Here is a 143,321-nt window from a genome sequence, read left to right on the forward strand (position 1 = left end):
CAAGACCACAAACTCATTTGCTGGCTGTTCCAGCCCGGCACTAAGACATCCACCCACTGTAGAACAATCAATGTGCTTCTATTTTATTTTATTTGTGTGTGAAAATATTATTTTTCAGAGGGTTTTAAAGTTGTGTGTGTGTGTGTGTGTGTGTGTGTGTGTGTGTGTGTGTGTGTGTGTGTGTGTGTGTGTGTGTGACCTCTTTCTCATGTTAATGTCTCTGGAGTGTGCAGCTGCCTCCTCTGTGAGTCTGTTTGCCTACAGCTGTAATCAGGTTGAAGAGTCTGGGGGCCTCTGGGGGCACCTCAGTCTGAGCCTGCTGCAAAAAACAGGAGACGGAGGCCCAGAATAACATTTAACGTGTTGAAACGTCTTTCTTCTTGCTTTGAAGCATGTTTGAATTGGGAGTTTTAAAGACTTTAAAGTCTTGCTCAAATTCTCTTCCTTGTGGGTCATTCTTACTATTCGGTGCCATTTGAGTCCTAATGACATAATATGGTATATTTAGTGTAAAACTTGTCTAATGCTTATTTCTAAACCATTTTCTTGTATGTTTAACCCCCCTCTACCATAGAACACATTGATATATACACAGGATAAATACATTAAAAGTAAATTACTTTTATTTTAGCACAAGTCACTAAAGTACTATGTCCCCAGTCATGCTTGCTCGACTTCAGTTACAAATATAACTTAAAAAAAAAAAAAAAATCTAGATTTTTCATCATTTCTGGATTGGCTTATTTCTAATGTTCCTCATCAAATGTTCTTTTTTATTATTAATGCATGTTTAATACTTAAAATCTTTAAAAAATGTTGTGTCCCTGAATCAACTGTCACCCCTGTTACTCTGATAAGAATTCCATAGAACACATCACCTGATTATTCTTTTAGTCACATGACACTCCCGGATGTAACATATTTTGGAGGGAAAACTTTCAAGAAGAAGACGAGTAAGTACCACTCTTTAATCAACCCTTTTTTCAATGTTTTAGCAAGATTTTGTAATGTGGCAAAGCATAACACGTCCAACCTGTTACGCTTATTAATAGTGGAAACAATTTTTTTTTTGTAATTTTTATAATATGGCTAATAAACATGTTAAAAATGGTTCTTAGTGGTCACCATGTACTAGCTTGTTGTTCATCATACTAGTAGTAATGGCTAAGTTTAGCATAAAATCTCCCCCCTGTTACCGTCACCCCTGTTATTGCTATGCACTGTAACATGAAATTTCCTTGCAGATTTTAAAAAGGGACATTGTAGCTTTTAGAAAATGTAAATATTACTATAACTGTGTATTCAAAACAGTTATTAATAGAAAATTGAATGTCCTGTAACAGGGTGGACATTTGGCACGTCATGGGTAAAGACTTTGATTTAAAAAAATATTATAATATAATATCCTTAGCTGGACCAATACATTTTTCTTATAGGTTGAAAATCCCTCTTTTAGATGAAATGTTAAAATAATTCAAAATTTTGTATTTTTTGATGAAGAGTGATCACACTGAAATGGCACCGAATAGTAGGAATGACTCTTGTGTGTTTCCATCTCAGTTAAATGTAGTTACATGTGAAACTTTCAAAATCCTCCAGGGCTACAAACACATTTAAGCTCTGCTAGAAACTCCGACCTGATTGGTTTTACTCTCAGATCACGTGACCAGCATCAGTGTGATGATTGCTGCAGGAAAAGTCACAAAGTGTGTTCTGGGTAAACTTCTGTACTTATATCAGCCTGTGGGACAGGTGAGAGCAGGTGAAAGGGTTTCTGAACGTGACTCCCTCTGAGTCACATCTAGAAGCCAATTTTATATCATATTCAACTGTAAACTTTCAGATTCGATTACTCTGAGAATTAAAACCATGATGAAGATGAGTGAGTGAGCATTAGAGCCATCTATCTTCTTTATTACCAGTGAACACCATCTCAGCTAAAGCTGTCCACTATCTGTCAGCCAATCAGGCTCTAAGATAACCACCAGGGTAGGGCTTCCATCTTCAGTATGAGAATAAAGTATGTACATGTTAAATGGGACCAAAGATTTGAATAATGATGTAAACATATGTAAAAGTAACAACAGTCAGCTGTACTCTTCACCCACAGATCAAAGCTGCCAACATGTTGGTTTTGGCGCCTGGCGTGACCCAGAGGAGTGCTAAATCATTCGTGAGGAATCTTTTGACCAGGATATGTCCTTCAATTAGGGCTGCCACAAACGATTATTTTGATAGTCAACTACTCACCGATTATTTTTGCGATTAGTTGACTAATCAGATCATCATCCATTGGATGTAAAAGGATAGCGTATTGGCCCAGCATGCATCTGCTTTTATATCATTAGCTTACAGCTTGAAGTGTTTAAGGCATGTGCTAACCAAAAATAAAGACAAGATGATAGTTTATTAAACTTTTAATGAAATTTGCAGATTGTCTCGGTGGAGTTTAATAAACTCAGCCGTCTGCTCTTTGGTGTTTAAAATATAACAAGACAATGATCAGTTTTCTGCTTGCCGTTTATTCAGCTGTAGGAAACCTTAACTTTAATCTCAGCCAAACCGATTTACTCAGGAACAAATAAAACACTGAAAAAAGCCAAACAATAACATTTTTAAGTCATCTAAGTGACTTAAATATCATGTTTAACCTGAGTAGCGAAAGACCGCTCAGGATCTGAAAACAATGTGCCGGGGAGTTCCCTGTTCTTGCCGGCTCTGGTGAGCCTTGAACCCCAGGAATCTTATGAAGCTTCAAACGATGCATCGACTATTAAATTAGTCATCGACAATTTTGATAGTTAGCGTAATCGTGACTAGTCAACTGATTGTGGCAGCCCTACCTTCAATGTACATATTAAACAAATATGTAGGACTGCTTTCTTCCATTTGAGCAACATCTCTAAAATTAGAAATATCCTGTCTCGGAGTGACGCCCCTTCATTTTTTTTAAAAGCAGGAAATTTGCAGCATCATTCAGCCCAACACAGCCATGCAGAGAACACAACAACATCTAACACAGGACAGGATAAAGTGGATTAAAACAATGGAAGGGTGAAAATAATATCACATGCACTAACATGAGATCAATATCTGCTGGTCTCAGGCCCACTCTGCATGATGCAGTACATAACTGTGAGTTTAATCCACAGGGAAAAACTTGAGACACCTGTAGTCTTTCCAATCTGTCAGGTGATCAAACAGGCTGTTGTTAAGGTGACAGGGTCAGCGGTCATGGTACACATCACTGGCCAGTAGGCTTAGTCTTTACTACCTGTTGTAGGGCCCTTTGCCATGGTTAATGCACCTGTTACCAAGATGTATTTGTGCTAGCTCGCCATCCACCTGTGACCAGGTGTCCTTCCTTAATAATACTTGTTAACAATATCTTTACCTTTATCTGGTGACAGGTGATAAACTCATAAGCAACTCAAACGTAACTAACTAAATAACTAACTAGTTTTTAATTACTAATAACCAGCAGTTGATACCTCAGATTCCTTATCAGTGGTCAGAGCTGAAGAGCTTCTCTGATCAGCTCCAGCAGCTCCATGAGGTCCTGCACAGGTATCACCTGACACTGTTCATGTTAGCGGTTAGCTTGACTTAACCCCATTAGCTGTTCTGGAGGTTGAAGTGCTTGTACTCACTGTAAAACCATCGTCTGTGGTCCCAGTGTCTTGTCCAGACATTATCTCCAGGATTCAATTCAATTCAATTCAATTTTATTTATATAGCGCCAAATCACAACATAAGTCGCCTCAAGGCACTTCAGGATACAAACAAAAAAGCTCATGAACTTTATCAAACAGTTGTTGTGTTGAAGGATGAGCCGCAGTATTCCTCATCGTCACCCTACGAAATCCCCTCATGCTTATAAATAACTGTATGAACGAGTAATCAGAGCAGCCCAGGAGGCTATTATTCCACAATTACTCGGTTCACTTTTACTGGTCTGAGGTGTAATAATGATGTTGCTGAGGAGGCGGAGTAAAACAAAGATCAGGAGCACAGTGACTGAACTGAATGGACTCAATGAGAATCATTAACATGTTTAGGGTGCACATGTGTGTCTGAGATAAACTTCAGATCGACTCATGGCAATCACCAAGCAGTGCAGGTTCAGGTGGAGGCAGAGCGGAGCACTGACGGAGTCAAACACACAACAGTTCAGCATGTCTGCAGAGCAGAAAAAAATTACATCTTCACAAGTTCAACACCAAAACCAGACGGACACACGGGTGACCATGATCTAAACTTTAACATGCTCTCAAGCGTCTGAACACGTGTGATGGCAAAACCAAACCACCAAATTGCCACTTCCACAGAGAGCACGGGTCCAACCACACCTGCTCCTACAGAAATATGTAAATACATGGCCCAGCCTCCACCCAACACCCATCCATTTACCCATCCAAAGATTCAAAGATTTAGTACCAGTGCTCTCATCTTAGTATAACAGAGGGTGGTGCGGTCGTTGACATGGATAAGCGGAGAATGGATGGATAGAGCAGCTTGTAAGATATATCCTTCCATGCATCCATTCTAGGCCCTGCACCTCTCCAGCCTCCTCTTGCAGTTCTTCTGAGTCGGACCAAACCAGCCGAGGGACATCATGTCCCCAGCGTGTTCTCGGTCTGCTCCGGGATCCCCTCCCCGGTAGTTTTTAATTATAATTGTCATTTATTCTGATCCGAAATGGGAAATCTTCTTTTACCTGATTACATTTCTTCTTTTTAAACATAAAGTGTGTTCGAGTTTTGTTTCATGAAATGAAATCACACTGGAGGCACTGAAGCTGGATTAAAACACCCAAACTGAAAACTGTTCAAATATACCTGAGGTGCATATCAGGGGGCGCTGTGACGTGTCTGTTACTTGCTTTGCGCCAGCACCCCACTCTCACCCAAAAACTGCCACATCCCCCCCAAAAAAAAGACTAAAGGGATAAATGTAAAATATGTAAATGAGGAAATCTGTGGAAACGTGAGCGATGTCACCAAAACACCAACCAATGAAAAATTTATATAACTGTAAAATGAAATTAAACGTGGTCATAATGTTGTTTCCTGTGAGCCGCTGCTGAATCGCAGCCTGATGGTCTGAGCTTTGCACTGGAGAGGAACCCCCCTCTCTCTCTCTCCCTGGAACTTTACCATCTGCCACAGCTGTCACTCGCCCCAACCGCCTCTCTAATTGACAATGAACCCACAGGCGTGGCGATAATTACAGCCGGCCGCTTGGCAACTTCTCCGGGTTTCAATTCCTTCTTTTCAGGATTCATCAGGCTCCATCTGCTGGGTCCCAAGTCTGGCATCTGCCACCTCCTCCTCCACCCTCCTCCACTCTCATCCACCCTCCCCCTCAGCCTGCTGGGGGTTTTGTGTTGGAGCTTATTAGCGAGCTGGCCTGTAACCCTGAGAGGTGCAGTGGCCCGGAGCAGCAAGCCTCACTGTGCCTCGGAAAAAGAAAAGAATCCTTGTGATTTCCTTGTTGGCTCTCTCCCCCCTCCTTTCATGTTTCTGTCACTTTAAAATTAAATGAGAAGAGCTTTATCAGCACACAAAGAGCTCTCAGAAATGAGAGCCATTTAAAGCTGTTAAAAAAAACATCTGTCACATCATTTTCACCTCTGTACAGAAACATCTGGGCACTTTAAAGTCTTCAAGAGGTCATCTGATCACCTGATTACATTTCAGGAGCCACCTCAGTCCTGATTCACTTGGCGAGGCCTGCTGACCTGGAATGATCGCAGACAGGTTGTGAAGGTGTCGTCCAATCACAGAGCTTCTCCTGCTCCATGTGTTAGCAGGGAGAGGGTCCCGAGGTTGTTGTTGAAAACAACAGGAAACAGTTATCAGAGTACAAATAGCCTCCCCTTCTTCATACCACACTTGGTACATTCCCACAGGAAGTGTCCAGAAAGTTCTGGCCCAGTTTGACAGTTTCTCTGTCCAAATCAGAGGAAGGTCAGGTGTAGCCTGAAGGTCACACGTCCCGTCTCTCTTGTTTGTTTATCGCCCACTTTGCGCCAGAAAGAGGAAACCAGCGGATAAACAACAGCTGCACGTTTAAGCTTGATAAGCTGTTGTTAGAATTTATTTAATATTACTTTCTACACCAGGATCCTTTTCTACGCAGCTGACGGCTGGTAACTGTGCAGGCCAGGGAGGCAAAAGGCATTAGTCTGCATCACTGCAACTTCTGCTCAGCATGTGTGTGTGTATATAGGCATGTACATGTTTAGACATCTTTGTGGGGACAGAAAATTGGCATGTCACTATACTTCTCCTCCATTCTGCCGATTTCAGTAGGCCATGTTGTGCACCCCTTTCACTCATGTTGTACCCCCTTAAACTTCATCCGCTTTGTGTTTCAGAACATCTGAAGCTTAGTAGTAATCTGCAGATGTTCCCTCGTGGCCCTCATTTTTTTTTACCGTTTCACTTTTCAATGCAAGAGTCCATCAGAAGGCAGACTGACATAAAGATGGCCTGTCTTCCACCTGAGCGCAGCTCGGACTGCAGAGCGTCCTTTATCCTCGGTTTGTGTGCTGATTGCTGTCACAGAGGCGTCCTTCCTCGGCACTCGCCACTTAATCACAGCAGAATAATGGCACCCTGTACTGCTGCAGGAATGTGTTCAGACAGTTAAATCCATCACCGGCTCATCTGGAGGTATAGACGCCGCCATGACAATGACAGCTTCTGTTTGGAGCCTGTCAGAGCTCATCGTCCCACCTCAATCAGAACAACCGCCACCATCCTCGCTCTGATCACTCACACAGACAAGAAGTGAAGGAAAGCCTGGAGTCCTCCACTCTCCTCCAGATGTTCCTGATGGGTGGCTGATCTAACATTTGACACGCAAGTGAGCCGACACGAGCAGGAGGAAAATGTCACATCCACAGATCCTGAGCTCTGAGAACCATGAACACCTTAAAACGTAAACGATCCCCATCAGTGAGACACATCCAGGCTGTAAAGAACCTGCTCTCACCTGTCCCACAGGCTGCTGGAGCCTGAAAGGTTACCCAGAATGCACTTTGTGCAGTTTCACAGCACTGGTTTCACAGACATGAAGCTGCTAATGAAGGCCTGAGGGTCGTTTTCGTGGTCCTTCGGCTGAGATTGTGTGCATATCATCTTTGATGCTTCTGTGCTCTGGATTGGTGATCTTTAGCGTTCTGGTATCTCCTGGTGTTCATGGCTCTTTATTTCTTTGTAGCTCATCCTTTGTCTTTAGTTCTGTGCTTGTTATGTTGACCCCCATGGCTGTGTGTTTTTGTATTGTATGACGGTTAGCGCTGCAACACATACAGCTTGATCTGTAAGCCTCTGACTTTTAAAGAATTAAACCCGCTTCTTTAGCCTGAACATAAATCATATCTGATCCCCGAGGAACATCTTCTTGTCCAGCAAGATGTTAGAGAACAAACTGTTTGAATTCTGCTCTTTATCAATTTTACAGCACTAGTGATGAGTTCGTTTTCTATAGGGGGGGCACTCACTGCTGCCTCTGATGAACATCAGAGGAACTGCAGGTGTTGGTGGTAGAACCAGTTTGTGCATGTTTCAGTTACAGCCAGAATAAACTCATAGAGATGCTGTCGCTTTATGTTTCGTGTGTTTGGATGTGTTGGAGGAGCTCACAAAAAAATCAGGAAGAGAACACAGGGAAAAAAACAGCTTCCAAAGTAAACAAAGAAGAAAAAACAGCATGCCCCGATTCAGCTGGAACACCTGAACAGGTGTGCTGTTTACTTGACAGCTGCATACTTACTCCTAATGAGGCCTGTGGTAATGTGAGATCTGAAGGCATGTCTGGACATGACACTCACCACAGACAGCTGAGGGGTGGACAGAGTTACAGGAACACTGAGCTGTGGGCAGTGGAAGGTACAAGTTTGATTTCCACCTGATTTTTGGCACATTTATGAAGGTGACACATGTCCTCGTGAGCTTTATGAGCAAATGCCAAAACTGAACCGCAGACGGGATAAAACAGGCGATACCTGCAGTTGCAGAGGCACTTCCTGCTGTGTTTTGGGAGAAACGATTCATCCAGGTGACGTTTACAGCCATCCGCAGCCCTCTGGGAATGCTGCTGATGACCACTCATCAACAGTCATTATAATTTGCATTTTAATGACCATGAGACTGAGCATGTGGCCCATTCTTCATCAACAGTGCTGGTTACTGTCATTATGGAAATGTTTCTAAGGGTCAGCTGACACTCAAAGCTGCGTTTCACACTGAGAACACAACATCCAGACAAAGGATCAACTTCCTGGGATTTCCACAGAGAATTTTGCTGATGAGTTTCCATCTCGATCGCTGGTTTCAGTGAACAGTGAACAACTGGGATCCTGTATGAGTCAGAGAGGTTAATCCAGGATGTCCTCAGCATCATGTCAAAAATATATTTCATGATAAAATGTATCTATTTTAAGTAACAAAGGTTGGTTAAAAGAATGTATGTGGATTTTCACAAACTTGAGGTTGTTGTACCAATCTTAGAAATATGGTATCTAACCAAGAGCCTTGGCCTCCAGTAACACTGTGAGGAACCTTGAGGTCAGTTTTGATCAGGATATGTCCTTCAATGCACATATAAAATAAATATGTAGGACTGCTTTCTTAATGAAAACCAGCTTCCAATTTTGATCTAGGAGACAGACACTATCTCTACTTTTAAGATTAGGCTTCAAACTTTCCTTTTTGACAAATCTTATAGTTAGGGCTGGATCAGGTGACCCTGAATCCTCCCTTAGTTATGCTGCAACAGATATAGGCTGCTGGGGGATTCCCATGATGCACTGGGTGTTTCTTCTTCACTCACTATGTGTTTATACGCCTCTCTGCATTTAATCATTACTTATTATTAATCTCTGGCTCTCTTCCACAGCATGTCTATGCCCCTCACCCCCTCACCTCTGCCGGAGGTTTCTTCCTGTTAAAAGTGAGCTTTTCTTTCCCACTGTCGCCAAAGCACTTGTTCACAGGGGGCTGTCTGACTACAGCAGGGGTCTCAAACTTAAATGAGATGTGGGCCACTGCTGGCACTGTCCTCTCATTGTAGGGCCACTTTAGTGTTCAAGTAGTACAAAACAAACAAACAAGAAAACAACCACAAATATTTCTGAAAATGTAGTGTTTTGTTTGTTTGTTTTTAAATTTCAAATACTTTATAACAAGACATTTTTTTTCTCACTCTTAACTAATTGGAGCATTTCATTGAACACTCTTGAAGTCCAGATCAATAAATCTGGAGTCAAAACTCAAAACTAAAACATGAAACACTAAATGATCAACAAAATGATCTGTAAGTCTCCACCTCCTCCATCTCCTCCACCACCTCCCAGCATCTCACTGGGAGTTCTGGGTTGGAGGTGGGTGGTCTGATGGATGTCATTCCTCCATCAGGAGAGTTTAGAGCAGCCCGGTTTCCATGACTACCAATTACATGTTGAGATTGGAGGGTGGGGGTGTAACCTTGGATTTATGTTGCCATGGAAACAGGGCCCATGGTGCATGATGGCTGGAGTGTCAATGTACATATATTTGTACATTTGTACATGTACAGGTGTTTGTGTGTGTGCATATGTGTGAATATTGATCAGTCAGTGTTGCATCCAAGCTGATCAATTCGTGTGATCAGTACAGACATGAAACATGCTCACACCTGAAGTGTGCCGCTAAAGCTGCTGTGGACCAGGTGGAATCAAATGTGTATTTCTGGTCATTCTCCAAAGCATCTGCTGTACAGGCTCATGTATTTAAACCTATTTCTTGCATGGGTGGATTATCAGTGCTACCAGAACATTTGAAGGTTGCTCTATTCCATGTTGCTACCCTCTTTGAGGTCCAGACCGCCAAACAGGAAATGGGAAATTCCAAACTTCTATATATTAGGGGGGAAGTGGGATCTTACCAAGTAGTTAGAAACAGAGGGGAGTTTTTCAGTCTTTAGTCTAAATCAGGGGTGTCGAACTCCAGGCCTCAGGGGCCTGCAGGTTTTAGATATCACCCTGAGGGTGGAGCTGCTAATCCGAAGGTTAATAGGTTAAGGTTAATAGTGCAGTGCATGATGATGGGATAATAATAATAATTATTATTATTATAACCACCAGTTTAACCACTACAACCAGTTTATCTCATTATATCATTCATTATTGTTTGATTCATGGTGACTAGAAAGATTTTAAAAGCAGAACCTGCAACATTAGAAAAAACAGAAATTCATCATTGTAAGTATGTGTTTTTAAAACACGATTAAACTTGCAGATATTCTTGTTAAACCCTGAGGGCAGTAAACGTCAGGAACAGCAGCAGGAATAAGGAGCATCATATTGAATCTATAAAACAGGACCAGGTTAGTGATGAAGTGTCACTGAAAGTCTGTGTCTGTCTTTGGGACTTTGTATAAGTGCGTTTGATCTTTAATATGTCACGTGGCTTTTATTTGGCATATTTTCTGTCTTGTCTTTATGCTCACAGTCCTCTGTACGTTTGGATTTCTTGATTAATTTAATATGCCATTAACATTCAGGACTGCAGAGGAAAACAAGCCTGTGCGGTTAAACCTGGCTCATGTTCAAGGAACACAAACGTGAATGACAATTGTGGATGTTTTCTCAGCAACTCATCGTCTTTGTTTTTTATCCACATGAATAAAAGAAACACGTAGAATCCTTTCTTGCTCCCATCCTGTGTACATATACATCTTTACTGCAGCTAAAAGCCCTCTCATATAACTCAATTCAACTTTATTTATATAGCACTAAATCACAACAACAGTCACCTCAAGGTGTTATACACTGTAAGGTAAAGGCCCTGCAGTAATACAGAGAACCCCAACAATCAGACAACCCCAGATGAGCAAGCACTTTGGAGACAGTGGGAAGGAAAACTTCTTTTTACCAGGAAGAAACCTGCAGCGGAACCAGGCTCAAGGAGGGGTGGCCATCTGAGAGACCAGGGGTTAGGGAGATTACTTGGTGTTATGCCCATCACAGCATGTGACCAGCAGAGCACCAGCTCCTCATTTTAAGACACCAGCAGTGGAGAATATTAGAGCTGCGACTGAAAGCATTATCACCCACCATTAACACTGATCAGATCACTGATCATCTTTCTTTTCAAAATGATTAAGATTAAAAATGATTTCATCTGTCTGTTAGATTAGCAGTGCATAATCTCACTGATTACTTTATTTTGTGGTGAGGGGTCATGTGACAGCAGGTCATCAATCATAACAGGCCTGATAGCTCTGAAGCAAAAAGCAGCATCGTCCCTGAAAAAACACAATTAGATCAGATAAAGTTTAAATCGCAGCCTCAGACTCAAAAAGCGTCAACAGCTCGTAGGGTTTCATCCAACAACTCGAAACTTCCTGTTAGACTGACCGATCACACCAGAACCAGAACCGCCTTCAGCAGCTGCACACAGCCTTCAGATGAGGAAACATGGAGCTGCAAGACAAGACCTCCCAGCATACACTGGGCCTGCTGGACAACAGGACCAGCAGACTGAGAGTCGGTCCATCAAAGCACGTTTGTTTCCTCCTGCAGCTGCTCCAGGCTCAGGCAGGTGTTCATTCATTGTGAACACCTGCTCGGATCCATCATTCAAATAAAGATACTGAGCTCAGAGTCACCTGACAGGTGAGGACCTGTCAGGTGACTCTGTCTGTACTGATCACATGAATTGATCAGCTTGGATGCAACACTGACTGATCAATATTCACACATGTGCACACACGCAAACACCTGTACATGTACAAATGTACAAATACATGTACATTGACACTCCAGCCATCATGCACCATGGACCCTGTTTCCATGGCAACATAAATCCAAGGTTACACCCCCACCTGCTGACAGGTTAGAACAGGGCTGCTCAACCTGTAACTCCGGCTGCGATTCCATCCATCCATGTTTAGGGTTATGTTGACATCCACAGGTTTCCAGTTTTAAACCTCAGTTTTATTTTCACAGATCCCACCAATCCACATGATGATGATGATGATGATGATGATGATGATGATGATGATGATCACCACCATTATCATCATCACCACAGAGAGCTCAGTCCTGATGCATGACCTCACTGCGGGTTGTTGCCTTTGTTTCTCTGTGGTTTAAGAAATCATTGTTGCTGTTGGGTTTCGTGCTGCAGACGATACTGACCATTTAAAATTGGAGTTATTAAAGTCATTGCTAATTCAGTTTTATCAAATAAAAGCAGAATTTACTCCACACCAGAGAAATATATGTAAATTTAACAAAGTCTTTGAGTCTGTTTGGTTCAACATTTTCTGTTTCTGCAGCCTCGGTGTGAGGCGTGAACACTCAGGTAGCAAGACCAGACGCAGGAGGATGGTTTATTAAATGTTTCAGATCAAACTGGACAAACTGAACCTAGCTGATTTCAGGCCCCCAAAGATATGGACATAGCTGGACTGGCCATCGGGCATACCGGGCAATTGCCCGGTGGGCCGCTGGCGATTTTTTGTTTTTATGGGCCGATGGATTTTTTTTTTTTTTTTAGGAAGGGTATATATAATGAAAGGTGTTGGATTGGCCAATTGGTCATGATCGACTCTGGGCTGGACCAATTACAGCCGAGGAGGCCGGATGCACCCTCCCCCTTGTTTAGCAATCACGTGATTTTCGCGCATTGCATGCCGGGAACTCGTGGCAAAACAATCCAAACACCGCAGCAAATGCAAGCATTTGCAGCACCGCAAAACGTTCATTCTCCGGTTCCAATACCTTCTTGTTTTTTTCTTTGCCGCACAAAAAAGGAATGTACAAAACAAAAGGAGAACAATGCCGGTCCGTACAAAGACAGACTCGACAAAAAGACAAAGAAAAGATACGAGGAAAAAATAAAAGGAGTGAAAGGGTCAGACCCTTAGGAGCACACAGAGTGGACAAAAGACGTTAGCGTGCTGCCCAACTTTCATCACGCTCAGATTTATAATTATACGGTTCTTGGAGTGAGTGCATACACTCATGAAGTTTAGTAACTTCAGGTCACTGCAACAAGCCCAGGTACAGTTTACCGACGGATGGGACAGGACCTTGAAATGCACCGTGTAGAACGAAAGACCATCGTACGAACAAAGGTAAGTTTACCAGTCTCACAAATCATCGTCATAAATACACATTCATTAATCAAAGGAGCTTGTAAAGAAAGGCGTCTGGACTTCTTTAAGTTACTTGAAGACGTTTCACCTCTCATCCGAGAAGCTTCTTCAGTTCTAAGGTCAAATGGCGGAGAGTCCCAGATATAAACCTAGGTGGAGTAACCCCCCACAGAGGGACAAAAGGACCCCCTGATGATCCTCTAATCGCCTGAGCCAAGGTGTGAAACTGGGTGTGGGTCCCAATCAGCCAGAGTTTCGGGTGTGTTCATTGTGAAACCTGGCCCCACCTTATCATGCGAATTCCTGAGATCAGATGGCCCAGGATGTGAGTGGGCGTTAAGGCGTCTGGGAAGGGATCTCAAAACTGGATTATAGATGGCAGAGAGTTGGTGTCGTAAACCACCGCCTCTGTTCAAAGATGGTCGCTCACAGTGGACATAGATGGCTTCTTTCACTCCTCTTTCAAACCATCTGTCCTCTCTGTCCAAAATGTGAACATTGGCATCCTCGAAAGAGTGTCCTTTATCCTTAAGAAAGATGCAGATGGACAGCTGAGTCTTGTCCTGTGGAGGTGGCTCTTCTGTGTTGTGCCATGCGCTTGTGAAGTGGCTGTTTGGTCTCTTCAATGTAGAGGTCTGGGCATTCCTCGCTGCACTGTACAGCATACACCACATTGTTAAGTCTGTGTTTTGGCGTTTTGTCTTTCGGGTGAACCAGTTTTTGTCTGAGCGTGTTGCTGGGTCATGCTTGGAGAAAACTCTCCTGAGTTTTTCTGATACACCGGCTACATAGGGGATGACAATGTTGTTGCGTCTGTCTTTCTTATCCTCCCTCGCTGGTGTCTGGACTTCTTTTCTGTGCCTCTTTGCTGACTTTAAGAACGCCCATTTAGGATAGCCGCACGTTTTGAGTGCTTCCTTTACATGTGTGTGTTCCTTCTTTTTTCCTTCAGGCTTAGAGGGAACATGTTCTGCCCGGTGGTGTAGGGTCCTAATTACTCCAAGTTTGTGTTCCAGAGGGTGATGGGAGTCAAAGAGGAGGTACTGGTCCGTGTGTGTGGGCTTCCGGTAAACTTCGATGTTGAGGTTGCCGTTCTCTTCAATGTGCACAGCGCAGTCCAGGAAAGGCAAACAGTTGTCCTTTGTGTCTTCCCTGGTGAACTTGATGTTTTTATCCACCACGTTAATGTGCGCAGTGAAGGATTCCACTTCTTATGTCTTGATTTTGACCCAGGTGTCGTCCACATATCTGTACCAGTGGCTGGGTACTCTTCCTTTGAACTTTCCACTTTCCTTTCCACTTCCTCCATGTAAAGGTTGGCTACAATAGGTGACACGGGGGAGCCCATGGCACAGCCATGTTTTTGTCTGTAAAAGCCTTCGTTGTACTTGAAATATGTAGTGGTGAGGCAGAGGTCTAACAGTGTGCAGATCTGATCGGGTGTGAAGTTGGTCCTGTCCTCCAAGGAGCTGTCTTCTTGTAGTTGTTTTCTGACAGTCTCCACGGCCTCCGTGGTGGGTATGCAAGTTAAGAGAGAGACTACATCAAAGGACACCATGGTTTCATCTGGATCCAGGGTAAGTTTCTGGACCTTGTCGGTGAAGTCGGTGGAGTTCTTGATGTGGTGTGGGGTGTTCCCCACAAGAGGAGCAAGGATGGTAGCAATTTTTGCCATTTCTCCACAACAATTGCCCATAGTGGACCTCATCACAGCCACAGAATCTGTCATACGGATTAATAAATTATCACAGACAGAAGCAGAGCAAATCAGGATGAAAGTCTCAGCCACGCTCCCTCCATCCAACCTCACAATACAGGAAAAGAAGGCCGTCGCTTCCCTGAGCAAAGACCACAACATCACTGTTTTACCAGCTGATAAGGGAAGATGCACCGTGGTCCTAAACACTACAGATTACCATACAAAGATCACTACTCTCCTCAGTGACAACAATACCTACGAAGCCTTAAAGCGAGACCCCACAAGCAGCTACAAAAAGAAAGTTATAGCTTGCCTTCAAGACTTTGAAAAGGACAAAATTATTGACCGCCTTACATATCACCGCCTTTACCCAGGGGATGCGATACCCTGCATTTACGGACTTCCTAAAATCCACAAGGAAGCTGTCCCACTCAGACCCATAGTCAGTAGCATAAACTCAGCCACTTATAACATTGCTAAACACCTAAAACACTGTCCAGACGCCTTTCTTTGCAAGCTCCTTTGACTACGATGACCTGGATGACTGAAAACCTTCACAGACATACACATTTGTTAACCGTTTATTAATATAACCTTTGAGCTCAACGGTAATTAGGGGGGCGATCGTGGCTCAAGAGTTGGGAGGTCGCCTTGTAATCGGAAGGTTGCCGGTTCGAGCCCCGGCTTGGACAGTCTCGGTCGTTGTGTCCTTGGGCAAGACACTTCACCCGTTGCCTACTGGTGGTGGTCAGAGGGCCCGGTGGCGCCAGTGTCCGGCAGCCTCGCCTCTGTCAGTGCACCCCAGGGTGGCTGTGGCTACAATGTAGCTTGCCATCACCAGTGTGTGAATGGGTGGATGACTGGATATGTAAAGCACTTTGGGGTCCTTAGGGACTAGTAAAGCGCTATATAAATACAGGCCATTTACCATTTAATTAATTAGTAGTGGAAATAATTTCTGGTAGCATTACAGAAATGTAGCAGTAACAATAATATTGTATGTTGTAATCGCAATGGACAATTAGTGATACAAAACAACTGTTTTATCCTGTGAATAAAAGTATATGTTTTTGTCAATGTACCATAATAACAGAAGCGAAACGCAATATTGTGTCAGGACAATTCACTATTTATGCACAATAAATAAAGGAGCATAGCGCGACAATTTCTGTTCAGCGCCAGACTTGCTTGTAACCTATATCACCAATTATGTTAAGAAAAATGACGTATTTACTACTACAAAACTCTGACCTTTGTGGGAATGCTTGGAGCAGACTAACATGTGAGCTGGAGTGTTCTGAGACGTTATATTTGGTATATCCAGGCCATCCGTCGCCTCTTTGTTACTTCGGAAACATGGCTCGAACAATTTCTCTTCAACGACGTAATCCGATAACAACCGATCCCTTTACCCGTCGGCTTCCCGTGGCTGTCATGCGACCGGCTATTGCAGTTAATAATACAACAGCTTCTTGCCATCTTTTGGGTTTCTTTTAAGCGCTGTGTAACTGAGTTCAATTGAAAGCCTGCGTGCGCTAGTACCTCTTGCCACAAGTTCCCAGAATCCTTTGCGGTTTTACCCCTGAATGACATCACATTTTCAATCTTTATCCTGGTGGGCCGGTCTCTAGTCAAAATGCCCGGGCCGATTTTTTGTCCCAGTCCAGCCTTGGATATGGAGGTCCCCCTCTGGCTTCTGCTCCGTGGCTGCTGGGTGACCCCTTGTCTGGGGCTCTCCTCAGCTCTTCCCAGGAGGGTGGCACGGATGCCCCTCCGATGGTCCTCCTTGGGCTCTCAGACTCTGGGGCCTCTGGATGTCTGGTGCCTGGATCACCTGCTTCATGCCCTGGGGGACGGGGCTAGGTCAGTGCTGACAGGAGCCTGAAGGTGCACCCTGGGGGTGTAAAACTTGAACGTCCATGCAGATTTCTGCTGCACCGATGAACTGCTGACCAAAGATGATCTAAAACACAGGACCCGACCCCTGTGACCTCTCAAAGTGTTCACAGTATGAAGGTTAAACAAATATGCTGAAGTAATTGAATTAAACTAAAAGACATGAAATAAAAGTCAAAATCGTGACTCATTTCTAACAATTATAACAGTTGTCTTCAAAACCTTAAAAAGGTTAAAAACTTAAAAAGTTCAGATCTTTTCAGTAGAAACTCTGAGCTGCAGACACATACAAACACACAGACAAACACACAGAAACACTCACACACACACGTGGACCGTGTGCTGGTGCAGGATCGGCAGCTACCAGCTGGATTCGGGAATCATTAAATCGGACAGCGCACTAACTGTTTTATCCAGAAGTTCACTTTATAAACATCCACAATCTACCTGTCAACTGTTACAGCAGCTGGCAGGTAGAAGCCCTGACTGTACCTGCATTTCAACAAACACCAGGTTAATTATTTCATTCGGAGGGATAAAAGGTCCTAACGGCTCTCTAAAAGCTTTAATTTACATTTTAAAGGGCCTGAATCCCCCAGCAGCAGCCGAGCTGTGCTTACAAAAGCTTCATATGCACTGCTCCTGGTTTCTTGTCACGTTGTGTGTAAATTCTTTTTTTATTTTATTTTCTGGTTTAGGAACTTTATCCACAGAAGGAGGTTTTTTTATGTGATTTTTTTTTATTGAAATGTGACCTTAAACACATGTTCCCAAGGACTCGGACCTGTGTCAGCTGATGTCTGGATGTTTATTTGCTGTACAAGTGGGAATCTCTGCAGGGCGGCCGGGGGGGCGTTGTCTACCTGACTGTCCTCACACGCTGCTTACAGATGGAAATTTCCTGTAGGGCAGTTAGAAAGGCTTGGTGCTGGGCGAGGGGGGACTGAGGGCACTGGGTGAGGACGGTTGTTCAGCTGAGGGGGAGCAGTTTTGGTTTCAGACTTCTTTTACCTGAGAGCATTAAAGCAGTGCAGCAACAACAGTGACCTGTGACCCCCTGAGAGGCAGTGTCTCTGTGGGGCTCCTGTGTGTGTTTGTTTGTGGTCGTGCACAGGAAGTCCTTCATAACTGTAACGTAAGCAAACACGGTTTGCTCAGTTTCTGATGCTGACTGTCTCTCCTGATGAGCTCAATGTTCTCCTGGGGTCCAACTGTGGTTCTGGAAGAAGCCAAACCAGCTCCACATCAGGAACTGAGATTATCTAAGCAGAATAACTGGAACTCCTTGAAGACTCCAGGAACCTCCCAGCCTTCCTAAAGGATTCCTGGGATGTCCTTAAGGACTCTTCAAGGAGCCTTAGAGGGCTTGTTACCTGAGCGCTGAGCTTTTCACTCATTTAATATCAGAAACACATGAGATCCAGCTGTGATTGTTATTAAACAGTGAAATAAACCAGGCTTTATTCAATATGTAAGTGACCACCAGTTTGTTCACACTGAACCATCTCTCATACACACACACACACACACACACACACACACACACACACACAATGGGAATATTTCTCTTTTGTCGATAGAGAGCCGCAACCATTGATTACTTTCACTGATTGATCTATTGAGAATGATTTGGAGTAACGGCCTGAGGCGGGTGAGCTAACACGCGGGGGAGGAGCTCTACACTGTGACTCGCTGAGGGCGAAGCGGAGGCGGGAAGGTGTTCTTGCAAAACAACGCTGATTGGTTGAGGGCGGGAACGACTTCTACTTCGGTTAAAAAGACGCCGGTTTGAGAGCTCGCGCACGAAATGCATTAAGCGTGACTGAGGGGCGCGAGTACAGACAAACTGAGAAACTGAAGGAAACCGCGGGAACATCAGCGGGATCAGCCGGTCCGGCCCGGTGGCTTTCAGGGATTATTTCAGACGATGGGTCTGCACAAGGAGCCCACTGAGGCGAGGCTCACCGCCGGCTACCGTGAAGCAGCTGCCCCGGAGCGGAGCCGGACGGTGGGGGCCTGTGCCGGCAGCCCCTCGCCGCAGAAACCGGAGCGGCGTAAGACCGCCTCGGGCCACATCAAACGGCCCATGAATGCCTTCATGGTGTGGTCTAAAATCGAGCGGAGGAAGATCATGGAGCAGTCTCCGGACATGCACAACGCCGAGATCTCCAAGTGGCTCGGGAAGCGTTGGAAAATGTTAACCGACAACGAGAAGGTTCCGTTCATCCGGGAAGCGGAGCGCCTCCGGCTGCAGCACATGGCCGACTACCCTAACTACAAGTACCGGCCCAAGAAGAAGCCCCGGACCGAGGGGAGGTCGGCCGGTCAGTACCAGGAGAGAAACGACACACCGTCTCACAAGACCCCTGCTGCGGCGAAGAAGTTCCCCCGAGCCGGCAAGTCGGTGGGCGGGGCCGTCAAAGCGGGCAGTCTCCCCCCGCAAGACCAGCAGACGGACTCCCGCCACCAGCGGAAACCACAGGACCGAGATAAACCACACCAGCAACTAGACCCCCGGTGCCAGCAACTAAACTCCCGGTACCAGCTGAAACACCAGCAGCCGGACCCCGAGTACCAGCTACTGAACCCCCGCTATCAGCTCAGCGCCCGGCAGACGGATCACCGGTTACGGTACGTGCCGAGCGCTATTACACTCAGCAAACGTGACTATACGGACAGCGAGGAGGAGGACAATGACGACTCATCCTCATCATCCTCAGAGGAGGAGGAGGAAGAAGAGCTGCCCTGCTACAGTATCACCAAGCTGCCCCCCCGGGATTCCGCTGTGGGACCCAGCACGCTCCCGTCCTCTGGCCGTCTCTACTTCAGCTTCACACGGCATAGCACGCCGGTCCACCCCGCCTCCCTCTCCCCAGCTTCCCCCTCCCGCTCCGTCTGCACCTCCGCCTCCTCCTGCTGCGGGGAAGACCTGGATGACCTCCCCGTGGAGCCGCTGGATTTCACCTCCAACTTCCTGGGCGGCCTGCAGTCCTGCTCTGACCCGTGGAACTCGTCGTCTAGCTCGGCCTCGGGGAGCTTGAGCCTGTCGCTTGTGGATAAGGACCTGGACGCCTGCGGATGCACGGAGGGGGGCAGCCTCGGGTCCCACTTCGAGTTCCCGGACTACTGCACGCCGGAGCTGAGCGAGATGATTGCCGCTGACTGGCTGAAGGCCGACTTCACGGACCTGGTGTTTACCTGCTAGTCTGACCCTTCGAGCTCCGGTCAGGGAGCGGGGTGTCGCGGCTGCTGCTGCACGGGCTCCAAGCGCTGTGGCTGGCTGCGTTCTGGCGTGGACTTGGTGCTCGTGAGCAGATGAACCGATAGGCTTTTATGGACTCGTTTCTGCCGCTCGGGTCGGACCCGGACGACACCGACTGACTTTTTTTTTTTTTCCCGTTCAGGTGTGGATATTTGTGATATTACCGAACCGAGCATACCTCATCTTTTTAAGGAAACTAGATTAAATATTTTCAAGCCTATTTTTGTACAGTCAAAGGGAATGTCAGACTCTTCCACTGGTCTCCTATGTGAGGGTTCAAACCCGTGTGGCCTGCCTTGCTTTACTCCCTTGTTTTACTGGTTACACACATTCAGGCCTGTCTGTACCTACTGGTGTTTAAAAAGGTTTGAGGGAAACAAGAAGTTTGTTGCTTTTTCATGCTGTTGTTTGCTCATTATTTTTGGTGCAATATGAAGGAAAAAAGGGAAATCCAAAAACCAGTGATTCTGTGCGTTATGATGGAGTGTGTATGTGAAGCTGAATAAATCAGCTGCAAACTGATCAGCGCCTCTGTCTCATTATTGATCCTCCTGGGATCTGATTGGCTCCTTTTGTGCAAAATGAGCTGCTGCTGTGGACAGACGCGAAGTCATCGATGGTTACAGCCTCGTACGGTGAACACAATTTGTGTCACAGACACAATGAGAGGCCATAGCAACATTTGGACTTTTTTTCTCTAAATGATCAGTAACTTAATTTTTAATTCATGCTGTGATCATTTAGAATTTCTTGAGATTTAAATTTTTAATCACACGATAGAGAGAGAGAGAGAGATAGATATCTATATATAGATTCTTCCATATGTTTCAGCTGGACAGCATAATTGCACCTGAGACATCTGAAGCCTGTCTGTGTAAGTGAAACTTTATTTTTTTCACGTCTGGTGTTTCTGAGGCTGTTTGCAGGCATGCATCACATTAAATGAGATTAAGCTTCCACACTTTGATGACCCCAGTGATGTCTGACCTCTTCTGGCGTTTCCAGAGTGTGAACTAGTCCTCCCAGTTTATCAGAGCAAGGCAGAGCAGGGCATGATGTTTTCAGTGGTCACATGACTCATGTTAACAATCAGTGGACTTCAAAACTGATCATGAAAGAGTCAAGAAGTTAAGATTTTTAAGGAGTCAGAAAAGAGAAAGTGACATCATCGGAGGCACTGTGAGGGTTTTTCCTCACGCAGCTTTAAAAACAGGACCTTCTCTGACCTACAGTATTCCCAGGACCCTTAAACAGTCCCAAAGATGTTATACAAACATGGCCGCTACAGCACAACTCACTGGCCTGTGGACAGTCTTATCATTTTTTTTTTTATTTTTAAAAAATTATTTAAAAAATAAAAAGGACAGTCTGTTATCAGCCAACTCTTGATTATTGTACTACAGCCAGAGACTGTTTGGTACCATCAGATGCAAAACTGGAGTACTGTCTTCTTGGACCATCTGTTAGTACAATGACCTCACAGCAATCATATTATTGGTCACATGATGTCATTAAAATGTTCAAAAAGGCTCCAACAGCACAAACATGGGCCAGAGGTCTAGTCCAGGTGAAATTAGCAGACAGCTAGCAGCTACAGCCACCTGTATCACCATTCACCTGTCCGTCACAGAGACCACACCCCTAATAACGGAATTTTTAAATTAGCTATAGATACCAAAAGAGTTTTTGTATCAGGTGGAAACATATTTATTTCTACTGACTGACTCACTGCTACCTCTGCTAGACGCTAGAGGAACTGCAGCTTTTGTTCTTTTTCCAACTCCTATTGATGTTTGGTCTGAACTTCTAAAAAGCTCTGTCTCAAAATGATGACCTTACATGGACCTTTATCTAACCTCTATTTAAGCAGGAAGTCCCAATGATCTATATTCAAACCTGTTTTAGAGGACTGGCCTGACCTAAGCAGCAACATGTTCATGCTTTTATTACGCACTGTGAAAATGTGTTATCAGTAAATATACAGAGGAGGAGGGATGAAGATGGAGTTTGCTTAGATGGCAAATGGAGAGCTCAATACCTGCTAACCAGGTGTGTGTGTGTCTTGTCACACATTATGGTAATGCCTCTGGACAGTTATTTTAGCTAGTACCACCCTATAACTTTAAAGCCAACGCTCGAAAGATCATAAAAACTGCACGCACTGGTCGGTTTGGCCCAGTTTTAAGGTTCTCTGCAGATTACTCTTCCACTCACATCCACAAACACTCAAATGTTAACAGCTTGGTACTTTATTTGTTATATTGTAGAAATTAATAAAGAAAACACTTTTGAGTTTCATACAAACCAAGCCATCGTTTTCTTTTTTTCTCCACATTTTCTCCACTGGTCAGCAGTGTTGATCCTGAACCAACATAATGATGATAATGGTGACGACACAAGTGTATCAGATACATTATTGTGTTATGTGCAGTAATGTCTAAGGTCAAGAGTACCACAGATTTCAGACACATTACTGGTGTCTTTTCTGAGAAGGTTGGTTTTGATTGGCTGTTGTTTGCAGAGCATAGTTTGTCTTTGTTCAGTTGTTTGCTGGTTGTTAACTCTGACATCAAGGCCTGATAAACAGTCAATCAGAGAGCAGTATACTTTCCTTCACCTCTAGGTTGTTAGAGAAGATCCTCCTTGGTTTTCACCTGTGCATACATCACAGAGGTCGGGAAACGTCTGGGATTTGGAGTGAGCTGACTTCAGCGCATGTCGCTGCTCATGGTCAAATCAGAGGAAACAGTCAGACTGCTCACCTCTCTATCCCCACTACTCTCTGATCAGATGTTTGGCAGCAGATTAAAGGCAGCCGGATCCCCACCGGCCTGATAAATCTGAAGGTTCTGCTCTGGATAATTGAGGCCAACACAGCGGCATTCTGGGTAATGAGAGGACGAGGTCATTGGGGAAGTAAAAATATATTTAAAAATGTGCTTTTAGCAGCAGAAAGAAGCAAAAGTCCGAGAGGCTGAGCAGTGAATCATATCAATAATAGATCAGTGAAGCAGGTCGGCACCAGAAACACTGTCTCTTCCCAACAAACATGTGAGTAATTAACCACAAAATAAATATTGTATAAGGAGCTTGAAAGAAAACCAACTAGACTTCTTTAGGTTTCTTGAAGACGTGTCGCCTCTCCTGCAAAAATCAGAGCTTTGTGAAATCAAAGGTAAAGCTCGTCTTCCTTGGGCCGACTCCACCTCCTCAAAAAGTTTAATGAAATTCAGCCTGGAGGTTTTTTTTATCACTGACGTCTGAAGCAAGAACAGCAGAGACAAACGAAAAGTAACCAGTAAAACATGAAGAGAAACAAACACATAGGAGCCGACGCCGGTACCATCACAGACCACAGTGACTGCAGCGCCCCTGTCAGGCTGGCAGGTGTGGCCTTGTGTCTGGTGAGTTGTGGAGGCGAACATCTGGGATCTGATCTCAGCTCTGATTGGCTTCCTCTGCTGTGTTTGCATATTTTCACCAGAGCGTGAAATCGCACTCTTATCAACCACTCGCTTTTATCTGAAACATCAGAGCAGCAGCCGCGATGCATTCACTGACACCCCACAGGGACTGCCATCAAGTTCATCTGCATAGCAATGCATTCACTGACGTGCATTTTTGAGCTTCATGTTTTAAAAGCATCTGGACTTCTTTAAGTTGCTTGAAGACATTTCACCTCTCATCCAAGAAGCTTTTTCAAATAAGAGGTGAAACGTCTTCAAGCAACTTAAAGAAGTCCAGACACTTTTCTTTCCTCCATCACTGATTACAATGACCTGGATGACTGAGAACCTTCACAGACAAAGTCACCCAGACTTCTTCCTACATTTCCCATCATGCTTCTAACCTTCTTTGAAGCTGATTGAGGACATCTAAGCGTCAACTGACTGATCAGCTGTGTTTACATTTGTGATGTTTGATAAATTAACAACAATAACTCAAAAAATAAAAGAATACAAAATAAAACTTAATTAAATAAAACAAATATCTTCAAACAGCTCATCTGTGGCACCTGCTGGACAACAACTCCCATCTTCCACTCTGCTCCTGCAGTTTCAGAAAAGAGCAGCTGAAGAAGAAACTTCACAAGTCAAAAAAATTGTAAATGAAGAAAAAATACATTATTGAACAAAGTCAGCATTTAGAAATAAAAAGTGATATATATATATATATATATATATATATATATATATATATATATATATATATATATATATATATCCAATCCAATTAAATCCAAATATAAATCTGAATTTAAGAAGTCCAAAGAAGTCAAATTAAATATGTGAAGAAAATAAAGTCTTTAAAGTCCAACTTTTTAAAATTATCCTAATGGTTTAGATTTGTTTGCCACAAATGTTTGTTTGCTTATTTGTTTGTGAAGTGGAGACATCAACAGATTTATTTCCTCACAGGAAGTAATTGATGAACATCAGCAGGCTCATTTGGTTCAGTTCATTCCTACATTTCACATCATACCCTCACTTTTACCTGGTTGGCTCAAATTAGAGTCAATGAAGGGGAGAGTTGTGTCATTCCAGTCACTCCTGTGGACCATTTTTTGCAATAATGGCAGATCATGGAGCGTCGCCATAGTTACAATAGTTAGCAGTCTATGCTAGTCATGCCCCAGAGATGTATCAGTACAGACTCCAGGGCCGTGCAGAGATGTTTGAAAGGGCGGGTGCTCAAATCTCCTTCACATCCCCCCTCCCCTGCATGTGTCTGACAGACTCTGAGGCATTTATAAAAGGTCAAAACAGGTCTGTGTCACAATCCAATGGGCCGCTCAGCACTGTGGGAATTATGTGATGGCAGCAAATTCTGCCCCCTGCTGACACGTCTCTGATTTAACATTTAATCAGCTTCAGACTGTCTGATGAACTGCAGTTTTAAATAAAGCACTGTTAAAAACTTTAATTATCCTTCAGCTCCACAGACAAAGGACGAACAGCCTTCATCATCATCACATCTTCACCATCAACATGTTTACCATGTTTCATTGTTGCTGTTTCCTGCTATAGTCCAGGCGGATCAGAGTCATGTGATTGCAGGAGAGGCAGATGTTTGGCATCTTATCACCCATGGTAACAGCATTCCGATCCAGCTGGAACATCCAAACCAGGACACACACACACACACACTTGTTTTTATATCTTTGTGGGGACATCTAATTGAGATAATACTTCCCCTATGCACTAACCCTAACAGTCAACATGAATGCCCAATTCTAACCCTGAGCTTAAACCTAACCTTAACCTAACTGTAACCCTGACACTAAAACCATATTTTGAGTCTCAGACATGTCTTCAAACTCGTGGGGACAGACATTTTGTCCAGTAACGGCTGAAACTTTTAAAATATTGAAATGTAAATAGTTTATGAAAATATTTTTAAACATTAATTCTAATAAAAATATTTTTCCACTCAAATGAAAAAAGTATAGGGTCTGTAAAATGAAAATAAGAAACCTAGCATAAGTTTTTGGATTTTTCCCTTTAAACTAAGGAAGGCCAAAAGTTAAAAAATCCAAATGAAATACTGAAATAAAAAAATAAACACACAAAAATAAAAAATGTCTTTTAGAAACTGTAAATATTTGTTTTTGCTTCTTTATGTCCAATTTCCTGTAAAAGTTCCTAAAAAGTGTTCAGAACAAAATAAAATATTTATTTATTTAAAATGCTCACTACTGTGTTCATTGTTCAATAAATGTACTCTGATACTTTCAACATGCAGGTTTTTTATTTTTAGTTCACAGAAACATTTTTTCCATTAACTTCGTCCTGAGACAGGTCACATGATCACTGAGAGCGCGAGACACAAACGACAGCGTTACAGAAACATGCTTTTAGAATCTAACACTGAAAACAGCTATATTATTCATTATTTATTTTGAAGGAAACATTTATTTTTGTTATTTTATTCTGAAATCTTAAGATATCTGGATAATTTTGGTATCTTCATTTTCATTTCCTGTCGTTCATAAATGTCCGACAAAGCTCACGTTCACTGCTGATTGGTCAGAATTTTTTTCCTGATGATTGGAGGACGTTAAACTCATCCATGATTTCAAAGATTTTCAGACCAAACGACATGATCACAGATTCACTTCACTGTAAGAGCACCACGTCAGTGTGACACCAAACACAAAAAGCCGATTAAATACTCGTTCACGAAGATCATTGCAAAATAGTTAACAAGGTTTTTTTCTGATTATAACTGACTGCAGTACACCTCAGCAATGGGTGAATAACCCATTTGTAATGCTGAATATCACCAGGGGGCGAAGTGGAAGTCTGCGCTCACCTGTCCAGGTAATTTCTCAGGGTGCTAGTTCACTGTTTGATCAGTTAGAGCAGGTGTTGTGCCAACTCTTTCTCCTGATTGGTCCTTGAAGGATATTCTACTAAACAATCAGGAAGCTCTGCTGATGTTTCTGGACTCACAGGAAGCTGGTGATTTGTATCACCATGGAAACCTTGCTCTAACTGATGAAACACCAGATCATTCCCATTGGCTGGTTTGACCCTAAATAGGTTAGGTGTCTGTCTCTAATTGGCCAATTAGTTTGTGGTGTTCTGACAGCAGGAAGTCACCTCTCTCGCTGTTAAACAATTGGATGCGATGTCAGTGGCGATCGCTTTCAGGGGCGTGAACGATAAGCATCAATAATGAACTCTGTCACGATGTAAACAGGCCGGAAGCGCCCAATCACATCAGAGCAGGACAATAACGACATGCAGCAGCTTCACGTTACGTCTCTACGAAGCTTCATGTTACCTACGGACTACAGGTGAGCATGCACAAACATCTACCATTAACACTGAAATTGAGGTCCTCCAGCAGCCACTCTTCTTCTTCTGCTCAGATTTAAAGTCCAAAACTTCTAAACATATTTTTTCTTCCTAATTTCAGATTTTTGATAATTTTTCAGTCAAATTTAGCTTTTTTTCTTTTTCACTGATCAAATGTTTTTTTTCTTCGTCAAACTCGTCAAACCATTCTAGAGTCCTGATTGGTTGCAGAAGTTGAAAGGCGACTCTCAGTGGACCCTTGGCGCTCTTCCCCTCCTCGCTGTGAGGTCACAGGATGCTCTCACGCTCCTCGCCGAAGGTGACAGTGTCGGAGGACACAGTGCAGATCTCCGGCGGGTCTCCGGGCTTCAGGCCACGCTTCAAGTGAACCACTCTGACGTTCTCGTTGTTTGGCCCCGGCCGAGTAGAAGTTGTGGTGGTTGTGGTGGTCCCGGAGCTCGGGGGGATGATGACCTCGCTGGTGGAGGAGGTGGAGGAGGAGGGGTTGGAGGAGGTGGAGCCCTCTGGGGGCTGGCGGGCGCGGTTGGCCTGCTGGGCATTGGTGTTGTTGTTGAGGGTGACATTGCTTGGCGTGCGGTTCAGGTTGTAGCTCCTGGACGACGGCCAACTCTCCTCCGGGCTGCTCGCCAGCAGGCTGCACTGATCCTCGGAGCAGATGGACATGCGCGCCACCGCCGGGTCCTGCAGGCCGCTGAGGCTGCTGGGAAGGCCACGCTTCCGGGCTAGGCTCTCTTCATTCAGCTCAATCAGGTTGGCCCTGTCCAGCTGCGACAGGTCCGCCTCCTCGTCCTGCAGCGAGTGGTTGGGCGAGCTCTCATTGGACCTCACGCCAGAGTCAGACGAGTCTTTCTTGTCCAGCATGGCATCAGAGAGGTAGTCCTTCCCTTTCAGCGCCAGTGAACCCCCGGGCAGTTTGGGGTCCACCACCTTCTTGCCATCTTTCAGCAGGGGGGCGTGATCCGACTCTTCAGACTCCTCGTCATCGCTGGTCAGCTTCTGGTAGCGCAACCCACCACTGGCCTTCAGCTTGAGATCAGCAGCGCCCTGGAACAGCCCGCCTCTTTCAGCTGAGGACTTGCGGGTGAGCACTGACTTGGAAGACCCGTGGTCACCCTTCTCGTCTTCTTCTCTGATGGGATCTAGCGCCTCACCATTGGAAGCAAAGTCAGTGTTGTCCGCTGCCGGTTTGCTGCTGCTCCTCTTGTTGAAGGATTTGCGTCCATCCTGCTCGGTGCCATCCTTGCTCTTATCCTCAGATGATGATGTCATGAACTGTCCCGGTTGTGGTTGGATGGGCTTCTCCCCAGTGATGACGCCCAACTCCAGCTGGGCCATCTGGGCGATGTATTCCTGGTAGGCATCGCGGTACTCTGCCTGCTGCTTGTCCGTCAGCTTGGAGATGTCATTGGAGGACTCCTGCGAGTTCAGACTGGTCATGCTGGCGGTTCTGTGAGCGCCACCCTGAAGACAGACAGAAAACAACATTCTTCAGCATCAGACCCCTCACATCTGACATCACAGATCACATGTTCTATAGTTACCATCCACGGCATGTTTCCGTGTCGCTGCGGGTCATCCAGTCCCACCGTGCTCAGCTCCTCGAAGCTCAGGTTGAAGCTGTACATTGGTGATGCATCCGTGTTCGGGGCGCCAGCGTGGGGTGGAGCCATCACTCGCCTTACTGGCTCGATGTGACCGCCAATGACGCTACCTTGCTCGCTGGCAGTTTCCTCATGTAGCACCTGGCTCTCAATGTGACGCATGTCCAAAACCTTCAGCAGGAAGGAGGAGGTGGATCTTATTTGAAGTCATTACATAGCAGTAAACCAAGATGTGTTTTATGTGGAAATGAACCCAAAAGCTGCTGCAGGTCACTGAAAACTGTTTTAATAAACCCCAATTTTTTGGTTTTCCACTGCTACAGGGTTTCTGTTTTAGAAAATTCACCTATATGGAGATAATTTTACGCTATTAGTCAGTAATGCTAATGATATTCTTAGCATTAGTGACGCTCTATGGTCCTAGTTTTACTGGACCTCTCTTCGGCCTTTGATACGGTGGACCATAACATTTTATTACTAAGACTTGAGCACACTGGGTATTAGAGGCACTGCCCTCGACTGGTTTAAATCATACCTCGCTGATAGATCCTTATCAGTTCACTTAGGCACCTTCTCCTCTTCCTCCGCTCCGGTCTGTTGTGGTGTGCCTCAAGGATCAGTTTTAGGCCCTATTCTCTTCTCATTGTATTTGCTCCCTCTAGACGCAATCTTTGAAAAATACAATATCGCCTTCCACTGTTATGCCGATGACATACAGATCTATTTTGAACTTACTGACGACCTTGCTGTGTCCCTGCACTACTTTCAAGAATGCATGCGGGAGGTCAAAGAATGGTTCCTGAGTAATTCCCTCGTTTTAAACGATAAGAAGACTGAGATTGTGGTGTTCAACAGTAATATCCCTCGTGCCCAACTCTGTGCTGCCCTGGGTTCCTTTGCTAGCTTTTCTTGTGACTATGTCAGTAACTTGGGTGTACTGCTGGATAGCTCGCTCAAACTCGATAAGCAAGTGTCTGCTGTAGTGAGATCTAGCTTCCACCAACTGCGCCTTATCTCTAAGGCTAGGCATTATGAGGACCTGGAGAAGCTTATTCACGCTTTTGTGACCTCCAGGTTGGATTATTGTAACTCTTGGTACTACGGTCTTCCCTCTTCTCTTCTTCTTAGACTGCAAACAGTCCAAAATGCAGCAGCCCGCCTTTTGACTGGTACCAGGAAATTTTGCCATATTACTCCTGTCCTAGCTAGCCTGCATTGGCTGCCCATAAAGTACCGTATTCAATTTAAAATATTACTCCTTACTTTCAAAACTATTAATAAATTAGCGCCAAGTTATCTTAGTGAACTTCTCAAACCACATACTCCTGCTAGAACACTCAGATCTGCCACTCAACTACTTCTGACCCAACCCAGATCTCGACTGAAGTCCCGGGGTGACCGTGCGCTTGCTCTGGCTGCCCCGGTACTGTGGAACACCCTTCCTCTCGACCTCCGCGCATCTGATTCCATTGCACTGTTCAAATCACGATTAAAAACCCACTTATTCAATCTTACCTTTCCCTCTAGTTAATATTTCTTTTATATCATGCACTTTTATGCTCATTTAAATTCTTGTTTGCTCTGTACCTGTTGCTTTCCTATGTATCAGTGACAGTTATCTGCTTGCATACTTAGTACTTACTTTGATCCTATTTCTATTATCCTCCACCTATTCTCTATCTTACTTGTTAAGCACCTTGGCATAACCTTGGTTTTTAAGTGTGCTTTATAAATAAAGTTTATTATTATTATTATTATTATTATTATTATTATTAATGCATTCACTGCCTGGACTGACCGTTGCCCTGAAGAGCTGCCAGTCTCCAAAGTTCATGTTCATTTCCTTCTTCAGCTCGTCGATGTTACACTGAGACAGAACTCTGCCGTTAACGTTTGCCTGAAAATGAAAAACATTTGTATTTCAGTCTCAGGTCCCTGGCTTTCTGCTTTCCTGTGAAGTTGTGTCACTGACCTTCCTGATGGTGGCGGTGTACTGTCCTATCATGCTCTGGTCGATGCCTTCCATATGCCGCACGCGCTCACAGACAGCCTCTGTGGTCATGGAGCTTAGGAGGACGGGCGGAGTGGCAGACGCAACGGAGGCGGAGCCCTGAACACATATATTTCCCAGGGAAAAATATCCAACATTTTTTAGATTTTAATAACAAATGTCATTATTTTCAGATGTGACATCCAGCTGTGAGATGAATAGAAACTTCATCCAAATCCTGGCAGGTTAAAGTCTCAACCTGAGCTTAATGCTTTTAGCTCAACATTTCTCTTCAGTGACTCCACCAGACTAAAAACATAAACGCTAACTCAGGTAAAAGTACACCTGACAGACATGTAAAAGACGGATGTAGCCACTGTGAGATCGCCCACTGATCAGCTTCACCACTGTTAACTTGGTCTTTAGAAATCAGATGTGAGGAAGAGCAGCAGCTCTGAAAATCATCATGCATAATTGGAAAATTTTCTCTCATGCTCAGAATGACCAAAATTTATTGAATAACCTTGTTTTGACCCGATATGAGAGACTAAGCAACATAAGGAAGGTATTTATAAATGTCAGAGGTCATCCCACAGACTTCTATAGAACCAGAAGAAATTTTACAGTGTCACCTCCTGGCGGCCATAAAATCCAAAACAGTTTAAGGCACACGTGACTGCTTTATTTTTTGGACTCAGAAGCTACGTCCATGTTTTGTACTACCTCTGATGTACAGTTTATCTGGATCTGGATAACCATGTCACGTGACTTAGCACAGCTAGCACAGGACTCATCTGTTTCTTTTAGGCCAATTTTTAATTTTAAGATAACTTTTTGCTGAAACGTGGCCTGAAACACAGAAATGTCCCCAATGACGTACAGAAAATTACTGTCCAACAGATGTTTTAAAGCTTTGTGAGCACCTTTAACTCACAGTCAGGACATTTTTTCACCATGCAGAGGTGGGGCTGGGGGAGTTTGGGGTGGTGAGCAGCTGTGTGGGTTAGCAGTGAGGGGTCAAAAGTCAAGTTAAAGTTTCTGAATAGATCAAACAACAAATTTTTGATCTATGCCACTACTACTTTTTGAAGCCACATGCTAGTAGAGGCAAGGTGCATGCTGGGGGGTTGTAGTGGTTGGAACACTTCCTCCTTTGGTCCACAGCATCCGGCTCAAGTCCGGCTGAAGTTCAGATCGGTCACGGCTCAATCACTGGCTCATGTTCATGCTTGGATCTGTTTTTCATTTCACTGTAACTACAAATCAGAAATTTTGCTCCTTAAATAAAAACAGAGCATGCTCAGTTGTGAAGCGAAGTATTTCATAAAAAGTCACTTGTTATGTTTCAAGTGTTCCTGTGGGAACCTGTTGTGTCTGAAACATCCTTGAGAACCTCACAGAAAACTTCTGAGGCCGATTTGTCAGCTGGCTGAACGAGAGCGATCAACACCAAAACACGCGGACGCTTGCTGTGGACACTTCAGGAAGGAAGGAGGGAAAGAGACAAGGAGGGTCATGTTAGGTAAGGTTAAATACCTGCTTCCTTTTCAAAGAAGAACTCTTAGACTGCAGACAGACAGACAGTTTGGGGATGAAAACATGAGGAAACACAGATGAATGACAGGACAGCACAATGATTTCTACTGAAGGCACAGTTTTAAGAAACCGCCACTGGTTCAGTGTTTCCAGAAACCAAAGAGGAGAATAACAGCAGCAGTAAAAGAGGGGAAAACAGAGGAGCCTTCACAGACCACAAGCAAAGAAAACTAAAACTCTGACTTAGACTCTTTCTAGATTTCTAGAGGAAAACCTCTGAGCAAACAAACATCTGGTGGGCGGAGTTTCGAAAAGATTTTATTCTAAAATATTTTATGTTTCTTCTTCACCAGGTAATAAAACTAAACATTTTAAGTTTCAGATTCAAAAACTGAAAACAGACAAGTTTCATTATTTTTTCACATTTTAAGACGAAATATCAGAAAAATAGAAACTTGTTAAAAACGTTCATGTTGAGTCATAGCTTCCAGCTACGGCCGTACTTACAGGAGCGGCGGGAGCAGCGGCATCCCTGCTGAAGGAGCTTTTAGGAGGTGGTCGTGGATGGAGGTGTGGTGGGAAGGAAGCCACGAGTGGGCGTGGCAGCTGGTAAAGGTGGTGGGGAAAATATGGCTGAGGGGGAGGAGGTGAAAAATTTAAATAATGTCGGTGGATGTGATGAAACATAAAAAAACCTGTCAAATCAAAGAGCGAATCCCTGCCGCCTGACACCCGGTCAGCGTCAGCAGACAATTGACAAGAATAAAACAGGAATGTGAAACTTTGAATTTTTATTTCAATGTGTTTCATGAACATTTGTGTTTTTTGTCGTTTCTGTTTGTATTTCTGTGCTTTTTTTGTTATGATGTCAAAACTTTTGACGCATTCAAAATAAAAAAATCATCATTAGCTGAAGCTAGCTGAAAGTTGAACTTTATTCAACTCTCTGTGAAGCTTTCTGTCGACTCCTTTTACTCTACGGAGCTGGACGGCAGCCTGTCAGCTGATCGGTGGGCTGTGTGAGACAGCAGGGATTCAGTGAAACAGGAAATGAAATCAAATCAAGCAAAACAACACAAACGATGAAAGGGACTGAGGCGGGACAGTCGTCACGTGAACCGATGACATTGCTACGCTACCTGCTGCTCAGCCACCTACAGGATTCAATGACATCATGAGGTGTGGGCAGGGGCGGGGCCTTTACTCACTCTGTTGTAGAAGGGATGCTGTGTGCTGGCCATGCCGCTGTAGTAGCTGCTGTGAGGTGGCGGGGAGACCACGCCCCCCGCCGGTGGGTTGAAAGGCCCGGTGAAGGACGCGGAGGGCGAGCACGTCGACGACACCTGACTGTAGACTGATGTGGGGCGGGGCTGAGCTTCCTGCAGGGGCAGGGGTGGGTACGTGACTCCGCCCATGTTCATCTGCTCACGGGCAGCGCGAACATCTGTGGAGGAATCTCAAACTGATGATGTCATCAAATCACGCCACGCTCATGAGAGCAACAGGAAGTACAGTCAGCAATACACTGAGCAGTATTTTCAGCAGTACTGAGCAGTACTCGTACCTGCAATGATTTCACGGAGTTTGGGGTCCAGGTTGACGGTGCAAGGCAGGAAGGTGCGAATGTCCCTCGCTGTAAGGACAGGTGTCCGTGATGACAGGAAGACCTCGAAGCTGCGCACGTCTCCGTCGATCTCCAGCAGCGGCTCCACGTCCTTTGTGGTTGGGATGTTCTTAGACACTCTTAGGGAGAGAGGACACACTGATCAGCTGACGCAGTGTCGTTTTACACCTGTGGAGGGAGGGTGACCTCTGACCTCTCATAGATGGTCTTGAGCGTGGCATGGTCAGGGACTCCGTCGGTCTCCTCCAGGTACAGGATGAGCCAGGACGTCCTGTAGGGCCACTGCTCCGTCAGGTTGATCCACGACGCCAGGCGGTCCCAGTTAAAGCTGATCTGATTGGCTCGTAGCAGACGGCCTGGACAGGAGCAGGCGGGGTTAAAAACTGCATTATTATTATGATAATAATAATAAAAATGTTTTTTTAATGAAAAATACTGGAATGAACCAACAAGATCAGCAGGAAGTGGCAGACGGGCTGACGGCAGTCAGACCGTGTCCTGCTAATAATGAAGGTGATGGAGGTCACCTGTGACGGAGACAATGTTCAGCAGCCTCCTCATCGTCTGTGGGCTGATGTCGCTGAACCAATCCTCCGTCACCATCAGCTTCGTCAGGTCGAACGACATCTGACGCGTCACCGAGCGCTGCACCTGGCGGCGCCGGTACGTTTCCTGCAAAGTGCACCACACAGGTCACATGACCACACGCACAAGGGATAGAGTATATTTACACAAGCTGTCAATCAAGAAACAGCAGCTCATTGACACAGTCAATAAACGGACCTGATCACATCTAATCACATCACACCCTTTTCAAATTAAAACCTGAAAAGCAGCTGGATTTAATTCAATCAGAGGAAACATGAGACCACCTACAAGTCATTAGATTAACACACACACACACACACACACACACACACACACACACACACACACACACTCACCCGACGGTTGAGCGTCGTCTTGCTGCCAAACTTGGTTAATTCTCCCAGACTGTGCTGAGACAGCTTCCTGTCTAGCTCCTCATGCCACCCTGCTGACACACAAACAGATGTAAACATTATGTCGTTCTGTAACCACAGACAGAGGTGAGTATGATGTGTGCAGATATTCTGGGATTACAGAATAGCCTCTGCACTCCTGCTCCTCTAATTCATACTTTTATCTTAGTAAGAAAAATAAAACCGAAGGTTTATTTTCAGGTCCAGACTGAATCTGAGTGAATCTCTGTGAGACTTCATCGAACATGATTTCAGAGCAGACGCGGTCACGTGACAGCAGAAGGATGTGACAACAGGCTGCTGATGTCACCTGCACGCTTCATTAATCGGCTACGATAAAAAGCGATGTAACTGCAAGTCTCGTATAACGTAGTCATTGTGTGTGTGGATACCATCGGCGGTGGTGACGTCTCCGTTGGTGGGCGTGGCAGTGCACATCTTCCTGGCGCTGGAGAGGCCCCTGCTGTTGAGAAAGACAGGCAGGTGCACGATGTTCCTCATGTAGTCGTGCCCGTTGATGTTGGAGTCGCGTAGGACGCTGTTCAGGTTCTGGTTGATGGCCTTGATGATGATGTGCGGGTCACTGGCAAAGATGGAGATGAAGGGCCCTTTGGAGAACAGCACACGCACCTGCAGGAGGGACATGCCTACACTGACCATCTGAGGCAACTTTCTGCCCTTTCAAAGTAAATCTGACCCACGTGATGAGAGCTGAGCTGTTCCGACTGATCACATTCATCTAATGAAAACACGATTCAGCTTGACTAAGGCTGTGATGTCACAGCTAACGTTTGCGTTAAAGATGACGATGAGGTCAGACTGTGTCCATGCTTCTGCTCCGTTATCTTTAAAAACACTGACTGAATGAAGCCGTGCGAGCGTCTCACCGTGTCGAGCATCTGCAGAACTTTGTCCTGTTCGCAGGAGTCCAGCCCATCAATGACCACCGCCAGCCTCGTCTGGTGCTGCGTGAACCCGTCGATCGTCTTCGCCATCCTTGCCATCAGCTCCACCTCGTGCTTCAGGACCTGCAGGAGAAAGTGTGCAGAAGCATCAGAATTCAGCTCAGACAGACTCTTCAGTCTCTGAGCTCACACTAACAAACTCAAATGACCACCCCCATGCTCTTATTCTGAAAGTTCACCACAGCACACAAGCTATATGAAGCTTTTTCCTGTGTGCAGAACCAGCCAATTACGTTCAAGGGCTCATTCAGAACCAGGAAGACTCCTGAGCTACACCCTTGCCCCCGCCTCTTGTTTCCCTCCACCAGAGACATCAGAGGATTAAAAACACTGAAACTAAAGACCCTCAGGCTCAAGGAGACCCCCTCGCCGCTCCATAGACTGTGTCCTCTCCTCACCTTCATGAAGCCCTCGCTCTTCAGCTTGTGCATCCTGTTGGCGGCACTGTGGAGCCTCTTCCTCTGCGAGTTCAGCACCGAGTCGGTCACCTGCCACCACGTCCTGCAGTTGAGCAGCAGAGCAAGGCCAACCACGCTGCCGATGGCGATCAGCACCGCGTTCACTGTCCGGTTCTCGCCATCCACCTTGAAGATGGCCAGCAGCGCCATGCCGGTGACGAGACAGGCCAGCACGACGGTGAAGAGGATGAAGGACGGCACGCAGCACGTCTTCTTCCACTTCCTCTTACCTGAGAGCACCGAAGAAGAAGAGATTGAGCCAAACTGGACTTGGGTCAGGTGACCTCAAGAAGCGCAGGCTGCCAGACAGGACGTGATGCAATACCTTGCGTCTCCTCGGTCTTAAACACTCTAAAGAGTCGTGTGGCGAGGAAGCCGAACTCTCGCTCGCAGGCGTCCGACAGCGTGGCGATCATCTCGGCCATCGATGTTTCTCCTCCAACGCTGGACAGCCGGTTATAGTCTGTGAACAGGAACCTGCAGGAGACAAGTGACATCATCATGACATCAGCGTGACATTACTGTGACATCATGACCTCCCTATGTGGTGGCGTTACCTGACGGGCAGCGCTCGTGTGCTCTGCTCCGGAAGCTCCGGCGGGTTCACGAACATCAGCTTCAACAGCAGCTCCAGGTACCCGATGTGCCGCGCCAGGCGGGTGCTCAGCAGCCACGCCCACGTCCAGTTATCTCCCTCCCTCCGGCCGCCAAAGTACACCACCACTACAGAATGTAAAAGGTTATGTGAACACCGGTGGCAGTACAGGAGGTCATGTGTTAACGTGCGGCATAACATCGAAGCGTTTCTCACCAAAGAAGAGGTAAAGCAGGGCAAGCAGGCTGAGGGAGACCGCCATGGCGAGCTTGGGGTCCACACTGAAGCCGAGGATGATGGCGATGGAGCCACAGAGCAGCAAGGACAAGAAGACAACGAGCCAGGAGAACTGAAACAGCGGCTCAATCTGCTGCCCAGCAAAAGTCTTCATCTCATCTGAGGAGAAAGAGGAGTGTCAGTACGTGTTGGCCAGGTGTACCCTTAGTGTAACGAGCGTGGTGAGCCTGGCGAGCGTGGCGAACACGAACTCACCCTCCAGCTTCTTGAGCAGGAAGGACTTGCCGCTGCCCCACTGAGCGTACAGACCCACACAGATGGGCGGCTGCATGGTGGGCTCGCTCAGGATGTCGGCGAGCGCCGAGCTGTACAGATCGTAGCCCAGCATGTCACCGTCCGTCTCCGAGGGCGACAGGTGACCTGGAGGGGGTGGAGACACAGAGAGTCTTTTATTCTTTTGATTTGAGGATCCCTGAGGACAGAACAGATAAAAGTAATCTGCTGTGGCATTGTAATCAGATTTCTGGAGTCAGAATGATTTTGGTAAGATGAGCTGATCGATTAACACGAGCCTGCGGAGCAGTCCCAGCGTGGCTGATTTCACTCTTTGTATCAATTTACAGCAAACACCAAGTCTGAATGAGCAGAGAGTGCAGAGGGAACTCAAGCCTGCAGCTTCTGAACTTCATTTTCTACTCATGACATTATTTCCTGTGAGTGGGTGTAAATATGTCAATATGCTGATGATACTTTACTGTTCATTCACTCACTCTGCATTCAGTAACCATAAATCAGCTCTTATTGCAGATAAACTACAAGTTTTTCCTTCATCTTTGTTTTTTTTGTTTTTGACTGTCCTATTTGGTTCTTTAGCCATCAAAATTGTCTGAAGGCCAACAAGGATACCCAATAGATTTACTTTACCAAGTGGATCATCACAGCCTTGCTGTATTGGTCCATTTGATCGACCTTTGGTGTTATTATTTATTTATTTTATTTTCCGGAAGAGGTCCGACCAAGCCACGGGCACCAGGCCCCGCCACGCAGCCACCGGGAGTGAGCTGGTACATACTTGAGCACCCAGCCCCGGACACCAAGAACCACCAACGCACTGAAACACATCAGGCAGTGTGGTGAGGATAGATAGGCCTCCATACCTTGGAGGGCCTGAGATGTTCCCAGAGAGGTGCAGTCTAAGACCCGACCTGACATATAAACACAGACGAACAGGCACACAGAGACACAAACCTGCATTCCCACCCTCATGCACACATATACGAATACTCAGCACTCACCCAACGGGAAGACAGACACAAATGGACACTGTACACACAATCACACTCCCCAAACATACTCTATACCCCGGGTCCAGGTACCTTCGCCCGTAGAAAGCAACTAGACCCAGGAGATGTTACCCTTTCCCCCGGGATGGAGACAAGCAGACCGCCCCCGGCTCCGTAGCAGCAGGGAGGCCCCGCATCCGGGACCCCAATCGGACGGTCAACACCTCCTCCCAGCCCCTCCGCCCTGATGGCTAGCAGAGAACAGGGGTGTGTGAAGACCCCATACATCCCTTCACCTGCTGATGTGTAGTGTTGCTGCGTGTTGTTCTAAAGTGCATTTAGAACACGGGAGGGCATGGTGCTTCCTGCCAGAGAACAGCAGGTGTCAGCACAGCCCCGAGGTGACATTGAATACACAGACCATCCTCTGGACGCTGTATAACGTGCCCGTTCCCAAGGCCCTATATGTATGTGTTATGAGAGGGTGATAATGTGGATGTGTGGAATAAAATTGAGGCACAAGTGGCCATAAGGGGACAGAGGGGGAATGCCTCCCCTGCACCGTGGTGGTAACCCAAGCCTCCACGGTCCAGCCAGGGCCCCAGCCCGGAGGCAGAGCACCCCCAGAACCCCAAGCCCCCACGCCTGCCCCAGACCCACCCAGGGCAGCCAGGCTACCAGGCCAGTAACCTACGTCTGCCAGCACAGACCCTCCCCCAGCCCTGCAGCACGCAGTCACGAGGGAAACACCATCTAAGAGCCACCACACCCCCTAACCATTTCATGACCACAACCCCCGGGTTAAGCCCTCCAGGGAAAATGTCCCTAAGTAAGAGAGGAATGCCAAGACCTCTACGTTGGAGAGACCAAACAGCCACTTCACAAGCGCATGGCACAACACAGAAGAGCCACCTCCACAGGACAAGACTCAGCAGTCCATCTGCACCTTAAGGATAAAGGACACTCTTTCGAGGATGCCAATGTTCACATTTTGGACAGAGAGGACAGATGGTTTGAAAGAGGAGTGAAAGAAGCCATCTATGTCCACTGTGAGCGACCATCTTTGAACAGAGGCGGGGGTTTACGACACCAACTCTCTGCCATCTATAATCCAGTTTTGAGATCCCTTCCCAGACGCCTTAACGCCCACTCACATCCCAGGCCATGTGACCTCAGGAAATCACTTAATGGGGTGGGGCTAGGTTTCACAATGAGCTCACCCGAAACTCTGGCTGATTGTGACCTACATCCGTTTTCACACATTGGCTCATGTGATTAGGTAGAGGATCATTAGGGGGTCCATTGTCCCCCTTGGGGGGGTCACTCCCACAGGGCTTAAATCTGGGACTCTCCACCTTTTGACCCTAGAACTGAAGAAGCTTCTCCGATGAGAGGTGAAACGTTTTCAACCAACTTAAAGAAGTCCAGACGCTTTTCTTTCCAAGCTCCTTAAACTACGATGACCTGGATGACTGAGAACCTTCACAGACATGTCCCTAAGGACTCTCCAGATGCCTAAGCCAATCCCTACCTCCACATCAACCACAATAGCGAAGGCAGGACCAAACTACCAGCTGCTGCTAGTGGTTTGATAAAAATTGCAAACAGTGAAGGGGAGAGTGGGCATCCCTGCCAGGTACCCCTCAGGAGACAGAAGCTGGAGGATGTTTGGTCATTTGTTCTGACGCAAGCTGTTGGGGAATTATATAATAATTTTAGCCAGTTTATGAAAGAGTTTCCAAAACCAAATTTGTGCAAAGTTGAAAATAAAAATTTCCAGTTAACTGGAAACGCTTTTTCAGCATCTAGAGACATTATTGTGGTTTCAATGTTTTTACTGCATGAGTAGTCTATTAAATTAAGTAGTCTACGCGTGTTTGTTGATGAGTGCCTACCTTTTACGAAGCTGGTTTTGGTCAGGATGAATTAAAAGGGGGGTTATCTTCTTATCTTTTTGAGAAAGTTTTGCAGATTATTTTGAGGTCTACATTTATAAGGGATACTGTTTAGAATGATCCACATAGTGAAACAGTCTCACAACTTTTAAATATGAGAAAAACTAAGAAGTTTGGTTTCAGCCGAGGATGTTATCACTGTGAGCTGTGCACTGAGGCCAGGCTTTGATTTCTTCATAACACTCTGATCTCTGACTGCAGACTGATCCAGTTATGTGTAACAAGCTGAGGATATCCAGTCTGGCTCCCTGAGCAGCCGCAGCCTACAAAAACACAAAGCACCATGTAAAGCTGCCTCATTACTTCATACTTTCCAATTACAGCTTCTTTCACCTGATTCACTCTTAAGTTTCAGCAGTGAGATCGGCCCAGGTTCATTTAAAGGTTGAAGGAGTGACGAAGAGACTCAAAGCTGAGCAAACATCAACCATAACACTGCGTTTGCGTGCAGTTCAGGCCCACTATGAGGTGAGACAGAAAAAGACGTACGTGCTCCAAAAATCTGCGTCAGGATGCTTTTCTGGTGGCTGCAGTCAACGTTGTACGGCGTCTCTCCAGCCTTGTTGGGGCGGTACAGCAGGCGACCATCTTTGGGGTTCCTGAGGAGGAGCTCGGCCAGGCGCCGGCTCCGCCCCCGGATGGCAATGTGGAGAGGAGTGTCCCCTTTCTGTGAAAACAGGTGTCAGCATCAGGTCCTCTGTAACCTGTTCATTCATTTCACTCTGTGACAAATCTACAGACTAAAAAACAAGCTAAATATTTAAACCTGCTTTTACTTTGAAGGGCAGGTAGATACACGTGATGCTTGTGTCTATGGACTGATTGGTAAATGGTAAATGGACTGATTCTTATATAGCGCTTTTCTACTCTCCCAGAGTACTCAAAGCGCTGTATACAACATGCCTCATTCATTCACCCATTCATAAAAGCACTTCTAAACTCAAGTGCAAACTAACCAACATACACACTCCGATGAACGCATCGGAGGGCAACTTGGGGTTAGTATCTTGCCCAAGGATATTTGGCATGTAGAAAGCCAAGGATCGAACCACCAACCTTCCAATAAGTAGGTCATCTGCTCTATCACCTGAGCCACAGCCACCCCTAGTCTATCTGGCTCTCACCTTGTCCACAGCAGACACCTTTGCTCCTTTGTCAAGTAGTAGCTCCACGATCTCGATGTTCCTCATCTTTGTGGCTTTGATCAGCGGAGTCTCTCCATCCTGAAAGCAAAACTCAGGTTAACCACAGAACCCCACCCCCTACTCTGAGACAGGTGTTCTCAGGTGTGCTGGGCTCTCACCTTGGTGCAGGTCTCTGTGTCGGGGTTACACTGCAGGATGTCTCTCACCATGGTGGCGTTTCCTTTCTCCACGGCCCAGTAAAGAGCCGTCTTATTCTCCTGGAGGTGGAGCAGAGAGATAACATTAGCAACATCACTTTACGCTGCATCTGATTGGCTCCGATCCTCAAGTTCTTCTTTACTGAATGCTCGCAGAGTAACAGCAGTCGTCCTTCTCATCAGAATGTTGAAGACACCAGCAAATCAAAACAGAGACAAAACTGCGGAGGACACCAAGTGCCAAAACAATCAAACCTAAACCTGCAACTGAATTAAGTAATGATGACACATTTATAAAATATCATCTGTGTTAGTCTGACTGCAGCGTGCGTGAAATTGGGAAATGGGAAAGATTTTTCATGTTCATAAACATCTAATGAGCTAAGAAATGAACTCACTGTTTCCAATGTGATGAAGGAAATGTGTCTCCAAAACCTCACCTGCCCTCTGATGTCGATGTCAGCGTATTTGTGCAGCAGAGCTCTGACGATCTCCACGTGCCCGCCCCTCACGGCTCCGATCAGTACCGTATCGCCGCTCTGGAACATACAGGACGCCGTTTAGTTTCCCTGTTATTGAAACCGCGTGTGTCATGTGACGATGCCTGTTGGCGCCTCACCCGGTCAGGGATGTTTACATAGGTGCCGGCATCCAGCAGATCCTGGACGATCTCGGTGTAGCCCTCCTTGGCGGCGATCATCAGTGCCGTATTCCCGTCCTTGTCGGTCATGTTGACGTTGGGGTTCCTCTTCAGCAGCTCCTTCACCACCTCCGTGTACCCGCCCCTCACCGCCACGATCAGTGCTGTCATCGAGTTCTGGGGACAGACAGGAAGTAGTTAACAGAGGTGGGCGCGTATTATTCTGGCATGCCGGCAGTGATGGTGATGATGAAGGTGGTGACGGTGATTAAGGTCGTACCGCCCCCTCCTGGTCAACGTCAGCACCGTTCTCCAGCAGGTGCATCACGCAGTCAAAGTGTCCTTTCCTCGCCGCCCAGATCAGAGGGGTGGTCCCGTACTGTAACACACACACGAAACACACACACCTCTCTGAGCTGCTTTATTGTGAAATATGGCATAGTGTTTGGTGTGTGCTCCTGTGTTGTGTCACTTCCTGTTGTTGTCCATCATGCTACTTATTGTTGTATTGGTGTTATTTTGCAGGACGTTTCCTGTGCAGGTGTTTTTACTTTCTTACTCTCGATTCACTCGAGCCCACAGAGATTAATTTATTTGATGTCAGTCGGATGTTGTGTTGCACTGTTTCCTGTGGTTTCTTGCTGTTTCAGGTCAGGTCATGCAGGTGTGTGTGCTCTCTGTTGGGCTCTCGCCCCCTCACCTTGTCTGAACAGTTGACTTTGGCTCCATTTTGCAGGAGCAGCTTCACGATGTCAGCATGTCCTCGACCTGCGGCCCAGATGATCGGATACACACTGTACTGCTGCGAGGGGCACAGGAGGACATGTCAGCACCATCACTGAAACACTGTGGACTGAAACCGTCCAAAACACAACAAAATCTTCCTGCCAAAATCAATTCTCTCGTCCGTGTGTGTTACCTGTGTTGTCTGTGTGTTACCTGTCCTGTAGTGTTGGGGTTGGCCCCGTGTTCCAGCAGCAGTTTTGCAACCTCCACGCGACCTTTATAAGCAGCCCATGTGAGAGCTGTCCAGCCACCCTGGGACACACACACACACACACGTTAACCCTCGGTTTAGCTACTCCATTCTCTGCACGACATTTCCCATGAGGCTTTGCTCCCACCATATCCCTGTGCTCGATGTAGGCGCTGTTCTCCAGCAGCTCCTTCACCACCTCCACGTGACCCTCCTTGGCTGCGGAGATCAGAGCCGACCAGCAGTCCTAAAATACACACAGACAAGGTTACCATGGAAACAGGAGCCGGCCAACTTGCCCACCTGTCTCCTAGCAACCATAGCACCGGAGGATGGGGGAGGGTTTTTTTTCCTCATTGGTGACAGAGCACTCGTTTCGCTCACCACATCATCCAGGTTGACATTGGCTCCTCTCCTGATGAGCTCCTGGACGATCTCCAGACTGCCCTGCTCGGCCGCCAGCATCAGAGGAGTCTGACCATTCTGCACACATAGGCAAGTACACAAACAAACAGGTAAACAAACCAGAAAAATAAAACAAGCACTAAGGTAAAAATCACTAAAGAATAAAAGTCAAATAAAAAGTGACCAGAAATGAAAATAATATAATACAACAGCATTAATGAACTGAATTCAAAGAAAAACTACAGTACAAACAATGACACTGAACATGAATGTCATTAAATACAGTTAAAGGAGGGATATCTGTGCTCAAATGCTCTAAAATGTCTTCTGACTGTGAAGCGAGCGCTGCCACCATCACAGCGCAATTACATACGTCACTGCGTCCATCCACTTCCTTGAAGCGATCCAGGTGAGCCTTCAGGGCGGACAGGTTCTCCTCCTCCACGTAGCTGAATAGGTTCTGGATGGCCAGCGTGGTCATCTTGATGGACGTGGTAGTGTCCATGTCTGCGGTCTCTCACGGCGCCCCCTGCTGACACAACAACACGGCAGTGAAATGCTTGGCCTGCTGGGTAAAACTGAGCTGAACTTCTGAGATGAAACTCTTAGATTCACTCAGCTGTTGCTCCTCTAACTGCAGCCAAACAGTGACCTTTGAACCTGCTGCAGAAACATGCCGTCCTGTGGTATAAATCAAGCTGCCCCCGTAGCTCCCCCACTCCACCACCACCACCGCCTCATTCCCTCATCATTAGTTTTTATTTGAATTCTGTTTAAAGGACAAAGACGTGTTTCTGCATGTTGTTGTTTGAGTTTATGAGACAAAGAAGATTTTAATTACTGATAAAAGCAATTAGCTGTACTTGAGTACTTCCTGTTTGTCAATAATCACACTGAAGTGTCAGTTTTTCTCCTGGTTTTCGGGAGCTGAGCAGCCTGCAGGAGGCGCTGGCAGGTTTAGTGAGAGGCAGCTGCAGCCTGTTTAAATCTCTGTGACATTTCTGTGGTGCAGACATCAGCCAGTGTCTGAAGACAGTTTCCTTTGAAACAAGCTGACCTGAGATCTGCTGGCGGCTCTGCTCTATGCCTGATAAAACAGGAAGTCATCATCTAACGGACAAACCGCCATGAACAGACAGCCTGAGGTCTGTCCACATGAGCGAGCGTTTCCCTCTAATCAGCCACAAACACGCCCACAGCTTTCTGCCAGGAGCCGAGGGATAAAAACAACCCAGGTGAATATGTTCCAGGATTTCTCCAGTCGTGGATCCTCACTTTTACACCTCAACTCATCCTCTTTTACACTAAAACCCATTTCTCCTCATTCGCTGGCTTCTGGAAGCCTACTGAGGGGCACGGCACAGATCTGCTAATCTGTAACATCCAAATAAAATTTTAAAACTGGAGCTTGTTGGACAGTTTGTCTAGAGGCCAGAGGTCACACAGAAGAGTCAGAAAAAGGTCAGAGCTGCTTCAAAGTCCCAGAACAAAGATTGAGATGCCGGCATGAGCAGAGTCACAGATACTGAAATCTTTATGGATTCATACTGAAGAGCAGACAATAACTGTGTCTGAGGAGCAGCTCCAATATGTCACAGAATTCATTAATGTGCTAACAGTGACGTCTTCGATAATCCCACTGCTCAGGACCAGCAACAAATAAATAATAGATAAATAAATACATGTAGATAAATCAGACAATTTTAATCCAGTCACAATAATAATGATCGATTAACTGCGGAGTTTTTTTTTGTCTGTAGTTATATTGATTGATCAGGTTTTATTGTAAGCTGAATAAGTAGGTACCTGATGACGTCATTTAATGATTTATGTTATTATGTTGACTCTCTCGGGTCCAGTGTTAATAATAACAACCACACTGTAAATGAAGAAACCGCCATGTTTCCGTGCAGTGGTGTATCTGACCGGCCCGGCTGGTCCCGGTGAGGGCAGCGGACTCTCGGACTCATTACCGGTGAAACACCGCCGCCATGTCACCTTAACAGCGCCGTTATCTCCCGCGGTAACCGGGATAACCTTCACCCATTCACCGCCCGGAGCCCCCACCCCTCCCACCACCCCCGAACCAACCAGCAAAAAGCCCCATATTACACCGGTAGCACTCAGATTTTATGTTTTACCGTCGGGGCGGAAATCAAACCGAATCACCCTAATCTGATTTTTCTGACCGATCCGGCGACGTGTCAATCAAACAGCGATCGATGGCAGGGAGGATGCTGCGGAGAGAGCGACGGGAGCAGAGCCCCTCTACCTTCAACGGAGAATCAGAGTGAGTTCGGGCGGTCCGGGTCCGGGGTTTGGCTCCCGTAGATCAGCGGGTCGGTGCGCGTGTCCTCGGCCTGTGTTCGGATGTCAGCCTGAGCTCACTCTCCATCCCCGACAACAGCAGCCATCTTGATCTGATCAGAACAACAGCAGGAGGCACGGAGACAAGGCAGCCAATCGCAGTCCACCGCCCGTCAAGCGTGCCAAAGCCAGCTCGCCGCTTCCGCTCTCGGCTGCTACGATAAAAGCACACATGACAGCAGTTTCCTGTTAGTTTAAAATGACTTAAAATAAAACACCCGCACTCTAAGCCCAGTGTGTTTTTCACTTCCAACGCGTCTTCATCACACATCACCCCCGACCCCCATCTCCACCCAGCCTGCACTCTCTTCTTCACCTCTGCTTAACCTAACTTACACACCTGGTTCCCGTGTTTTCATCACGCTGTACTTCCTTCAGCTCTGCACATCACCATGTTCTCGAAACTCAGAACTGGTACACGTCTTCTTCATTTCCATCATCCGCTCAATTTCCAGCATTGTGCTGTACTTTTTAAACAGACTATTAAAAAGTCCACCACCCTCTCTCCCAGACCTCCCCATACCTGCACAAGTGTCGTCTGGACCAACCTCCTTCAAGTCAAATCAAGTGGCTTTATTGTCATTCCAACCATGTACAGTGGTACAGTACACAGTGAAGCGAGACAGTGTTCCTCCAAGACTTTGGTGCTAAATATAACAGACAATAAAGACAGGACTACATACAGTGCAAGTGTGCAAAAATTGCAGAACAATTGCAAAAGAATAAAAGAATAAAACAAAAACAGTGCAACACCAGACAAAGCACAGCAATACAGACACAAGACAGCACAGTAGAAAAGCAAAACAATGACAGTGGGTTGTGCAAAATGACTGAGCATTTTGCAAAAGTAACTTGATGTATGAAGGTATACCTGTGTGTGTCAGTCCAGTCACTGAGTGTTCAGGAGTCTGACGGCTTGGGGGAAGAAACTGTTTCAAAGTCTGGTAGTGAAGGCCCGAATGCTCTGGTACCTCTTGCCAGAAGGCAGCAGGGTGAAGAGTGTGTGTGAGGGGTGTGTAGGTTCCTCCACAATGCTGATGGTTTTGCTGATGCAGTGGGTGCGATAGGTGTCTGTGATGGAGGGAAGAGAGGCTCCAATGATCTTCTCAGCTGTTCTCACGATCCATTGTAGGATATTGCAATCCAATACGGTGCAGTTACCGTACCAAACAGTGATGCAGCTGCTCAGGATGCTCTTGATAGTCCCTCTGTAGAAAGTGGTGAGAATGGATGGTGGGAGATGGGCTTTTCTCAGTTTCTGCAGGAATTAGAGATGCTGCTGGGCTTTTTTAGTTATGGAGCTGGTGTTGAGGGACCAGGAGAGGTTTTCCACCAGGTGAACGCCAAGGAATTTGGTGCTCTTGACGACCTCCACAGAGGATCCATCGATGTTCAGTGGACAGTGATCTCTCCGTGCTCTCTTGAAGTCGACAATCATCTCTTTTGTTTTGTCCACGTTCAAAGACAGTTGACTCTACACCAGTCTGTTAACTGTTGCATTTGTGTAGCACTTTTCAAAACACAGAGTTGCAGAGTGCTTCACAGTTTCAGTAAATGCCACACATTAAAGATAAATATACATATTTCAACATACACACATGCATTTATGCAGGGTTGCAAACTATGGGTGAAAATTAAGTGGAAAAGATTAAGGCACAGCTAACCTATAAAAATGAGTTTTTAGCAGGCGTATAAAGAAAATGAAAAACAGTGATCCTGATTGCAAAAACCACAAAAGCACAATCTTCTCTGGTTTTAAAATCAGTTAAGAGACCCTGGTTAGAGGGTCAGAGGCCAGCTGCCGTGACAAGGTTTCAGAGACTGCTGGATAAGCAGGGGCGAGTCCGTGTTGACATTTATATGTTGGTAACAGAATTTTAAAGTAGATTTTAAATTAATATGAATTGTGCAACATGAATTCTGAAATATCTGTAGAAGCTGGTGAAGGCATGCCTTCGCCAGCTTCTACAGATATTTCGATCAAAAATGATCAAGGTGAGAGAAAAGTGTGAACTACAGCTTCCAGATGATTGAATGACAGTAAAGGTGCAATTTTTTCAATATTTCTGAGGTGAAGGAAAAAAGACTGGATGAGCTCTGAGGTGTGAGAGTAAAAGTTAGTCAAAGATGATTCCAAAGTTTTTAGCATATGATTTCATGTTATTGGCAAGGGGGCAAAGCAATGGCTAACCTCCTTAGAGGAGCTGTCTGGGCCGAGCACTAGAACCTCAGTTTTACTGGAACTGAGATGGAGGAAATTTGAATATATACACTCAGTAATGGCAAAGAAGCATTTGTTGAGTCAGGAGACGCTGTCGAGGTTGCTGGGCTTTACAGAAAAGTATAGCTGTGTGTCATCTGTATAGCTGTGGTAGGAGATTCCATTAAAACCATTAGACAGGTGACCCAGGGGTAATGTATGTAAAGAAAACAGAACTGGTCCAGGGACTGAGCCCTGTGGGACTCTACATACGAGTGATGAGAACTTACACTGCAGCAGAGCTTGGGGAGAGTCTGTGCTGGCGGACATGGGTTACTGGACTGGTAGTCAGGTTTGGGGGCTTGGGGCTCTGGCTGGGCCTCAGGGGCTTGGGTCCTGATGGTGGTGTGTCACCGAGGTTGTGGATGGGTGTGTGCATGGGGGCCCAGCCCTGGCATGGGGGGCCTCTGGTGCATTTGCAGAACTGAGGGTCCCTTCAAATGGCGGGGAGGTTGTTACATCCTTGCAGGTCTCTGTTCTTCAGGAGTTCACTCTGCAGGTGAGGGAGAGATATAGGAGAGGTGGAGAATGAACTCAACCTAGGTGTCTATTGTCTTACAGTGGGGCAAAAAAGTATTTAGTCAGCCACCGATTGTGCAAGTTCCCCCACCTAAAATGATGACAGAGGTCAGTAATTTGCACCAGAGGTACACTTCAACTGTGAGAGACAGAATGTGAAAAAAAAAAATCCATGAATCCACATGGTAGGATTTGTAAAGAATTTATTTGTAAATCAGGGTGGAAAATAAGTATTTGGTCAATAACAAAAATACAACTCAATACTTTGTAACATAACCTTTGTTGGCAATAACAGAGGTCAAACGTTTACTATAGGTCTTTACCAGGTTTGCACACACAGTAGCTGGTATTTTGGCCCATTCCTCCATGCAGATCTTCTCGAGAGCAGTGATGTTTTGGGGCTGTCGCCGAGCAACACGGACTTTCAACTCCCGCCACAGATTTTCTATGGGGTTGAGGTCTGGAGACTGGCTGGGCCACTCCAGGACTTTCAAATGCTTCTTACGGAGCCACTCCTTTGTTGCCCGGGCGGTGTGTTTTGGATCATTGTCATGTTGGAAGACCCAGCCTCGTTTCATCTTCAAAGTTCTCACTGATGGAAGGAGGTTTTGGCTCAAAATCTCACGATACATGGCCCCATTCATTCTGTCCTTAACACGGATCAGTCGTCCTGTCCCCTTGGCAGAAAAACAGCCCCATAGCATGATGTTTCCACCCCCATGCTTCACAGTAGGTATGGTGTTCTTGGGATGCAACTCAGTATTCTTCTTCCTCCAAACACGACGAGTTGAGTTTATACCAAAAAGTTCTACTTTGGTTTCATCTGACCACATGACATTCTCCCAATCCTCTGCTGTATCATCCATGTGCTCTCTGGCAAACTTCAGACGGGCCTGGACATGCACTGGCTTCAGCAGCGGAACACGTCTGGCACTGCAGGATTTGATTCCCTGCCGTTGTAGTGTGTTACTGATGGTGACCTTTGTTACTTTGGTCCCAGCTCTCTGCAGGTCATTCACCAGGTCCCCCCGTGTGGTTCTGGGATCTTTGCTCACCGTTCTCATGATCATTTTGACCCCACGGGATGAGATCTTGCGTGGAGCCCCAGATCGAGGGAGATTATCAGTGGTCTTGTATGTCTTCCATTTTCTGATGATTGCTCCCACAGTTGATTTTTTCACACCAAGCTGCTTGCCTATTGTAGATTCACTCTTCCCAGTCTGGTGCAGGTCTACAATACTTTTCCTGGTGTCCTTCGAAAGCTCTTTGGTCTTGGCCATGGCGGAGTTTGGAGTCTGACTGTTTGAGGCTGTGGACAGACAGGTGTCTTTTATACAGATGATGAGTTCAAACAGGTGCCATTCATACAGGTAACGAGTGGGGGACAGAAAAGCTTCTTACAGAAGACGTTACAGGTCTGTGAGAGCCAAAGATTTTCCTTGTTTGAGGTGACCAAATACTTATTTTCCACCCTGATTTACGAATAAATTCTTTACAAATCCTACCATGTGGATTCATGGATTTTTTTTCACATTCTGTCTCTCACAGTTGAAGTGTACCTCTGGTGCAAATTACTGACCTCTGTCATCATTTAAAGTGGGGGAACTTGCACAATCGGTGGCTGACTAAATACTTTTTTGCCCCATTGTATGTAGTCCGGAAGATAATTGGATGATGGGGTGGGAGTAGAGCCCCGGGCTCTGTGGGGCTTGGTGGTGCTACTGCTGTGGGTCCCGGTCTGGATGGGCCTGGACCCCCACCAAGGGCAGGGGGTCCAGGCCCAGGGAATGGGGGCGCCTACTGAGATCAGCAGGGGATCAGATAAGTCGAGCGGGACTAAAATAGAAAGCTCAGCTTTATCTGATTGTATTAGAATACCCTTAGTCAATAAAGCTGGTTCAGTGCTGTGGGTTTATCTCTAACCGGACTGGAATTTAAACGATAAACGACCTGACAGACTTTCTCAAGGATTTCAGAAATAAATGTGAGTTTGGAAATTGTCCTGTGAGTATCTGAAACAGTGGGATCTAAGTAGGGTTTTACAGCAGAGCAAAGATGCTAGCTGTAATCTGGAAGGCAGCCAGATAAAAAGGATTGATTCATAATAGAAAGAATCTGAGGGAGATGAGGCATAACGCCTTTGATGAATTTAGGAGGGATAATGACCGCTGGGCAGGATGACAGCGTCCATGTGTGAGACTATATTGAGAAGATCTGTCGAGGAAACTGGTTTAAAGTCAAAGAACAGGACGTGAACAGCAGACTGACGAGTCTGCTGATGGCGTCAAACAATAACCTTGGATTGTGTTTGTCGTTAATCAAATCAGCAAAATAAGATGTTCTCACATCTTTTATAAGCTGGTCGAGGATAGTTAGTAACTCCTTCACATGGGAGGGAGTCACTCTCACCTGCTGCACATCCTTTTCAGCTCGGTCTCTCTGCCTCTACAAGTCCTTCTCTCCTTCCTCAGAGTCCAGCCTCACTATAAACCTTACCTTTGCCTCATAATCACATTTATCTCAGTGTTTAACATTTTGAGCATGTCAGGCTGTGCAATTCATTATTATGACTGTTTGTCCTTCAGTCATGACTGTACTATGTAAAGCACCCAGATACTTACTGAGGTTATACATACTGTAACAGACTGCACCCCTGTACAAAAGCCAAAGTTAGTGCAGTGGAACATTTGGTTAACTCAGAATTAAGGAAGAAGCAGGAAAATGCAAGCTCAGGCTGAAAGGCCGGAGTGTGTGAGGATAGCAGAACATCTGGTGTATTTGATAGAAATCCACTGAGTGATAGCTTTAAATAAAGTGTTTGTGCGTGCATGTTTGTGGGTTTAATGCTGTGCTGGTGAAATCTCTGAACCACAAACATCACCCAGCGACTTTATGACCTGATATTTGAGGAATTATTAACAGAGTTGTTCTCTAGTTTGATTCCTATCAGCCTGCCAAAGTTTAAAGTGCAGACTCAAACTTCCACCCATCCCAGCAACAATCACACATGTTCACTTGGTCAGGTGTCAAAAATCAGCTTTAATTCACATTTACAAAACCATGAAGCCCACAGAGAGGTGTCTGTGTCCCAGAACATCTCCACCAGGAACAACACTGACGATACAAATATGGCAACAGGAAACAGAAATGTGTTTTCCTCAGTTTACAAAAACACACAGCAGTAAACGCATAGCACTTCCTGTCGGAACGTCCTCCTAGATCCGAAGACCAGACTACAGAACCACGATGAACCCAACCCGAAGCACTTTCTTTATTTTCTTATATAATATTAGCATGTGTTCATACGAAACATGGCCCAAGGTCAAAGTAATAACACTAGCATGTGAACGTAATCCAGAGTAATCTAAAGTAACCCAACGTAAAGTAATCTAGTCTCAAGCCTGCTCTTAGCACTCAGCTTCAACGCTGTTCTATATTTTTGTCATTACATTAGATTTCTTTATGTGGTCATCTCCTGTGGGCAGCACAGCTCACAGGTACAGAGTGCTGCCCCTCAGTGGGTTTTCAGAAGCTGGCCAATCAGAAGGAAGTGGGATTTTAAAGAAGGATGACTTTAAAGAGAGAGGAGCTAAAAGAGTTTATTGAGCTGAGAAGCCAGAGTTAAATAAAGTAAAGTTGTTGTTTTTTTTATTTTATTATTTTTGAATCATTGGAGGGTAATACAGCTGAGTAGAGCTGCAGGTTAGCTCAATGGTTCTCCTTTAACGTGAAAGATGATCATATGACCCTTACTGATCTTTCAGTTCATTTAATCTTCGAGCTAAATCTGCAAACACCTGACTGCTTGGAATGAAATGACATAAATCACCTGATTCAGACATCTGCTAATGTAAACGTGATGCCACCCTCTCCAGGTAACACCTGCAAAAACCCAAACGGGTAAGACTGCTGAGTGGACCTTTATCGGCCCCTGTGAACACTGTCATGCTGTGGTTTAACCTGCCTGACTTCCATTTGTGCATGCTTCACTCATCCAGCCACTCTTCCCGTCCTTCCTTTGTTCTTCTTCCTTGCAGATGAACAGTCAGCAGGTGTTTAACCACAAAGAAACACTACACAGGTGATCATGAGAGTTTGGGGCAGCTCAGCTTCCCACACAGCAGCTCCATGTCAACTTACACTGTATGTATTTATACACATGAATCCTCCATCACCACACATCTGTCTGAATCTGAGCAGTCACGAATCCTTTTGAAGACAACACGGGGCCTGTTTCCATACCCCTCCCTATGACTCCAAGTAATCGTCATCATGTTTCTGTACCCAGCCAGCAGGAAGCTCCATCTGCCCACTTTCTGTACACGTCCATGTAATGCATGATGTCACATCATCGCTCTCTGTCCTCTGTCTCATGTGGTTTTCGCCTTCTGGCTGCAGGTCCTGTCTGTAGCCTCTAGGTGGCGCTGAAGCGATTCCTGCACTGGGCTCTTCTGCTGGTCTTTGAGAGGGAGATTCCTCCGTTTGACGGGCAGCACGAATGCGACCAGAATGCAGCCGATGTGGAGGCTAAAGTACCAGGAACTGCAGAGAAGATGAAAATTCAGAAATGCTGCTATGAGCAGTCAAAGTTACACATGAATTAAACCTGGGTTAAACAAGGTTTAAACCTGGGCTGCACCAGCAGTAAACCTGAAATATATCTGGGTTAAACCTGGAATAACTTATATTAAACCTTGGTAAAACCTGATTTAAACCTGGGTTAAAGCTGTGTTAAACATGCATTAAACCTGGATTGAATCTTGATTAAACTTTGGTCAACCCTTTCTGACTTACTGACCTGTAGAACTTCATGGATGGACCCACAGACAGCAAGACAAAAGGTATCACCGTGTAGCAGATGGCAATCTGAGTGGCTGCCCACGTGATGACATCATAGACCAGTTTGTGTACAGAGGAGTGCAGGAAGTATGGTCGAACGTTGTGTCTGACCTGAGGATGAGAAGTTAACATGGATGACTGCTAAAATGGACACAGGTCTCATTTCAAAGGCTTAGCAGCAACATCAGTTAACAGATAACAGCTAACTGCTAAATGATAATGGCTAACAGCTAGCGGCTAATAGCTAACAGCGGCTCACCGCTCTGGCTGCCAGCGTGATGACGATCCCTGTGAGGAAGGTGAGGTAATATCCTGGATAGGCTCCGTGCCACATGGCTGACAGGATGAAGGTGGCTGCTGTCGGATGGTAGGGACATCGCTCATAACACACCCTGTCAATCAGAGATAAGGGGTCAGAGGTCACAAACAGTCATTTTTACACATGCCAGGTACAGATTCCAGATCAGGTAACTGAGTGTGACCTTTTGAGCCAGTGTGCTGTCTGAATGTTCCAGTTGTCCAGGAAAACTTTGAAGCTGGTGGCAAACTGGAAGCAGACAGAGATCCATTAGACTGATGTTATCAAACCATTTTAGTGACTCGTAAATAGGGATGGGTACCGGTATCCGGTGCCATTATGGCACCGGTTCTGACATAAACGGTAGTAACCAGACCGAAAAGCAGTGCACATTTCGGTGCTTTATTTCGGTGCTTTTTTTTCCTGAGCTGTGATACACTTTAGATTCTAGCCAATCATTTTACGTTTCCGAGGATAGTAGGCGGGTCCAGGTACGTACGTTCTTTTAGAGCAGAGCTACAGATTAAAAATGACCAAGGCAAAGCGGTCAAAAGTCTGGCTGTACTTCACAGCAAAAGATGCAAACTCAGCAGCCTGCAACAAGTGCTTTAAGCTGATACTGTGATACTGTGCAAAGGAGGTAACACCTCGAATCCAATGAAACACCTGGCGACGCATAGCGTTTTTTTTTTAAAAGCCGAGAAATGCGCCGTATTTGATAGCTTGCTGTGAGACCTCACACCGTGCACATCTACTGCGGGTGTGGTGCCTGTTATCGGACCCTGAGTTAGCAACATCCCCCAAGAACCCGAAGAATAGAGTCCTGGCCCCTAGCCCTGCCAGTGTAGCAGAAATGATGACGGATGATGATGGCAGCAGCAGCCGTTCTTCTCTGCGTGAGTAGCTTAATGTTGTCCGTGTGTAATTTACGCTGAGTAGGCTAACAGCGTTATCAAATTAATGCATGTAAGGTGAACTAGCAAACATCATCATAGCTACATGCGGCTGTCTTCTTGTTTGATGGCAGATACTCCCTTCACCCTGGCCAAAAAGGCTAAAATGACCAAAGAAAAAGTGGAAAACAGTTAAACATGAGAGGTTTTTGGACAAAGTTTGTGTTTTTTCCATTGATTAAGCACTGCTTCCAGCCAAGAGTGATGCCATAAAAAAAGGCTAACATTGTTATCTTTTTACAAAAAAACAGCTGAAAATGAGAGGTTTTTGGACCAATTTTGTGTTCTCCATTCTTTCAAATTCAAATTCAAATTCAAATTCAAATTCAAATTTAAGCACCGGTTTGAGCACCGTTTAAGCACCGGCACCATTTCAAAAGTACCGGTTTGGCATCGATATCGGATAAAACCTAAACGATACCCATCCCTACTCGTAAACTTGTCCAGGTCTGTGATGGTCCTGACCTCAATCTTCAGGATCCTCAGATTGGAGATGAGGTCCCAGCGAGCAGAGCCGTCACTGTCGTAACCATTGAAGCCAAAACCGGCGGCGTTGTTGATGGCGTCAGCTGTAGCACAGATGTGACTGGTCAGAAATTTAGGTATGAACAGTGTGTTTGTGCTAACAGTGAACCCAGCATTTTCATTTCAGCACAAATGATCGGTTAGATTTTGATTTTAATCCAATTTCTCTAAAGCAGCACATGAAAGTTTATTTGCACAAAGCAGATTTCAGCCACCCACCAAGCGTCCAGACGAAGTAGTACTTGGGTCTGGTAGTCAGCATGGACAGGTACAGGTAAACCACTTGAGCATAGAAAGGTGTGTTGGCAATGAAGTTGTCGTCGATGTTTCGCTCCACTGGGAAAACCTTACACACTGACAGAAACACCAGCAGGCAGAAGAAGGAGGTGGTGACCTTACGTACGACCTCCATCTGTGGAGAAACATAGTATTCATTCAGATTCAGTATGTCTTAAATTCAGTCAGCAATCATGAACAAAAGAAGAAATGGATTACGCTCCTCAGTTTAAACGTCTCAACGGTAAATGTCTTAAACCTGCTTTCTGTTTAATGTCAAGCGGGGGCGACTGCTCATACTGTAAATACAGGTATACCTTAGTCATGCGACCTACGTTTGGGGAGGGCTCACTGTGCCTCAGCTTGCTGCTGGACTTCCTTTCATCCTTGTAGTCTCTGCAGCGTCGAGGGGCTCCCTCGATGAAGCCGATGTAGTCGTTGTAGGAGCAGGTGGGGCCAGCCAGGATCCCCATGAAGTTACAGTTGTAGCTGAAGTACTCCAGCAGACTGGGCATTCTCCTAAATAAATAGAGGGTTAAGACCATTTCACCACAATGCTTTCTATTGGCAACTCCTGTGAATGTTGTATGCTATGGAAACAGCCGTGCTCCGAAAGAAGGCATGGAGAACTATTCAATTTTCAATTCAGTTTTATCTATACAACGCCAAATTACAACTACAGTTGCCTCAAGGTGCTTTTTACAGTAACTTAGACCCTACAAGAATACAAAGAAAACAGAGAAAACCCCAACAATCACATGAGCCCCGATGAGAAAGCACTCTGGTGACAGTGGGAAGGAAAAACTACATTTTAACAGGAAGAAACCTCCAGCAGAACCAGGCTCAGGGAGGGGCGGCCATCTGCTGTGACTGGTTTGGGTGAGGGGAGGAACACAGGACAAAAGACACACTGTGGAAGAGAGCCAGAGATTAATAATAAATGAACAAGTTGTATATGAAAGATCTGTTTTCACACGCCCTAATTTCTATCACTGCTGGGATTCTGTTCTGCTGTGGTGGGCCATCAGAGTACATGCAAAATGGTTTCATTAAATTCTGTATGTCAATAAATAATGTTCAGTTTCTTGTACTAATCTCTTTTTATTGAACCAATGATTTAATGCGAGAGGTGTACGAACACATGAGTGACGTGAGTTAAGAAGAAACACCCAGTGCATCATGGGAATTCCCCAGCTACCTTCACCTATTGCAGCATAACTAAGGGAGGATTCAGGGTCACCTGATCCAGCCCGAACTATATGCTTTAGCAAAAAGGAAAGTTTGAAGGCTAATCCTAAAAGTAGAGATATTGTCTGTCTCCTGAATCCAAACTGGAAGCTGGTTCCACAGAAGAGGGGCCTGAAAACTGAAGGCTCTGCCTCCCATTCTACTTTTAAATACTCTAGGAACAACAAGTAAGCCTGCAGTGTGAAAGTGAAGTGCTCTAACGATATGATACTATAAGGTCGTTAAGATAAGATGGGGCCTGATTATTCAAGACCTTGAATGTGAGGAGCAGGATTTAAATTCTGGATTTTTAATGGAGCCAATGAAGGGGAGACAGTAAAGGAGAACCAGAACACAGAACAAAGAGCTAATGTGATTGGCATAGTGAGACTTGTAGTAAAAACCTCAGTTAGAAAAGCTCTCTAAAGTACATATCCATTTATCATGTCTGATATTTAGCTAACATCTGCACAGACAGCATGCTAATGCTAAGCTAGCCAAGAACCTAAGAGTGATGAAAGAGTGGAGTATATGCAGACCCCAGTCTAGCAGCCAGACCCTGAACTTCAATAGGTTAACAAAGGCAGTTCTACCTGTTCATGTTTCTAAAGCAGAATCACCATGACGACTGCTCTGAAGTCTGTTTGGCTCGTTTTAACTTTGCTTTTATTCAAACTTCAAGAGTGTGTGTGTCCTCATTAGCACAGAGATCTGTGTCAGTGTGCGACTGTAGCTTCAGGTGTACACTGTTCATTGATAATTATCAGACTGTGCTTCAGGTTGGAGTGACATGGAGGTAATGTAACAGGTTGTGTAAGAAATTACTTTCTTCAGTGAGTAATTAAGTAACATACAACACTACTTTTAATATAAGTAACAAGTAATGTGCAATAGATTAGTTTTTTGAGTGACAACTCTAACACTGTCTTGATGCATGCTAAATCACCCAGGGAGGTAAATCCCAAAAGGTGATTCTGTTCATCTGGATGTAACGTTTTTAGTGGGGGAAACATTTCGTCATTTATCCAAGCGACTTCTTCAATCTCAGTTGACTGCAGGTTTCCCTAATCTTATAAACAGTAGATTTGTGCAATAATTGAAACCAGCCCACTGATTGAACAATTTGCTGTGAGGTTGGTTTATGATCATTAATATGCAAATTGTCGTCAAAGGAGCTTGCAAAGAAAAGCGTCTGGACTTCTTTAAGTTACTTGAAGACGTTTCACCTCTCATCCGAGAAGCTTCTTCAGTTCTAAGGTCAAATGGTGGAGAGTCCCAGATATAAACCTAGTGGGAGTGACCCCCCACAGAGGGACAAAAGGACCCCCTGATGATCCTCTAATCCTCTAATCAATCATCCAGGTCATCGTAGTCAAAGGAGCTTGCAAAGAAAAGCGTCTGGACTTCTTTAAGTCCAGACTTGATCTTAAAAGTTTATTTTGTGACCCAGAAGGAGCAATAAGAGTGATATTAAAACTAAGTAGCTGCCACCATTGTTGGAAACTGGAAATTGGCTGGGCCACACTGTGAATTCTGAGATAGGTTGGGCTACGAAGGATACACCTGACCCATCCTTCAAATCTGGGGAAAAGCAGGACGCATTTGTCAACCGCATTTGGAGGAGTCTTTGAATTGGGACAGCCTTTGTTGCGTCACCTTTACGTACTCGGCCTACAAAAGTGCAGCTGTCTATTGTAATTTTTGAGTGTATGCTAAAATAAAAATAAAAGTGTTCTATATCACCTGTTTGTTTTTATTCAAGCATACGTGTATACTATTTTTATTGATAGAGAGATTAAGCTTGTGTTTCAGTCATGTAGTGACTGTGCTTATTATGAGGCTTATTAGACATTATAAAACAGATGAACGTAATTTTGCCAAAGTGCTTAAGGTCGCATTTGGAGGAGTCTTCAAATTGTGACAGCCTTCGTTACGTCGCTGTCACATAATCTGCCTACAAATGTGGCTTCCGAAGATATGCAGTCCCTGAATCTGGACACAGCTATGATACCGGAGACTGCTTCTTCTTCTTCTTTGGCGTTTAACGGCAGCTGGCATCCTTGTAGATGCATTGCTGCCATCTTCTGTTTCAGTCCGTTATTACACTCTTAAATCCTACTACTTATTCCTGTGTCTTGCAGGATCTTAAAAAGCTTAAATTGATGCATCGACTATTAAATTACTTGGCAACGATTTTGATAGTCGACGTAATCGTGACTAGTCGACTAATCATGGCAGCTCTTCCTCCCTTGTGAATTTGATGTGTTGGTCCATCGAGTTAATGTGATCCATGAATTGTGGTACGTCCCGTACTGAGATTTGATTTTCACCCAGGTTTCATCCACATACCTGAACCAATGACTTGGTGATGTTCCATAGTAGGATAAAAGAGCCCTCATTCCCACTTCTTCCATGTACACGTTGGCCACAGTGGGTGAAACTGGGGAAATCATGGCACACCCATGTTTCTGACTGTAGTACTGACCCTTGTATGCGAAATAGGTGGAATTAAGACACAGTTCCAAAAGTAAACACACTTGGTCAATGCTGAGAGTGGTCCTGTTGCTAAGGTTGGGGTCATCCTGTAATGTCTTACGAACTACCTCTAACGCTTCAGTGACTGGAACACAAGTGAAGAGAAATGTAACATTGTATGAGACCATTGTTTCATCTGCCTCCATAATGACATCTCTCACCTTCTCAATAAAATCCAAGGTGTTCTGGATGTGCTGTTCAGAGCTGCCTACCATTGATTGATTAATGATCAAGGAACTGACCTCACAGCTGATTGTTCATTTAGTGGCTAATTTCAGTTATTGTGTAAATGTACTGTTTGTAAGGTTGAGGAAACATGCAGTCAGCTGAGACTGAAGAAGTCACCTGGATGAGTGACGAAACGTCCAGACGAGCAGAATCAACAATTTTGAACTCCAACACTGCCGATAACGTGATGAAAAATGAAGGCCACAGAATGAGGATTGTTCATGCAAAGATCTACTAAGAGCAGGAAGAAGACCATTCAAAGGGTTCCGCTATGTCATGAGTTTTGAAGGACTGATCCAGTAAAAGTGACTCAGCCGAGTATTTTTTGTTTTTAGTTTAGGTGAAGCTATTTTTTCATACTAAACCTGTTTTGCATGAACAGAAGTACAGCAGGAAGTTGCATTACTTTTAGGGAGAAGTATTAGGGCGGAGATACCTTTGATTGACAAGTGTCTACCATGGAGGCATGGATTTTGTCTTAAGCTCCACCCTCCTGCCTAAACACAGTGATTTCTGTTCCAGTAAATAATGTTTCTACCATGAACAAACCTTATTGCCAGAATCTTCTGTCCCGCCGTCAGATGTTCCTCCTTCCGAGCCATTCCTGTCAGAAACACAGAGTGGACAGTAAAACCTGCAGGATTTACGGAAAACAGCCTGTCTGAGAGTGCAGCTCACCGTCATGGATCTCAAACGCCAGACTGGTGATCTTCTGAGTGATGACCATCATGGGGCTGCAGAGAGGGCAGAGGCAGAGATTAGAGCCTGGACACGGAGAGGCGTTTAGGAGTGAATGGGCCACAGAGCGGAGGCGTTACCCTGTGAAATCGGCGGTGTACATGCCGTAGTCAAAGACGTACACTCGAGTGATCTGACACAGACTCAGGTATGTGAGCGCCACCACTAGGCAGTACCTGGAAAAACACAGAGAACAGGCTGTTATTCAACTTGGGGTCGGCGGTCCTGACGGCCTCACTGAGGTCTGAGGACCTCTGTGATGATCTGGCTCACTCAGGTTTCTGGCTGTAGCTCATGTGAAGCTCCACGGGTTTAAGACCTTCACCAGTCTGAAGTTTGCATCCTTTTGAGGACAGAACACCTGGTGCAGTCATGTTTGTTTGGCTGAAAGGAGCACATTGTTACTTTTACAACATCAGAATCTGTGGAAGTCCTTTTGTGCCAGTATGCATGACCTAATGTTCACAGAGCTGGAAATAACAGAGGTCCGACTGTGAGCTGCTCTCCTGACATCAAAGGTGATAAAAGGTTTCCTCATTAACCCTGAGCTTGTTAATGGCTTGTTAGCAGCGTTTTAATGCATGTCGTGTGTGACGCTCACTTGTGCATGTGTTCGACTCCGGTGAGGATCATGATGCCGTAGGTGAGTCCGCTCTGAACCAGGAAGTGGAGAGCATACCTGTAAAACAAGGAGAACACAGAGCGTCATCTCCAGACACCAGCTGACCAGAACACGTGATGTGTCTAATAATAATAATGGATACTTTATTGATCCCCATGGGGAAATTACTTGTTTTTCTCTGCATTTGACCCATTCACTCAGTGAAGCAGTGGGCAGCCCACTAAGCAGGCGCCCGGGGAGCAGTGTGTAGGGACGGTACCTTGCTCAAGGGTACCTCAGGGTAGCCGTTAAGTGGATTCGAACCGCCGACCTTCCGATCATGGGGCGACCACTTTACCTACCTACTACCTACTGAGCTATCCCTGCCCCTGCTGCTCCTGTGACGGATGCTCACATTAAACATAATCAGCTTGGTGTACAAACAGTAATCTCTGTGAGCCAACGCTCAGGCTGCCCTCAACACTCAGTCAGTCACAGCATTTTTCCCTCTGGGATCTGGATGATGTCATAGAGAGTTTGTTTTAGGGTCATCTGACACACAGACCGAATCAGAAGAAAGCTTTCTTAAAGGGGGAGAGGAGCTAAAAGTTGTTTCAGACGGCGAGAAAATGAAAGAAGGATTATTATGACTGCGAGTCATGCAAAGCTGCTCTAACAGCGGATTCTTATTTAGTCCAGCCACATCTGATGTTTTCTGCTCCTGACAATCATTATTGTGTAATTTTTCCATTACAGGTGAGATGAGCGATGCACGTGTGACCTCTATCAGAGTTCAATTTTAGGATAAGTCAGACTTTGGAGAGCTCAGTTTTACTGATCCTGAGTCGTAGTTGGTCTTACCAGCCGAAGCAGAACATGGCAAAATAGAGTCCCAGCAGCGTGGCCACCACGTGCCGGATGATGGGACTGGTCTTACTGGGATGGAGGAAGAGACGAAACCAGAAGGCGGAGATCAGAGCGCAGAGCTGGCACGCTACGAAGTTCACCTGCAGGTGAAGCAAACAGACAGCACCTCATTGGTGCTTCAGTACATCCAGGTGAGAGAGGGCAGACCCGCCCACCGTTAGACTGCTCCGCCTCCCTCAGGCTGACCCCTCACCTTCTCTAACACCTTCACAGAGGGGTGCTGCATGCTCATTGGCTAATCCTGCCTTCCTCCTGCTGAGGGGACCAAACCTGAGCGCCACCGCCCCCTCCTGGGTGTGAGAGAGGTGTCACATGACTCTTTCAGAACCAACACAAGCACAAAATGGCTGCCCTTTTCTCCAAGCAGCTCCTCCTGCAAGAAGGCGAGGAGGAGGATCTTCATCATCATTAGCACAGTAACACCCATGTTATTGTCCAGTCACCGTCTACTACAGACTAATACCAGAATACTAAGAAAATAACATCAGAGTGCTATCTGACTAATATCTGTAGTAATGTCAGAGTATCAATAGCGCTGTCAGTTTTTGTAGTATTGTGTGTGGTATTGTGAGTGTTTGTAAACAGAGCAATGATATCACCACCTGCAGTACTTTGTGTCTCTTTGTACTTCAAAACTCAGAATTTGACTTTCAAAGTTCTCTTGTGTTTTTTTGCAACACTGTGAAGTCGAAGTACTCATCACTGAGTCACTGTCACGAGGTATTTTCTTACAGTGTGAAGTTTTTATCAGAGTGTCCTGAAATATAAGACGTTACAAGACGCCTTGAAACTACCTAAATGATACTCAGGCAGGTTTTACTGTGCCTGTCCCAAAGTACACATCTGAGTCAGGACGATGGGAATAAGGAGCAGCGAGAACTCTGGCTTTGATCTTTTACAGGTTTGAGATTTTCATGTTTGAATGTGTGAAAAAGGCCTGAAAGTTTGCTGATGCAGCAGTTTTCAAACAGTTCTCTGTAATACTCTCTGTTGTACTGTTAGAGTATCTACAAACTGTTTAAAGGTTACAGCGGCCGTGTGTTCACACTATGGACGATAAATATTTATGAAAATCAGAGACGGTCGAGCAGAAGATGAAATGTGCTGTTTGAGAAGGAGCGACCTTGGTGAGGGTCGCACCCCCCGGCCTGCTTCTCGGAGCACCTCTGGCAGTGCCCACTTCCTGCCTTGGAGGGAAGTGACACCAGAGCCTCCACTCAGAGGCGTGAAACTTGCTGTGTGGTGTAGAAACAGGATTTTTCTCTGAAGACTCACACACAATGACATCAGCCCACAGGAGATACTGGTATCATCAGTACTTCCCTGTAAAACTAGTAAACTGAGGCAGCTGGTCACCTGAACCGGCTCCAGAGGCCTGGCTGTCAGCCAGTCAGAGGGTAGGTGTGTGCAGCAGCTCACCAGGATCACCTGGTGAAGGTCCACACAACCACACTCTGATCTACCATCTGCTGAATGAGTAGCTGCTCCACCCCCTCTGAGCTCTGGACTGAGGAATGACCAATCAGGAGCTGACGTGGAGGTCATGGCTGTGCCTGGTTATCACCTGAGCCACACCTGCGTCAGAGAAGCTCCACACCTGACCCCAGCGCAGACGAAACCTAAGAGGAAAGGTGGAGCCTCAGGAGCATCACGGGTGAGAGATCACCCCCCCTCCCCTTCCCCCACCACCACCGACATGCCTTTCCCCTTCATCATCATCACAATAGGAACAGTCCGCACAGCTACATCCCCTTCCTCCTCCTCCTTACGTGAATGAGCAGCATGAAGCCTCTCATCCATCACAGCTGCAGGAGTCTGCACGAGGCCTCCGCCCTTTACTTTTACGGACAAAGCCCTCCTCCCTTCCCCGTCCTCGCCTCTCTTTGTACCCCCGTGTCGGACCTCCGGAGCGGCGGCCGCCGAGGTCCGGCGGCTCTTACCTGGTCCAGCGGCAGGTCGGTGAGCTCGCTGAGCGGCTGCAGAAGGCTGGAGCCTGTGCAGGCCGTGGATGGAGCTCCGTCGTCGGCCATAGTTCCGATGTTAGGCCGACCGTACTGCTTCTGATACCGGCTGCAGCTGCGCAGAGGCGGCGGAGGCTCCGTGATCCACCGGAGGTCCGTGCCCGTGCGTCTGCGCGTGCTTCTCTGCTTTCTGCTCCTCCTCCTCTCCCCCTCCGTCTGCCTCCTCCTCCTGCTGCTTTCTCTTCAGATCAGTCTCAGAAACATCTGTTGGCATCTGGCTAAAGAACACACACACAGCTCACCGCATCTGAAGGCAAAGTCTTTTTTAATCGTTTAAGTCTTCAAGGATAAAACTGGCAAAACAGGAATCAATAACTAATAAATTAATAAATTCATTCATTAAAAAAAAGTCTGTCGGTCGCACTCAAAATTGAGGGACTGAAGGTGTTTTACTGTATATGAGAGCCATTCCTGATTTGATCAGAATCAGAATACTTTATTAATCCCTAGGGAAATTATATGGGTTACAGTTGTGTCAGTACAGTAGCATTAACAAAAACAAACTAGACTATTTATCAATACAGTATGTTAAGATATGAGAAATAGCATAATGTATACAATACAAGTCACCAAGTAATAAATATTCAGGGTTGACATATGTGATTATAAATAAATATTAACAAATTGACAGAAACATTACAGAGTAAGAAAGAGTGTGTGCCAAAAGGATGTAACTATTGTAGTGTTTACATTGTATTAGAAGGAGGAGAGATGGCCACAGGTAGGAATGATTTACTGTGGCGTTCATTGGTGCTTTTTGGTCATTTCTGGTAACCCTTTTGCATGCAGTATTCTGTGCAGTACAGCAGGCACGTGCAGAGGGGGGGGGGGGGGGGGGGGGGGCTAGAGGGGCTTGAGCACTCGCCCCTTTCCTGGTGGGTGCCCAAAGTGCCCTTTTGTTGAGGCAACTTTTAAAAAAAAAAATTTATGTGTGCGTGCGTGCGGAGTCCTGTCTGTACCCCTCAACAATAATATTTAACTATTAATCACAGTTTTGCTAAATAAAAGGATCTGGCTTGCATCAGTCACATGATCACATTTAACCAATGATCGCCCTTGACGGCAGAACGCGCTGGTTACGAGCCGGGAACGAGCTCACAAAGAGCACGCGTATTTTTAGCGGTCCGGAGCTGTAGGAGAAACACAAGTTAACTCAGAGACACAGACTGATGCGACAAAACCAGTAAGTAGGTGTACAGCGTACACTGTAGTGTGTAGCACCCAGGAGTATTAGCTTATTACGTACACGTTGGTAAGTTGTCTTGTGGCAACTGACGAACTGAAACAAACGAGCGTGCTGTGTGTGCAACAGGGCGACAAACATTACCTGTCCTTTTATTAACTGCACAAGTAGTGCTGGTCATAGCTGCTGGCTACCTGGCTGTCATGGGTCTGTAGCTCTGTCACCGTTTTAGGGAACATATTTAGTTTTAAAGTATTAAGAAACATATTTAGTTTTAAAGTAAGTTACAGGGCTTTTCCTGCCTTTCTGGAGGGATTATATTTCACTAAAAAACGATCTAGTATGCATGTCCACATAATTATGCATTATTATAATTATAATATATTAAAAAACACGCTGTATTTTAAAGAACATACATTAAGAAGCAGATTATATTAGATTTATATTTTAAATAAGACAAAATTTGGATTTTACAGCAGTAAAATTATTGTATCGCTACAGTTTAAAAATGTAATAAGCTTTGCCCCTGCACAGAGTGGATAGTGAAACAAATGGAATCATCATAATGACATTATTTCATATTTATTACTTCCCCCTCCTCATTGCTTTATTATTGTAGCTCTAGTAATAAATAATAATGTAAGGATTCTGGATCAGCACCATGATGCCCATAGTATATACAGTATTCTGAAGAAGGTCTAAAATGTCACTGTGTGTGCGTGCATGTGTGTGTTTTATTTAGATGGATTTACTCATGATATAACATTGTCCAGACATACCGGGTAAGGACATGAGGAGGAAACAGCAGGAGCTGTGTGAGGCTACTAAAGGCAGTGCTATAACATTTTTCTGTCATCATTTTATTAAAGATTAAGTGCAAGAGTTGTTAGGTGTGGATAATTAGATTATAGTTTATTGCAATAGCAAGTTGTGCCTTGTTCTCAGGTAGACAGCAAGTGGAGAGTGATATATGAAATGATGGGATGGAAGGAAGAAGAGAAGCAAAGAGTGATTCACAGGCAGAGCCTAAATTATTTCTCACAGTTTTTTGTTGCCTTATGGTTCCAAGCGCTGTCACCAATCTTTGCATTTTGTTATTATCTCATGACACTTGTTTAATCAGCTACCATCTCTCCTATGGACTTTTTAATGTCTACAGTCTCAGATCAACACAGCCCTGCCCTTCCTATATTAGATTCTTGATGAATGTGTGTTGTTGTTATTCAGCCTGGTTCAATGTGCCCCCTTTTAACTTCGAGCACCCGCCCCTTTAAACCTCTCTGCACGGCCCTGCAGTACAGTGCAGTATTTCTACTCACCGGGGATCTTATGAGTCTTCTGTTTTATTTTTCGGCCCCTCTGAAGCTTTTTGTAGCAGACGTGCAACGACTGCAGTTATTAATTTAATGTGAAGACAGACTCCGTCTGGAGAAATAATAAATACAAGGTCACAAACTAGCTCAGAAACTTAGAAATCATAAGATAAAATAACCTTTATTAGTCCCACACGTGTGAAATTTGTTTTGTCACAGCAGGAAGTGGACAGTGCAAAAGTTATGTAGCAAAAATTAGAATATAATAAGAATAAATACAGTACACAACTGTACAGAATAGAATAGAATACTATATACAGTAGAATAAAATAGAATAAAATATACAATAGGATAAAAATAGAATACAAATTCTATATACAACTGAGTAAAAATACAACGATGCAAGAAAAGAGAATTGCACTTAGTGTTATTGCACATGTGTGGATGTGTGTGTTTGATCAGTTGGAGTCTTTGTTGTACAGTCTGACAGCAGTGGGGAGGAAAGACCTGCGAAATCTGTCCGTCCCACACTGAAGGCTTAAATGTAAAAAATAATAAAAGTAGAAATAACATGAAAAACGTGAGGCTGAATCCCTCTCACGGACCGTGAACGCCGTTTGTTAAACTGGTAAATTATCCAGCTGTAGTTCCGACTGCAAGCCAGAAGATGGCATTCAGGCTGAACTGCGTACAGATCGGCTAAAGAGCAACAGAAGAATAAAGGGCGGAAGTTGCGTCAGGTTGTTTTGGCGTGTTGTCCTGGCAGCAGCAGTTAGCTACGTTAGCACCTTAAGCTTCAGACAGAAAAATGTCAGCAGCCGAGGACGACACGGAACTGCGGGACCTGCTGATCCAGAATCTTGAGAACAGCGGAGCTCTGAACAAGCTGAAGGTGAAAGGTCACGTTTAACGTGAGACGCCCTGACGGCGGGATAGGCTACAGCTACTCGCAGCTAACGACTGCTAACCGGCTGCTCAGAGACTGTTTCAGGTTTATTTTATTTAACCTGAGAGGAGAGATGAAGTTCTGACTGAGTGTAGAGGTTCAGCAGCTGTGTGAGCTCTGTTGCTGCTGTTGTCGATCAAGCAGGATCTAACCTTTGAAACCGGTTTAAACATCCGTGAGAGTAGATGAGACATTTTATTACTAATAACGTGTAACTGCGGCTCAGCATAGAACCTCAAAGCTCACAGCCAGGAAGAAGAAACCTCACAGAACAAATAGAAATAGTTTTCCTTTTTTATTTCCTTTCACGCCCTGTTTTTGTCATGTGACTCGACAGCGTCAGGTGCTGAGAAAGACTTACCTCCAAACCTGAAACCACTCTTATTGATATCTGATCAGTTTGTGACTGATATCTGATCAGTTTGTGACTGATATCTGATCAGTTTGTGACTTATATCTAAACTAAGCGCTGTGTGGATTGTGCAGGTCTAGTTTCGTGCGTGCTAACTTCAGCACAGTTGGAACCCGTCAGCCTAAAATCTGATCCAGGAACCAGGAAGATTTGCGCCGAGAGCTCATATAAAAATAATGTGAAATACAGCAAATGAATGAAACGCTGTTAGTCCTGCAACACGCTGGTTGGTCCAGGTGTGTCCCACCTCTGGGAGAGGCTCCACCCCCCACGACCCTGAATACGATGACTGGAAGAAAACTGATGAATGGAAATGAAATAATATTTAGGAAACCCTTTTAGTTTGAAATATCTGTCATGAATGACATGTATGAATTTACTGATAGGTTTCAACAACTACCTGTATTGATGACATGTTCCTGCAGGCGGAGATGAGAGCGGCGGTGTTCCTGGCAATGGAGGAGCAGGACAAACTGGAGGTGAGTGATTCACACAGAAGTTCCAAGCACAGTGTTGATCAGTCAGTGCTGTCCGTCATAGTCCAAGATCAGGACAATGCCGGACAATACCTCCCACTCACTCTGTGACATGCTGGCCAGTCACAACGAGAGCATGAGATTATACGTAATGTAGCACTGAACAACTCCTCCATCTAATACACAGCACACACTAAAATATCTGCACATAACAAGGGCAATCTTAACCAAATATATTTAATTTGTGTAGCATACTGGAATATTTATAATAAGAGCTATTTTGCTATATTTTAACTTTAGTTTAGTCAGTTCCAGTTTTTAGTGTCTTGGAGCGACTATTACTACGTCATTAATAAAGTATTCAAATTCAGGAATACGTGAGACAGCAGGTTCATGGTGTGTTTAGATTAAAATCTAAGTTTGTAGTCTGGAAAAGTGAACAATGAGGTGGGAGGAGTCAGGAAGTTGGGAGGGGTCAATGATGGTCTTGATGTGTGACTGACAGCTTTGACCTGTTCTGAGCTCTCGCTGATGTTTCTCCTCAGAATAAAAGTCCGCTGGTCAACGAGAGCCTGAAAAAATGTCTCAACACCAAAGACGGTGAGTTCCTCAACTTCCTCTTCCTGCCTGCAGCCGGTTTCACTGAGCAGCAACATTTCACGAGCAGGTTAGCAGTGATGAAGGTCATACTGCTTCATGGCTGTTATTTTACAGTTTTACTAAAATTAGTCCAACAGAAAGACTCATCAGCGAGAGAGTTCATAAAGGTTTAAATAATTTCAAACATGCTCTAAAGAATCCCTCACTGATCCAGCAGCTTGCACTAAGAGTGAAACCGCCCGTGAGCACCATGGCGGAGCATCCGCAGGTCACCATGCGTTTCTTTCTTATCCTGATGTCATTGATCATCAGACTGCAGTATTTGTTACAATGGCAACAAGTAATAATAATAATATTAATAATACATTTTATTTGAGGGCGCCTTTCTAAAACCCAAGGTCACCTTACAAAGAGAAGAAGACATCAATAAAACAGTAGATTAAAATAGATTATAATAAATTAAAATACAAAAAACACAAAATACAACCACAAACAACAAATTTTTTTTTCTAAGCTTTATTTTCATTTTTAAATTGGAAACGAACAAAAAAACAAACATACACACAAAGCAAGAAAGAAAACAAAAACAAAAAAACAAACAAACAGAAAACTCACAACTGACCACAGAAGCACTCCCAGGTGCACACTCTTGTATCTATGCCTTTCATGGATAACCTCAAACATCTGAAAACCAAACACAGAAAATACAGGCATAATAATAATAATAATAATAATAATAATAATAATGACAATATTGGTAATTACAGAAATTTAAAACAAACACACAAACAAACAAAGAACAAAGAATTCAAAAAAAATAAAATAAAAAATTGAGCAAAACAGAAAACACATCATGTGAACCCCTCCCACCATCCCCCCACCCCTTTACCCCTGTATGGCTCTCAACCTCATCACATTCGTGTATCCAGACAGCCCATATTTACACCTATCTATAGAAACTCTCATACACAGGAATCAACATCCCACAAGATAAAACTACAGCATTCAGGAAATCAAGTCAGAAGGGCCTAACCGGGGATCAACTCAAGGCAGACCCAGGGGGATTTGCGTCATCTCTATGATCTGTTAGGTCCAAAGACGGTAGTACTGACAGGAAGGGGCCCCAAATTTTTTCGAAGGTTCCATATTTCCCTTTTACACTATGCAATATCTTCTCAGGTGTGCAGTAGGACGCTAGCTCATTAATCTAGTGTCTCAGTGTTGGAGAGTTTTCAGATTTCCAATGTAGCAGAATACATTTTTTCACTGCAGCACTCGCAAGTAAAATAAAAAATTTCTTGTGATAATTCACATTTATAGAACCTGTGTCACCTAAAATCCATAGTTTTGGGTCCAGTTCGATTTGGATCCCCATTACCCTTGAGATTATTTCAATGGCCCGTCTCCAGAACTCTTCTATCACTGGGCAATTCCACAGCATGTGGAGGAGATCACCATCTGTCACCTTACATCTCAAACATTTGGGGGAGTAATTAATATCAATTTTATGTAACCTATAAGGGGTATAATATATCCTATGAAATATATTAAATTGCATTTGCCTGTGATTTGTAGAAATTAACATGGTCTGTGCCTGTTCCAATAAATGGTGCCATTCTACCTCTTCATAGACATAGCCCAGGTCTGTCTCCCATTTTCTTTTTAAAGACGCTTTATTATAGTCAGGTAACTTTTCATTGATAATAGTGTATATAGAAGATGCTATTCCTTTTATTGACTTCCATGGTTTGGTGCAAAGATGCGTTTCAAGAGGAGTTTCTTTAGGAATCTCGGGGAATAATCCTTTGGATTTCTCTTTGACCCAATCTCTTATTTGTAGGAATTTGAAGAAATTTTGTCCTGGGAGTTTGAATTTTTCCTTTAGTTGTTGAAAGTCAATAAATGTATCATTATTGTATAAGTTGGCAACAGTTCGAATATTTCTGTCTTTCCATCCCCGCAATATTGGGTCAGCAATATGATAAGAGAGATCAGGGTTGCCCCATAGGGGTGTCCTTCTAAGAAAAGAGATATTTATTTTCAGAAGTGAGTGGGATTCCTGCCAGGCACAGAAGGTGTTTAATATTATCAAATTGTTTGTGAGCTTGGATAGACATTTTTTTTGTACCTAAAAATGGAACATCTTTTAATGGTATGGGGTTCACCTCATGTTGTTCTATTGGAACCCATCGAACCTCACTCCTCTCTGCATGTAGCCAGATCCAAATTGATCGGTACTGGGAGGCAAGATAATAGTTCCTAAAGTTTGGTAAATTAAGTCCTCCCCTTGAATATGGGGCCTGTAGTGAGGAGAGTTTGACTCTTGGATTTTTCTTTTGCCATATGAAAGACGTTATGAGTTTGTTAAGCTCTTTGAAGAAACTTTTAGGAACATTTGTAGGGAGACATTGAAATAAGTAGATAAACTTAGGCAAAATGTTCATTTTAACAACATTAATTCTCCCTATAAGAGATAATGGAAAATCCATCCATCTCTGAATATTAAATTTGGTTTGCTCCAACAGTTTGATATGATTTAATTTGAATATTTGATCCTCGGATTTACCAATTTGTATACCCAAATACGTAAATCCATTATTACACCACTGTAATGGGTCAGTAAGAGCTCTAATACGGCTATCTTGTATATTTAATAACATAATCTCACTTTTGGTATAGTTTAACTTGTATCCTGAGGCTGCACTGTATTCTTTAAGACACTTCATTAAAGAGGGAATTGATTTAAGAGGGTCCGTTATATACAGTAGGAGGTCATCTGCGTATAGAGAAAGTTTATGTTCACTTGTGCCGAATTTGATTCCAGATATGGAGGCATTAGTATGGATGGCAACTGCTAGTGGTTCGATCGCAATCGCAAAGAGCAAGGGGGAATTTGGACAACCTTGTCTGCAACCTCTAGTTAAAGAGAAAGTGCCAGAAAGCACATTATTTGTTATGATATTGGCTCTGGGGCATTAAAAAGTGTCCTAACATAGCGGGTGAACTTTTCTCCGAAGCCCATGGCTTCCATTGCCTGAAATAGAAAGTTTGGCTCAATCCTGTCAAATGCTTTATTAGCGTCCATGGAGATTATTAGCAGTGGGTCTTGGTTTTTTTTAAGCAGTATTCAGTATATGGAGCAAACGCCGCACATTATCTGCTTCATGTCTGTTTTTAATGAAGCCTGTTTAGTTGGCATTTATTATCTTAGGCATAATGTCCTCCAATCTAAGTGCAATTATTTTAGATAATATTTTATAATCTGCATTTAAAAGGCTGAGGGTAAGAGTCACATCTCTGTTTGTCCTTGCCCGGTTTTGGCAATAATGTGATTGTTGCAATTTCCAATGATTCTGGTAATTTATTATTTTCTAAAGCTTCTTTAATCATATTTGTAAGTGGTGTCAATAATTTATTAGAAAAAGCCTTATAATAATCAACTGGAAATCCATCTGGTCCAGGGGTCTTATTATTTTGTAAACACTTGAGGGCTTGAAGAACCTCCATCTCAGATATATCTGCATCAAGCAGTTCTTTGTCCTCATTATGTAATTTAGGAAGAGTTATTCCATCTATAAATCTTTTTGCAGCAGTACTGTCGACCTAGAGCTGGGCGATATGAGATTTTTTCATATCACGATATGTTTTTTTCATTTCAGGCGATAACGATATCTATCACGATATAAGCCAAATAACTATATTTGTAAGATTTAAATGTGCCGTTGCTCACAAGTAAAATGTGAAATAATCAGCAGCTTGTTTTTATTTAAATATTTATTTCCCATAATAAGTTCAACAGGGTAGATGTACTTAAGGAACATGAGACTTTTTCAGATAAATAAAGGCAAATATTGCAAACTACACAAAAGGCAGCCGCTAAAGCGTTTAAGTTTCAAAATAGAACAAACGAAACAGACTAAATTGTCAATTCCACTTAGAAACAAAATATTAATTCTAAAAATAAATCTTAGTTTGTTTTACAGAAGAACAGACAAAACTGACTAACCTTTGTCAATATCAAATAAACTGAGAACTAAAAGGAAATTCTCAATCTCTCCTTGTTGTATAGCTTAGCTTTTCAAACAGTTTTAACAGTTACTTTAGTCTGACAAAAGCCGAATGACGAATTAGCGCTTCCAGTCAGAGACTGAGGCTACGTCCACACGTACACGGGTATTTTTGAAAACGGAGATTTTCCGTTTTCGTTTTAAAAAATAATCCCGTCCACACATAAAGGCAGAAATGAAGGAAAACGCTGCTATGAACATGCCAAAGCAGCAGGTGGCGCTAGATTCCTAACCGTGCAGAAATGTTGGCCAATCAGAAGTCTAGAAGCCTCGGCGGGAAAAAGTAAACAAAGCTGGGGCATAGAAGCAGAACCGAGTCGTATGTGTGGAGGGACAGTAACTGTGTGTATATGTAAGCATTTAAACACTGCAGAGAGTAGAATTAACAGTAACAGTATTGTAGAAATTCATTTCACCGAAACAATAACGTGGCGCACAGTGTGACGCATGCACCAGTTTATTGTATTTCCAGACTTGCTTTCGGCACATTTACAGTGCACGCTACTCTATTTTTGTCAGACTTGAAATAGCCGAAATACCTTCACACTACGGAACTTCTATGGCGCTTCCGTTCGACAATCTCTCCGGCATTGGACCCATCATCTGTTTTCTCTTCGGTCACGCTCGGTTGATTTTTCTAGTCGGCACACTCATTTCCTCCATTACGCGCTGGCTCCATTACCCGCTGGCTGTTTCCCAAACAAACACACGTGCGGCTTGGCACTTGTGCTGTACGTAACAAGTCACGCGACGTGACGCTGCGGCTGTGATTGGTTCGGCTCTGCGCTGCTTAATTTGGATTGGCTGACCTTTTTTTTTTTTTTTTTTTTAAGAGGACAAGAGCGGCGAGGTCTATCGCGATAGCTTAATTTCTCTATCGAGTAAAAGTTATATCGCGATACATATCGTTATCGTTCTATCGCCCAGCTCTATGTCGACCCCTTGCTCAGATTTATACAGATCTTCATAGAACCGTTTAAACTCTGCATTTATGAGTGCTGATTCATCAAGAAGTTTATCATCTTCCGTTAATATTGTCCGTATAAATTTATCAGATGTTTCTTTCTTAATTTGCCAGGCCAGTAGTTTACTTGTTTTGTTTCCAAATTCGTAGTTCTGGCCATGGCTGCTTCTGCTCTGCTGGTGCATAAATTATCATATTGCAACCTTATTTTTGTTAATATATTGAGGTATTCTTCCTTTTTGGTAGCAATATATTCCTGTTCCAAGTTTTTAATGTCAATCTCCAATTTAGTTATCTTCTCTCTGACCTTTTTAACCTTATTGGCACCGTATGACATAACCATACCTCTCATATAGGCTTTGAGGGCTTCCCAAATATTGGTATGTGAAGAGGAGTTTGAATTGGCATCTAGGAATATTTCAATATTAGTGTTCATATATGAAATAAAATCAGAGTCTCCTAGCATATAATTTTTAAACCTCCACCTGTAGGTTACACTTTGCGACATATTGGTAGCCCAGGAAAGTTTAATGGGATTATGGTCTGAAAAAGTAGCTGCTAAGTAGGAGCAATCTATCACTGTTGCCATCATATTTTGTGGTACAAGAAACATATCAATTCTAGAGTGTGTATTATGTACTGGTGAAAAAAAGGAGAAGTCCCTCTGGCCTGGATGGAGGTTTCGCCACACATCAATTATGCCTATATCCTTCATACCTTGGTTCAGTGCTGTTGCTGCCTTGGATAGTGAAGCTGACAAACATGAAGGTCACACTGCTTCATGGCTGTTATTTTACAGTTTTACTAAAATTAGTCCAACAGAAAGACTCATCAGCGAGAGAGTTCATAAAGGTTTAAATAATTTCAAACATGCTCTAAAGAATCCCTCACTGATCCAGCAGCTTGCACTAAGAGTGAAACCGCCTGTGAGCACCATGGCGGAGCATCCGCAGGTTCACCATGCGTTTCTTTCTTATCCTGATGTCATTGATCATCAGACTGCAGTATTTGTTACAATGGCAACAAGTAATAATAATATTAATAATACATTTTATTTCTAAAACCCAAGGTCACCTTACAAAGAGAAGAAGACATCAATAAAACAGTAGATTAAAATATATTATAATAAATTAAAATACAAAAAACACAAAATACAACCACAAACAACAAATAAAATAAAAAAAACACGATTTGACAGCAAGTAAAATCTGTATTAAAGCGAGTAAGCCAGTTTAAACAAGTAGGTTTTGAGTTGTGACTTAAATAAGGGAAGGGAATCTATATTTCTTACGGCTGAAGGAAGTGAGTTCCAGAGCCGAGGAGCAGAGCGACTGAAAGCTCTGTGCCCCATAGTGATAAGGCGAGTAGAAGGAACAACAAGATGAGTGGCAGATGAAGATCTGAGTGAGCGGGTAAGAGTGGGGATATGAAGCAGATCACAGAGATAAGGAGGGTAAGATGAGGTTATGAATACACTTAAATGTGAGAACTAAGATTTTAAAGTTTATCCTGGCTTCTATGGGCAACCAGTGAAACTGTTGAAGAATTGGGGTAATATGGTCTCTTAAGGGAGTAACGGTGTGTTCACACCGAACGCGATGGACGCGAATAAAACGCCCCAAACGCCCCTAATTTGACGCGTGTACATTCGCGTCTCAACGCGTGTCCAAGAAAAATCCATCGCGCGTGAACCGGAAATGTGGGAGGAATGTGGGAGGGAGTTGTGCCAGACCGGTATCTTTGCAAGATGGCAGCTATCGAGCTAGCGCTTGAAGAGAGAGTCTCCCTTCTCTATGTACTGTGGAGAGCAGAGCAGCAGCGTAAAAGACGTCCTCGCCGTACCTGGGTCCATCAGGTCCTCCAGAGGCATGAGCAGTTTGGTGAGTTTCACCACTTGCTCCAGGAGCTGCGCCTGGATGACGGCCGATTCCAGCGCTATCACCGTCGGCCAGTTTGAGGACCTGCTTTCCCTCGTCGGTCCCAGCATCGCCCGCCTAGACACCAACTACAGACGCTCAATCCCACCTGCAGAGCGCCTGTCCGTCTGCCTGAGGTTAGTAAAACTATTTAATACGGTAGTCCTTTATTGATATCTGTGCTAATATGCTAATCCATCCAGTTATACACTGCTAACATGGATGTGCTATGCTAACAGTGAATGCTGTCGGTGTTTACTGAAAGCAAACTGTGGTACAGAGACGACTCTTTATAATATTTCTAGTGATACTCAGAAGCTCTCATCAAGTCCCGATTTAATTCGATTTATGCTGTTATCAGTGTTTGCATGATAGCATGGCTGTGGTGTCACATCAATGTATGCGCTCGGTGTTTGCTGATATCAAACTGTAGCATTAGGACCACTGAGTTAACCTTTGTAGTGATACTCACTCCTTTTTATTTAGACCTGGTTTAATTCTGGGATAGTTGAATATTTGTATATAATCCCTGCAGCTGTCAGACTCTATAGCAGGGGTCACAGCCTTTATTAAAACAGAGTTAGATAAAACTGTGAACAGTTTGGTTCATCTCTAGTTACATGGTTCTATCTTGATAAGCTGTCTTATCACAGATTAATTTTTCAAAAATATTAATGATTTAAGCAAGGAAAGGGCTACATGTCAACACACAACTCTTTATTTCTATTAATGTCTCACTTCATTCCTACCTGATTGACATGTTTAGGAATTATGAGTGATTGGCTCACTGTAGTTGTGAAAGTTGCTACCAATCAAATTATGATATGTTAAAGTTAAAACAAAACACAACTGTTTTAGATATTATCTAATATACATTTTGTAATTATCCTTATAATTACAAAATGTTTTATGTAAGATTTAAGTTTTGTGATTTATATCTGACATCACAAAAGTATTTTGGAATTTGAATAATGTATTTTGTAACTGCAGTACACATAATACTGATTTTGAACAATTTTGTCCAGGTTCCTTGTCACCGGGGACTCCTTCAGGACCATCGCGTTCAGTTTCAGAGTCGGTGTGTCCACGGTGAGCCAGATCACCCCCCAGGCAGCGACGTCCATCTGGGACTGTCTAGTGGACGACTTCATGGCTGTGCCTTCACCTGGAGACTGGCGGTCCATCACAGAGGGATTCCAGGAGCGCTGGAACTTTCCTCTGTGCTGTGCAGCTCTGGATGGGAAGCACATCCAGACAAAGGCACCCCATATATCATATAGGAGACACACACATTGATATACACTAAATATTCATTTCATTTCTTTTTTGTGGTGCCCAAATTGATGCACCTGCTTGATTTTGTTTAAACAATTATTGCACACTTTCTGTAAATCCAGTAAACTTCTTTTCACTTCTCAAATATCACTGTGTGTGTCTCCTGTATATTTAACTGACATTTTTTATTGTAACAACCAACGATTTATACAGGAAAATAATGTCTATTAACAAGGTTGCCCAAACTTCTGCATCCCACTGTATCAGTATATTTTGTCATTAGTATAATATGAAATAAATTCTACATGTGTCAAGTTGTGTGCCAACATTTGCTGTGTAGTAGAACTGAGACATTAGTCATTATAAACATTTATTTGAAATAATATTAAAAGTCTCAAACAGAAAAACATTAAACATAAATATATAAAATATAAGAATTTACAGAGAGACAGGAATAAAAAGGACCAGCTGCTCTCCAGAGCAGGAACAAGGCTGAGGAGGAAATGCTCCATTGGAGACTGGTGTGGCCTCTTCAGGGACTCCAGGATGGCCAGCTCCACCGCCGATGGACCGTCCTGGGACCCGTCCCTCATCTGCCTCGGAGCCGTCCTCCTCTGTGGGCCTGTAAAACAGCACAAAACACAAAGAAATGAGAAGGCTGCTACTAGATTTTAATTTCAACATTGAAAAAAAAAAAAAACAATAACAGGATATAATCAGATTGGTTGTAGATATTTAGTAAAGGTGATCACAAGGGAATCCCACCGACTAAAAAGGTATCAGTGCTTGCTGTACATATCTGTGGGTGCAGCAGCAGGAGCTCAGGGACTGGGGATGCTCTGCTGCAGAATCAGTTGGTTCTATCAATACAGTATTAAATGTTAACAGGTTGGATATAATAATCGTAGAGTAGACAGTGGTCCCTCATTTATTGCAGGGGTTCTCAGAATAACTAGCCCCTGGTCACAGTTCTCACAATTGATTCTCAAAGTGCAAACCTTTGTAGATTGCAAAACGTAAAAGTATTATTATGCCGCGGTTTGTCTTCATCTGCCCGCCACTTTCGTGCGCCTTTTTCCCTCACGGTGCAGGTGTCTATTTCCGAATGAGGCTCATAGTTATGGGTGTTTTTGTGCTGTTTTTTCTATTGGACGCGATGGTTATCAAAACCAAACGTGATAAATTTGGCAAGCGCAGGAGATTTGTCAATCAGGCTGCAGAATGCAATGCTGTACTGTGCAATAAAAAATCAGCGAAAAAGCAAAGCAGTGACGGATGAACAGCGGGACCACTGTGTGCTGTTTATTAATAAACAATAAAATATATTCCTAAATGACAACATGCATAAAAGCAGAACGGTATTTGTACGTCAGTGGGAAAATAGCGGTGGCTTGCTAGCTTTTGTGCGGCTTCCCCGGGTCAGTGAAAACTTTCAAAAGAGAAATGAATGAACTTACCAGGTTGCCCGATCTCTTCACATATCTTCCTCCAAGCTCGGTCCTTTTTATTCCTGTCTCGGTACTGAAAGCAGCTGGTGTTGTACAGCTCCGAGTTGTTTGCTACCGCATTGATTAGCCTTCCCCTCCATTGAAGTATGAAAGGCTTTGGCTGGATCTGCCCCTTTGACCTAGGTAACAGCCACGTCACCAGGCTCCTGATTGGTTGTCGCGGCGCGATTTGACGCTGGAGTTCAGATTTTTCCAACTCGAGCGGTAGACGCGAAACGCGCGTATGCACAAAATGCAACACAAAAACTCACGCGCGTGGTTTTATTCGCGAGTCAAACGCGCCAGACGCACTACACTGACGCGCTACACTGACGCGCGTTTCACGCGTTTTGGCGTTTTCGCGACGCAAATCTGCTTCCGAATTTTCGCGGGACCCGCAATCGCGCGTCATCGCGCCTTTCCATTGACTTTACATGTAAACCTGACGCTCTATTCGCGTCCATCGCGTTCGGTGTGAACACACCGTAAGAGTTATGACCCGAGCTGCAGAATTCTGAAGAAGTTGAAGTTTATGGAGGGACTTATTAGGGAGACCAAATAAGAGAGAGTTGCAATAATCGATCCAGGAAGTAATAAGACTATGGACAAGGATGGCAGCAGTAGGACTGGGCGATATATCGAGGTTTTTTTTTTTTTTTAAATATCGATATATTTTTATACGAGATATAAGATGTGACAGCATCGTTTATATCGATATGGTATATGTTGCGTTATAATTATACTTGTGGAGCCGCAAGTTTGCCTCTCTTTTGTCTCTACTCGGCCTCGCCTCTCCTTCACTGAACACAAGTCCCCCTCCCCCATCGCTTCACCTGCAGGCAACAACAAGACGGACACAGCAAATCTCCGTTACCGCGGATCGCCCTGTGCGTGGGGCTGGACGCATCAACGTGTTAACGAGCTAACCGCGCTAACAGCTTTCTCAAAAGTTGACAGTGCACGTTATGTATGAATTCTGGTTGTTCTTAATGACCGTGAACCGATTTTATGTGGTACACGGCGCTCAGCAATCTGTCAAAAAATGTTTTAGTACGACTTTGGTAAGCTACGAACTACGAAGCCGCATCGCTTGATGGATGATGTTGGAGCATTACGGCTACCGTAGTCTGGAGCCTCACGGAGCAGTAGCGGTTTTAGATACGGGCGACACGGGCGGTTGCCCGGGGCGGCATCGTGGTGGGGGCGGCATCACGGGCATCGGCAAAAAAAAAAAAAAAAAAAAAATGCTCGTACTTATGCTGCCCCGACGTCATGCCAGCGCATATTGGGAATGGCATAGGCACCGATCGGTTTTCTATCGCCCATTTGCTGGGAGTAAGGTCGCCCTCGTCTGCGATGTGCGCCTGCGGCACAGGGAGTTGAGGGCGGGGCGGCGGGGGATTCTCTGACTGGCTGGAGCAGCATCTAATAACCAACTCGCAAAATAAAACAAAATAAAAACAAACCAACAAACACGAAAATACCAGACATTATGATACAGACTTATAATTTGCACCCATGTTTTTTCGAAATTCTATACACGAAAAGTGGTGCGCCTGCTCGCTGCTGAAGTCAAAGTAAACTTTATTGTCATCTCCTCTAAATACAGTCCAGTATACAGAGAGACGAGACGACGAGGCTCCAGTTACAGCAGTGCAAGTAAACAAACAATAAATATAAGAATAGTAAGAAAATAAATATACACTTTAGGACCAGGGGTAAAGGGATCAATAACAATTTAAAATTTACAGTTTGATGATTTAAAGTCTTACACACAACCCATCGAAAGGGGAGGGGGCCCTGCTGCTTCCAAATAGAGCACATTTAATTTATAATGTTGTAAATCCAAGCCCATTATCTATTCACGATTTGAATCCTGGGTTGTGTGAAATCTCAGAAATGCACCCTAGACAAAGTGAATCTGTGAACTAAGGCAGCGGTCCCCAACCCCCGGGCCGAGTCGTTTGGTACCGGGCCGCGAGAGTTGAGGCTCGGGTGTGAAATGCATGGTTTTCAGGGTTTTTATCAGTTTTTGGCGTTATTTTGTTATCATTTTTATTGTTAACTTGGTTTTCCTGGGTCTTTTCACGTGTGTTATGAATAAATCTTCTTTTTTTTCGGTGCCAGTGCTAGTTTTATGTTGTTGTATTTATCCGCGACACCTTAAAGGCCGGTCCGTGAAAATATTGTCGGGCATAAACCGGTCCGTGGTGCAAAAAAGGTTGGGGAACGCTGAACTAAGGTGTAGGTGTGTTAGATTATGTTGTGGTGATCCTCGAGTTGAGGGATGGGTGTTCATACTGGAGTGCAAAATTAAAACCAATGGAAGATGGACAAGAAAAGTGGGGAGTGTTCGCCCAGAGCGCCAAACAGGCTAGGACCGCCACTGTTGCGGAGTAATACGTACTGTGCTTCAACGTAATGTTACCGTTTTGTGTGCGTATTGGGACCTCAAATGGCTCCTGTTAAAAGACACGGTTACACAGAGGATTTCAAACTCCAGGCTTTCAGTCACGCTGTAGAACTTGGGAACAGAGCAGCTGTGAAATCTGTCTCTTTGTTATTATACTCAGCGTCTGTTAGTTTACATTTTGATTGCACAATTGTGAGATTTTTGTTATCACAAAAACAACATTGTTTTCTTTTATTTATGGAGCACTATTAATAAATGCTGATAATTTATTTTTGAGTAATTTTTTAATGTACATCTACGCTGTATGTTAATAAAAGTGCCTGTGTTACATCTGGGACACAGCTTTGACTAAGGATGGGATGAAGCTGGTTAATGTTACGTAAGTGAAAAGTATGCAGATCGGGTTATGAAATGAGAGAGGACTGTCAAGTATGACACCCAAACTCTTTACCTGCGGGGAAGGAAGGATGGGGGAATTTTTAATGGAGAAACTGTTAGATTTGGTTAAGATAGAGGCTGTGCCAGTGAGTAAAACTGTTTTATTACTGCTAAGTTTGAGAAAATTGGAGGAGAACCATGATCTGATCTCCATAAGACGGTTCAAGAGGGAGGTAGGTGGAAGGGATGAATTAGGTTTGGAGGAAATGCAGAGCTGGGTGTCATCAGCATAACAATGAAAATTGATATTATATTTTTGGAATATTTGGCCAAGAGGGAGCATGTAGATAATGAAAAAGGGCCCTAATACTGAATCCTGGGGCACACCAGCAGAAACGGGAAAGAAACTTGAAGAGTGTGATTTAAGTTGGATAAACTGAGTGCGGTCTGAGAGCTATGAGGTGAACCAGGCAAGGGGGGTGTGACTAATGCCAATGGATGCTAATCTGCTCAGGAGGATACCATGAGAAATTGTGTCAAATGCCGCACTAAGATCGAGAAGGATGAGGATGGTTAAAAGACCAGAATCAGCTGCCATCAGAAGGTCATTAGTAATCCTTAACAAAGCCGTTTCTGTACTATGATTGGGGCGGAAACCAGACTGAAATTTCAAAATAAAGGGGAGGTTTGATATAGGGCGGAGATTATCAAAATTATTGGGATCTGCACCAGACTTTTTGAGAATTATAGTGACAGAAGCAGTTTTCAGGGATGGAGGAATGATTCCAGTGTTAAGGGAAGAGTGGATAATACTAGTTATAGGAGGAGCCAATGAAGGGAGACAAGCTTTAACTAACACAGTGGGAAGAGGGTCGAGCTGACAAGTGGTTGATTTTGATTTTTGAGTAAGATTTGGTACATCAGCTATGGAGGGAAGAGGAAAACAGAAAGTCTACTTCACAGCTAGAAGCTCCTACAGATTTAAGTTGTTGGTGGATATCAGCGATTTTATGAGTGAAAAAAGATATGAGAGTTGCAAAAATCAGCAGTCCGGAGGTTTTGTAATTTTACTAAACAATGAAACGAGAGACCTGGAGTTACCTTCACTAGAACTGATTAAACCATAGTTTAATAGAATACATAGAATAGTATGTAGATTTGGCTGAAGCAGTGCAGTCCTTATACAACAAGATATGATTGTTATACATTTCTTTGTGTATGGTAAGTCCGGTTTTCTTGAACAGACCAGTTGGCGTTCTTTGGAGCTGTGACAGCAAAGGTTAAGGCTGCAATGACCTCGGTCAGCAGGCGTTGCAGCTCCTATGTGCCCCACAGGGGGGCACTGTGGCTACAGCTGTCAGCTGGTCTTATCTCAGACCACTGCAGGGAGCAGACAGAGTTGACGAGCAGGAGTTCACCTGGATTTTAGGTGTTCATTGTGACGTTTACATGGTGTCAGTATTTTTATAAGGTGTGCTCCATTAACAGGAATCCACCAATCAGAGCTAACTCCAACTCACACCCTGAGATTCTGGGTCACTCCTGCATTATGTGACTTCCTGTTGGTATGTGATTTTCTGTCCTTTATTTAGCAGCAGTCACATTGATGATGATGAAGATCAGAGCTTTGATCTCTTTGGCCCTTGAGGGTGTCACACAAACACACAGCAGCAGGACGCCACAGACATGATCACACATACACATACATGCACACAGACATACGCTCGTTTAAACCACTGGGGTCAAACTGGAGGCCTGCAGCTGAGTCCTGGTTGGTCTGTGGCATGAGTAGTGACCACGTTCAGTGGTGTGAAAGCCGAGCAGAGAGTTGGAGGTCAGGACGTGTTCGTCTGACCAAAAATGGTTTTCTGGTTTCCTAGTGACATCACAGTGCTCATCACAGTGTTCCCTGCTTCAGAGGCATGTGAAGAGTTTGGACATCTCCAGCAGGATGTTTTTCACCTTTTGGGATTAAATTGTGTGAATAAGTGATGAGATGCTGATGCTTCGTGTGGCCTTCAGGAATTAAATGATGTTAAACAATGAGAAGAAAAAAGCTTCATTAAAATTAGTGTCAGGACAATGCGAGCAAAGTCACATCAATCAGATTTTAGTGTTTGATCAGTCTTACAGATCATGAGTAGTGACACGCCAGGTAATCAATCAATACGTGAAGTGATTGATGAGTGATAAGGATTGGTAGATTGTCTCTGAACACAGCATCAGATGATCTCAGCTGCTGAGAGAGAAGTTTTCCCTGTGATGCATCTTGATTATGGTGATAGTGATGATATCATGCCCTTGCAGGTCGTCTGGTGGCGAGTCTGATCGTGGACTTCCTGCAGGTCTTTAACCTGGACTTCAGCCTCGCCGTCTTCGAGCCAGAGATCAACTCTGTGAGTACCAGAAGCTTCTCCTCCACCTCTTCCTCCTCGTCATTGCCGCTGACTCCTCATGCTGCTTTCAGGTGTCATGAAGCTGTGAAGAAAGTGCAGCTGTATTTGCTGTTTGAGTGTTTGAGCTATGAGAGCTGTGGTATCAGTAGAGGATCCATAATAATACATATTCCAGTGTATCGATAAATCAGAGGCGTGATGATGGCGGCTTGTGACTGGAAAGAAAATGTGAGCGATGATGTGTAAATAACAAAGGACCGAAGCAGCTCCTGAACGCCGTGTTCAACACTTGAAGCTCAACGCCACACAGCGAGCGGTTTCCTCCTTCTGTAGCCGAGGACTCGCTGAGGCGCGCTCGCGACCACAAACTGACTCAATTTTCCTTCTCGTGGTTTGTGGGTTTGAAGCTTAGATCACTGGTTGGCTTCCCCTCGACTGTGTGACGGTTTCTGTTCTCTGTTTAGTTACAAACTCTGGAAAGCTCACAAACCCTCGAGGACGATGCGATTCTCCCACGTTAGAACAAACTGCTCGGCCCAAGCAGAGAAGCATCCAGCTGCACCTCCACCTCTGCATCCCCTCATACAACCTTACAGCAGAGGTGTTTCAAGGACCAGCACAGATGGAGCTAGACGTGCAGAGAGCCATCGGTAACAGTAATGACTGTCAGATCGGCTGATGATGATGATTTTACTGGTATGCTGAGATTAAACTCTGTTAGGCCTGACTTTACTCAGCAGGAGCTTCCTGCTGTCGTTTTCAGAACACTTGATCTCTGACCTCTGAGGACACTAAGATTTGAACTCCTCTGAGATTTTTAGTAGATACACTGATGGAGTCAATTTCAGGCTCCTGTGTCGCCTTGTTTTCAAGTTCTCACAGTTGCAAACTAGCGTGTTCACGCCGCCCACCCTGCATGGTGACAACAGTAAGAACTTTGTTTCTGTTTTAGATGAAGGGTTCAATGAGAAGCTGCAGGGCAAGGGAGGCCTGCTGACAGGTGTGCAGACAGCGCCGGTGTCGTTGGGAGGCTCAGGGGTGATACATTCAGCCCACTCGCGAGTTCAGACTTCAACCTGTACGCTGTGAGCGAGTAAGGGTGCCGATGGCTCACTGATGAGGGTGAACGGACTGCAATAATGCAAACATTATTGCTGACAAATGCAACACGACCTTTAAGTGTCCGCTCCATGTCTGCTCAGCGTTTAAATAAAGTTTTGTCTGTGTGGTTTTTTTTTTTTTTTTTTTTTTAAACAAAGAAGCCAGTATCAGCCAATAAAGGATGTTTATGCTGTTGCTGAGCGTGAGGCCTGTGCCGGCTGGACGAGTTCTGGTTTAGTTTTATTGATAAAGCTTTATTTGCTTCCTGCTGCTGTGTTTGTCCAGGCGAGCTGTCTGGATGGGCGGGATCAGGTCTCCAGGGAGCTCGGCCTCTCCGACTTGGACCTGAACAGGAAGTCTCCACTGCTGCTGGAGCTTGTCAGGAGGGGGCACCACCGGGACAAAACGGCCTCCTTGGCTGAGGTGAGACAAACCTCCTGAGGATGATGATGTCAGTGAAGTGATGAAGAGTTATTGATGGAATGTGTGCGTGTGAGAGCAGGGAGACCAAGGAGGGAGCATTCCCAAGATGAGCGGACTTCTCCTTCACTGTGTGTGTGTGTGTGTTGGTGTGTTTGTGTGTCGGTGCGTGTGTCTGTGTGGGTTATTCTGGGTCATGATGTCAGTAGATGGAGGGTTTTGGTTTCCTGTTGATCTCAGGGTGTCCTAGTTTCTGCTCCGAACTCTGCAGCACACGCAACCAGCCCACAGTACTGGTATTACAGTACTGCTACTGACACTAGTACTGATAGTAACGTGCATGAAGTCTTCTGTTCAGCTCTGGACTCTGACACGGCAGCTTTGTATGATCCACATCAAGTTTGTTTAATTTTTGTGTAGTTTGAAGACATTTGGACTTTTATTCGTTTAAATGCTAAAAAAGTCTGTGGATGACAGAAGCTAACCAATCACATTGGTGGTTACATGCAAGTAAACAATGAGGTGATCAGTAAGGATTATTTGAAGCAGCAGGTGGGCAGGGCTTCACCCCTGACAGTCAGGTGGAGCTAACATGAAGAACAATACAGAAGATCAGAGCGACTATGAGAACTGAAATGGACCAAAATGTAAAATTAGGCTGCACACGTTTGATCCTTCTGAAAGAAACGGCTTAGCTGACACAAACATGAGAATCTGACTTAAAATGATTCATTTAACTCACTTCCAACTGAACACTGACGCCACAGATGGATGAGTCAGGAGGAGCGTGGAGAGGAGGGGGGGGCTCCGTGCTATTTCTGGAGCTCGATTGGTCAGTTCGTCAACCCGTCCTGCTGTTAGGGGCATTTATGGGTTGGTGTGGGCGTGGTCTCTGAACATTTTTCCATCCGTGGCATCACTCAGAGGCCAATTTGAGTGTGAGATTAAATAATCCAGAGTTATCCCTTAACCCCCCAAGGTTTCTGTTCAATGTGTGTCTGTGTGTATATATAAGGCGTGTGTTTTGTGTGTGTGTGTTTGCTTGCACCGGTTTGGTTTAATCTGTGGTTTGTTTTCTGTGAGCTGCAATCTAATCTCAGCCAATATCTTGCTTCAGCTCTTTGATCACTGAGCGTGCTCAGAGAGGTTTAGCGTGAGGTCACAGGTTCACACGTGTCACATCTGATCCTTATCAGCAAATAAACTACTTCCTTCCTTCCCCTCGTTGTAGGAGCTGACTCAGAAACAGATCACAAATGCCAATAAGAAGTTTGACTTTTACGACAAGGTGAGCCCCACACTGTACCTGTGTGTGATGTCATCAGCTATTATCCAACCACAGGCTGCAAGTATTGATCTTTTGTCTTTGACCCCCGGCAGGACCACAGCGGCTCAGTGCTGAGAGAAAATCTGAAAAACATCTTTACTGATTTGTTCCCCGCTGTGAACAAGTAGGTTTTACTTCCTGTTTCAGACAGTGAAGAGGGACACGGAAAGAGTCTGAGGATGATGACGATGATGATGAAGGTTAATCTGTTTGTGTGATCTACAGGAACTTGTTGGAGAGGTTCGTCACTGATGAGCTCAGAGCCTCAGACAAAGACTTCTCTACAAGTAAGAAAACGATTTTAAACCAATCACACTGATGAGAAACTCTGATGGCGCTCTGACTGATCTGTGTCTGATTGATCTGGTTGATTTGATCAATACGTTTACAGCTATAGACTTCCAGCAGTTCCTCGGGATGTACCGGCGGCTCTTCTCTCAGTGCAGGAGTGTGGTGAGACTCAATTTTTGGTTTCTGATCACATTTTATGAGTTAATGTGAAACATTTAGAGTATAAATCCGAGAAAATGCTCTTCAGAAACTCCGAGTCTCACAAGGTCTCATCTTTGTTCAGGTGCTTCAGGACTCTGATATGGGTGTGACTCATAGCCAGTTACCTGAGCAGAAAGTCAGTAAGGTACGTTTGCTCTGTCATCTGACCGGTCAAAGGTCATTCCGCTTTACTTCATCTCCCTGTATTTAAAGCTGGTGACATCACAGCGATTCTGGGTTTGTATTTTTGTTTTTTTCCCAAACGCGACCGCCTTGAGGTGACAGTTGCTGTAATTTGGTGCTAGCTAAATAAAATAAAATTGAGTTGGATAAGGAAAGAATATTTAAAAGAATATTTAAAACACATACAGAAACAAACCTAAAAGTAAACAGTTCACTAAAGGTCAGGTTGCAGCAGACTTTAGCACATGTGTACACGATAGAAGGAAAACTGTGGGATAAATAGTTCACAAAATAGAATTAGAACAGTTTAATTTGTGTTCTAACACAGTTACAGCTGCTGGCACCAAGATGAAGATGCTGATGTTAGCCTGTTAGTTCTGCTGGTAGCTGCATTGAGTTAATGCTAGCACTGATTTCAGCTTGTTAACTGCCATGTAGTGAAGATGATGGCCTGTTAGCTCTGCTGATAACCATTTAGCTGTAATGTTAAGAGCTGATATTAGCACTGATGTTAGCCTTTTAGCTGATAGCTGTGTAGTGCTGATATTAGCCTGATAGCTCTGCTGATAACCATTTAGCTGTAATACTATCCTGATAGCCATGTAGAGCTGATATAACCTGTTAGCTGATAGCCGTGTAGCACTGATGTTAGCCTGTTAGCTGATAGCTGCTATCCTGTCCTGCACAGATCCCCAGGTATAAAGGCCTCAGAGGACAAAGTCAGACAGCAGCCCAGGTAACACAATGAGGAGCAGATGAGAGACTCACTTTGTGCTATTGCTAACCATCACCATAAACAGCAGCACTTCTGACTAACGCTCCTCTCTGGCCTCCTCTGTCACAGCTCAGAAACAGGAAGCTATTCATGTTATGACTTATGTTCATCTCATAAGACATCAGCTATAATGATCACAGCTCTTCTGGTTAGGAAATAAAATGAAAGGCTCTAACTTTAAATCTTTTAATATTCAAACATCCCCAACTTTCCAGAGTACTTTTGCATTAGTCGTAGTTCAGAATAATCAGTTATCCGATTATGGGAAAATACGTTTTACCTCCTTCCCCTCACTGCTGTATTTCTCTTGATTGGCGGACTTCAGGAAGCCTGCTGAGGGGCAGTACACTAAGCCTGTGAGCGACAGCATCTGAATTCACCAGACACTATCACTGCCACCATAAACCTAGTTTATTCTGTGTTTATGTGATAAAATGGCTTCTTCCTGTTCGCATCTTTAAGAATAAAAGCTGCAAAAGAGTACACATCTTTAGTTTTACTGATTAAATAGATTTGTTTATTTCTGAATGAAGACGTGAACATTTTTCTAACTTGTGTTGCTGCCTCTTTAAAAGCTTGTATTGTGAAACATACAGGAAGTTCCCGGCTGCTGAACATCAGCTTTTGTTTGAGACCTGCAGCTGATTATGATCAAATCTAACTTTTTTGCTCTGAAACACTGTGACCTCGTTACTACAGCTTTAATCGGCCTCCACATCTTCCTCTTTACCGCGTCTTCATCACCTGCTCACCTCCAGTCTGGGGTGCACGGTGTGATCTGAACTTGTCATGTCGCTGCTTAGGACTCAGAACGCTCTCTGAGTAAAGGAGATTTCCAGCAGAAGGAGGAGATCTCTGCCGACAAGAGGGAGCACCTGGACCTGGAGGAGGAGGAAGACCTCGATGAAGGAGATTCTTTCTTTGACGACCCCTTGCCCAAACCGCAGAAGACCTATGGCTGGTGAGCTTGGCTGACCTTTGACCTCTGAGTCAGTGTGAATTTGTGGGTCAAACGTATTTCCTTTCAGCTTCAAACCACAGTAGTTATCCTTCCCCCTCACATTTACCCTCCCCTCCAAAATAAAAGGAAAATTTCCAGAAAATATTTGCTGAATCCAAAAAAGGAAAATAATTTTAAGATTTTCTTTCCTACAAATTGTTTCAATAAAATAAATGTTGCAAACAATCTGAACATTTTGATACATGCAAACATGTTGTAATAGAAAACTGAATTTTCTGCATTTAAAAGAAATTGTTCCAGCTTTCTCTCTTTCATCTCACACCTGAATTTTATGGGGTTATATTTGTGCCACTATTTTGAAATAGTGGCAAATAGTTGCACAAAAATAACACCATAGAACTTTACCTGTCTGTGCTGTGTCTGAACGTGCTCCCTGTCCTTCCTCTCCTCCTTCTCCTCCTTCTCCTCCTACTCCTCCTGCGGTAGTGCCGTCCCTGTGTTGGAGGAGAGTCTCTCTGGCTCCAACGTGTCCTCCATGAGACGAGGCAAAAGTCTGAGCGAGTGAGTGTGCACGTCCCATCATGCCCAATCAGAGGAGCTGTACGTTCTTTATTTAAAGAACTTTAGTGAAACAGATGCGCAGAGACCAACACAGACACACTTCACTACAGACTGCGTAAAGAATCGTTGTTGTTGTTGTTGTTGTTGTTGTTGTTATTATTATTATTATTATTATTATTATTATTATTTATAATTTATTTGTATTTGTTCTTAATGAGCAGATTTTCACTGAAGTGTCTCTGTGCTCTGGGCTGTTTCACTGACGAATGCAAACATTCAGATTTATCCAGGATGATGATGATTGGCTGGAGAGTTTCCTCCATGGTGGGAGCGATCCTGTGTTTCTAACAGCTTGTCAGGAGGCGTTCAGAGCTGTGAGCTGGGGTTTGAATGTGGAGCAGGATCACGGTGTTGGTGTTCCCTAGATGGACTGGGTGTGGATTGAGCCCTCTGTGGCTGTGACTGAGCCCTCTGTGGGTGTGACCGAGCTGTCTTTGTGTGTGTGACTGTTTTATGTGGGTGTGGCCAAGCTCTATGTGGGTGACCTCCTGTAGAGCGTGACGCAGGTCTCAGCTTAGCGTTTGTGATGAAAGTGGAGCAGCCGGAGTCTGGGCAGCACCTGAAACCATGTCAGTCTGATCAAACAGTTTTTAGATCAGTGATCGATCAGCAATGAGCAGATGTTATTGATCTCCCTGCTCCCTGTCTACGTGACGGGCTCTGCACGCTGCTGCCCATTAATAGCAGGGGGCGTCACACCCACAGATGGACACAGAGATACAGGAATAACACTCGTGTAAGCACCGCCTGACGGAGCGACCACAGAAACACTTGCCGAAGATCTCCCTGCTCTTACCTGTGCCCGCCCTGCTGTGCCTCGTGTCACGTGTTGGGGAAGGTAAACTCGGAGCTGCTCGCCTGTCTGCCTCATTACGCGTGAGTTAAATCAGCATCCCTGTTGACGCCAGTCCCGTGGACTAAGCTGTACTCAGCTCAGATTACAGTTTGATGGTGGCGATGTAAAACTTTATTGACGTTTGTGGAGAAAGTGGGTCACGGGGGAGCTCCAAGCTTCTCTTCCTCCTCTGCTCATGACTCTGAGGGCGTTTAACAGTTTTCATGGCTGATTACGTCCTCCTCAATAGAAGCTCAGACTTTGATGTTCACTGACTCCTTTCTTTCCTTCTTTTCTCCTCTTCCTCTTTCTCCTGGCTTTAGCCTGTCTGTGCTGGCTGCTGACTCAGAGGGCGAGCGAGACGAGCCTCTCTCTGATCCCTCTGAGCTCAGGTGAGCTGCAGGTGCACCTCTCTTCATGTGATTGGCCACTGATGAATCCTTCCAGGTGAAGCAGGTCAGCATCAAACCTCTAGGCTTTCCTCTCTGCTCTGACATTTTGGTTCCTCTCGTGAGCACGAAAGTGTTTTGATAAACCGTTTTTATATTCCTGGAACTGTCTGATGTCAGAGAAAGGGGATCTCCTTACATAGTCAAATGATTTATAGGCTTCATTAATAGGTCAGCTTTGAGTTTCAGGGATGACTTTAGAAATCATAAAGACAGGATAAACTGATTAAACACCATGTTTTCTATATTTATTTTTGCCTTGAAGCTGTTGCTGGCTTCTCTTTGTCATAAATTAAGTGCACCCCTTTCGGTTTTCAGTCAGACTCTTGCTGACTTAACAGGAGTGTTTGATCTGTGCAGAAAATGTAAAATCTACGAAAAGTTTCTGAGTGTTCATATTACGACCCCTAAGGTTTATCTCCTGACCTGGTGAAGGGCCATGCCCCACAGCATGGGAACCAGCAGTCTGAACTGTGCAGCTGTAGGCGGAGCTGATAGACCAGCCGCTTTACAACCCTCCTCTTCTCTCGCTGTTTCTGGTCCATGTTCAATCTGCTGTTTGATGCTGTCTGCTCTGGTTAGGTGGAAGAGAGGATGTCTAATCTGGGGTGGAGTGGGGGGTGTCTGATTAATTTGACTTGCTGGACTGTCTGTCAGGGTCTTCAGTCTTTGCGGTCTCCTCTTCACAGGAAGGGGGAGGTGTCCGGATCCAGGGGGAGTCAAGGAGGGTCGCTGGAGGGTCAAGGAGGAGGAGGAAAAGGACAAAGCAGCATGTCGGAGCCAAACCTCAGCAGGAACGGTCAGTTTGATTTCTCTCGGAGCGAGTTTGGGTCGAGTGTGTTTCTGTGAGGTCACCTGATCTTTAACAAACTGATTGTGATCCTGAACATGGCCGTTCTCTGGACTCCAACTGGTATGGTTGTGTGTTTGGATGTTCGTGTGGTTGGATGGTTGTGTGGTCTGGTGATGTGGACCTTCCTGTTTGATCTGGAGCAGTCTCAGTCACGCTGTTGGTGCTGACAGATAAAATGGAACTCGTGATTTCTCTGCAGGAGCATCTCAGGACAAAGACAGAGGCTTCAAGGCTCCAAGTGACAGAAGTGGATCTCTGCACTTAGGTAGGATTCAGGGCTGACACGCATCAGGTTCAGATCACATAACACAGAGTACATGAAACATATATAAAACACGTTAACAATATATGACTGGACAAACACCCGAACAAGGTCAAAACTCCTTTTTATAAAATGTTTTTCTAACCCGATTGGTTCTCTTCTAATATTGTCCCAATCTTTATGTTTGGTAATGTAGTCTGTTAACTACAAATATCTCTAATGGTCCCCTGGGGATAAAGCATATTTAGCCCTTAGTTGGGCAAAACTTTTAAGAGTATTCTTTTCAAACAGCTGATTGACTGTAATCAGTTCTTTCTCCGCCCACCTCTCAAAACTCCGATCTGACAATGATGGAAGGAACTCAACATTTCCATTTATGGGAACAGCTCAAGACATGGTCAAATTCCCTTTTAGCATTTTTAACACTTGGTTCCAAATCTTTACAGTATGCTTGACCCATGGATTAGTTATTAAAAAATTTTTTCCCGTGATTGTGGGTTGAGAAATGGGAGACTCCGAAGGGAGATACCTGGTAATGAATACTCTTCCATAGATACCAACTGCATTTCTGAATTATGAATAATCCAGGCAGCCATTGATTTTAATTGAGCTGCCCAGTAGTACATTCTGAAGTTAGGCAATTTGAGGCCCCCTTTTTCTTTTCCATTAATATTTTGAGTCTGACCCTTGGTCCTTTATTCTGCAAAATAAATTTAGATGTAATGCTTTGTAATAATTTGAATGCAGACTGTGGGATCAAAATGGGTTGGTTCTGAAATAGGAATAATAGGTGTGGAAGCGCCTTGAGGTGACTGTAAGCGCCTTGAAGCGACTGTTGTTGTGATTTGGCGCTGTATAAATAAAATTGAATTGAATTGAATTATTTTTATTCTCAATAATATTAAAATTTCTATAAACAAGGTCTTAAGAAATCTGTGAAAGAGTGGTGATTTATAATTAATAAGAATATTCATCCTTATACATTCAATCCTCCCCATAAGAGTGAGTGAGTTTGTTTACTTCTGAAAAACATTCAGAAGTAAACAAATAAAGAACATTAAGAACAGTAGCTTCCACGTACCCGACTGAATTCAGAACAACCTGAGTAATCCAGACCCCGGTGTATCCAGGGCGGAGGGTGGTGACGAGTCCTCCGAGGGGGGAAAACACAATGTGTTACGTCGTCACTGTTGCCCGCTCGCAGATCGGTTCATTGCGGCTATATAAGTGGGGAATTGGTATCTACTTGTGTGTGCACATTCCATCCACTGAACAAGCAAAATTTGGTTACCTTTTCCTAACATTTATGTCCAAGAAAAACTAAAATGAACTCGGCAAGAGTAATATCTCAGTGCTCCATAAAGACATTTTTCATTTTCTGCAATGGAGAGGGTCATACCTGCCCTAGTTCCCTCAGCTGACCATCGGCACCGGGATAGCTCCGCTTCCATGCACTCCGTCTGGTCGACTCGCACTTGTATCCCCAGCTCTTGAAGCGTCAGCAGGGCATCCATCAAACTTGAGAACGTCTTCTCACCACCATCCTTGAACAGTCTCTGTTTTGCTGGAAACACACACTTGGCTCTTATGTTTTTCAGATTTAATTGCTTTACTGCATCTCGTACCAGTGCTCTCCTCTTTTGCAGTTCCGGGGAAAAATCATGGTCAAAATATATCTGTGTGCCCATATATAAGACTCGCTTCTGATCCCAGGCTTGTTGTAGGATGGTCTCTTTCACAGAGAAGTCCCAGAATCTGACCACCAGCGAGCGCGGTGCTGACAGGGTTCTTGGGCTTAGCGGCGAGGGCTCTGTGTGCTCGCTCTATTCCAATCTTAGTCTATATTGCATGTCCTCGCATCGTGCAGTGAGATCCATTTCTCTATGCAAGAAGTACCGGAGGGCTCGTTTATGGCACCTGGTGGAGTCTTCGCTGTCACCAATACGCTCCTCCATCTCCGTTGTTCTGTTTTCCAGCTTTGTCATATCTTCTCTCAGATTCTTGACAGATGCCTCCAGTCTTGTCAGAGCTTGCTGTGTTTCCATATGCCCATCTTTGTTATCTTTTCTTATCTTCTCTAGTTCTGCTAGTATCCTCGTATCTGCATCCCAAGTGCTAGCAGTAGCATTAGCATCTGCATTCAAGGACAGAGTTAATTGCGTCAAATGCTCGCCTTTATCTTTATTTTGATCCTGTTTGCTGGATCCCTTGCCTCTCAGGGACGATGCCATGTTGGTTAGAATGGAAATTGCATTTTTAAAAACTGCAGTTTTAAAAACTGTAGTTAGGAGTATTGTATTAATCTGGACGGAGCTCGTTCCTTATGCTGCTTGACTAGATCATGGCGTCAACGGAAGTCCCATGGTGTACTCCTTTAATCAATCAGATGCTGCTTTCTTTGTCTGATACTCTGTCTGAAACTAACTGCTTTAGCTCCTTCCCCTTCACAAAATGTTTTCCTGATAACTGCCCCCCCCCCCTTCTGTGACATCATACAGGTGCAAGATTAAAAAAACAATTTACTGATGAAGTTCAGATGAGCCTGAGCTTGCACACCTTTAGCTGGTACTGACAACTTCCTGTTTACACAAGTGTCCACCGCAGGAACAGGAAGTGAGCAGCAGCAGCGCATACAGCTAGCTGTATGTTCTTCTTGCTCAATGACAGAAACATAAATAAAACGCAAACAAACAAATAGGTCCTCAACCACCCTGACTCTGAACTGGATGAAGTCAGACGATTAACGAGGTTTTCACTTTTTTCCCTCAGATGACGAGGTCGAGTACGACGACGACTTCAACAGGTACGTACCAGTGTGTGAGTTTCTCTCTCTCACACTCACACACACACACACACACACACACACACACACACACACACACACACACACACTTGTTTTTTATTCACGTCCTTTTTATTCACGAGGATTCAGAGGGTCTGATGTTCCTGTGATATCTGTGAGTCGAGCACTCACACTTCGAAGGTGCTGCTGGATCTGCTCCACGCATCATCATCATCATCATCATCATCATCATCATCATTATTATTAGTAGTATTATTATTATTATTGTTATTATTAATATTATTATTATTATTATTATTACATCAGAGCGTTTTTTCTACGGCATCGTGTTTGTACTTACTTTAGTACTTTATTTGATCTTTCACTGAGAAATCCAGCCTGCTCCAGATGTCTGATGAAAGTCCAACCCCGAACACAGCTAACGGCAGTCATAGCACCATCTAGTGGCAAAATGAAGTTATGTTTCATAAAAGCGTGTTAGACCAGAGTTTAGACATTGACAGGAAAAGTAGTTTGTGTTTTTTCTTGCATGGTAACCACTGATGTGCATGATGGATTAAATCAGTGTTTGACGTCACAGCTGTGATTTTTGCAACGTTTTTGCTGCTCCCAGATTTCAGGGATTTTTAAATGTTTCTGCACAAAGTAAGCTCGCATCCAAACAGGTTTTAACTGACTTTTATTCAAGTTTTGAACTTCTGTGGTTTGAAGTGGGGCATCCTCGACCGACACTTGTCACAGCAGTCTACAGACCTCCAAAATACCATAAAGATTTTATCAAAGGCTTTTCAAATTTTTTAGTAGGAAATGTCCCAAATATTAATTGTTGGTGATTTTAATATTCATGTGTGCTGTTCTTCAAATCCACTGGCCAGAGACTTTTTTACCCAGTTTGTGTCGGGACCAACCCATAAACAGGGTCACTCTCTGGATCTTGTGCTGTCTCTAGGTCTACCAGTCTCAAACATGGAAATATGTGACGTGTTTTTTTTTCTGACCACTGTCCCGTTGTGTTTGACATACTTTTATCCTATTGCCATACTACATTTTTTATTCCAACACCCTGTATTTAAACCATCTGCAACAGGACAATTTTCTATTGCTTTTAAAAAAGTGTCAAGAGCAGATTGTATCAGCTTTTAATTATAAATGCAAAATTGTTCTTGATTAGATTGCCCCGTTTAAAACTTTTTTCATTCAGCCAAATGAGAGTGCAGGTAGGCTGAACGTAAGTGGAAAAAAGATGGGTTGCAGGTGTCTTTCCTGATGCTGAGAGACAGCCTGTCTAATGTCCTGTCTAATACCAGGACATTGTAAAAGCAGAAAAATCAAAGTTTTTTGCCAGTATTATTGAGAATACCTTCAACAACCCCAGGCTTATTTTCTCAACCATTGACTCTGCCCTGAATATTTCTCCTGCTTCCCACATAAATAGTTCCACACAAACTTGTGAAAGATTTTTGCATTTTTTTTTTATAAATAAGATAAAACATCTTCGATTTATGACCGCCCTGCCTTCACATGAAATTTTTGCAATATTCATCTGATTTTGATCAGTTTGAGCCTGTGTGTTTTGATCAGGTGGAAGAACTTTGTAATGGCATAAAGACATCTTGTCCAAATGATGTTGTTCCAACACATTTCTTAAAAAAAGGTTGTCAGTTCTGACATTTTTAATAGCCTTAATAGTCTTAAATCAGGTGTTGTGCCAGCTTGTGCTTAAAAAAACCTAATCTTGATTCCTCTGTTCTTGCAAACTTCGGGCCTATTTCAAAGCTCCCATTTCTGTGAAAAATTTTAGAAAAGGTTGTATTTGTTCAGCTGCAATCTTTTCTATATGGTCACAATGTTCTCAAGAGGTTTCAGTCTGGTTTTAAAGCTTTTCATAGCACTGAAACAGCACTTGTAAAAGATCGTTAAGAACTTTTAATAGCCACTGTCTCAGCTGTGCTTTTGCTTTTGGATTTGACCGCTGCATTTGATACTGTTGACCACAACATCTTAATCTCTCGGTTGGAGCACTGCGGCATCAAAGGTACTCCATTAGAGTGGTTCAGATCTCATACCTCTGTGATAGGACTTTCTCAGTGAAGGTTGGAGATTTTATTTCTTCCACAGCCCCCTTTACTTGTGGTGTTCCCCAGGTTTGTGTACTGGGGCCAATTCTATTCTCTATCTATATGTTGCCTCTGGGTCTTATTTTCAGGAAATGTAATTGTAACTACAGGGGTCCAACAAAGAATGGCCACGCATCATACTGATGTCTTCGGAAATTTATTTCTCTCTCTCTCTCACTCTTATTGTCTTCAGACACCGTGAAAACTGAAGAAACACAAAGTTTACAACATAAATGTTTTGAGCTTTTCAGTCTCTCATATCAGTGTCCATAAACAGTCTTGTGCAAGCAGAACAGAAAAATGCACAATAATGGATATCACAAAAAATGTCCTCTCATTACCAGTGTAGAACACGTATGCAACATTATACAAACAATATACATGAAACCATACCGTGTGCGCCTCTTGGACCACATGCAGAATAACATTAACGCTGAGGCTGTAGATGCATCTGTAGCCATGTATCCATGCTAGCTCCACAATGCCATGGTTGTGCTCTCAACCAAACTCTGGTCATGTGACAATTACAAACTTTACCTCATACAAACTTTACAGCACTTTACATATTTAACAAACCCATATTTTGTAATCACATATTTTAGACATGTTTTTTAATTAATGTTACACTTTTATCATCTTATCTTGTAAATAAAAGAACTAAATTAAGCATGAATCTATCACAGAAACATGAAATAACCAACTTTATTTTAACTGTCTCAGGGACAGTTACACTCCCACCAAATTACTATGATTTATGAAATCTGTAAATAATTTGAATACATCTAGGAATTTACAGAACCAAACAGTACTTAATTGTGACAAACTTGCAAGTCAATCCTAATACTTTAACCATCCCATACACACTTACAGAAGTTCCACTGGAACATTCTAGTTACTTTCTATTAGGACCACTAATTTATGTATAGGGCGTTCAAGAGTGGATGGTTTATTGAGCCTTTCACCCTCTTTCGATAGTTTTCTATTTCCTAGTTGTATTCTGGCTTTCCGAACCAGACCATCTTCATCTTTGCAAACATCCAGTACTCTCCCAAGCTTCCATTCACTGCGAGGGATTCCTTCGTCTTTCACAATGACAATGTTGCCTATTCTAACATTTCGTCTTGGAGAGTGCCAGCGTTGTCTTAGTGTGATGTTTGAGAGGTACTCATTCCTCCATCTACTCCAGAATTGCTCTGCCAAATATTGAACTCTGCGCCACCTTTTCCTGGCATACAGATCTTCTGGCACAAATTTTCCAGGTGGAGGCAGTGGTACAGAGGTTTTCATGGTGAGTAAATGGTTTGGGGTGAGTGGCTCTAAGGCTTCGGTCGGTGGTGAGAGGACGGCTATTAACAATTGCCATGGCTTCATAGAAGAATGTTCTCAAAGAAGCATCATCTAATCTTCCAGCACTCTGTGAAAGGACCTTGGTTAAGACACCCCTGACTGTCCTTATCTGCCGTTCCCAAACACCTCCCATGTGACTGGCGTCAGGCACATTCATGACAAAGTCACACTGTTTCCTGGCCAGGTAAGCAGACAGTCTGTCCTTATCTACTTCCTTTAAGGCCTCTGTCAGTTCATTTTTTGCCCCCACAAAGTTTGTTCCTTGATCAGATCTGATTTGTCTGATGGCTCCACGAATAGCTATAAAACACCGCAAAGCATTTATGAAGGCATCTGTCGTGAGATCTTCCAACATTTCTATGTGGACTGATCTAGAGGACAAACAAGAGAATATAAGACCGTACCTCTTATAGTCCTTGCGGTTTTGCTTTGTATGGAAAGGTCCAAAGCAATCCATCCCGCAATAGGAAAATGGTGGTGAGGGGTCAACACGAGTGGCCGGTAAATCAGCCATCCTTTGTGTTTCTGTTGGCCTGCGAGCTCTCCTGCATGTAACACATTGCTTAATGTGATTAGCCACAACTTTGCTCCCACCAACAACCCAGAAACCATTTGCTCTCAGCTCATTAAGTGTCTGTCCTCTGCCTTGATGTTGGGTTTTCTCATGGCACTGATCTAAAATCAGGTGTGTAATTATGCCATGTTTGGGTAGGATTATTGGATGCCTCATGTCAAGCGGTAAGGAAGCCTTCCTTAACCGCCCTCCTACCCTGAGAACACCGTCTTGCAATATTGGGTCAAGTTGGAACAAAGGATGGCTCTGTGGTAATTTACCATGGTTCAGTGCTTGGATTTCCTCCTTGAAAGCATCTTCTTGTGCTAATTTTATAAGCACATGACTTGCTTTTCTCCTGTCTTCCACATTTATACCCTTTGTTGCATTGGCTCTTTTGGCTAGTTGCTGAATCCTAGCAACTAGAGTTACTGCTGTATGCCATTTTGAGAACCTTTTGAGTCTCTCCAAGAAGTTCCTGTCCTCTACTACCTTTGTTTGTAGTATTTGTGTCGTTTTGACCTCTGGATCACCTACCAGAAGGTCTGGAGTTGAGTCTGGTGTGACAAGCTCTCTTTCCCACAGGAAATGAGGTCCAATGAGCCAATTTGAACTGATGAGTTCCGCTACTGTGAGGCCTCTGGAAGCGTGATCCGCTGGATTTTGATTGGTGTCATTATTTAAGACCTTGTATGTGAGGAGCTGAATTCAAAATCCTGCTCCTCACATACAAGGTCTTAAATAATCAGGCCCCATCTTATCTTAATGACCTTGTAGTACCATATCACCCTATTAGAGCGCTCCGCTCTCGCTCTGCAGGCCTACTTGTTGTTCCTAGAGTATCTAAAAGTAGAATGGGAGGGAGAGCCTTCAGTTTTCAGGCCCCTCTTCTGTGGAACCAGCTTCCAGTTTGGATTCGGGAGACAGACACTATCTCTACTTTTAAGATTAGGCTTAAAACTTTCCTTTTTTCTAAAGCATATAGTTAGGGCTGGACCAGGTGACCCTGAATCCTCCCTTTGTTATGCTGCAATAGATGTAGGCTGCCGGGGGATTCCCATGATGCATTGAGTTTTTCCTTTCCAGTCACCTTTCTCACTCACTATGTATTAATAGACCTCTCTGCATTGAATCATATCTGTTATTAACCTCTGTCTCTCTTCCACAGCATGTCTTTATCCTGTCTTCCTTCTCTCACCCCAACCGGTCGCAGCAGATGGCCGCCCCTCCCTGAGCCTGGTTCTGCCGGAGGTTTCTTCCTGTTAAAAGGGAGTTTTTCCTTCCCACTGTCGCCAAAGTGCTTGCTCATAGGGGGTCATATGATTGTTGGGTTTTTCTCTGTATCTATGAAGCGCCTTGAGGCGACTTTTGTTGTGATTTGGCGCTATATAAATAAAATTGAATTGAATTGAATTGAATTGTCAACATAGTGCCACTGTGCAGGATCAATTGCTTCTCTGATTCTTTGCACTCTATTAGCAACAAAAACGTGAAATCTGCGAGCTTCGTTGTTAATGTAGCCCAAAACCACCTGTGAATCAGTCCAGAAATACTCTTGGTCAATTTTGAGCTCCAGTTCCTCTTTTAGCATTCTGCTGACTGCTGAGGACACCACTGCTGCTGTTAATTCCAGCCTTGGTATGGTTACAACTTTTGTGGGTGCAACTCTTGCTTTGCCCATGACTAGGGAGCAATGCACTTGGTCTTCACTCATCACCCGAACATATGAGCACTGACCATACCCACGATTGCTCGCATCTGAAAAGTGGTGGAGTTCTATTCTCTGGACTTTCCCAAGGCTTTCAGGTACAAAGCATCTTGGGATTTGGAGTCTCTGCAGGTTCTTCAGATCAGTGACCCAACTCTCCCATTGTGGCTTCAATTCACCAGGCAGTGGCTCATCCCATCCAATGCTCTTTAGACACATTTCCTGTAGAATTTTCTTTCCTATTAGAAGTAGAGCTGGGCGATATGAGATTTTTTCATATCACGATATGTTTTTTTCATTTCAGGCGATAACGATATCTATCACGATATAAGCCAAATAACTATATTTGTAAGATTTAAATGTGCTGTTGCTCACAAGTAAAATGTGAAATAATCAGCAGCTTGTTTTTATTTAAATATTTATTTCCCATAATAAGTTCAACAGGGTAGATGTACTTAAGGAACATGAGACTTTTTCAGATAAATAAAGGCAAATATTGCAAACTACACAAAAGGCAGCCGCTAAAGCGTTTAAGTTTCAAAATAGAACAAACGAAACAGACTAAATTGTCAATTCCACTTAGAAACAAAATATTAATTCTAAAAATAAATCTTAGTTTGTTTTACAGAAGAACAGACAAAACTAACTTTTGTCAGTATCAAATAAACTGAGAACTAAAAGGAAATTCTCAATCTCTCCTTGTTGTATAGCTGAGCTTTTCAAACAGTTTTAACAGTTACTTTAGTCTGACAAAAGCCGAATGACGAATTAGCGCTTCCAGTCAGAGACTGAGGCTACGTCCACACGTACACGGGTATTTTTGAAAACGGAGATTTTCCGTTTTCGTTTTAAAAAATAATCCCGTCCACACATAAAGGCAGAAATGAAGGAAAACGCTGCTATGAACATGCCAAAGCAGCAGGTGGCGCTAGATTCCTAACCGTGCAGAAATGTTGGCCAATCAGAAGTCTAGAAGCCTCGGTGGGAAAAAGTAAACAAAGCTGCGGCATAGAAGCAGAACCGAGTCGTCTGTGTGGAGGGACAGTAACTGTGTGTATATGTAAGCATTTAAACACTGCAGAGTAGAATTAACAGTATTGTAGAAATTCATTTCACCGAAACAATAACGTGGCGCACAGTGTGACGCATGCACCAGTTTATTGTATTTCCAGACTTGCTTTCGGCACATTTACAGTGCACGCTACTCTGTTTTTTGTCAGACTTGAAATAGCCGAAATACCTTCACACTACGGAACTTCTTTGGCTCTTCTGTTCGACAATCTCTCCGGCATTGGAACCATCATCTGTTTTCTCTTCGGTCACGCTCGGTTGATTTTTCTAGTCGGCACACTCATTTCCTCCATTACGCGCTGGCTCCATTACGCGCTGGCTGCTTCCCAAACAAACACACGTGCGGCTTGGCACTTGTGCTGTACGTAACAAGTCACGCGACGTGACGCTGCGGCTGTGATTGGTTCGGCTCTGCGCTACCTAATTTGGATTGGCTGACCTTTTTTTTTTTTTTAAGAGGACAAGAGCGGCGAGGTCTATCGCGATAGCTTAATTTCTCTATCGAGTAAAAGTTATATCGCGATACATATCGTTATCGTTCTATCGCCCAGCTCTAATTAGAAGGAAAGGAGCCAAGAAGCCTAATGGGTCAAACACAGAGGCTATAATGGACAGAATTCCCCGTCGTGTTACTGGTTTCTCCTCCAGGGCAACTTTAAAGGTGAAGGTGTCACTGCTTACACTCCACCTTACTCCCAACACAGTCTGAACTGGGAGTTCATGATGGCTGATGTCCACATCCTGGGCTCCACTAGCTCGTTCACTATGTGGAATTGACTCCAGGACTTCTCTATTGTTGGATATGAACTTGTGGAGCCTTAGTCTTGCCTTTGCACACACCTTCCGCATATCTCTCACTAGTTCAATGGCTGCATTCACAGTTTTTACACTGATTAGCCCATCATCAACATAGAAACTACTTCTGATGAAGTTGGCTGCTGTGGGATGTTCCCTTTCATTTTGGCTCGCAAGATACTTCATTGCATAATTTGCACAGCCTGGTGAGGATGCGGCCCCGAAAAGATGGACTTTCATGCGATATTATTTTGGCTCTGTGTTTGTTTCACCGTTTTCCCACCACAGGAATCGCAAGTAATTTCTGTCCTCTCTGTTTACATGAAATCTGTGAAACATCTTTTCTACATCACAGATGATTGCAATTGGGTGTTGGCGAAATCGGCAGAGTACTCCAGTCAAACTGTTGATGAGATCAGGTCCAGTCAAGAGGTGATCATTCAGAGCTGTGCCACTGTACTTTGCAGAGCAGTCAAACACAACCCTGATTTTTTCCGGTTTTCTCGGGTGATAGACGCCTTGATGTGGAATATACCACATATTTCCTTCTCTGGGATCATCTTCAGCTCTTTCAGCATCACCTTCCTTGAAGACATTGTCCATGAACCTTACATAATCGTCCTTAAATTTGGGATTTTTCTCAAACTTCCCTTTCAGGTGCTTAAGTCGCACCAGAGCCAGACGCTTATTTTCTGGCAGCTGAGGGCGTGCCTTAAAGGGAAGTGGCATCTCTAGGTGCCCATCAGCATTCTGGTGTATTTTCTCATTTAGCAGTTGCATGAACTGTATGTCATCTTGTGATATGCTCTTTTCTCCAGGAGCTGTGTCTTTGAAGTCTGACTAAAGCACTCTGATGATGGTGGCTGGTGTCAAGGGTGGAAGTTCCTTAACAGATAAGCGATGGCACAGGCCTGTCACTTCTGCTGATGTTGCCATTTTTTGTGAACTGCCAACAATGCTCCAGCCCAGGTCTGTCTTGATTGCATATGGCTCTTCGTCACCTCCCGCGATTACTTGCCGTGGTGCCAGTGCTCTAGGACAGTCGTAGCCTATTAACAGCCCGACCTTGCAATCCATTAACTCAGGCATCTCCTGTGCTATTCTGATTAGATGTTCCCATCTTTTGGCAGTTTCAGAGGTGGGAATGTGTGAACGTTCAAGTGGGATGAAGTCTCTGGTATAGGCAAGTGGCAAGTTGATAAAGCTTTTGGAGGAAAACCCTCTAACTCTGAGCCCACTAACTCTTTCGCTCTGAACAATGGAATCTCTTCCTATCATAGTGGTTAGCTTTAACTTCACTGGCTCTAAACTCATCCCCATCTCCTCACATACCCCTTGATCTACAAAAGTGTTGCTACTCTGTGTATCTAATAGAGCATACACTAAGGTCTCTCTCTCTGGAGTGGTGGTTGAAGAAACCCACACAGGCACGATCATGGATGTGCTCCCACCATCTCCTCTGTCCATGCAACAAGAAAGTGCAGATATGTTTTCTTCTGCCTGCATTCTATGTGATGATGTGTTCACTGGAGTCTTTGGACGGTCTTCGTGAAGAGCTGTTGGATGATGTTTTTTTACAAACTCCGCAAGTCGCCTTGCGCTTACAGTCTTTTGAATTGTGTCCTCTTCTGAGACAACCAAAGCACAGGTTATTGTCAAGTATGAACTTTCTTTTGTTCTCCACGGACATTTTAGCAAAGATCTGGCATTTGTGAATAGAATGGCTTTCTCTACAGCAAATACATGTGCTGTATCCTGTGGTTGTTCTCTCTGATGCTTTCACATTTGTGATGTATGCATTAGCTTTTGGACGCTTTATGTCTCTAGCTGACCTTTCTTCAGTGTGTTTCAAGGCATGAAATGATGTTACAGGATTGCATGCAACTTCCGCTTCTTGTGCAACAAAATCAGCAAATTGTTTGAAGCTTGGATATTCTTCTTTTTGCTGTAACTGCACTGTGACGCGACGATTCCAACGAGAAGTCACCCAGTCAGGAAGTTTTTGGAGCAATTTTTGATTCTCTTCACAGTCATTTAACACCTGCAGTTCTTTGATGTATGGCATAGCATTGCTGCAGGCTGTCAGAAAATCACTAAATTGTCTCAGTTTAAGTGACTCTCTTGAACCAATCTTTGGCCAGTTGTTCAGTTTTTCCCTAAATGCACGCTGAATTATAAAGGGGTGGCCATACCGAGCATTCAAAGCTTCCCAAGCTTGGTCATATGCTTCGTCATCCTTTCTGTAAAAGCTTCCCTCCAATACAGACCGTGCTTCTCCACTGATGTATTTGCGTAGGTAGAACAACCTGTCAGCTGGATTTGTGCATCGCCGCTCTATCAAAGCTTTGAAACTAGTGCTCCACTCTAAGAACTTAAGTGGGTCCCCTGAGAAGACTGGGGGCTCAGGTGCAGGAAGTCTGGTGAGGACCATTGTGTCATGCAAGGCTTGCATTAACAATGACTCATTGTTATTATTGTTTGGTTGTTCATTGTTATTATTCTTGTAGGTTTGCTCTGGTATGATTTCTTCAGGAGCTAATGGAGGACAACTGACTACCGCACTGTGTGCGCTTTTGTCTTCTCCACAGGCTTCACTTGAATCTGCTTGAGAATAAGCCTTTAGCTTTGCAGTTATTACCTGAAGATCTCGCTGATTTTCTAGTCTTTTAAGCTCTTGCCTTTGTGTAGCAATAGCCTCCTCCATCTCTATCTCGGCCTGCTTCGCGGCAAGCTGTGCAGCACACTCTGCCTTTTTTACATTGATGCTTTGCTGCTCCGATAAACAGCTTGAGCGGCAGCTACGTACAGAAGGTCGGGAGATTGTAGTCCCAAATATTGACTGAGCATATTCTCTGTCTAGCACCATGTGAAGTCTTGCATTTTCTGCCTTAGCATCAAACTCTTCTTGCCCCACTTCACTCATACGTACTTTAAGTATTCTCATCAAGTCCGCTGTTACTGCTGTGCAGGAATCAATTTTTCTTCTAGTCTCAGTAGAAGGGGCTGACTGCGATCTCATATCTTCGTATGTATTTTTCACTTGTGACTCTAGCCCTTCGACAGTATCCATCATGTCAGCTAATTCCTGGTCAGAGCACTCATCTTTAAGTTTGGAACGTGTAGCTTTAACTTGTTCTTTCCAGCTTTCATATAGTTTGATAAATTTACTCTCCTTCTGAGAAAACTCTTGTTGCTTAAGTTCTAGCATTTTGGGCGTTAATTTTCGCTCCCTTGAGGATTTCCTGGGCTCTAGTCTTGAAGTATTAGAGGCAGGCTTCTTCAACATTATCTGCTTGATTTCTATTTTAGCATGAATATCACACCTATGAGTAACTCCAATTTCTCTCTTTCGACATCATCAGTGTGTAATTTCAATTGTTCATTCAATCTACTTAGCTCTTCCTTAAGGGAATCAATTTGTTCTCTGCATTCTTCAATATGTGATTTTTCTGTGTTTACTGACATTGTACATGTTTCAGCAAACCTGCTGCATAAACAAGTTGTTGCTATATGTACATGCGATCCTGGCAAATATACAATTCTCAGTACAATCTGATTCTTGCAACAATTTGCTTAACTACACCCCTTGTTATTCTTCTTTTAAGTTGAACTCTTAAACATTTTTAGAACACTTTAAACAACACCACTTGTAAAATAAAAGGGAACACTTTGGCTATAATGACAGGTTGGTTACCTTTAACTCAGTACCTTTCTTAAACAAAATAAATTATTATTTTAATAGACCTCTCCAAACTCCAAACCTCTCCATGAAGTTGTGGATATATCACAGCCCAACCTGGCGCTGACTGAAGAGCCGTTATCTTTTCCTTGAAGACCGCCAGGGATTTTACAGTTCTTGCTGTGTGCAGCGGCAGAGATTTGCAGAGCTGTAGTTTATGATGGTCAATGTCGCCCTCTATTGGTGAAGTCGTGGTTGTTGCCGTCCAAAGCGCCAATAATGGTGTTTCCTCTTTTTAAGTTTGCAAGCCTCTTTTCCGCTGTGTTCTCGAACCACACACACTGCGCTGTCAAGAACGTTTCTTCTTTTCTTATTCTGGAACATGCATTGCTTCTAACGTCGAACTTCCAGCCACGTTGGCGGTACGTTTTCACTGTAACTACAGGGGTCCAACAAAGAATGGCCACGCATCATACTGATGTCTTCGGAAATTTATTTCTCTCTCTCTCTCACTCTTATTGTCTTCAGACACCGTGAAAACTGAAGAAACACAAAGTTTACAACATAAATGTTTTGAGCTTTTCAGTCTCTCATATCAGTGTCCATAAACAGTCTTGTGCAAGCAGAACAGAAAAATGCACAATAATGGATATCACAAAAAATGTCCTCTCATTACCAGTGTAGAACACGTATGCAACATTATACAAACAATATACATGAAACCATACCGTGTGCGCCTCTTGGACCACATGCAGAATAACATTAACGCTGAGGCTGTAGATGCATCTGTAGCCATGTATCCATGCTAGCTCCACAATGCCATGGTTGTGCTCTCAACCAAACTCTGGTCATGTGACAATTACAAACTTTACCTCATACAAACTTTACAGCACTTTACATATTTAACAAACCCATATTTTGTAATCACATATTTTAGACATGTTTTTTAATTAATGTTACACTTTTATCATCTTATCTTGTAAATAAAAGAACTAAATTAAGCATGAATCTATCACAGAAACATGAAATAACCAACTTTATTTTAACTGTCTCAGGGACAGTTACAGTAACATTAGTCTTCACTCCTATGCTGACGACACTCAGATCTATCTTTAGCTAAAGAGAAACAGTTCTGCCTCGCTAGAACCTTTATTTCAGTGTCTCGTCGAAGTTGAGGCCTGGATGGCCTCTAATTTCCTTAATTTCAACGAAAATAAAACTGAAGTGATCGTTTTTGGACCAAGTTGCAATTCTAGAACCTCACATTTTAATTTTCGCAGTTTAAAACCTTTTATCAAATCGCATGCTAAAAATTTGGGGGTTATATTTGACAATAAGTTCACCTTTGAGAAATAGATTAGCTTAGTTGTACAGCGGTCTTTCTTTAAACTGAGGCTTTTATCCAAGGTGAGATCTTTTTTTTGTCCTTTAAAAACCTAGAACGGGCAATTCATGTTTTCATCCTATCCCAACTGGACTACTGTAATTCTTTATATTCTGGCATTAGTCAGACTTGTCTTTCAAGGCTCCAGCTGGTCCAGAATGCCGCTGCTTGTCTTTTGACACGAACGAAGAGAAATGAACATATCTCCCCGGTGGTTGCCTCGCTTCACTGGCTCCATGTACGTTTTAGAATCAATAAACAAAAACCTTGGTAACTTATGAAGCACTGAATGGACAGGCCCCAGGGTATCTGTCAGACCTACTGCAGCCTTATACGCCCCCTAGAACTCTTAGATCGGATAATATTTTGCTCTTGGGCACACCAAGGTCGAGGTTGGTTTTTGGAGGTGATTGTACATTTGCAGTCGTGGCATCTAAATTGAGGATTGATTTGCCTCTCCACATTAGACTGGTTCCTACCCTCAACCTTTTTAAATCCTATCTTAAAACACATTTCTACTCACTGGCTTTTAATTCTGCATGAGAGTTATTTACTTATTTATTTGTTATTAGCTGTTTGGTATTGATGTTAATTGATATTGCTATTTTATTGTGTAATTTGTATGTTTGTACAGCACTTTGGTCAACACCACTGTTGTAATTAAAAGTGCTATATAAATAAATAAATAAATAAATAGAAATAGAAAGTAGTTGAAACCTTCCACACCTTTACAGCAGCTGTTCAGATTCAGCTCGAAGGAACAGAGGACAGATGTGTTGCTGACCGCAGTGCCACAGAGCCACTGTCATGTTTTGCATTAAAGTGATATCTGTCCTGCGGTCAGGCTGAGCAGGTGGAGGATTGTCTCACTTTTTTTTCTTCTATTTGTTTAGTCACCGCTCTGAGTTCTCCAAGAGCGAGCTGAGCATCGGCGAGGAGATCGAGGAGGTTTCCATTGAGGGCCCCGACCACAGCGACAAGGTGAGACCATGCCCCTGCAGCTCCACCTGTAGCTCCACTTGCAGCCTCAGGCTCATTTCTGTCTCTGTCCACAGGTGGATGAATCCACTCAGGACGTCAGCATCTCCCAGCTCAGTCAGAGTCATGGAGCCGACTACATGGAGGACGTGAGCTGAGCCTCCCATCATGCACCTCTTCTTTATATCCTGATATTTAAGCTTGTACAGTCTCAGTGAAGAATAAAGCTCTGTGTTCATAAATCAATACATCCTCCCTGGGTTTTTGTGTGTGTGTGTGTGTGTGTGTTTGTGTGTGTGTGTGTGTGTGTGCGTGCGTGCGTGCGTGTGTGCGTGCGTGCTATCATGACCGTTGCTCAGGGGGTTGGGAAGCGCATCTGTAACCGGAAGGTCGCTGGTTCGATCCCCGGGCTCTCCGTCCTGGTCATTGTGTCCTTGGGCAAGACACTTTACCCTGCTGCCTACTGGTGTTGGCCAGAGGGGCCGATGGCGCGATATGGCAGCCTCGCTTCTGTCAATCTGCCCCAGGGCAGCTGTGGCTACAACTCTCACATTCATGTGAATGTGAGAGTGAATGAATAGTGGCATTGGGTGCCTTGAAAAGCGCTATATAAATCCAATCCATTGTTATTATTATTCAATGAGTGTTTAACATCGCTGTGGACAAATTTTGGCCCACTAGTCTTTACCCAGTAAGCTTTAGGGCAGGAAATGATGATGGCCATCAGAACCATGAATTCCGCTCTGTACCAGAAAATGGTCGAAGGCAGAATTCATGGTTTGTCCTGAAGCTGCAGTGTTAGCAGACCATCACACTACCACCACCATGTTTGACTGTTGCTGTGATGTCTTTATGAAATGCTGTTAGTTTGACGCAGGACTCAAATGCTTCACAAAGTTCAGCTTTTGTCTCGTCAGTCCACAGAATATTTCGATTCCGTTTTATTTATACAGCACCAAATCACAGCAACAGTCGCCTCACAGCACTTGATATTGTAAGGTAGACCCTACAGTAACATATACAGAGAAAAACCCAACAATCATATGACCCCCTGTACACTTTGGCAACACTGGGAAAGAAAAACTTTCTTTTAACAGGAAGAAACCTCGGGCAGAACCAGGCTCAGGTAGGGGCGGCCATCTGCCACGAACGATTGGGGTGAGAACAGGATAAAAGACATGCTGTGGAAGAGAGCCAGAGATTAATAAGTATGATTCAGTGCAGAGAGGTCTATTAACACATAGTGAGAGAAGAAGAAACACCCAGTGCATCATGGGAATCCCACACCTATTGCAACATAACTTATGGTCACCTGATCCAGCTCTAACTATATACTTTAGCAAAAAGGAAAGTAGGAAGCCTGATCTTAAAAGTAGAGATAGTGTCTGTATCCTAAACCCAAACTGGAAGCTGGTTCCACAGAAGAGAGGCCTGAAAAGGCTCTGCCTCCCATTCTACTTTTAAATACTCTAGGAACAACAAGTATCCTAAAAGTAATAAATGCATGAACTAGTTTTTCAGCGTCACTCTGAGACAGGATATTTCTAATTTTAGAGGTATTACACAAATGGAAGAACGCAGTCTTACATATTTGTTTAATATGTTCATTGAAGGACATATCCTGGTCAAAAATGACTCCAAGGTTCCTCACAGTGTTACTGGAGGCCAAGGTAATGCCATCAAGAGTAAGAATCTGGTTAGATACCATATTTCCAAGATATTCAGGGCCGAGTACAATAACCTCAGTTTTATCTGAATTAAGAAGCAGAAAGTTAGCGGCCATCAGGGTCTTTATGTCTTTAAGACATACTCATCACTGCAGTTTAACTTATTGGTGTGTGTTATCTGGCTTCATGGATAGATAAAGTTGGGTGTCATATTCATAGCGAAAATGTATGCTATGCATTCTGTTGATACTGCCTCTAAATGAAAGACTCTAAATGAATATCAATGGTACTGAAAGTAGTTGTAGGTAATGTTACATCTGAGATGATTATGAGTCATTTTTTTTTTTCACTTTTTGTCAGCCTGGCTACAGTGCTGAAGAGAAACCTCGGGTTGTTCTTATTTTCTTCAATCAGTGATGAATGTTCTGGCTTTGAGGAGGGCTTTCTTATAAAGCAACAAACTATTTCTCCAGGCTCTGCAGGTCTGTCCTCAGGGTGTGTGCCGCATTACGGAGGGAATCTTCCTTTTTACATCTCTATTGAATATTCACTCTGCTGCTGTGCGTGAGGGAGGTCAGCTTTTCTTTTACAGATATGAACGTGGTAATGACTGTTCTCCCTCCCAATAAAGAATAAACCTGCAGGCCTATGCAAGCTTATAATGATGTTCTTAGTTTATACACGGGCAAAGCTTACTTACAGCATGTGTTTGTATGTAAATATAATTACACTGTAATTTTACAGAAAATCTAAACATGTAATGATGCCATAGACTGTGTTACTACATGTTTCTGACACGTCTGTAATGCTGAGCGGTCCATGCAGAACTATATTAAAGCTGAGAGTCTGAACGTCACTGATGGTCTGAGAGTCATCTGAGGCGAAGCAAAACTACAAACAATAAATCATGTGTAATGCTGCTATGGCACTTTTAACCCCCCACAGCACGAGAGGAACCACAACAGGAAACCGACACAACAGATAATACAAAAATGATTTTTATCAGCAAACACACACACACACACAGCCTTTAATCTTACAGCAGCGACCCCCAAATGTTATAATGCTCTGTCTCCACAGGAGATATAAATAAAGTTCAGTGTGAGTAAAGACGAAGTGACAAGACCTTGAGCAGAAAAATGGAACAATTCTGACTTTTATTTTATTTCTTTTATCAAACTGTGAGAGGAAGCTGAGACGAAGAGCTGACATCACAGTAATGTGTGCTGAGCCGGGCACACACACACACACACACACACACACACACACACACACACACAGAGGGCAGGGTAAAGAGGAAGGCTCGCACTGGGGTTTCTCACTGCTTTGTAGTTCTCTTTAATTGCAGCGCTTAGTGTTTGTTGGATGCTGTGCAGCTGCATCATCGCCCTCCTCATCCTTGTCTTCACCTGTGTGGCCTCAGCAGCCAGCTTCATCATCCACCGCCACACCTGTGAGTTTTCTCTGACTGGAGTTTTTGCTGTAGCGCTGACTTGAACGGTCAGACCCCAGCTTCTCCACATTGCTCTGCAGGCTGTGTCAACATTTCAGGCTGGAAACAGAGGCTGAAGCTCAGAGGTGGCACTTTGAACCTTCAGGTGTGTTTTTCCTGCTTTTCAATACAGCATGAGAGAAAGTTTGAGGTTAAACTCTGTTAAATGATGTAATGTGTGATATTTTTTAGATAAGATCAGGTGTGGTGCAGTGAGGCGTTTTCTGTTGATCGAATCGATAAGACAACGTTTCCCTCTGAATGGCACGTTCTGTCAGCTGCTCGCATGAGCACAGAAACCACACAGTAAATTCCTCTTTACTGCATCAAGAACAAAGTTTAATCAAAGAGAAACTGAGTCCATCAGCTTTGCAGCATCTCTGCAGCTCAGAAACATTGTCGTTAAATCACTGCAGCATAAAGTTTGTGCTTGCTGGAAGAAGAGGTTGCCGTCAGATGCAGGTTAATGATTGTCAACAGAAACATCAAAGCAGAAAATATCATGTTTATACTTTATCTGATTTTTAAACTTTGAAAAACAAAGAAATAAAAACCGTTAGAATCAATTTAACACGTTTTCTGGAGCCTGAACTTTTCCACTTGTCAGAAACGCTCAATAACCTCTGGCCTACCCAAATGTGGGTGAGTGGCTACTCTCAGAAGGACTCTAAGTATAAACGTGCGAGCCCAGGCAAGCTCCAAGCTGTCATGAACTGCCAGCTCACATTTCTCCACAAGCAGAATAGAAATCTTCCCATGAGCCTTGGTGGAACGGCGATGCGGCATCTGTGTCGTGCAGGTTAAACTGATCTTAAAGGAGAAATAAATAGTTCCTCAAACACCTCGGGTTCCTGCTCTGCACTTCTGCTCCCAGGGCCCTCGGCTCTAATTTGTCCCCTCAGACTTCCTGTATTTCAAATGTCACCTGCGGGGAAGCGAAAGGTCCAGAAGACCTCAGACGATTTCATCCACCACGCTGCCCCAAACATCGGACGTGCGAGTGGTGGGAAACGGCCACTTCTCGTTTGTGTCTTTCTGTCACCTGCTCAGGTGTTTGTGAATTAACTTCCTGAAAACCAGCAGCTGATCTCAGGCCAGCATTGAGCACACCTGCCCGCATACTCCAAATAATCTATTACATTTCCCGTCCTGTGATTAATGGACTGACTGAACTTTATTTAAGGCACAAACACACCTGTCAAATCAAAAATCAATTAAAAACACAATAAAAATATAAAAGCAAGACTTTCAAATAAATATAGTTGCATTAATTTAACATAAGAAAATAATAAAGATAAAAATAAAAACTGTAGACTACATGAGACTATATTCAGTTTAGTTTTATTTATACTTTTTATTTATACCAAATCAGAACAAAAGCTTAAAAACACAATAAATAAATACAGTTATATTAATTTAACCTATGCAAATGATAAAGAATTATAATAAAGAAAAGAAGACAATACAAAATAAACCAGACTATTAAACAAAATGAAGTTTAAAAGAAAACTAAAGGTATAAAAATCAAATATGAAGAATACAATAAAATACAGCAAACTGCAGAATAAATAAATTACACAAAGGTAAAAATATAAAGATATAAAAATGAAAATACATCAAATAAAAATGAAAAATGAAATTACATTAAAAAGATGATAAATAAAAGTTACTTTTCATTACTTTTGCTCACACTGGGTGATTACAGCTGGTAACATGAAATGAACTTGACTCGTGCCTTGCATTCATAGAGCATTTAGTGACATTTGGACATTTATTGATGACTAACTGCAGCTAAAGGTTAGGAGGAAGTTCTCTTATTTACAGGAAGCACATCGATAAAAAAACACACCTGAGCCTGTCAGTTAGACACACCTGGCTCTTTCGGCTCGACTTTAATCTTTGCCGCTCTCCGATGCATCCATCCATATGAATGTGTGCAAATGTAGTTAGACAGCACTCAGTTTAGTGTCAGTGCTTGTGAGAATGGGTGTGATTGGGTGAATGTGGCATGTTGTATAGAGCGCTTTGAGTACTCCGGGAGAGTAGAAAAGCGCTATATAAGAATCAGAATCAGTCCATTTGATATGAAGGTAAAAATGTGAATATGTGAAGAAGAACATAAGAGGGGTAGGTGTTTGTTGGCTGCGGATTGTGGGGGAAGTAACCAGGGGGGAAACCATGCATGCACGAAGTGGGTCACTCGCTGTTTCTGACCTCTTTTCTGCAAACTTCCTGCAAAAGCTCAAACACCTGAAATGGCGTGACGCGCACACCATTGGCACTGCAACAAGCATGTCTTCATCTGAGTTTACGAGCAGCAGCAGCTCAATGTAACCGGTCTCTGCACCACTTTCACACGTTTAACATGTCAAAGTCCCGTTTAGGTTTCAGGACTCGTAGCTCAGCGGGGATGAGTCAGATCAAGAGCAAGCGCTGAAATCTGGAGGCTGTAAAGTGTGTCACTCATTAACATCTCAAAGCTTTCTGTGACTGACACTGTCTGTTTTCTCTTTACAAATCAATCCAGACTTTCCTCAGAAGCTGTTTCCAAAAACATCTCACTGACAGACACCTCAGTCTGTGCTGTAACCAACACTTACCATCAGCCTCACATTGAGCTCAGAACCCAAACGAGGGCCAGGAGCCTCGCAGAGTTCTGCCTAGTTTACAATGACACAACAATGATCACATCACAGTGCAGGAACATGAACATAACACATGCAGAGAACAGCAACGGCAACATGAAAATGAGATAAAACTCATTCTTCAGATTCTTAAGAGGGAGATTATGGGAAAATGGGAACATTTAGAGCATTCAAGTGGACAATGGGACGTTTCAAAGAAATAAGCTTACACCCACTGTGAAGCTTTGTCACTGTGTTTGCATCAAAGTCACCAAAAACAGTGTTTAAATTAATGAATAAGAAGAGTCACTGTGGTATTTTGAAATGCTGTTTCATCAGCCGGAAACATGCCTGCTTCAGGTTAAAGTTATGGTAATAGTGTGGCACTTAGTTCTTGGAGTTGGTAATTTAGGATGACGTGTCTGGGATCCACAGGCAGTTCTGTGGATTTCCAGCTCAGGCTGCTTTCCACTGTCTCACAGCCTTGGACAGTGAACTCATCTTAGTGCTCCTAGAGTTTCACTGCAATAAAACGCTGGTGTTAAAAAGAAACACTGCGCTGGTTTGAGTCGTTTCTCTCTGATAGACTCCAAAAAACAGAGTTGTCATCACACACAGCGTTAGTCATGGAGACCCACAGGTTTCAATGCTGCGACCAATACTTATTCACATCATACATGCATGAGAAAGAGAGAAGGAAGAGCAGGCTAGAATTAAAGGGTGGGTTTGAAAACAGTAGTGAGACTTGCTGTGATGGATAGTTTGAACATGTGCAGAGGGAGACTGGATATATTGGAAAAAAGATGATGAAGATGGAGCTCCCAGGCAGGAGGAGAAGAGGAAGACCTCAGAGGAGGTCCATGGATTTAGTGAAGGAGGAGATGCAGAGGGTTGGTGTGACAAAGGAGGATGCTTGGATAGGAGAAGATGAATGCACATGATCACATGGCTAGAGAAAGGAGCTGAAAAACAAGAAGAAGAATTAAATTCTCTTGTGCATTACCATTAGAAATATCCTGTCTCAGAGTGATGCTGAAAAACTAGTTCTTGCATTTATTACTTGTATAATACTTGTTCTTCCTTAGGCTTCAAATTTTCCTTTTTGCTAAAGCATATACAGGGAGTGCAGAATTATTAGGCAAATGAGTATTTTGTCCACATCATCCTCTTCATGCATGTTGTCTTACTCCAAGCTGTATAGGCTCGAAAGCCTACTACCAATTAAGCATATTAGGTGATGTGCATCTCTGTAATGAGAAGGGGTGTGGTCTAATGACATCAACACCCTATATCAGGTGTGCATAATTATTAGGCAACGTCCTTTCCTTTGACAAAATGGGTCAAAAGAAGGACTTGACAGGCTCAGAAAAGTCAAAAATAGTGAGATATCTTGCAGAGGGATGCATCACTCTCAAAATTGCAAAGCTTCTGAAGCGTGATCATCGAACAATCAAGCGTTTCATTCAAAATAGTCAACAGGGTCGCAAGAAGCGTGTGGAAAAACCAAGGCGCAAAATAACTGCCCATGAACTGAGAAAAGTCAAGCGTGCAGCTGCCAAGATGCCACTTGCCACCAGTTTGGCCATATTTCAGAGCTGCAACATCACTGGAGTGCCCAAAAGCACAAGGTGTGCAATACTCAGAGACATGGCCAAGGTAAGAAAGGCTGAAAGACGACCACCACTGAACAAGACACACAAGCTGAAATGTCAAGACTGGGCCAAGAAATATCTCAAGACTGGTTTTTCTAAGGTTTTATGGACTGATGAAATGAGAGCGAGTCTTGATGGGCCAGATGGATGGGCCCGTTGCTGGATTGGTAAAGGGCAGAGAGCTTCAGTCCGACTCAGACGCCAGCAAGGTGGAGGTGGAGTACTGGTTTGGGCTGGTATCATCAAAGATGAGCTTGTGGGGCCTTTTCGGGTTGAGGATGGAGTCAAGCTCAACTCCCAGTCCTACTGCCGGTTTCTGGAAGACACCTTCTTCAAGCAGTGGTACAGGAAGAAGTCTGCATCCTTCAAGAAAAACATGATTTTCATGCAGGACAATGCTCCATCACACGCGTCCAAGTACTCCACAGCGTGGCTGGCAAGAAAGGGTATAAAAGAAGAAAAACTAATGACATGGCCTCCTTGTTCATCTGATCTGAACCCCATTGAGAACCTGTGGTCCATCATCAAATGTGAGATTTACAAGGAGGGAAAACAGTACACCTCTCTGAACAGTGTCTGGGAGGCTGTGGTTGCTGCTGCACGCAATGTTGATGGTGAACAGATCAAAACACTGACAGAATCCATGGATGGCAGGCTTTTGAGTGTCCTTGCAAAGAAAGGTGGCTATATTGGTCGCTGATTTGTTTTTGTTTTGTTTTTGAATGTCAGAAATGTATATTTGTGAATGTGGAGATGTTATATTGGTTTCACTGGTAAAAATAAATAATTGAAATGGGTATATATTTGTTTTTGTTAAGTTGCCTAATAATTATGCACAGTAATAGTCACCTGCACACACAGATATCCCCCTAAAATAGCTAAAACTAAAAACAAACTAAAAACTACTTCCAGAAACATTCAGCTTTGATATTAATGAGTTTTTTGGGTTCATTGAGAACATGGTTGTTGTTCAATAATAAAATTATTCCTCACAAATACAACTTGCCTAATAATTCTGCACTCCCTGTAGTTAGGGCTGGTTCAGGTGACCCTGCACCTGAACCAGCCCTTAGCTGTTAAGTGTTTGCAGAGATGTAGTTGAATAACATGTGGATTTCATTTAATTTTTTATGAAAATACAGAGCTGATTAATGTGCGAACTGAAGATGCTATAGCATTCACACAGCTTCTTCATCATGTGTTCTCTGGTCTTCCTCTTGCCATTGTCTTTGTTTCACTGTGAGTCCATCAGACACATGTGCTGTAGTTTGATGTTTTCTCTCTGCTTGCTTTACAGTGATCTACTCTGCAGAGGATTTGGTGTCCAACCGATCATACCCCACGGAGATGTCCAACCAATCATACACCACGAATATGTCCAACCAGTCATACACCACAAATATGTCAAACCAAGCATACCCTATGTCGACGTCCAATGATGACAATAATGTCACTGATTACCTAGATTACGGTGGATTTTGTTCATTTCCCAACAACCAGAGTGCGGCGAAGGTGATTGGCCCGTACATCCACTCTATCATCTGCATCCTGGGCTTTGTGGGAAACAGCCTGGTCATTGTTACCTACGCCTTCTATAAGAGGACCAAGTCCATGACTGACATCTACCTGTTCAACGTGGCCATCGCTGACCTGCTGTTCGTGCTGGCGCTGCCATTCATCGTCTACAACGAGCAGTGGTCGTGGCCGATGGGGCAGGTGGCCTGCAAGCTGCTGCGTGGCTCCTATAGTGTGAACTTGTACAGTGGCATGCTGCTGCTTGCCTGCATCAGCACTGACCGCTACATCGCCATTGTCCAGGCTCGGCGTAGTTTCAGACTGCGCTCACTGTCATACAGCCGCGTCATCTGTACCATCGTCTGGATCTTCGCTATACTTGTGTCCGTCCCCAGCTTCTACTTCTACAACTGGTACGAGCCATCACACTTGAGTGATCCTAATAACCAAACGCATGTTTGTGAGTTCAAGTTTAAAGACTCAGAAACAGCCGCTGCGGTGAAGGTGGGCATCCCCAGCACCCAGATCAGCGTGGGTTTTTTTCTGCCACTCTTCATCATGATCTTCTGCTACAGTGCCATCATCATCACCCTGCTGAAGGCCAAAAACTTCCAGCGGCACAGAGCAGTACGGGTGGTGCTGGTGGTTGTGGCCGTTTTTATCATCTGCCACCTGCCTTACAACATAGTGCTGCTGTATGACACGGTCAGCCTGTTTCAGGAGGTCTCGTGTGGTGAGGCGGACATGTTGGAGATGGCCAAGACGGTGTTCCAGACCATTGCTTACATGCACTGCTGCCTGAACCCAGTGCTGTACGCCTTCGTAGGGGTGAACTTCAGGAACCACTTCAAGAGGATCTTCAGGGACCTGTGGTGTCTTGGAAAGAAGTACATGGCCCCACGCCGCTTCTCCAGAGTCACCTCTGACTTCTACATGTCCTCCACTCGTCGATCGATGGATGGGTCCAGCAACAGTGGCGCTTCTTTCACCATGTGAAGACATCCATGTGTTGATCTCTGAAGCTCCAAGTCTCTAACTCACCTCTCCTGACTCACTTCTGTTTTACCGACGAGATTCTTAATCCAGAGTGAAATATTTTGAAGATAAAAAGATCTAACACCATGCTGCACATCTTGTTGTACTTCATCATTTTAATTGAGAAATATTCCAACTCCTGCATTTGACTGAAGACGAGTCTCCTGCAGAGCCTCCTGCTGTCTGTATTACACAATTGAAGCCCAGAGCTCAACATCTCCTGCAGCTGCAGATGATGAGCTCTAAGCGAGGATAAAAATAACCTTGAAGAGTTTCTCTGACTGATGTGTTCCTGAAAAGACTGATAGCGACTGGAAACTTCCCAACAGGCTGAGTGTTTCCTGTCTTCTGAAGGTCCAGAAAGGATGCAACAGGCTCTGATGTGTAGTCCTGCACACCTGAAATATTCCTGTGCTCAGGTAAAATAGCTATGTGACCTGCATAGGCAGCAATAATCAGCTGCCTCTCCAGTGAGTCCCTCCTCCCACAGCTGAACTACGCCCCCTGGTCCTGGTTCTGCTCATGAACCAGTTCTCCACCTGCTGCACTTTCTGGTTAGAGAGACCCTCAAGAGCAGAACCAGAACTAAACCCACTCTAATCGGACCATCTGTACCAGGAACCCCGACAGCGAGCACATGAATTTTCAAATTAAGAGTGAGGGGGATTGTCCAATCCCCAACACACCTGATCAGCTCATTGTAGTAAACTCGTCATCAGACCAACACCTTCTAGCTCCTTGTCTGGTGACAATGTCTGTGATTGCTTTGTGAAAACTTTTAATGAACTGTTTTTACTCATATCGCTGCCAGCCACCACCCATCAATGCAGATTAATAAAAGATGGCTGGCATTGCGTGGAGTACTGGTCATCAGGGTCAGGGGTCAGGCTTAGAGTTTGGTTGTGTTCCAGCCAGATGATCAATGTTACAGTGATTCTGTCATGTAAGTGTGTCACACAGTAAAATATATCCATATAAGGGATGAGCCTAAACCTGACCCCTGACCTGTTAGAAGGTTCCTCAGCAGACTAACTGGACATTGACCATTAAAACCTACCAACAAATAACAGCTGATAGGCTCCATCACCCACATTACAGGCATGTTTTCAATCCCTTTTTAAAATTTTGTACCTAAGAATTTTTTTTTAATGTTAATTTGCTGTTTGTCATTTCATTTATATCAGAACTGTGCAAGTAGTCTGCATTGACGTGAATGTGTAATCCTAATCTGCTCACAGGTGATTTCCAGGATTAAGAATTGAAACTTTTCAGAGGTTTTCACATCCTCATTTAAGCCCTGATGAAATACAGGTTTTCAGTTTTAATTTTGTCTCAAGGCTCAAACATTTCAAAAACTCTGCTTTTCTTCATATCCAACTCTTATTTGTTGCAATTCCTCTCATTCTTTTTTTTTAACTGTTCGTGCCTGGGTTTATTTTTATGACACCCAATGTATCCTTTGAATGTAACATTACAGCTCAGTTGTCAGATTTGTGCCTTTCAGAATAAATGCAGTTTATTTCGTCTATTTCTACGAGTCTGAGTTTTTATTTTAACGTCTCTGTGGCTTTAATGGGATTTAAAGCTCTGGTGTTTAAAGGACGTTTACTGATTTCCTTTTAAAGGAGTGCAACAAAATACTTTTAAAGGAGTACTTTGTTGCACTCAGCTGAGTTACGGCATGACCTCAATGTTCAGACTCTTTGCAGAATTAGACTCCACAAAAACAGGACTATGGCTGTATAGGAATTTCTTTTACTTATGTATTAATCACATTATTTTATTGTATAATGCAGTGTTGCAGTGACGTGCCTGTGAGCTCCGCCGGCAGCCAGCTGTGCCAGAGTGACCGAGCCCCAGGCCCAGAGGCCGAGGGCACCCCACCCCCCAAAGGGCCCCGAGTGAGCCCCAGGCTCCAGGCCCCAACTAGCAGCCACCAGGAGTGAGCCGGTGTGTACCTGGACGCCCATCCCCAGACACCAAGAACCACCAATGCACCGATGTCTGAGGGCGTCTGCCACTGGCAGGGGGAGTGGTGGGGGGAGATAGCCTTATGGAGGCCTATCTCCCCCCACCACTCCCCGAGGTATAGAGGCCACTGTGTGTGTCGCTTAGACAGTTGGAGAGAATACATCACTTGTTCGTAAATAGAGAGAAGGAGAGAAAAAAAATGAGTCTGATTATGTGTGTGCATATTTACTAATATGAGTACGCTTGACTTAAGTGTGTGTATCCTATACATCTGTGTGCACTGTGTAATTGATGTAAATGTGCTGCCGTTGAGCGCATGACTGTCCGTGATCATGCTTTACGTATATGTCGAAATAAAGGATGTTGTTTGTGGATGAGTCTGGAAGTAGGTGATGGAAGCAGTGAAAGAAAATAAGAAGAAAGAAACCAAGGACAAGGGTGAGCGGCATAAAAAAGACATGGGAAAAAAGAAAAAAAAAACGAGAAGAAAAAAAATGGAAATGTTCCAATTAGACCATTGATGGAGAGTGACAGTGTTAATTCTGCTACGATATCACACTTAAATTGCTGCTGACAGCTCTGCTGACAGTGTAACACTGGGCGGTGAATTCACTGTGTGCAATGCATGTTTTAGCCTCTATCTGACAGTGGAAATTGGAGCGTGTCTCTTCACTAACTGGACCTCTGGACTCCACATACCGAAGTCTCAGTGTCAGTGTTCTGTCATCTGTCCTGCCTTTTGGTAAATAATAAAACCATGTCTGTGACTTGAGTTCACACGCATGAATCAGAAGGACGCACATGAATGATATGACCACACTGAGGACAAACTGTGGATATGTGAGCGTATTAAATCAGACCGATTGTAACAGGGCAGCCCTTAGCGGCTGGAAACACAGTGAGACAGACCAAGGCAAGTGTAGTGGAACAAAGTATTTATTTGCTATATGGCTCTCCTTAAAACAATTAACTTGTCGAGCTTCTTCACAACACAAAAATCCATCCTCTAATGACAACTGGCAGCCTTAAATATGTTCAGCTGTCACAGACTTAACCATTATTCCACTCTCAGGTAAATTCTTAAATCCCAACCTTCCACCACAGTATACAATATATCAATAAGAATAAATAAATACATAAATACATTTTCACATTTACATATTAATAAATACTTCACACTTTAATGTTACACCAAACCCAATATTATAAAAACCCAGAAACCCAAGCACAAAAAGATTCACCACACTCTCTTTACCAATGGTCTCTCCCGGAACCTTTAAATGGTGTCTGGACCCCCAGGGAAACATTTGCCCAAACACCTTGAAGAGGACACAGGCAAGAAAGGTGAGTAATCATTAACTTACAAACACTTATTTGCAACACTTTTCCCTAGATTTCACACACACATTTGCATTAGTTTTCCTTATTGGTAAACCTTAATCACAATCTCAATCACCATTCTTCTCTCCTGACAGACAACCACCACATTCCTTGACGAGGAGCAGCTGTGCAGGATCTGAAATAAGGCCACCAACTGATTTTAAAATTCCCCATAAATAGTCAATAAATATTTAAACTTCTTGTGTGCAAATCCATGCTTAAAGTGCAATGCTCATAAATTGCTTGATAAGGTGCTTTTAATAAAGTGAAAGGTGTGCTCTAAAGTGCTATACAGACAATACAATATAAATAAATGCAGTAAGGGAGTCCTCTTCCTTACACCGATGCATGAGTGAAAAACACAGACTGTCCAACACAGGAGTGTTAAAGTCACAACCTTCATGTACTGATTTGTTTCTGGGCATGAATTTTCATCAGTCCACTGTCACAGTATAATGATACAAACGGGTATGGTATATTTGAAGTGATGTTTTCTACTCTTCATGGTACAATGTGTAACATTTTCACTGCTAGGTGTCAGCAAACTTCAGATTGCAGTTAAGTTGTGTGTTTTTTTTTAAATGAAGATTTAATAAACACAAATGGTGATAATAACTATTTATTATCACTTTTCCTTTTAACAACCAAATATAACTTCATTTACAAACATTTTGAATCCTGAGATAGGCTGCTTCTACTAAAACCTGACTGCTTCAATAAAACCAGAACAAGTTCCTGTATTTGAATACTTTCCTCCATCCTGCACATAGCAGCTAGCATCACACTGGTTAGCACATTTTAAAGACCTATACCACACTAGAAGTAACAACAAGAAAAGTAAAATCAATACACAACATTCTCATAGCTCCCAACTGGATTTTACAAAAATATCTGAGCTTTACTGGCACAGTTCTTGTTGGGTCTGCGCTTCAGCAGCCCTGCTGGTTCAGAAACGTATTCCCGTTAACAAAGCAAGACAAACAGCGACTGATCGGTTTTAACTTGCGCAAGGGAAACCCCGGTCGGTGTCTCAGAAAAGCACTCTGAATCCAACCGCAGATGACTCCGACCCAGGTCTCTGCTTGCCGCCTTTTTATTTAAAGCAGTTACAGTACACACAAGCACCACCCATTGTAAACCCCCCCCCCCCCCCCCATGGTTATAAACGATAAGGCACTGTGTGTGTGTGTGCTCGTGAGTGTGTGTGTTAGTGTTTGGGGGTGCGTTTGTGTGACTTCCTGCTCAGAAAAGGGTCATCTCTCCCACCCTGTACGTGGCTTAACCCCTCTTTAACAGTCTAACCATACACAAACACAGGTGAGGTCATAAAGGGCAGGAAGTAAAACATCCTCACTAAATAAGAAAACAGAACCCTCACATAGGATGTGCCTATAATAAAACACTACAGCCTCCAACACCATTCAACACGCTGGGGAGGGGGTCAGAAACAAAGGGATGTCTTTGATCATACAGTGTGAAACAATGTAGAGATGGTAAGCATAAAATTTTCAACATTTAACAATTCACTCTAACATTTCCCTCCTGTTTTGTCATGCCAGATTATTTCTGTGTAATATATTCTTATCCATACACCACTTGCTTGACATTTTCAGTGCAGGCGTCATTTATACACAGGCTTCTGTCATGTCATTTATTTCATATTGTTGCAAAAGTACATAGTTAACAAATGTATTAGAAATCATTTTAGTTAGCATTGATCTTATACAAAGTAAAATGCATCCTATACATAAGTAAATCAATGTTAACAGTCCAAAAACAGGAGTTAACATTTTCAAAAGAAGATGCCTCCATGGTCCAGACATTAACCAAGCTATCCAGCTTTGTGGTGCATCTCCTCCCGGTGTGCGATTCATCATGTATTTCTGCAGTGTGGTTAAGTTCTGCAGTGCTTCATAAATGTCTCCTCCAGTTGTATATCCATCTGGTAAAAACGTACTACATGTTTCACCTATCAATTTGCATACTCCTCCTTGCGATGCAAGGAGGACCAGCTACTGGTGACTCTACCTTTCCATTCAGGTTCAGGGGAGTTGAGAAGTTGGCAGTATTCCAAGTATGTCTGTGAAGGTTCTCAGTCATCCAGGTCATCGTAGTCAAAGGAGCTTGTAAAGAAAAGCGTTTGGACTTCTTTAAGTTCGGGGCGATCGTGGCTCAAGAGTTGGGAGTTCGCCTTGTAATCGGAAGGTTGTCGGTTCGAGCCCCGGCTTGGACAGTCTCGGTCGTTGTGTCCTTGGGCAAGACACTTCACCCGTTGCCTACTGGTGGTGGTCAGAGGGCCCGGTGGCGCCAGTGTCTGGCAGCCTCGCCTCTGTCAGTGCGCCCCAGGGTGGCTGTGGTTACAATGTAGCTTGCCATCACCAGTGTGTGAATGACTGGATATGTAAAGCGCTTTGGGGTCCTTAGGGACTAGTAAAGCGCTATATAAATACAGGTCATTTACCATTTAAGTTGCTTGAAGACGTTTCACCTCTCATCCGAGAAGCTTCTTCAGTTCTAAGGTCAAATGGTGGGGAGTCCCAGATTTAAACCTAGTGGGAGTATCCCCCCAAAGAGGGACAAAAGGACCCCCTGATGATCCTCTAATCGCCTGAGCCAAGGTGTGAAAATGGGTGTGGGTCCCAATCAGCCAGAGTTTAGGGTGAGATTGCCATGTACCCAATCACTTCATTTACAATGTGTGGGCCATTATCACTATAAATAGTCTATTCCAAGTACGTTTTCCTCCTGGGTGTGTGGCTAAAACAAGCAAACAAACTGTCTCGCTCTCAGTGATACTATACGGCTATAGCCCAGAAGAATGTGTAGACAGTGGCATGTGTGCACAAACATAACAATTAGTCTTGTTGTTTATGTAAGCGGTTGTGTTCATAAACTCCCACCAGTAATTGTTGAAAACCCATGTGGGTACTGGGTGTGGTTTCCTTTGTCCCAGTGTGCTCCTGTCAGCCCACACAGGGTCAACAGGCCCAAGAAGGTGAACAGCACATACCCAGCCATGCTAAGTTGGGTTCAGGATCCGTTGGTTTCTTCACCAGTTTGACACCAAAACGACACTAAAAGTCGCGCACCCTTTGTACCTGGACTTTTCACCATTACCCAGAGTCGGCCAGGAAGTGTGTTACCCTCTTGCAGTAATAATAATAATAATGGATTGGATTTATATAGCACTTTTCAAGGTACCCAAAGCGCTTTACAATGCCACTATTCATTCACTCTCACATTCATACACTGGTGGAGGCAAGCTACAGTTGTAGCCACAGCTGCCCTGGGGCAGACTGACAGAAGCGAGGCTGCCATATCGCGCCATCGGCCCCTCTGGCCAACACCAGTAGGCAAGTAGGGTAAAGTGTCTTGCCCAAGGACACAACGACCAGGACAGAGAGCCCAGGGATCGAACCGGTGACCTTCCGGTTACAGATGCGATTCCCAACCCCCTGAGCCACGGTCTCCTCAGATTACATTAAGCAGTGCGCTTAATGTATCCAGGTGGGCCTCTCAGCTATCTTCACTGCTGTGGGCGTCATCAGCAGCACCTGATAGCGACCTTGCCACCGCGGACTGGACCAGTACTTCCTCTTTAGGCCTTTATCAGCACCCAATCTCCAGGCCCTGCTCCTGTGGGGAAACAGAATCATCAGGCAGATCTTTTGTTCTCATGACTTCCTTACTCTTTAACATTTTAAGCATCCAATCTGCTAATGTGTTCTTCTCTTCTGCTTTTCTATCATCACTACAGAATACTGGAACTCTGAATGGTCTACCATATATAATCTCAAAGGGTGTCACACCATTCTCTGTCGGAGTAATTCTCATATACATTTTAACTAATTCTATACAGTCTACCCATGTCCTGCCTGTCTCTTCCATTGTGTAATAGGGATTGTCTGCTGGTGTTGTACTACTAAAATGTGAACACCATGTGCTCCTAAAGCTGCCTCTTTTGCAATCTTATCTGCAAAAGCATTCCCTAATGTGACTGGATCATTCCCTCGGGCATGTGCTGCACATTTACAAACAACAATTCTGCTGGGCAATAATACTGCCTCCAGCAAATTTTGCAGGAGCTTGGCATGTTCTACAGGTTTCCCTGTATGTCATACCTCGTCTTGCCCACTGCACTGCAAAGAAATGTAATGTAGCAAATGCATATTGGCTATCAGTGTATATTGTCACATTTTGTTTCTTGGCAGCTTTACACGCTTCCGTTAAAGCTACTATTTCTGCTGCTTGAGCAGACATGGAACATGCTAACTGTCTTACACGGATAACTTTCTCACTATCTACTACAGCAAAACCTGTTTTAGTCTGTCCCTCTGCTGTTGCAAAACTTGAACCGTCAACAAACCAAACCTTTCCCCCAACAAGTGGCATGTCTGTTAAGTCATTTCTTGGTTTACACTCCTTCTCCACGTGCTCTCTACACTCATGAGGAGTGCCCTCATCCTCCGTCGGCAGAAGGGTTGACGGATTCAAAGTTGTGCACCGCTTTATGGTTATGTGTGGTTGTGAGAGTAGCAGTGACATTAAAGACAAGTGTCTTGCAGGTGACAGAAACGTCATTTTAGTGTGCAGCAGTAAAACATCTACCTTGTATGGAACTAGCAGTGTCAAAGGATGAAATAGAACTATTTCCCCACAACATTGTACAGCTTGAGCCGCTGCACATACTGACCTCACACACGCAAAGCGCAAGCAACTGGATCTAATCTTTTAGAATAGTAGGCTACTGGCTTCATTCTTCCCCCGCTGTCTTGTGCTAACATTGAAGTCATGAAACGTCCTTTACAGTCAACTGTTTGGACAAACGGCTTATTATAATCAGGCAATCCTAACACAGTCGAACTTGTCGACAGTTGTTTCAACATGCAAAATGCCTGCTCTCCCTCTGGCTTCCAGCTCAGACTATCTGACATTGCTAAAGACTGGCTATACACCATATCTAACAGTGGTTGAGTCACTTCGGCAAAGTTAGTCACCCAGGAACGACAATAATTAGACAATCCTAGAAACTGCATCGTGTTTCTTTGTCACTGGCCTAGGAGCTGCTAATAGCTGCTTTCCTCTCTGGGTGTATGCTTTTCCCTGCTGAACTGAGCTGGTGACCTAAGAATTTCACCTCCTTTTGTATCCACTGTGACTTTTAAAGTGACGCTTTATTCCCTGTTTTTGTTAGATGTGTCAGCAGCGCCATAGATGTGGTTTTACAATTTTGTTCTTAGTCAGACGCTATCAAAATATCATCCACGTAAACTAGTATCTGTGAATGGGATAGTATTTTGAAATCAGACAAACAATTAGTAATTGCCTGCATAAAAAGGGTAGGGCTGTCACAGAAACCTTGTGGTAATCTAGTGTAGGTGTATTTTTTACCTTGGTGTGTAAATCCAAACCAATCTTGTGAATTCTCATGCACTGGTATGGAAAAGAAAGCATTACTCAGATCTACCACTGTGAAATATGTCATGCCTGGTTTTATCTGATTTAGCAAGGTATGGGGGTCTGGGACACATGGTGCAATACTCTCTACAGCTTGATTTACAGCCCTTAAGTCTTGAACCAGGCACCACGACTGGGAATCTGCTTTTTAAACTGGAAAAATGAGCATGTTACATGCTGCATTTGGGGCTTCTACCAGTATTCCTGCTTTAATCATGTCTTCTACTACAGGCTTGATCCCTACTTCTGCATCTGGTTTGAGGGGATATTGTTTCACTCTGGGTCTATATGAGGTTTTAGGCTGTAATTACTACTGGGTTTGCTGTTATCATTAACCCTACATCAGTCTTCCCTTTTGACCACAAAATGTCTGGGATCTGTTTGAGCTCAGGGTGATCATTTAAATCTACCATATATCATTCTGCTGTTTCATTCTCACTTCCCTGTAAGTGTATCTGTGGTGTTGCATGTGTCACCCATCCCAGTTTCTTACGGAAGATACTGTTGTGCATATCTGCCTCCCATTCCCCTGCAGCTTGCTGCCACTCAGTGTGCTCTCCCTGCTCCACTAAGAATGCCAAATCTCTTCACTCAGCTGTGCTACACTTAACAAAACATGTGGCACCTTTCCCTTAAAACGTTGTTGAGCTGCTTCAGAAATTATCGCACTGCATCCTGCCATTTGTTTTTCATCAGTGTATATTGCATTTACAGTAATTCTTTGAGGACCTAATTTCATTACTTTTTCAGTGTAGGCCTCATCAGGTCCTGGTGTAGTTTTAAACCTAAGTGTGATATGCATTTCATCTGGCACCTGTCTATGATAGCCCTCAGCTAATCTCTCCTCAGCTGTGGTCAACATTTTATGGCTTATCTGGTCTGGTTTAGAGGTTAACAGGTCAAGCGTCCAGTAGTAATGTACATCCCCACTGCCCTGGTGAACCATTGTTTCAGCAGTTTCTCCTTTTCCTGCAATTATCATTCCAACAGCCGTTGGAGTAATCTGCAATGAGTGGATGAAACCCACTCATTAAGCCATGCTTCAACTGCTGTTGATAGGGGCCTGCTGGGTCTGCACTCTCCTCAAGTCCACTATGCCTCTTAAACACTTCCTCTAATCTACCTCTATACCCAGTACACATTGTTGTGGCCATTTTTGTTGAATGTTTATAAAACGCAATTTGTATTCATTTTTGTTTTTTCTTTAAAGTTGTAAGAATATGCTGACCTAGTTTTGTTATGTAAATTTGTAATTCATTTTATTGGAAAAGTTTTTGGAAAGTGATTGGTTTATTGGCTTATGGACCCTCCCATTAATCAGGGGATTAGGAGCACCCTGGAGGGGTGTGGTAAAGGTGGTTTTTTGTTTGCCAAATGTCTGATGGGGAGAGGGTTAGAAAATGATTTTTTGACCACTTTTGAAGTTGTTAAAGCAAATTAAGTTAACTTTCGTTTAATTTTAAGTTTTAAGAAGTTATTTGGTTGATTTTTGTTTATAATTTTCCACGAAATAAATGGCATATGATTTTTAAACAATGGAGTCAGAAGTGCGTTCTAAAACAAACCTCCCGTTGCCAGCCACGGCCTTTTCTTGGACTTTTTTGGTGTTTGGAACATAAAAGGCCGTGCCATCTAAGTCAAAAAAAAAAATCATTTGACTCGCTTGGATGTCAACTTGGAAGCTGGGAAAAACTTGCAAGATTGAACTTGGAAGATTGCATCTTTGCAGAATGGACTGAAAAAATGACGCAAAGTTCGTGAATAAATGCGAAACTTTGTTTGGATGAGCTGAGCATCCAAACAAAGATTTTCATAAATCTTATTGTGACCCGTGGTAGGTACCTATTTAAAATAGGACAGAGCCGTAGGCGCACAGTCAGTTTAAAAGAATTTAATTTTTAATACAAAATAAAAGAAACAGTGTAACAGCGGCACCTAAAAACAATTAAAAGCTTTACCCTATTAAAAACGATAAAACTGTACGATTGCCCGTGAGACAGGACAAGCGCTGCGGGGAACAGTTTAAAAACAAATCGACATAGCACACAGGTTAAAAATGGACGGCAACTCACACATGACCCCAAATGGGTAAAACACTATAGAAAAAAAGACAAATCTTCGGTGCCGTCTTCACTCGGGCCCACCGCTGTGCATGCAAGAGCGGGGAGACAAAAAAAAAAAAAAGGATTTGTTTTCCCTGCAGCGCCTTCACAGTCTGCGGCTATATATATATATATATATATATATATATATAACTGCTGCTACAGTTCAAAAAGGCTTTAAGAACAAAGAAAGCCCCTTTAGTTCATTCACCTTTGCCAATGCCCCTAGAGACACATGCACCTGCTAAGGTTAAACCAGAAGGGGAAAGCCCAAGGCCAATCTCTTCTCAGGTTGATGTCCACAGCAGTGCCCTAACAGAGATCATGAGAAAGAAAAATGAGATTACTGAGATGCTTGTAAAACAACAGAGGTTGTCACTGCTTCCAGCAGAAGAAATTCCTGTTTTTGGTGGTGATCCTTTGCATTTTAGATCCTTTCTTAAGGCGTTTGAGCAAGGAATAGAAACTAAGACTGATAACATGCAGGATAGGCTTTATTATTTAGAACAGTTTACTACAGGACAGCCCAGAATTTTAGTGAGAAGTTGCATGCACATGAGTCCACAGAAAGCTTATGTTGAGGCAAAAAAGCAGCTTGAGTGGAATTTTGATAACAGAGCAAAGATAACATCTGCATTTATAGACAAGGCTCTCAACGGGTCAGTTTTAAAGTCTGATGATGCTTCAGCATTACGTGCTTACACATTCTTTCTAAGAAGCTGCTTCAACACAATGGATGAAGCCGGGTTTCTTGATGAGCTGGAAAATTCAACCAATATGAGGATTCTTGTTTCAAAGTTGCCTTTTAGACTTCGTGATAAATGGCGAATAATAGTCATTGATATAACAGAAAAGTGCAATCGCAGAGCAAGATTTAAAGATCTTCTTGATTTTCTTGAAAAGCAAACAAGAGCTGCATTAGATCCTGTTTTTGGAGAGAGTCAAAACACAAAAGAAAAGATGGCTTCAAAGGCACCGTTTAAAACTAAAAGCAGTAGCTTTGCTACTTCTGTTGCTGTAGTTTCAGAACAGAACAATGACAAACACAAACTGGAATGTATTCAAATAAGGCATGAAGATAAAGGGTTGGATCAAACTCGGTGCTTGTTTTGTAACCAAAATCATTTTTTGGACGTATGTGACTCATTCAAACTAAAAGCCAACAAAGAAACGGTGACATTCCTTAAGAGTAAAGGTTTATGCTTTGGTTGCTTACAGAGAGGCCATATAAGTAAATCTTGTCCACATCGTTTGACGTGCCACACCTGTAATAAAAATCACCCTACTGTTCTCCACATAGACTCAAAACAACGGCAGTGGCAAGCAACTAAAGCTGTCTGTAAAGAATCATTAGTCTCAAATGCTCTTGTTTCTTTGAACTTTGGTAGCCATACTGGGGCCGGGGCTAATGAATGTGCCTTGTCAGTTATTCCAGTAAAAGTGAAGTTGGAAAATGGGATGAAGGTTGTTGAGACATATGCCTTTCTTGATCCTGGCAGCTCTGCAACTTTTTGCACTGAGGCGTTGATGATGCAGTTAAATGCATCTGGAAAGAAAGTGGAAATCATGTTAAAGACTATGGGTCAGGAAAGGCCAGTAAGTAGCTATAAACCTTTTGGTATGGAAGTAGCTGCTTTAAAACAGAATGAGTATTTGAGGTTGCCTGATGTGTACACTCAAAAGGCTATTCCGGTCACTAAAGAACAAGACTTAAGAAAATGGCCTTACTTAAAAGATGTTGAGTTGACACTGATAAATGCTGGCATTGGGCTGCTTATTGGTGTAAATTCTCCAAAGCACTAGAACCTTGGAGAATCATTAACAGTGAGGGTAATGGACCCTATGCTGTGCTAAATCAGCTTGGTTGGGTTGTCAATGGGCCACTCAATCAGGGTAGTGAAAAGGATGAGCATGATGCTAGTTTTGTCCAGGTAAACCGCATTTCTATAAGTAGTTTAGAAGAAATGCTGGTTAAACAGTATAATCAAGATTTTGTGGAGAACCAGTGTAATGAGCGTGCAGAAATGTCTGTAGAAGATAAACAGTTCATGAACATAATGTCAGAGTCAGCTGTACTTAAAGATGGTTGTTAGGTTTTGTATTGTTGATTGTCATTTATGCTTAGAAATATTTAACCATATATGCTTAGAGGTGTATAATCAATTGTGTAGTGATAGGATGTGTGATCTTTAGCAGGCTGCAAAGGCTTGGTGTGCATTCCAGGAATGCACACCCAGGACACCATGGAATGTTCAATGGCAGGAAGAGTGTAGGAAATGACTAAAATCTAGTAAAACAGATTGCACTCTGATCCGGGTTACACTGATCTTTTCTGTGGAAGTTGGCAGGTAGCTCATCATTTAGTCCTAACAAGCAAGTCCTTGGACCCAGATGCAGTCAGCAATTAAATATGATGTATAACTTGTCTATGAGTGATCTCCAAAACTGTAGAATAACAGGACAGGTCCACAGACAATGGGGGAAAAAAAGAACCAACAGCAGACTGACATTTGTTTCAGAGATTTCACAAAGCTGGAAACATTGTGTGCCTCTTCTCGGGTGTAATATAAAGCCTATGTAAGAGTTTAAACTTCTTCTCCCAAATAGAATTGGATGCCGAGTCCAAAACCAGCCCAAAGACCAGGTAAGAAGTCAGAATTTTCATGAATGGGAGTAAGAAGGGAGAAACAATTATCATATCCTTCCAGGCACCTGACTTTGTGCCAAATAATGACCATGCTTTTTAACACCATATTATCTTGTGTAAGAACTGTGGCTTTACCTATGGAAATATCAGAGGTGGGTCGAGTATCCAAAAATTGTACTCAAGTAAGAGTAGCATTACTTTAAAATATTATTACTCAAGTAAAAGTGAAAAGTTACTCAAGTAAGATTAAAAAAGTACTTGGTGAAAAGACTACTCAAGTAGCGAGTAACTGATTTATTTTTTAAATAAATGCTATCAGACAAACAAAAATAAATAAATATAAAAAAAATTTGTATTTTCAACAGGAATATATGTAAAAAGATCAACAAAACAAGGTACAACAATTCTAACTTCCAGATTTCAGTTTTTCACAACATAATTTTTTTTTAACCAATACCTACAGTAAATAATATAAACACATAAACAATGCAAAGAATTTCCAGTGACAAGATATGCTGTAAACTTTGTATTCATTTTTGCTCCAAATGGCACAGCAGCCTCAGAGAAAACATTAGAATGAGGCATCTTCAACATATGTACATACAAGGGAGCTCAGTTTACCATAAATTGTATGGGTGTGCATTTATTTCTGCATATTTAGCAAAAATGTGCCATTTCTTCACTCAGTGAGGTGATGGTTAAGCTTCAGCAGCAGTTTGCTCTCGAGGTTCTTTCTGTGAAGCTGTAACTGTTTAGCAGTGAACAGGAGTCCTGCATGACTGAGAAGTCCTTCACAAGCTCCAGATGCATGAAGAGCTGTCGATTTTGATCGACAGCTTCTTGATGTGAGGAACGCCATGCAATAGATCCACACCTCCAGTGAATGGACATGAAAGGTACCTCTCCAGCCCTGCTTCTGGCTTTCCTGACCCCATGGATCCATCATCTTAGTCGGTTAGGCCGCTGTTTGTGCTGGCCTCATCCAGCTCTTAGTCTAGGTGATGTCTGATGAAGTTGAGACCTGTGGAAAGATGTATGGTTTTCAAAAGAATTAGGTCTGGTTATTATAGTGCTGTATACACTGTCAAGCTGCAGATGTTTGGCAAGAAGATGTGATCACACTGGAGATGTTTTTTACTAACTCTTGTAGAAAAACAAAATCCTGTCATTCATAACCCGCACAAACAGTTTGCAATGAATTCCAGATTAAATTTAAAATAAGAATGCGTGCAAGGCTAAGCAGTGCTAGCCAATGGATCCTCCTGTTTGGCTGTTATTCTGGGAAAAGACGAGAAAGACGGTGATGGAAGCGTGACTGGAACTGCGATGTAGCCTATATAATATTTATATTGTACAAACGTGATAATTATGTATATTGTAATAACGTGATATTATATTGTTCAAACGTGAAAGGTATATTGTACTAACATGATAGTATATTGTACAAACTTGAAAAGTATATTGTTAGAACAATATACTTTTCTATTTTTCTTTTGCCTGGGTTGCAGCTCTACACTTCCGTACCACGCTTCCGTATCCGAGGCTTTTCAATGTGGCCTCACAAAATTGTCACGACTACAACAACCATGAAAAGAGTTGGATGGACACTGCTGCTCAATTGCAGCTGTCTGCTCAATGTTTTTCATTAGTAATTTAGCAAAGGGTGTGTGTGTGTGTAAGACATAGAGAGGGAGAGCGAGAGACAGATTTTGTATGATAAGCTTCATGTTATGGACACACAGTTTGAGCACTCAAGTTGCATCAGAGCATCAGGCCGTATAGTGTGAGACCCTGCATCGTGACCTATGAACTTTTAACCCCTGCGATTCAATTGTACAGTTTGAGCAGGAGCTGAATAACGTGACTGAAAAAAATCGCAGTGTTTGCCCAGCTTAATGCAGACTGTTTAAACTAAACAAGCTGCTGTTTCACATAATAAACCCTGTCAGCCACAGTATTGCCTTCTGTTTTAACAGTTAAAGCAGTAGAGACAAGCTGTTTGCATGCGCGTTGAACTCTAGCGTCATTAACCAGGCTAGCTGTTAGCTTATAGCTTACGCTAGCTAACCAGTGAGCAGTTAAAAGGACAGCCAAAGCTCCACAAAACACCCACAAACTTATCTCACTACAACGTAGCGCCGAAAATATGACTCGCAGATCAAGCTCGACACAGCTGCTGTAACATAAGACTGACATCCAGCTAACCACAGCTAAAAAGATATTTAGAGAAAACTTTCCTCAAGTTACACAAGCGGAGTTTTTTTCACACTGAAAAGTTGGTTTGTTTTAGCTCTCACTGAAGACATAGCTGTTCTTTTGTAGGCTACTGCTTTTATGCGAAACATTCTTTGTATATGAGGCCAAGGGTGTTCATCCTCTTCAGCTCTAGCGTAGACAATTGGCTATGCCATGTTTTCATGTGTTTCTTCTTTCTGTGTGTCCGCTACTTTGAAACGCTTGGGCGGCTCTGCCTGCCACAGTTTCAAACTGGTCATGTGACTGCATGGCCACATCTGATTGGTAAAAAAGTTACCAGAAACTCCACTGGCGGCATGTTATCTAATGTGTTAAACTAATTATTTTTTAAAAACTAACGAGTCGAATTTATGCAGCGGAGTAAAAGTACCGTTTCTTTTTCACAAATGTACTCAAGTAAAAGTAACGGAGTAAATGTAACTCGTTACTACCCACCTCTGGGAAATGTATAGCAGGTTCCGCAACATGAAGGTATCCTTTGAATATAAGTCTTTTAATTTACAAATTCCCCATCTGCAGGCCTTTGGGGAGTAAGGCTGTATCATCCAGCAAGAGAGAAATTATTCTTAAATTTGTTGCCTAGTAATAATGTATAAAATTAGGTAGAGCAAGTCCTCCAAGAGATCTGTGTTTAGAGAGATGTTCTTTTTTTTATTCTATGTGTTTTGTAATGCCAAATAAACGGCATAATAATGAAACACTGGGATATTTTGTACCAAGTGCAGATATTGCAGGAGAAAGACCATCCTTATTGAACTCACAGATATGGTCAAAGGAGCTTGCAAAGAAAAGCGTCTGGACTTTAAGTTGCTTGAAGACGTTTCACCTCTCATCCGAGAAGCTTCTTCAGTTCTAAGGTCAAATGGTGGAGAGTCCCAGATATAAACCTAGTGGGAGTGACCCCCCACAGATGGACAAAAGGACCCCCTGATGATCCTCTAATCGCCTGAGCCAAGGTGTGAAATTGGGTGTGGGACCCAATCAGCCAGAGTTTCGGGTGTGTTCATTGTGAAACCTGGCCCCACCTTATCATGCGAATTCCTGGGCCAGTTGATCCTGTAAACGTCAAAAAAGCCAAATTTTGACGTTTACAAGCCAAATTTGTCAAAAACAGAGAGAATTGCTGGGACAGAAGTTTGGGGTTTTGTTATGTATAGTAAAATGTCATCACCATAGAGCGATATAGTATTAGAGGTATATGTTGTGTCGTAACCATGTATATCAGGATAAGTACGAATTGTCTGTGCCAGGGGTTCCATTACCATTTTTTTAATAAACCAATAGATTTAGATTTCTTCAGTTGAAATCTTGGCATTAGGGATCTTGCAATCCACCTGATCCAACACAGGGAGGTCACATTTGTCTAGAAAGTCCTGCATGTCTTTAGGCCTGGCAGTGGAATGAGTAGTATAAAGAGATTCATAAAACTGTCTAAAGCTATCATTGATGTCTTTGTGTGAAGTGACAAGGTTTCCATTGAACGATCTAATTTTGTGAATCATGCTGTCATTTTCTAACTTCTTTAGCTGTCTAGCTAGTAGCTTATGTAGCTTGTCCCCAAATTCAATTCAATTCCATTCAATTTTATTTATATAGCGCCAAATCACAACAAAAGTCGCCTCAAGGCGCTTCATAGATACAGAGAAAAACCCAACAATCATATGACCCCCTATGAGCAAGCACTTTGGCGACAGTGGGAAGGAAAAACTCCCTTTTAACAGGAAGAAACCTCCGGCAGAACCAGGCTCAGGGAGGGGCGGCCATCTGCTGCGACCGGTTGGGGTGAGAGAAGGAAGACAGAATAAAGACATGCTGTGGAAGAGAGACAGAGGTTAATAACAGATATGATTCAATGCAGAGAGGTCTATTAATACATAGTGAGTGAGAAAGGTGACTGGAAAGGAAAAACTCAATGCATCATGGGAATCCCCCGGCAGCCTACATCTATTGCAGCATAACAAAGGGAGGATTCAGGGTCACCTGGTCCAGCCCTAACTATATGCTTTAGAAAAAAGGAAAGTTTTAAGCCTAATCTTAAAAGTAGAGATAGTGTCTGTCTCCCGAATCCAAACTGGAAGCTGGTTCCACAGAAGAGGGGCCTGAAAACTGAAGGCTCTCCCTCCCATTCTACTTTTAAATACTCTAGGAACAACAAGTAGGCCTGCAGAGCGAGAGCGGAGCGCTCTAATAGGGTGATATGGTACTACAAGGTCATTAAGATAAGATGGGGCCTGATTATTTAAGACCTTGTATGTGAGGAGCAGGATTTTGAATTCAATTCTGGATTTAACAGGAAGCCAATGAAGGGAAGCCAAAACAGGAGAAATATGCTCTCTCTTTCTAGTCCCTGTCAGGACTCTTGCTGCAGCATTTTGGATTAGCTGAAGGCTTTTCAGTGAGTTTTTTGGACATCCTGATAATAATGAATTACAGTAGTCCAGCCTGGAAGTAATAAATGCATGAACTAGTTTTTCAGCGTCACTCTGAGACAGGATATTTCTAATTTTAGAGATGTTGCGCAAATGGAAGAAAGCAGTCTTACATATTTGTTTAATATGTGCGTTGAAGGACATGTCCTGGTCAAAAATGACTCCAAGGTTCCTCACAGCGTTACTGGAGGCCAAGGTAATGCCATCCAGAGTAAGAATCTGATTAGATACCATATTTCTAAGATTTTCAGGGCCGAGTACACTAACCTCAGTTTTATCTGAATTAAGAAGCAGAAAGTTAGCGGCCATCCAGGTCTTTATGTCTTTAAGACATTCCTGCAGTTTAACTAATTGGTGTGTGTTATCTGGCTTCATGGACAGATAGAGCTGGGTGTCATCTGCATAGCAGTGAAAATGTATGCTATGTCTTCTAATGATGCTGCCTAAGGGAAGCATGTATAATGTAAACAGAATTGGTCCTAGCACTGAACCCTGTGGAACTCCATAATTAACCTCAGTGTGTGAAGAGGACTCTCCATTTACATGCACGAATTGGAGTCTATTAGATAGATATGATACAAACCACTGCAGTGCAGTACCTGTAATACCTACAGCATGTTCTAATCGCTCTAATAGGATATTATGATCAACAGTATCGAACGCTGCACTGAGGTCTAGCAGGACAAGCACAGAGATGAGTCCACTGTCAGAGGCCATAAGAAGATCATTTGTAACCTTCACTAAAGCTGTTTCTGTGCTGTGCTGAGCTCTGAAACCTGACTGAAACTCTTCAAATAAACCATTCCTCTGCAGATGATCTGTTAGCTGTTTGACAACTACTCTTTCAAGGATTTTTGATATGAAAGGAAGGTTGGAGATTGGCCTATAATTAGCTAAGACTGCTGGGTCTAGAGATGGCTTTTTGAGTAAAGGTTTAACTACAGCCAGCTTGAAGGCCTGTGGTACATAGCCGATTATTAGAGATAGGTTGATCATATTTAAGATCGAAGAATTAATTAATGGCAGGACTTCTTTGAGCAGTTTTGTAGGAATGGGGTCTAAAAGACACGTTGATGGTTTGGAGGAAGTAATTATTGAAGTTAACTCAGAAAGATCAATTGGAGAAAAAGAGTCTAACTTAATATCAATGGTACTAAGAGTAGCTGTAGATAATATTACATCTGTGGGATGATTATTGGTAATTTTTTCTCTAATGATAAAAATTTTATTTGTGAAGAAGTTCATGAAGTCATTACTAGTTAACGTTAAAGGGATGGTTGGCTCAAAAGAGCTCTGACTTTTTGTCAGCCTGGCTACAGTGCTGAAGAGAAACCTAGGGTTGTTCTTATTTTCTTCAATCAGTGATGAATAGTAAGATGTTCTGGCTTTGCGGAGGGCTTTCTTATAAAGCAGCAAACTATTTCTCCAGGCTAAATGATGATCCTCTAGATTTGTGACACGCCATTTCCTCTCCAGATTACGAGTCATCTGCTTTAGGGTACGTGTTTCAGAATTATACCACGGAGTCAGGTACTTCTGATTTGAGGCCTTAGTTTTCACAGGAGCTACAGTATCCAGAGTAATACTTCTGTCTTACAAAGGTGAACGCTCTATTAATGTTACTGGATAGTATCTGATTTAGTTTGTATTTTAATGCACAAATAGTGTTGTATTCATCTAAAGAGGGAACCCTTGCATTGCCTTGAGGCGACTTTTGTTGTGATTTGGCGCTATATAAATAAAATTGAATTGAATTGAATTGAATTGTCAGTGTCCAAATCATGAATAATTTTTTTCTAATTTTACCTGTTCTGGTTTATTATTTTTATTCTGTGAGGCCTGATACGATGTTATACTTTAAATATAGGCTTTAAATGGTTCCCATAATAAATCAGGTGTAGTTTATGTTTATGTCAAAAAATAGAGGTCTGAGAATTTCTATATTATTGAAATTTTGAATCATTCAGCAATTGTGGGTCACATCTCCAGCTCCTATGTGTTTTAGTGAAGTTACCAAGTGTAACAGACCAGGTGACAGGACAATGATCAGAAATAATGATGTTGTGATAGGTTGCATTATGGACACTGGGGAGCATTTTTCCATCTATCAGAAAATAATCAATCCTAGAGTAAACATTATGTGCAGAAGAGTGGAAAGAGTACTCTCCTCCTGAAGGATTTAAAGTTCTCCAGACATCACAAATGCTCATTTTATCCATGTACATTCTAATAAGCTGCTACCTTTACACATTGTGGTCTTTTTGGAGAGGGATTTATTTAAGTATGGGTCTAATACTGAATTAAATTCACCTCCAATTATTAAATTACTGTTAGGTTGAAATGGTTAAATGTTGCCATTATTGTCAGGGCTGCACATAAGTGGTCCGCAGGTGTTTGGTGTTCCCCCACCTCCGAAGAAACATCAGAAGGAGTCCGAACCACAAAAGAAGCGCATATTCTCAGAATTTCTGCGCTTCTTTTGCGGTGGAGGAACACCAAAGTAATTGCTTACGGAGCTTGCTTCTTCGACATCTTTAAGAGTTCTGAACAAATGTCCGTCCTCATCCAGAAAATCTTATGTACACAAACTTCTTATCTGGTGCGCGTCTTTTATTTTGACAGCGAATGCGCACCTGTGGACCACTTATGTGCAGCCCTGATTATTGTACTTAAATTTGTAAGCCTTGCCTTAAACTGTATGATCAAAAACATTTTTGTGATTCTATTGTCCTCCCCAGTGTGTTGAATGGTGGGGGAGGTTATACTGTTTAACTACAGGGACATCCTATGTGAGGGTTCTTTTTTTTCTTATTTAGTGAGGATGTTTTACTTCCTGCCCTTTATGTGCTCACCTGTGTTTGTGTATGGTGAGACCATTAAAGGGGTTAAGCCATATACAGGGTGGGGGAGATGACCCTTTTGGGAGCAGGAAGTCACACAAATGCAACCCCATTTACATGCACAGACACACACGTGCACATACATACACATACACACTCAATGCCTTAGGGTTTATGATGCACCATAGGGGGATTTTACAATGGGTGTTTGCATTAGCGTTTTTTGATACGGGTGACACGGGCATTGTGGTGGGGAGCCGGCATCACGGGAATCGGCAAGAAAAAAAAAAAGCTCATACTCATGCTTCCCTGACATCATGCCAGCGCATATTGGGAATGGCATAGGCACTTATCAGTTTTCTATCGCCCATTTGCTGGGTCTAAGGGCGCCCTCCATTTGCGAGGTGCGCCTGCTGCTTGTGGCCCAGAGACGAGAGGGCGGGGCAGCGGGGGATTCTCTGGCTGGCTGGAGCAGCATCTAATAACCAACCCGCAAAATAAAACAAAATAAAAACAAACACGAAAACACCAGACATTATGATACAGACTTATAATTTGCACCAATGTTTTTTTTTCAAAATTCTATACGTGAAAAGTGAGCGCGAGAGCCCTCGGTGCACCTGCTTGCTGCTGAAGTCAAAGTAAACTTTATTGTCATCTCCGCTACATACAGTATAGAGAGATATAGAGAGACGAGACAGCGAGGCTCCAGTTACAGCAGTGCAAGGAAACAAAAAATATATATAAGAATATATATAAAAATAAATATACACTCAGGGCTCTAGAGTGCGACCAATTTGGTCGCAAAAATAAATAAATAAATAAATAAATTCGGGTAACAAAAAAAACCCAAACTGGTCAACAGCAGACACACATTATGCCCCTATAGTGGACTAAATCAATCAGAGATAGTCAGGGGCGGGACCTCTCTGATTGGCCGTGGTCCAGTTGAAAGTGCAGGTGGAAGAGAGAGGTGAGTAGCTTGAATAAAGCGATATCAATTCATTAACGGATTCCACACAAAGACGTAAACACAGAGCTTTGTCTTTCTCGGCTTTCTCACCCGACGGCCTGTACACGGACACACTGTCGGAGCTTAGCGATTCCGATGCGTCGGTTCCGGGTGTTTACGTCTTTTTTGCGCTAGATTCTGAGCTGCAGGTTTTGACTCTCTCCAACCAAAATTCGCCGAGCCAGCAGCAAAAGAAGCAGCAAACTACGCTTCACATTTGATCAATGTCGTCATGAATTCCCTCTGACTTTTATAAAAAATCACACTTCATCTCTCTCTCTCCCTCTCCTCCCCCTCCCCCCCCCGCCCCCCCACACACAGGAACAGTTTCCCGTCTCAAATCTGTTTTGTGCATTATTCATTTGCTTATTACCCACCAGTCTACCGTTGTTTACAGCGCTGTGTTTTTTTTGTTTTGTTTTTGTTTGTTTTTTTGTGTCCCTTTTGGATCTTTAGCCATCAGAATTGTTGTCTTAAGGCCAAGAAAGATGCCAAGCGGATTTATTTTACCAAGTGGATCATCATGGCCTTGCCATATTGGTCCATTTGATTGACCTTTATTATAATTATGAATTTATTTTATTTTCAGTTGCTACAAACGGGACAGACATGACTGGGGGATAGGACAGGGAGAAAGAATGAAAGAAACCCACATGGAAAAGATATATATAAATCTTATAAAGTTTTTATCTGTCTTGTATGAAACTTGTACGAAAAGCATACAAGAGTGAAAACACATATAAGATCCCTTGAAAAATTATACAATGAAACTTGTATGTTTTGTATACTTACTAAAAAAATATATGAAAGTAATGAGAAATTGGCCACTTTCATGAGTAAATCATATATGTTTTTACTATTTCTTTTCCATATGGGAAGAGAGGGAGAGAAAGAAAACCAAAGGGGAGAAGAGACGGTGAGAAGGGGGGGAAGAAAGAAAAAAACAAACAAACAAAAAAACAAAACACCTGGGTCACCTGTATGGAGAAAAAAAACAGAAGAGAAAGCAAACAACAAAGAGCAACATAATAAAAAAAACAGCACCATCACAATAAACTAGCTAGCAGTAGATATCAGTAGATACTAAATAATAAACGATATTGTGCAGCACGCAAGATAGACAGCGCACAATGTGCTTTGAGGCAGCAGCCAAGAAAGCTGTAGTCCGCGTCTGTGAATACCCATGTGTACACCTGTGTGCATACCTGTGTGGATCAGCATGCTTGCATTCCAAAGGTTTCTCCATGTAACGATCTGCTAGGGAGTGTGGGGGGGCCACAGCCCCGTCCTCCAGGGTGTGAAGCAGGTATGGAGGAGATCAAAACTCCAGACATCCAGAGGCCCCCAGAACACAAGAAACCATGGAAGCCCAACAGAGGGGCAGCCGCGCCACTGTTCCAGTAAGAGCTGAGGAGAGTCCCAGATGAGGGTTCACTCAGCAGCCGCGGAGCAGAAGCCAGGGGGAGTTGCAGTGACGCGCCCGTGAGCTCCGCCGGCCGCCAGCTGTGCCTGAGTGACCGAGCCCCAGGCCGAGAGGCCGGGCACCACCCGCAGGAGGCGCCATAGGGGTCGGGTGCATTGTGTGCCGGGTGGCGGCCAGGAGCGGAGGCCCTGGCGGACTGACCCCCGGCTGCCAAGACTGGCAATAGGGACATGGAATGTCACCTCTCTGGTGGGGAAGGAGCCTGAGGTAGTGCGTGAGGTTGAGAGGTACCGGCTAGATATAGTCGGGCTCACCTCTACACATGGCTTGGGCTCTGGAACCAGTCTCCTGGAGAGGGGCTGGACTCTGTCTCAGTCTGGAGTTGTCCCTGGTGAGAGGCGGCGGGCTGGGGTGGGTATCCTAATATCCCCTCGGCTTGCTGCCGGTACGTTGGGGTTTTTCCCGGTGGACGAGAGGGTTTGTTCCCTGCGCCTTAGGGTCAGGGAACGGGTCCTGACTGTCATCTGTGCTTATGCGCCGAGTGGCAGTTCAGAGTACCCAGCCTTCTTAGAGTCCCTGGGGGGGGGGGGGGGGGGGGGGGGGTGCTGGAGGGTGCTCCACCTGGAGACTCTGTTGTCCTGCTGGGAGACTTCAATGCTCACATGGGTAACGACAGCGAGACCTGGAGGGGCGTGATTGGGAGGAACGGCCTCCCTGATCTGAACCCGAGCGGTGCTCTGTTATTGGACTTCTGTGCTAACCACAGTTTGGCCATAACGAACACCCTGTTCGAACATAAGAGTGTCCATAAGTGCACGTGGCACCAGGACGCTCTAGGCCGTAGGTCGATGATCGATTTTGTAATCGTATCAGCAGACCTGCGACCATATGTTCTGGACACTCGGGTAAAGAGAGGGGCTGAGCTGTCAACTGATCACCACCTGGTGGTGAGTTGGATCAGGTGGCGGGGGAGGACGCTGGACAGACCTGGTGCACCTAAACGCGTAGTGAGGGTGTGCTGGGAACGTCTAGCAGAGGCCCCAGTCCGCGAGATCTTCAATGCACACCTCCGGCAGAGCTTCGACAGCATTCCGAGGGAGACTGGGGACATTGAGTCCGAATGGACCATGTTCAGAGTCTCCATTGCCGAAGCTGCTGCATTGAGCTGCGGCCGCAAGGTGGTGGGTGCCTGCCGTGGTGGTAATCCCCGAACCAAATGGTGGACACCAGAGGTGAAGGGAGCCACCAGGCTGAAGAAGGAGTCCTATCGGGCTTGGTTAGCCTGTGGGACTCCGGAGGCAGCCGACAGGTATCGACAGGCCAAGCGGAATGCGGCTCGGGCAGTGGCTGAAGCAAAAACTCGGGTGTGGGTGAGTTCGGAGAGGCCATGGAAAAAGACTTTCGGACTGCCTCGAAGAGATTCTGGCAAACCGTCAGACGTCTCAGGAGGGGAAAGCGGTGCTCTACCTGCACTGTGTATAGTGCTGGCGGAGCGCTGCTGACGTCGACTGAGAAAATTGTCAGGCG

General features: G+C 43.8%; 6 protein-coding genes and 1 long non-coding RNA gene across 16 annotated transcripts; 4 read left to right on the top strand and 3 right to left on the bottom strand.

Annotated features, from left to right (window-relative positions):
• The first annotated feature begins 18,534 nt into the window (after nt 1-18,534).
• sox11b (SRY-box transcription factor 11b) lies at nt 18,535-20,528 on the top strand. Its single transcript, XM_085247409.1, has one exon. It carries the CDS (start codon nt 18,675-18,677, stop codon nt 19,950-19,952), a length of 1,278 nt encoding a protein of 425 aa, XP_085103535.1. The 5' UTR covers nt 18,535-18,674; the 3' UTR covers nt 19,953-20,528.
• A 5,210-nt stretch (nt 20,529-25,738) lies between these two features.
• Nucleotides 25,739-45,894, bottom strand: kidins220b (kinase D-interacting substrate 220b). 7 transcript variants are annotated; one of them, XM_085246178.1, is made up of 30 exons: nt 45,711-45,894; nt 43,812-43,970; nt 43,418-43,516; nt 43,182-43,280; nt 42,997-43,095; nt 42,758-42,859; nt 42,338-42,436; nt 42,037-42,234; nt 41,858-41,956; nt 41,379-41,477; nt 41,200-41,298; nt 40,565-40,742; nt 37,093-37,257; nt 36,817-36,996; nt 36,563-36,728; nt 36,331-36,482; nt 35,946-36,235; nt 35,470-35,610; nt 34,975-35,212; nt 34,526-34,617; nt 34,109-34,253; nt 33,775-33,937; nt 33,522-33,700; nt 33,166-33,401; nt 32,465-32,590; nt 31,958-31,987; nt 30,404-30,541; nt 30,230-30,328; nt 28,372-28,602; nt 25,739-28,291 (listed from the first exon to the last, which is right to left on the bottom strand). In XM_085246178.1, exons 2-30 carry the CDS (start codon nt 43,941-43,943, stop codon nt 27,098-27,100), a joined length of 5,268 nt encoding a protein of 1,755 aa, XP_085102304.1. In that variant the 5' UTR covers nt 43,944-43,970; nt 45,711-45,894; the 3' UTR covers nt 25,739-27,097. The 7 variants fall into 7 exon arrangements, with proteins under 7 accessions (XP_085102304.1, XP_085102305.1, XP_085102303.1 ...); XM_085246179.1 differs by having other exon boundaries at nt 34,526-34,614; nt 43,812-43,967; nt 45,711-45,893; XM_085246177.1 differs by having other exon boundaries at nt 43,812-43,967; nt 45,711-45,893.
• Nucleotides 45,895-51,603: 5,709 nt separating this feature from the next.
• Nucleotides 51,604-63,919, bottom strand: mboat2b (membrane bound O-acyltransferase domain containing 2b). Its single transcript, XM_085246184.1, has 13 exons — nt 63,672-63,919; nt 61,666-61,811; nt 60,805-60,882; nt 60,284-60,379; nt 60,144-60,199; nt 60,015-60,069; nt 55,811-55,994; nt 55,419-55,611; nt 55,140-55,243; nt 53,906-53,970; nt 53,683-53,815; nt 53,383-53,534; nt 51,604-53,126 (listed from the first exon to the last, which is right to left on the bottom strand). Exons 1-13 carry the CDS (start codon nt 63,759-63,761, stop codon nt 52,955-52,957), a joined length of 1,524 nt encoding a protein of 507 aa, XP_085102310.1. The 5' UTR covers nt 63,762-63,919; the 3' UTR covers nt 51,604-52,954.
• Nucleotides 63,920-66,953: 3,034 nt separating this feature from the next.
• cep43 (centrosomal protein 43) lies at nt 66,954-108,538 on the top strand. Of its 4 annotated transcripts, XM_085246185.1 has the most exons (19): nt 66,954-67,140; nt 68,032-68,085; nt 68,628-68,682; nt 83,490-83,578; nt 84,965-85,102; nt 86,331-86,387; nt 86,480-86,550; nt 86,652-86,713; nt 86,818-86,879; nt 87,001-87,063; nt 87,790-87,837; nt 88,680-88,837; nt 89,324-89,398; nt 90,617-90,685; nt 91,432-91,541; nt 91,795-91,860; nt 94,627-94,660; nt 108,208-108,295; nt 108,370-108,538. In XM_085246185.1, the coding sequence occupies exons 1-19, from the start codon at nt 67,057-67,059 to the stop codon at nt 108,448-108,450; spliced, it is 1,464 nt and encodes a 487-aa protein (XP_085102311.1). In that variant the 5' UTR covers nt 66,954-67,056; the 3' UTR covers nt 108,451-108,538. The 4 variants fall into 4 exon arrangements, with proteins under 4 accessions (XP_085102311.1, XP_085102312.1, XP_085102313.1 ...); XM_085246186.1 differs by lacking the exon at nt 87,790-87,837; XM_085246187.1 differs by lacking the exon at nt 89,324-89,398 and having other exon boundaries at nt 66,956-67,140.
• Nucleotides 75,451-78,689, top strand: LOC146558523 (uncharacterized). Its single transcript, XM_085246189.1, has 2 exons — nt 75,451-75,766; nt 76,655-78,689. Exons 1-2 carry the CDS (start codon nt 75,507-75,509, stop codon nt 76,923-76,925), a joined length of 531 nt encoding a protein of 176 aa, XP_085102315.1. The 5' UTR covers nt 75,451-75,506; the 3' UTR covers nt 76,926-78,689.
• LOC146558524 (uncharacterized) lies at nt 77,258-79,999 on the bottom strand. The gene is made up of 2 exons (XR_014888491.1): nt 78,362-79,999; nt 77,258-77,526 (listed from the first exon to the last, which is right to left on the bottom strand). It is a non-coding gene; the product is annotated as an uncharacterized LOC146558524 (long non-coding RNA).
• Nucleotides 108,539-111,303: 2,765 nt separating the features above from the next.
• On the top strand, nt 111,304-119,805 carry ccr6a (chemokine (C-C motif) receptor 6a). Its single transcript, XM_085246611.1, has 2 exons — nt 111,304-111,557; nt 117,025-119,805. The coding sequence occupies exon 2, from the start codon at nt 117,075-117,077 to the stop codon at nt 118,236-118,238; it is 1,164 nt and encodes a 387-aa protein (XP_085102737.1). The 5' UTR covers nt 111,304-111,557; nt 117,025-117,074; the 3' UTR covers nt 118,239-119,805.
• The last annotated feature ends 23,516 nt before the right edge of the window (nt 119,806-143,321 follow it).

The sequence above is a fragment of the Mchenga conophoros genome, linkage group LG15 (assembly GCF_057382185.1).
Source record: "Mchenga conophoros isolate Kocher_MC1m ecotype Shallow Benthic linkage group LG15, M_conophoros_male_GT1.1, whole genome shotgun sequence".
Taxonomy (NCBI): domain Eukaryota; kingdom Metazoa; phylum Chordata; class Actinopteri; order Cichliformes; family Cichlidae; genus Mchenga; species Mchenga conophoros.

What these genes read in the sequence shown, in the direction of transcription:
- LOC146558523 (XM_085246189.1), top strand. Translation starts at nt 75,507, where the DNA reads ATGTACTGTGGAGAGCAGAGCAGCAGCGTAAAAGACGTCCTCGCCGTA. An exon ending in CGCCTGTCCGTCTGCCTGAG is followed by an intron (nt 75,767 to 76,654) that starts GTTAGTAAAACT and finishes AATTTTGTCCAG; the next exon opens with GTTCCTTGTCACCGGGGACT.
- cep43 (XM_085246185.1), top strand. Translation starts at nt 67,057, where the DNA reads ATGTCAGCAGCCGAGGACGACACGGAACTGCGGGACCTGCTGATCCAG. An exon ending in AGGAGCAGGACAAACTGGAG is followed by an intron (nt 68,086 to 68,627) that starts GTGAGTGATTCA and finishes GTTTCTCCTCAG; the next exon opens with AATAAAAGTCCGCTGGTCAA. An exon ending in AAAGTCAGACAGCAGCCCAG is followed by an intron (nt 87,838 to 88,679) that starts GTAACACAATGA and finishes GTCGCTGCTTAG; the next exon opens with GACTCAGAACGCTCTCTGAG.
- sox11b (XM_085247409.1), top strand. Translation starts at nt 18,675, where the DNA reads ATGGGTCTGCACAAGGAGCCCACTGAGGCGAGGCTCACCGCCGGCTAC.
- mboat2b (XM_085246184.1), bottom strand. Translation starts at nt 63,761, where the DNA reads ATGGCCGACGACGGAGCTCCATCCACGGCCTGCACAGGCTCCAGCCTT. An exon ending in GCCATGTTCTGCTTCGGCTG is followed by an intron (nt 60,883 to 61,665) that starts GTAAGACCAACT and finishes CTTGTTTTACAG; the next exon opens with GTATGCTCTCCACTTCCTGG. An exon ending in GGAGTCGAACACATGCACAA is followed by an intron (nt 60,380 to 60,804) that starts GTGAGCGTCACA and finishes GTGTTTTTCCAG; the next exon opens with GTACTGCCTAGTGGTGGCGC.
- ccr6a (XM_085246611.1), top strand. Translation starts at nt 117,075, where the DNA reads ATGTCCAACCAATCATACACCACGAATATGTCCAACCAGTCATACACC.
- kidins220b (XM_085246178.1), bottom strand. Translation starts at nt 43,943, where the DNA reads ATGGACACTACCACGTCCATCAAGATGACCACGCTGGCCATCCAGAAC. An exon ending in ATGTCAACCTGGATGATGTG is followed by an intron (nt 43,281 to 43,417) that starts GTGAGCGAAACG and finishes TGTGTATTTTAG; the next exon opens with GACTGCTGGTCGGCTCTGAT. An exon ending in CTCAAGACCATCTATGAGAG is followed by an intron (nt 33,701 to 33,774) that starts GTCAGAGGTCAC and finishes TCTCTCCCTAAG; the next exon opens with AGTGTCTAAGAACATCCCAA.